At 41.6% G+C, this 121,896-nt stretch overlaps 10 protein-coding genes and 1 pseudogene across 17 annotated transcripts in view; 7 read left to right on the forward strand and 4 right to left on the reverse strand.

Moving 5' to 3' along the window:
- The window catches only part of fhdc2 (FH2 domain containing 2), a 9,576-nt gene extending 170 nt beyond the window's left edge, over positions 1-9,406 (reverse strand). Inside the window, exons 1-12 of one of the 3 annotated variants that reach the window (XM_022192150.2) lie at positions 9,184-9,406; positions 7,513-8,102; positions 7,356-7,417; positions 5,257-5,359; positions 4,922-5,007; positions 4,712-4,812; positions 4,325-4,395; positions 4,009-4,116; positions 3,525-3,595; positions 2,952-3,069; positions 2,605-2,769; positions 1-2,509 (exon numbers count right to left, since the gene is read on the reverse strand). The exon at positions 1-2,509 is cut by the window's left edge and continues 170 nt beyond it. In XM_022192150.2, coding sequence (XP_022047842.2) covers positions 584-2,509; positions 2,605-2,769; positions 2,952-3,069; positions 3,525-3,595; positions 4,009-4,116; positions 4,325-4,395; positions 4,712-4,812; positions 4,922-5,007; positions 5,257-5,359; positions 7,356-7,417; positions 7,513-7,992 — 3,291 coding nt within the window. In that variant the 5' untranslated portion in view covers positions 7,993-8,102; positions 9,184-9,406 and the 3' untranslated portion in view covers positions 1-583. The other 2 variants (XM_051954894.1, XM_051954893.1) reach the window with 2 other exon arrangements.
- A 19,855-nt stretch (positions 9,407-29,261) lies between these two features.
- ogt.1 (O-linked N-acetylglucosamine (GlcNAc) transferase, tandem duplicate 1) lies at positions 29,262-44,240 on the forward strand. The gene is given in 23 exon segments (XM_022192152.2): positions 29,262-29,652; positions 31,266-31,446; positions 32,192-32,435; positions 32,589-32,657; positions 36,052-36,168; positions 36,268-36,347; positions 36,811-37,006; positions 37,111-37,251; positions 37,393-37,449; positions 37,451-37,494; positions 37,927-38,080; positions 38,379-38,480; positions 38,597-38,776; positions 39,091-39,249; positions 39,379-39,468; positions 39,578-39,703; positions 39,806-39,976; positions 40,084-40,200; positions 40,538-40,708; positions 41,017-41,169; positions 41,284-41,536; positions 42,887-43,010; positions 43,102-44,240. Coding segments are annotated over 23 exon segments (3,147 nt in total). The 5' UTR covers positions 29,262-29,615; the 3' UTR covers positions 43,283-44,240.
- A 990-nt stretch (positions 44,241-45,230) lies between these two features.
- Positions 45,231-54,474, forward strand: gcna (germ cell nuclear acidic peptidase). The gene is made up of 13 exons (XM_022192157.2): positions 45,231-45,352; positions 45,699-45,801; positions 46,232-46,343; positions 46,429-46,501; positions 46,629-46,678; positions 46,779-46,851; positions 46,941-47,011; positions 47,679-48,098; positions 48,196-48,361; positions 49,820-49,964; positions 50,543-50,678; positions 53,547-53,751; positions 53,856-54,474. The coding sequence occupies exons 2-13, from the start codon at positions 45,712-45,714 to the stop codon at positions 54,040-54,042; spliced, it is 1,728 nt and encodes a 575-aa protein (XP_022047849.2). The 5' UTR covers positions 45,231-45,352; positions 45,699-45,711; the 3' UTR covers positions 54,043-54,474.
- Positions 54,475-54,570: 96 nt separating this feature from the next.
- On the forward strand, positions 54,571-59,197 carry LOC110949868 (olfactory receptor 11A1-like; annotated as a pseudogene).
- Positions 59,198-63,498: 4,301 nt separating this feature from the next.
- nsdhl (NAD(P) dependent steroid dehydrogenase-like) lies at positions 63,499-71,560 on the forward strand. Its single transcript, XM_051954272.1, has 8 exons — positions 63,499-63,573; positions 63,710-63,761; positions 63,849-64,010; positions 64,889-65,035; positions 65,123-65,251; positions 65,883-66,025; positions 67,103-67,205; positions 69,649-71,560. Exons 2-8 carry the CDS (start codon positions 63,741-63,743, stop codon positions 69,979-69,981), a joined length of 1,038 nt encoding a protein of 345 aa, XP_051810232.1. The 5' UTR covers positions 63,499-63,573; positions 63,710-63,740; the 3' UTR covers positions 69,982-71,560.
- A 1,238-nt stretch (positions 71,561-72,798) lies between these two features.
- Positions 72,799-87,696, forward strand: znf185 (zinc finger protein 185 with LIM domain). Of its 4 annotated transcripts, XM_051954269.1 has the most exons (35): positions 73,078-73,231; positions 74,150-74,205; positions 74,487-74,604; positions 74,689-74,796; positions 74,891-74,917; positions 75,094-75,150; positions 75,258-75,305; positions 75,399-75,470; positions 75,548-75,628; positions 75,815-75,877; positions 76,048-76,170; positions 76,257-76,950; positions 76,981-77,117; positions 77,983-78,048; positions 78,182-78,253; positions 78,498-78,566; positions 78,792-78,866; positions 79,066-79,146; positions 79,480-79,542; positions 79,677-79,730; positions 79,963-80,022; positions 80,476-80,526; positions 80,634-80,678; positions 80,903-80,950; positions 81,437-81,493; positions 81,670-81,735; positions 81,873-81,941; positions 82,227-82,352; positions 82,634-82,675; positions 83,003-83,038; positions 83,794-83,865; positions 83,963-84,037; positions 84,149-84,214; positions 86,320-86,425; positions 87,150-87,696. In XM_051954269.1, the coding sequence occupies exons 2-35, from the start codon at positions 74,196-74,198 to the stop codon at positions 87,246-87,248; spliced, it is 3,036 nt and encodes a 1,011-aa protein (XP_051810229.1). In that variant the 5' UTR covers positions 73,078-73,231; positions 74,150-74,195; the 3' UTR covers positions 87,249-87,696. The 4 variants fall into 4 exon arrangements, with proteins under 4 accessions (XP_022047856.2, XP_051810229.1, XP_022047854.2 ...); XM_022192164.2 differs by lacking the exon at positions 73,078-73,231 and adding an exon at positions 72,799-72,930 and having other exon boundaries at positions 76,257-77,117; XM_022192162.2 differs by having other exon boundaries at positions 76,257-77,117.
- On the reverse strand, positions 86,990-96,813 carry fut11 (fucosyltransferase 11 (alpha (1,3) fucosyltransferase)). 3 transcript variants are annotated; one of them, XM_022192168.2, is made up of 5 exons: positions 96,692-96,813; positions 90,933-91,271; positions 90,443-90,823; positions 88,865-89,487; positions 86,990-88,698 (listed from the first exon to the last, which is right to left on the reverse strand). In XM_022192168.2, the coding sequence occupies exons 2-5, from the start codon at positions 91,269-91,271 to the stop codon at positions 88,548-88,550; spliced, it is 1,494 nt and encodes a 497-aa protein (XP_022047860.1). In that variant the 5' UTR covers positions 96,692-96,813; the 3' UTR covers positions 86,990-88,547. The 3 variants fall into 3 exon arrangements, with proteins under 3 accessions (XP_022047860.1, XP_022047861.1, XP_022047858.1); XM_022192169.2 differs by lacking the exon at positions 96,692-96,813 and adding an exon at positions 91,464-91,675 and having other exon boundaries at positions 90,443-90,817; XM_022192166.2 differs by lacking the exon at positions 96,692-96,813 and adding an exon at positions 91,464-91,673.
- Positions 96,298-100,473, forward strand: rab9b (RAB9B, member RAS oncogene family). Its single transcript, XM_022192171.2, has 2 exons — positions 96,298-96,431; positions 97,360-100,473. The coding sequence occupies exon 2, from the start codon at positions 97,440-97,442 to the stop codon at positions 98,046-98,048; it is 609 nt and encodes a 202-aa protein (XP_022047863.1). The 5' UTR covers positions 96,298-96,431; positions 97,360-97,439; the 3' UTR covers positions 98,049-100,473.
- A 1,076-nt stretch (positions 100,474-101,549) lies between these two features.
- On the reverse strand, positions 101,550-108,220 carry plp1a (proteolipid protein 1a). The gene is made up of 7 exons (XM_022192170.2): positions 108,080-108,220; positions 105,927-106,113; positions 105,619-105,775; positions 105,153-105,321; positions 103,485-103,558; positions 103,323-103,388; positions 101,550-102,923 (listed from the first exon to the last, which is right to left on the reverse strand). The coding sequence occupies exons 1-7, from the start codon at positions 108,081-108,083 to the stop codon at positions 102,843-102,845; spliced, it is 738 nt and encodes a 245-aa protein (XP_022047862.1). The 5' UTR covers positions 108,084-108,220; the 3' UTR covers positions 101,550-102,842.
- Positions 108,221-110,662: 2,442 nt separating this feature from the next.
- On the reverse strand, positions 110,663-114,107 carry pcdh20 (protocadherin 20). The gene is made up of 2 exons (XM_051954270.1): positions 113,832-114,107; positions 110,663-113,283 (listed from the first exon to the last, which is right to left on the reverse strand). The coding sequence occupies exons 1-2, from the start codon at positions 113,877-113,879 to the stop codon at positions 110,752-110,754; spliced, it is 2,580 nt and encodes an 859-aa protein (XP_051810230.1). The 5' UTR covers positions 113,880-114,107; the 3' UTR covers positions 110,663-110,751.
- A 995-nt stretch (positions 114,108-115,102) lies between these two features.
- si:dkey-27i16.2 (regulator of cell cycle RGCC-like) lies at positions 115,103-118,917 on the forward strand. The gene is made up of 5 exons (XM_022192131.2): positions 115,103-115,236; positions 116,146-116,310; positions 116,919-116,999; positions 117,657-117,719; positions 118,293-118,917. Exons 1-5 carry the CDS (start codon positions 115,215-115,217, stop codon positions 118,298-118,300), a joined length of 339 nt encoding a protein of 112 aa, XP_022047823.2. The 5' UTR covers positions 115,103-115,214; the 3' UTR covers positions 118,301-118,917.
- Positions 118,918-121,896: the final 2,979 nt, after the last annotated feature.

Raw genomic sequence — 121,896 nt, forward strand, 5'->3', positions numbered from 1 at the left:
TGAGGCCTCTCAATGGGAGGATGAGCAGTTCGATATTGTACCAGGTTCAGTTCAGACTGCAACAAAGCCAAGTTTGAGAGCACAATGATCATTTAGCAGAAGGTCACAGCATTCACAACATTTGGACAAGTTCCTAAAATAAAGTTTAAAAGAAAATTACCTTTTTTTTGTCCATACTAAAGAGATTGGGACAGTTTGCCAAATTGCAGTTCTTTCAAAGCACACTTGTACAGACTAGGCACAGAGTAGTGTTCACTCGGTGGCATTTTACTAATGTGAATTAAGTGTTAAGCTGTTCTACATATGAATAGTTACTGTAAGATGTGTCCTCTCTCGCTGTCCTATTGCCTGCAAAGGACACAAATGGGTGTAAAAAGAGGTAGATTGTAAAAGATCCACTATCCTGCTATTGGGTGAAGCACAGGAGGCAACGGTAACCCTGATGCTCCCAGTGCAGCTTCCTTTTACATACACAGACCCTAAGAACTCAGACAAACAGAAATTTAATTTAAAGTTGAATTTCAGTGAACTACAGTTAAGGGAGAAGCTGAAGAAGATCCACAATGGCAGAGAAGTTCGAGCATCACCTCCATAGTGGCTGAGAAGTCGCATCTCGAGGCATTTTTGGACCAGGTATGCGTGAAGCTGTTGGGATTTTAGAGCCAACTGGAGAGGTGCTGGTGCTTGTCGTCTTGGCAGTTTTACTTCGGGCAGCGGATATAACAGCCGTGCGTATGGTCTTGGCTGTGGCAGAGGATGGGCTGTGAGCAGCACGAGGCTGAGAGAGAACCTGAGTCTCAGAGTTCGGGGCGAGTCGTTTGGACACACGGACAGGACTTCCTCGGATAAAAACTGACTGGGGGCTACTTGAAACCTTCTCTGGTACTGATCTGTCTGAAGTCCGACGGGTTAGAATGGACTTCCCGGGAGTCTGTGGCTCACTTAAAGTTCTCTCCCGTACGCTGTTACTTCGTTTCACATCTGTCTGAGTAGCAGCGGGTCGAGTGATGGGAGACGATCGCATTGATATGCTATGAGGAGCAGACAACCGGCTAGGGGTGGCTGAGCTTGTCAGAGGTGGGGCTCCATTTGAAGGTTCAGTTTTAGAGCGCACCCTGGGGATGCCTGTGCTGTTGGAAGGACCTGCACGTGACACAAGTCCCCTCTTGGCCCCGATTCCACTGCGCACAGGGATCCTCATGGTTCTCGTCTCCTCCTTTGATGTTGGAGACCCAGGAGTCGTCCCCTCTCGAAGGTCGACCTCCCTCTCTTTCCTCCACTTGGAGCAGAGGCTTGGTGCAGGTCGTGGGAGTGGGGAGGTTGGGGGCGACAAGGCATCGTAGGATCGGAGGCCTTTCACCAGAGTGTGACACTCCAGTGTTTCACCGACACGGGAGTACGACCTCGCCGTCTCCCTTTCAGCACCGGGCAAGTCGGACGCCTCCTCTGGCTGCGACTGGCTGAACTCTGGTAGACTGGAGGGCATCCAGTTCTCCTCCACAGGTGTGGACACCACTTCTGTATCTGATTGTTTTGTTAAACCTGCAGCATGCAAAGGCGTCTCAGCACTTGTTTTAATGAAAGGTGCTTCTCTTGTCTGTGGCTGAGTGTTCACAGATGACTGAGAATTAGTCTCAGATCTCTGGTACCTCAACAGCCCAGCCCCGCTGTCACTACGAGAAAGTGTTGCATTTGTAAGAAGAGAGTGTCGTTCGGCCTCATTGACGGAAGAGTCATTAGATTTACTCTGAAGAGGACAATTACTGTCCGCCACTGGCAGGCCAAACCTTTGTCTACGAGTAGAGGCCTGGCTTTTAACACACTGCGCTGGTGGATCAGTATTTATAGCAGAGTTTGTACAGGAACTGTTCATCAAAGCCATGTGTTTGTGTGAAAAATCTGCTTCCTTTTGAAGTCCTGCTGCCTTTGGATGGTGTTGCAACATGTAAGAAATGCTCTCAGGCCCATGTTGCTTCACCGTGAAGCTGCTTCCATGCTGAGAAGCACTAAATGTTGCAATGTGTGAGTCCTGAACTGCTTCCACACTCAGGTTTGTTGATGCGTCGCGCCGAGGCCTGCTTCCTCTGCCCAGAGCAGGTTCTTGCTCAACTGGAGAACATGTGCCATCGGTCTCTGGGGAGCTACAGAGTACAGCGGTGGTCTCATGGTCAGAGGAGCTGTTTGAGTGATAACTGGCTGATGTCGGGCTGCTGCCAAGCTCAGGGAAGCTTTTGAGCATGGATGAGCTGTGGAGATGGGCATCATTGTGGAGCTGTTGGGAATATCTCCGGGTATCAAAGCTTCTGAGGCTACGACGGCTCCATGTGTAGCTCAAATTCTTCTCCAGAAGTTTCTCTAGCTCATCTTGGTTCTCCTGACTTTGAGGCTCCCTGGCGAGGCTCAAGCTCACGTCCAGCCCCGTACAAACAGCAAGAGAGCGACGCTTTTCTCCCATTTCACGCTGACGTTCCAGGCGTTTCTGCTCCTTCAGTTCCCGTTCTGCATTTTCCTATTTTAAAAAAATGGAGTCAGAAATAATTGTTATTTGTCAGTGATCCTTCGTAAGAGTTCAATAAAAAATAAACAATAAAAGCAGTGTCTAACCTGGACAGCTTTTTGGAAACGGTGGCAAAACAAATGTAAGACTCTGCAAGCTTCTTCTAATTTGAAAGTGCTGTCATCTTCACAGAAGAACTCCACCAGAGCCTGACTGGACATCTTCATACCTTCCACCTCATCCTCTGCCTCCTTCAGACGTTCCTCAGCCACCTGCACAGAGACGGAAAGACATATTTTACCATGTCATCTTTGAAAACATTTCTTCTACATCCTGTTGTGTTTGACATACTTATTACCCTTGATTAAAGCAGCTAAGTCTTAAATTAGAGATAATTTGCTGCATCAAATCATAATCAAAAGACTGAGTGCATGCAAAGCAATATGCTGCATACCTCCAGAAAAGGTTGTGTATGCTGCTCAATCTCTGCCTCAGTCTGTATATTTGCCTTGAGAGCTACCAGTCTGCTTTTTAACTTGGATAAGTCATCCAACACAGACTCCTCACACAACCTGCAGAGGAGGAGAGGACAAATACAACACAATTATGATAAGAATTGTACAGAAACAACTGTGTGCTATGTCTGAAGAAAGATAGGAGAAACAAAAATGGATATTTGGTCTGACACGTCCAAGAATTATGTTGTAAAATGGAAGATTGTAGTGATGAGTGCAGAATGAAGATTCTCATAAAGGAAGAAAGTCCTCAGCACCTGGCCTTAGTAGAGAATCAAAAATGAATAGTGCACAAGTCAGACACAGTTAAAATATTGGCTTGGAGTATCAATATTGTCTTAACCCACTTTCACTCAGGCTGCCAGCTATTGCAGAAGAAAACAGATTCACTTCACGTTTGTTTTAGCAGACTACTGGGGGTGTATTGTTGTTATTAGGCAGGGTTTGTATATTCCCCTCGGATTCAATCAGTGCAGGATCTAATGGGATCCAAGTTTTGGGAAGAGACTGACCTGGAGGCGGAGCCAACATGGCCTAGTTGGCCTGGAAATGACAGTAGACTCTGGTCTTTTTTCACAGCTTCCTGCGGAGACAAAGACAAATGATTATCCAGCTATTGTTTTAAAATGAGAGATGCATCATTTGCTGATCAATGCTGATAAAAAAAATCATGCACTCTGCAGAACAGTCTGCTCCAGAAGCAATCCTCAGCTACTGTTCTTGACGGTCTGAAACTCCTTTTCTTGCAAAAACAGTATTTATATGGATTTACTCATGTTTTCAGTCAGCAGCATAAAAACCTTCTGATTTTAGAGGTCGAGCTTTTCGGAAACATTATCATATATATAACCTCTTTCTAAAAAAAATGTTTTAATTTTATAAAACCTCTCTTAACCTATGTTTCAAAATATTATTCATCATTCCTAAAAAGTATTTCTTTAAGCATTTTTTTTTTAATGAGATATTCTTTATTTACATCTAAATTTCAGATCTTACCATAGCAACAAAATGCAGCAAATTCATGCCTGGCTTGTTGGCTTTGGTGTCAGCCAGTTTGAGAAGAGATGAAATTCGAAAACCAGCAGCATTCCCTGCATATCCACCCTGAGAAGCCACGTACAAGGTCAGAATAACACACACACACACAACATGTGACGGCTTTAAACAAACAATGATTCAAAACCCAGGTGCACAGTCAGAGTGAACACACACCCAGACCACTACCGACTGCTTTATTGTGCAGAGATAAAAAGAACTGATTCCTCTTTTTAATCAGGATAAAGAAAAAAAATTAAATAAAAGGAGCACTCACAGCATTCATATAGTTCCCTGCTTTCAGCACCAAACGGAGGATGGAGTGTAATTCTGGACAGCTCAGCAGTTCTAGCAGAATAAATGACAGAGATTCAATATTGTGCCTCAAGGTTGAAATAATGGGTATGAATGTGTCCATGAAGGCAATGGAATGAGTCAGCAGCTTTGTTCTAAAGAAACTGCCACTCAGACTGACTTCTGAGCTGAAGCTTCACACAAAAAAAAGCATCACTGAGAGCAGGTTCCTCCTAAATCTGTAAGTCAGTCTGAATGCTAAACACTTTATCTCATTTACATTCTGGCCCTTAACATCACCAAACTAGGCTAAATACGAGCATTTCAAAAGACAAAAACAGCAGTACACAACTCCCTGCTGTTACTTTACCTCTGGCCGCCTCCCTCAGACATCTGGCTGCCACACACAGAGAGGTCATAGCAGGGTCAAACTCTTGCTGCAGGATCATGGCATCCAGACGCAGCCGAAAACTGGCAAGAGACAGATGATGGAGTCAGTTAAACAAACACAGCGTCATAAAGTGAAGCACGCAGCATAAGAGTTCAGATGTCATTTTCTTGGGGCTAGGGAGTGACGCACCTGGGGATTTCCACCAACAGCAGCATGAAAAGATCGGGCTCTCCGAGACAGCTCCGCTCCCCGCTGAACCTCCTCAGGCGAGACTCCTGAGAGACAAGAGAGGCCGAGTAAGATCTGGAAAGCAGCTTCAGGAATACTAAAACCGACATGTCATTAAGAGTCAATTCCAATATCTTTCAGCGTGGCTCTGCTCTGGAAACAGACCACATCATACGACATGGTGTAATGGCAAACTTTTGATCATCCTAACCAGAGCCAGATGAAGAAGGGGGTAGGGAGAGGAAGGAGTTTGTCACAGCTGCTGTAGTGTTTGCACGCCAGAAAAGCCACTTTACCTCCTCACTGTCAGGCAGCAATTTGCAAAGCTCTGTGAGCTTCTCTGCTCCGTAACGGCCTCCAGCACCCTGCCTGATGTCCTCAACTATCTCCTTTGCAGGCCTGCAGAAACAAACACACATTTTAGTATGACATCATTTAACCAGCAGTTGTCTTTTCAGTTTGAGAAAGACAATGACCCCCACCCCCCCACCCCAAGAAACCATGTTATGAGAGCTACTGGCTCTCTTTGCAATGTAACAGTAAGGCTTATCCTATTCTTATCAGTCGGACTGACGCCATACAGGCGACACAAAGTGGTATACCCAGTGGGCAAATAAAAGGCAACCATGCACAGAGGACATCTAAAGGGCCTTAAGATGTCAAGGTGAAAGAGCAGAAACTGGACCAACTGGCTGTTTGACCTCTGACTTACTTTCTCCAAGTGACACATCTGTCCTCCGTTGCAGCAGTTTGCCATTATCCTCTGCCCTCCTCATCTTACAGCCCATCTCACGTACTCACAACAGCATGCAACCTCTATTCTTAAACAAATCCTCCTCATTCATAGCTCAGCATGCGCATCCATGTCTTATTATCTGATACCAATGGTTAAAGGTCGGCCTTTGAAGACATCTAAAGCAACCAAATACATCACTTTCTAAGGAGCGCCCTTCAAAAACGGAAACACCCTTTGCCAAAATGTACTGAAAACAAAACACCAAGAGACATAGCCTAAAAACTAACACTGACTGATGTGATATTGAACTGATTTCTCAGACAATGACAACACAAAACTGGATTTTTGTTTAAACTACACCCATATTTGAGCTCTGTCTCTGCAGAACAGTAGGCAAATAAGCTCCTAACGAGGCAAATGTTTGTATAAAGAAAAGGATCCTTTCACACACAGGCTTTCCCTACAAGTCTTGACAGATCTAGTTTAGAAAAGAAACACTTAAGTTGAGACACTCATGGAGGCATGACAATATCGCAACTCAGCCCTTTTCCCCCCTCTTTAATCTGCATGAATGGAGCACTACCAGAAAATGCAGTCAAGATTTTCAACAGTAAATCAGAATGTTTCAGATGTTAAACAGTGTGTAAATGCGCTTAGAACCAACCTATTCATTATAAGGAGTGCAGCTTTGTTTGAGCCAGGCAAACATGCTAAAGAGACTTTTGGGGATGGACGAATATGACAACCCACCGGTGGGGTCTCTCTCTGCAGGGGGGCAGCTTTAAGATTAGACACTCTTTAAGGGGCATCAGCAGGTGTCAACTCCGACTCCTCCGGCTATACCCAGCTGCTTACTCACCACCCTCCATTAGACCCAGCCCAGCTGCTCTAGACGCACCCTCCCTTGCAGTATATTGCCTCTCCTCCCTTCACAGTTCTGACAGACACTCATCCACCTTTGACATATGGCCACACTCCCCAGTTCACTGTTCCCCTGGGCACAGTTGTACACATTAAAGTTTCCTGCTCCTAAAACTACTTTCAGTTTTGACTGACGGTGACCCCGTCCAAACGCAAAGAGGCTAATGCTGTTAAAGTGCTCCACACTGTTAGGAATATGGCAGCAACTAACAAGTTTCTTTAGGAGGTCTGCCAGTTACTTTCTAAATGAATTGTTGACACTGTGAAATGCCAACAAAACACGAAAAACAGCCCTTACATGTTCTCAGATCCCAATGTAATGTCAAGAATAGGGCTGCCACCAATGACTAATCTGTCAATTGTTTTCTCAGTTAATGTATTATTGTTGGGCCTAAATTAAATGGAAGAAAATGGGCTTCAGATATGTCCAGAGCATGAAGATTTTCGGTTTACAGCTAAACAGGAATACAGAATCTAGAAAATATCCAAATTTTAGAGGCTGAAAGCAGAAGGCAGATTTTTTTTTTGATCAAACGTTGCTCTCTAGTCTTGAAATGTGTTGTTCTGATCCAACAAACAGCCCAAAACGCAACGATATTCCATTAAACAGGATATAAAACTGAGAAAATATCTTCACCTCTGAAGACTAATAATGTAAAACAATTCACCAGCAACCACAAAAGCTACCAATTCGTTTTGCATCATAATAATTAAACCCTAAGAATTTAAGAAGCTTACATTTTGAACTGCCGCAGAAATATTCCAATATTCATGCTGCGTTTGGAGTCCAATAGAGAGATCTGCAAAAGAGAGAAAGAACAAATGTAAGAGCAGGAAAGGAGAAAGAAAAGTAACTTTTTCCTGGTGATACATCTGAACTTCCTAATGATCTGACCTCTTCCGAGTTGTCCTGAGGGGATTTACAGCGTAGCAGTGCAGATCTCCGCCTCAGTGTACTGGTTCTGTCCCGAGGCTTACTGTCCTTCTGACCGAACAGCTCGTCCAGAGAGTGGAGGTCGATTGGGAACTCGTCCTCGCCCGGCGCCGCCCCACTCCACACGCTCTTCCTCCCCTCCACCTTCTCCTTGGGGATACGCTCCCAGTTCAGCTTCCTCAGCCGGCTCCGACGGGCGCTATCTGCCCGGCTGAAAGGCGAAGAAGAAGAAGAAGAGGAGGAGGAGGAGGAAGATGGTGGTGCAGGTGGAGGTGGTGGAGGAGGAGGTGGAGGAGGAGGAGGTGGGGGCGGTGGAGGGGCAACCAGCACCGCTCGTGGCTCCATGGCTGTCACTTCCACAAGGGCAGTGGTGGGACAGAGGGGCTGTGTTCCATGAAAGGAGCGCGATTCCTTGATGGCCACAGTCAGGTTGATGTGCATAGAGGCAGCCTGGTGGTCAGATGGAAGGCCGACGGCGGGCAAACGGGCTCTGCGACGTCTGTTCCAGCTTGTAGCGTGCTCTGGTTCAAAGGTTGATTGATAATTCCAGTCTAGAAAGCAAAAACAATAAAGAGCTCAGATCATATCGGGATGGAAATCAGTGTCATCCAAGAGTTCTGCAGCTTTAAGTGACCTCTCAGTAGTTTGTCTGACACCTGGCCTCACTTCTCCTTTCATTAGCAGGACTCCAGAGCAATGACTGATCTAACAAATAGCCGGAGCTCGGAATCTCACCCGTGGTTCAAATTTCAGTGCAAGTTCAAGGCATTTTTTGGGAAAGTATTATGAGCTCTCTCCTCTCAGTGGGCTGTTTGAACAGCTTGTCCCATCCTGTTCGGATTCACCTCACTGCATGTTCACGCACCTCCACCCATCCTTCTAATTAGAAAACATGGAGACACCAGGGGCAAGGCGCAGTTAACCGCAATGCTCAGAAATATAAAAGATCTTCAGCTTCAGACTTTCAATATTCCTTCCTCGCTATGGGAGGTTAACAGCTGAAAGCGGGGTTGGACAACACTTGCACCAGCAGGTTTTACGCAGGATTAAATAATGCATTGGGTAATGACTCAGAGGTTTCTGGAGTCTGGTTTAAGGCAAAAACTCTTTAATCACAACACGGGTATGTGTTTGCTCAGGACACATCCTCTCGCCCTCGCGTTCTCTGCATGAATCAGAACTTTTGGGAAGCTTCTTTTTCTTTCTCTCTCTCCTTTTTTTGTTTGTGCAGGATGCGCTTGGTTGCAAAGCTGTTCCGTGGAAAGCCGCATGAGCGCGCTGCATAAACCAGTGATCTCAGCCTCCATCATTTAATCAGATCTGTATCTTCACAAGCGAGAAATATCATCTGACAAATCTGGTTGCTCAAGAGTTCTTGGAAAGGATGAAAAGTTACGGGAAGGGTGCGTTATAGGGAAAAAACCGCCTGAATAACAAGAGCATCTTCACTTTCAATATATGTATTGATATATTTAAATGTTTTTAAGTGGACGTTTTGTTTAGTTTGAACAGTTTAGTAGTGGAGTTTAGTTTGACTGAACATGAAAAGAAAAACACGTTTAGCGCAAGGTATGTTCAACAAAACATTTTCAAAGTAAATCTCGTGTCTCTAAATCAGGTTATTTGACTTACCTGCCGCTGACGGCGACAGTTTTCCAGTGAGTTCAGGGTAAAAACGCGAACAACAGGCGCCAGTTTAATCTTACAAAAAAGAAAGAAATTACGTCCCAGTTTTTTTTTTCCGTTTCCTATTTCTTCTTTATCCCGGTGAGTTGGGCAGCTCCACTCGCTCCAATCTCTCGTCTTCCTCAACTTGAGGACTTCCAAACTTCTACACAGATCCACGCGAACGCGCAGGCGCGCACCCCCACACTGATATGCCTTTATTGTATCCTCCCAGTTTTCCCATGAGCGGATTTGAGTGGTTTCAGGTGGGAGCACACTGGATCTTTGCTCAACTTTAATCCACTTTAACGATGTTGTTATGGAGCTAAATTTAGGGAATGTTTACTATGTTTGAAAAGACAATAAAAAAATGTTTAGATCCTCAATAATCAACAGCTTTAACATATGGCCAGTTGTTTTAGTGGCTTTGATACCTCATACCTGTGTTTGCAGAGTCTAGATAAGACTGTACATGAAAGCTAGTCTTCTGTCAGACAACTTGATAAGTCTCATTTTCAGACTAATCATCAGAGTGGGCAGGACTGATCTGTGATAGGTGCAGAAGGCCTTGATCATGCTTAGCAGAGAAACTGAGAGAGAGAGCAGATGGCTATCAGACATGGGAAATGATGTCTGCATCTCCTCCCTGAACCAGGAACGGAGCACAGGTGAAAGCCAAGAGGCTAGAAGTACCTGTAAAGTGCTGAAATGGCCCAGGTGCTGGGATGTACACCCATAACACCCAGCTTTCATCTGAGGTGCTGGAGCTCTCCTGGCCCATGTCACCTGGAGCTCCCGGGTCCGGCTCAGGTAGCCTCCTCTCGTAGGCCACGCTGACAGGCATTCGTCATCGCTTGTGGGGTTGCAGTAATTAGGAGGTTATGACCCCAAAGATTTGGCTATTGTTGTGCCTGAGCAGCAGGGCATGTTATAGTGCACCGTGCCAGAATAAACCTCTCTCAGGAAACTTCACTTTCTATTCAGTCACTCACTTCTCAGAGTACAGTGCACTCCTCAGAATACAAGGAAATGCCACTGTTGAGAGACAGCAGCTTTATAGTCCATAAAGGGCCCGAACAACCCCGCACAATTCCACATATTATGCCAGCTTTTGGACATTGTGACAGCGATTAATGAATAGCAAGGAGTTAACTTGGCATCCATGCACATGTCTCACCAAGATAGTTAAATTGCAGGGAGACAAAACAGTCTGTGATGTGTACAGACCCACTCCCAGCTGGTCCCCTTTGCATAACAGTGAGCTTCAGAGCCTGTGCTTCACTTGACCCATTCTTTAGTGAATGAATGTGCATGAGGGTGTTCATGTGCAACATTGGTGTGCGACCCTGTGTGAGTTTCAGAGGGAATCTGTGCATTCAACTTACACAGCAATTTGTACATGTAGAGTGGCGAGAAATAAATGCTTTTCTTGATCAGGCATTTAAGCAAACCCATCAAATCTGAGTGATTTCTTGGACGTTTTAGGGAAAAATCTATTTCTTTCCCCTAAATGGATGAATAAGGCTTAACACACGAGGTCCCAGTGCCAACTACCCTGTTGCTCAGCCCCTTAGTTTAGTGGTTGCAGCCATGCAGCAAGTGTTAGCCTTTCGTCAGCTCTCCTTCTTAATCTAGCTTTGAAGTCTCAGAAGGGTTATGTAAAGGTGAAGGCTATCAGCTCCCTCCTCCCCTAACTTACACACCTTATGTATTATACAAGTGTTGACAATAAACGTGAATGACCATGGGTGCTTGCACTTGAACAAAAACACAGGAAAAGAAAGTACTTTTGCTACGGTTATCAAATTCTATGCACTGACATCTGCTGCAATTGGTTTTTCACACTGCAGAAATGAATCCGGATGTAAAGAAATCAATACAATAGATTTTTTGCCCAGATGCCCCATTTATGTAGCGTGTAAAAGTGGCTGTAAAACTATTCCATGTGAAACTATTGATATCACTGTATGGGGGCTCAGTGTTTTTCTGACTCTGCTGAGTCTGGTCTGCCTCCTGGGTTTTGGCCTTTTCCATGTTGGAGTAAATAGGTCAGTGTGACTGTGGCTCTGCGGGAGTATTAAAAATCATGCATAGACATAGTATGAAAAAAAACTTACTCACACACACACCTGGGTCTGATTCCAGACCGGGACAGTAGGTCTGGGGAGGTATTCCTAATCAACCCCAGCTTCCTCAGATCTTTCCCGGTTTCCCAGCTGCTCTCAGATCACGTGTAGTTATCCAGTGCGGCCTGACAAGGATCTCTGGCTTTGGTCAGACCGCCTGATAAGGAGAGACAGCAAGAGGCACACTTTTAGCTTCTTGCCCTCTTTTTTGTTTTTTCAAAAATCTCTAACACACAAACACACATGTGCGCCGACATTAACTCATTACATGTCTGCTCCGTACATGACAACTTAGAGTATGTCCACCCCAAGCTCACACAAGCTGCTGCACAGTGTAACTTTGAGGGTTCGCAGACAGGCCATTAGACGATGATACAAACATTATGGAGACAGAAAGAAGAGAGAGAAGGATGTGAGTCAAATGTGCGGAGTAAGAAAAACACATTATGAAGAGCTACAGTATCTGTGGAAGCCTTCACTTGATGGTGTTTCCCAGAGCAAGCATGTCCACTTTTTTTTCTTCATTTCTGTCTTTTTTGGGGGTTTCCTGTACATTGGTAGTTAAAGAATTTCCACTATGTGTTTTTTGCATTATTACAGTTTTTCTCCACTTCAGAGAGCAGACATGACTGAACCTTTCATCTGGCTTTGTTATCATTGGCTGTGCACAACTGATGCTTTGCTGTGTTTACAGAGCTGTCTTCTGTCATGACATTTTTAGCATTTAGTGCATGTGGGCGTCTGCTGTGTTGTGATAAAATTCCCCAGGTTGGATAGAGAGGAGACTTGTAGATGTGCTTATGGTCAAGTGACCTTGCATATTTTGTGTGTGTTTAAATTAAGCTCAGCAGGGTGGAAAAGGAGACCGAGGAGCTTGTGGTCACTTGCCCTTGGTGTCGGGTAGGGGGGCTGGGTCGACTCTGTTAGTCTTTGCACATCTGGCCACTAGAGCCACTTCCGACTCCAATTAGGATTTCCTGAGACTCAATAAAGGGATTATTGGTCTGCAAAAACACCAGGGCAGACTCTCCCACCCTCAGTCGCCTTCCTGCCCCAGCTGCTATGGTCATTACACTAGTCAGAGCAACAGTCGCACTCCACTAGAAGTTTACAATGGCACAGTGACATACAGCGACATAGACAAATCAACCCCTTTCTTCCCCTTCTTTTTACCTCCCATCTTTGTCTCTTTTTTGTGAGATGTAGATCTCTTATATTTGAACTCCGGTTTAGAGCCTCCTCATATGTAAAAAGAATCAAACGCTACATAAATGATGTCAGCAAGGCAATGGAAAGTAAATTCCTCCCTAAATGGTTGATGTGAAACTTACAAGAGACTGTATACCAAACTGTGGTTGGATACAAAGCCCTATAGCAGAGTACAGGGGAGCCGGGCTGCATTGATAGGGGGTCCTGAGCGGCTGCTTGTGTGGCAAGAGTGATCACACAGTTAATATTCAAAGGGCTGAGTCTGTCGTAAAGAAGCCACTAAATAGAGGCTGACAAAGCGCGTCGTTCAAACAAAGGCTTCTCCCTAAGTAGGCTGTGCATATAGCTCGAAGAGCATGCAGTGAAGGGATGGGCTTTGCTGGGGTGGTCATGTATGGAGTCCACAGTGAGTTATTAAAGCAGGGCCTCTTGGTCTTCATCCCCCATCGCCACATTTAACTCCAAACACAACCACAAATGGTGCTCTGGCTGCAAAGATTTTTAAAACTTCTACACAAGAATAGAGGTTTTGGTGTATGAGACAACCAGCTTAATTCCATTTTGTTGTTGAAGCACTCACAATATCACATTTTTTGCCTGCTTTGGATTAAACATTCCAATTAAAGCATTCCAACAAACTGCATTGTTTCCCTTGTTTTTCCATTGAAGTATTGATTGTAACATATACGTGCTTCAAGCTTCGCAAATTCCCATACACCCCCCCCCCCCCCCACACACACACACACACACACACACACAGACAGTTACTTCAGCCATCTAAACCTAATTATTCCCCCCCTGTTTCTCTGTGCCAACCAGTGATGTCACCCACAGAGAGACAGTGGGACTGTTGGCTCAGTGCCTGAGGGCATCCATGCCTGCAAAGAGGAGAGGAGAGGAGAGGAGAGGAGAGGAGAGGAGAGGAGAGGAGAGGAGAGGAGGAAGTCTAGGAGAGAAGATTAGCAGCTGAGAGGTTAACAAAGTAGGAAAATGTGAGGGCACCCCCAGAGTTTTGGCCAATCCTTGTGTTGGGGTTGCAGGGATTAACCAGCCGGCTCTGCTGCTGAACCCACAGATCCCAGCCTTCTACTTTTTTTTGCTCTTTCGCCGTCTCCGATACAACACATTTAGGTCTGAAAAGAAAACATGGAGGAGCTATGATGGCCAGGTCCCAAGGGGAGTACCCCTGGGATTAACCTAGCCGCTGCTTTCTTCCCATCATTTCCACCGGTATTCACTGGGTCTGTGCTGAAGCCTATTCATCCTCACTAAATTGTTGCATAACAATGCATCCTGCCTTTTCCTGCAGCACTGGAGCTGTTGGTAAAACAAGGCACCCCTGGGCCCCAGAACCCATGAGCCAAGGCCTAGTTTCTTGTGTTGTGGGGGAACCTTTGGAGGCTGGAGCTGTTGTGTGAGCCACTGGACATTTGGGACACACGTCATAAGGGTGGGAGGAAATAATGAGCGGCACGTAAATTGTGCGACAGCTTAAAGAAATAGTTCACGACTTCAGAAAACTCATGTATTGAAATTCTTGTTTGATGTGACTATTTATATGATTCTTTTGCACATTTCTGACTGCTTGCACTTGGAAAAAATGTGTTTGTGTAACGTGGACAGGCAGGTTGAGGAGTTCAGACTGGGTGCCTTTTGCTGGAGATGTTCCAGACCTGTCCACCTGGCTGTAGACATCAGGATAGATGAAGGATGTCACTCTATTCAATTTGAGATGACAAGTCATTGATATGGCTAGATTAGAATGAAGACAGGATGCTGCTCCGATTCAGACTTTAGTACAGTATCTTTCCTACAAATCCTCCATGTGTTTAATTGGATGATCTGTAATAGTGCATACTGAGAACCTAGTGAAAAAAATTGCAGGTTAGGTAAGTGTTTTCGACTGTGGGTACATTATCTATATGCATGCTGCTGCCTCTACTCTTTGCTGTCCAGACTCTGTATCACATCTCTCTACACATCGCTGTGCATTTATTATCTGGTTTCTCTGCCTTGATTAAGCCCATGGAGACAGCAGCATTGCTATCTCTGTAGCTGCAAAGCAATACTCTGTTCTTATTTGTGCAATTTCCTATTACTTACCAACAACTGTTACAACCCTTGTAAGTCTACAGGATATCCAGGATTTGCTCTGAACTTGGTGAAACACCCTTCTTCTAATTTGCTCCCTGGTCATGAAATAACCTTCAGAACACCACATGATCTTTTCTCAGAGGGAGATTTCAAAGCTGTGATCAGAAGAAGTTTAACTGAAGAGTACAATTTGCAAGTTGTTTTAATGTTAATGTCTTATGTCAGTTGTTGTCATGTTTGATTTTACAATTTTCTGTAACTTTATAATGGTGTGCCTTCTTGGCCAGGTCTCACTGGAAAAGGAAATTTTAATCTCAACATCTAAAAGGATTTCTTGGTTAGATAAAAGGGAAATAAGTAAGGACAGAGGCTGAGAAAGGGTGCAGTGAATATTCCTTAAACAAACAAGAGATAATGCATCAATTGGTGACATTTAGAGCTGACTATATTCAAACTAGTTGTTCCCTCAGACTGTATGTCACTGTGACCTTCATATTCAACACACAGACATCAGTGGTGTCCATCTTTTTGTAAGCACATTTGTCAAACGATCTGATTTTTCCTTCAAGTACTGCTAAGAGCATAAAGTTGTCTCTGTCATGAGGGCCTGGTCTCATCTTAACCCTGACAAAAGCTACAACGTCAGTTTCACTTTTTAAATTACAAGAAGCCATTAACGGGGAGGAAACAGAACAAGACAAAAATGACTTAATGTGGGTCAGATAAATGGGAGGGCAGCGTGGGGTTTATTCTGCTCTCTGGAAATCACGTGCAAAGCCTCTCTCCCCTTCCTTCCTCTCCCTCTGACACATGGAGATCTGGTATGTTTGGCAGGGAGAGAAAAGAGAGGGAACAAAGGGATGAGTGACCAATGCAGAGTTGCGATGGCCAGCTGAGTTATTTGGTCAAAACCCAGTAAAATGGAAGGACAGACTGTTGCTAGGCTGTGCTGTGAGAAAGAGAGAGCACTCTGGCTGAGCTCATTGAAAAGAAGCAGGCCACTGTTTACTCACAGAGATATACCACTTTAGAAGCACTGCGATTACCACCAATTAGTATTATTACCCATTATTACCGACTATCACTCTCTTTGAGCCTTTATTAACCACTCAACCTGTTGAAGGGGATCTAAAGGGCTTACCACGAGGGTGGGAGGTAGCCTAAATACTGGTGAGTGATGGGTGGAGGGAAAAAAGAGGAAATTTACTCATTTGTAAATATCTGGAAATGCATTGCACCATCACCATTTTGTTTACTTATGTAACTCGCATTGTTATGTTGGTGCGCTCTCATAAACATAATCCACACCCTATTCAACCTGCTAAGTTTGTCCCTCCAACAAACAAAACTGACGTGACTCGGTTTGCATTGATGTGTTTGTGCATTACATACTTGACTTCACAGCTTTGGAAAATGTGAAAGGGGTTCAGATTAGCACATTGTCGAATCAAAAGGTCAAACATGGGTGTCAGTATAACGGCCTCTCTGTCCTTGACAACCAAAGCATTACACACCAAAACATGCACCATTCACCCCTATTTATCACTCGCACACTTCTAGGTGTAGATTGTAAACATAAATGGCGGCATCCTGAAGATTCAGAAAGTGATAAGCCATGATATTTGGGCTATATAAATACTTAGATTGTGTTTATAGTGTTTTTTTTAAATTTTCTGTTCATCATTTTAAAAGTAGACCACAGCCAAAATTTTGGTACTACATACAATAGATATTTAGAAAATAGTGTCGTGATAGTCCATATTTATTCCATATATTTCTTAATGTTGACCAAATGTCAATGAGTTTGCATCCTGTTAACAAAACTCTGTCACCAAAGACCATTCTAACTTTTTCCCCTGCAGCAAAAAGAGATTTACTTTTGTCTAAACTCTTCTGAACACCTGCACTGTAGTTTTTACAGAGTCAAATCCACATATACCGCACTGCTGCTGTCATATATTGTATCATATTTGTTTATTAAAATAGTTTCCAGAAACATATTTTTAACTCTTCTAAGCTAGGTATTTGACTTGATTTTAATAGGCTGTTTATAGCATGTTTTGTCTTCTAATGCAGTTGATTAAAGTAAGAAAATACTGTGTAGAATAGGCTATTGCTGTGTTTTAAATGTTTCCACCTGAAGTTATTTTTGTTGGTGTAGTAAAATAAGACAGAATGAGAGAAAATCAGTTTGGAGCTAAAACACGACTGTGTACACAAGAGAATGCCCAGCCCAGAGAAGGTTAGAAAAACAGATCTATGCGTTCTCCTCACGTGTACGCCACAGCAGCCTGTGGCTCTGTGTTGTGAAAACTCAGGATGGGCCCTAAAGGAAACAGACTCAAAGGATTATCTAGGGCATGCCCTAAACACAAACCAGAGAGAGAGGAGAACAAGATATAAGAGAAGAGGGAGACCTAGAGAAGAATAAAGCAAAACAGAGAAAGAAACCCATTAAATTGTGTGCTTTGAATCCCTAGAGGCCAATGTCTTGTTTGATGAGCCCTGAGGTTAAGGTCAAAGGTCAAAGGTTAGACTCAGAGGTTATCAGTAACTGTGTAGGGTTAACTACAATTGTCTGAGTGGATGAGCACTTCCACAGTGACACTGATTCACTCAGTGAAGGCATTCAGGGGTTAGAACTGGCGGGTACATCCATCAAACAGGGCATATATGCACACATTTCTGGGCCCTTTACTGTATGACGGTGGACTATTGGGGATTATGTCCCTGGTCATTCTAGGTGTGGTTCAATTTGGAGCTGGTGTGAGAGGAAGTCAGTGGGGAGCTGAGGTGTTGAACCCTGTCATCCTGTTGTTACTGGTCACACCTGCCTGTTGTTCCCAAAGAGCATAAAAAGCTAACAGAAGGTGCTGTGTTTATATATTGGGACTAGTGACATTTAACAGAGAGGAACCAGTTAATTGTACCATAACTAAAACAGGACATAGAAATGACTAACTATTCACTGGCCCAAGGGCTTTGCAGAGTACATACAACTACATGGGACACAACAACACCACCCCAGTGCACACACATGTACACAAACACACACTTATGTGGCTCATAATGGCAGGGCTCGTGTTAACGCTTCCCTCATTCAGCTGGGGGATGTACTGGAGTGTATTCTTAATGGTCTCCCAACTGTGACCCAAGCAAAAGGTATGGAGGAGGAAAGGGGGAGGTGCTGAGTGGAGAGGGTGTAACAGTGACAGCTAGCTTCTGCTCACTGACATAATTACAGGCACAGAATGTTTTATTCACTCATTTGTTGTTGTCTTCATCGTGAATCAGTGTTGAAAAAAGCTTTTGTTCTCGCATATAATGCAACTGACTGGCAGTTGTTCTTACTTTTACTCATAGTGATGCTTGTCATCAGACAGCATTTATCAGAGCTGCAGTCGCTGCACACTACAGACCCTCACAGCAAATCTGTCCATGTAAAACATCCCTCTCAGCTTCTCCTTGGCGTCATCATTGTTTTGGTTCTTGTTGCACAGGAGACCCCACAGGGAATTCTGTGTATGTCAGGCTGATCTCAGTCATCTCCAGTGACCCGCAGAGGAGTCGCATATGAGACATGGCAGTCGTAATGCTCAGCCCTTGCTGGTGCTGTGATCAAGCATAAACAGAGCACGCCTGATTACTTCCATAGGACACGGTGACAATGTGGGCATCAAAGTAGAGAAGGGTGCCACTATGTGGCACATCAGAGCTGTAGGGTCCAGGGGCACAAATCTGGGCACAGAATGAGTCTTTCATATGTGGGCCCTTTGAACCATGACTGACATGTAAATCCCTTTGAAGTGCTGTTTGGTGAGCCCGAAAATCTAAAGCTGGTTTAACACGTTGAAATGGATCCTTTGTATTCCTGCTCAGTGATCACATGCTGTATGGTCGCAGGTCTTCCATATGGAGAAATATAGAGGGCATCACCCCTCCCACAGCCATGTTTGATTTTTACTGATCAAAGTAAGCTGTATAGAGTAGAGGCTTACACGAAGAATTGAAATGACATGTTTGATTCTCAGCGTTAATTCTTTGTCAGTTTCCCACCAGGTGCTTCATATGGGTGTAAAAACATGGGAGGATCACAAATTGTGCAGCTACGATACTCCAGGGGTATAATAACACAGTGCTCCCATAAAAACAACAGATAAGCTAAGGGTACTTATTACAGCTGAGTCTACTAGCAGAGTGTGTCAGCCTGTCAGAGCAGATTTTAAAAAACATGAACATTTGTGATGAGACGATCTGTTGAATATTTTTAAGGTCAGCATATAAAAGAATACAAACATATTGTTTCACTTGTTTTGAGAGAGGGTAGCAGTCTGACAAACAGCAATGTCCTACACATTTACATGAAGTGCGTATAACCATTCATCCTGTAGTCCGTTTTCCACTCCCATTTCCCCAGGTGCACCGGGCAGGTCTTTACCAAGCATTGCTAATTATGAGCTAGTTGGTTTCAGCATTGTGCATCGCACAAAAGGGATTTGCTTGTAACTAAGGCCATGCCAAAAAACAGGCTTACACACACCACATATAAGCCTGGATATATGAATTGCAGGTTATGTCACTGCACTATTTTTTTCTCCCTCCATTTAACAATATTAATAACAGTCACGTAACAGCAACAGCAACCACAGGCCTAATAATAATACCGCTTTACAAACAGTAAAACTATAATTAGAAATAAAACAACTGCCGAACAGTGAGTAACAGACAAACACGTAAACATGAAGTGAGAATAATAGATACAACTGTTCGCTATAAAACGCTTAAAAATCATTAGTATCAGCCTTTGCTATTTAATACGGCCTTTCAGAAATGCAATCAGGACAATTGCTCTGTCACACTCAGTCTTCACATTTTTCTCTGCATCCATGTGCCTCATGTACCTCATGTGCCCATCTCACTCTGAATGAATTAGTAAACAGTTGCTGTTTCTGTGGCTAGCCACCCAGCCCAGCGGCCTATTTACACTGTTCATCTGTACAGCCAGAGATGGAAGTCACTGAACCAGACGGTAGCAAACATGACAGCGGCCACGGCCTCCATTGTCCCAACGCTAAGTGTTTCTCTATTTTGTTTTGGCCTGAAAATTGCCACACTTCAAAGTGACTAAGCATTTGGGTCAGAATTTGTTATCAGTCCTTTCCATGCTGTTGTTGATATTTTATGTTCTCATGGAACAGCCGGCATCCTTCAGACCTCATATGGTTGTGTTTTTCGCTTAATTTCAGCTGAAAAATAATGGCTCTTATCTGGAACAAACATGCTCACTTGTGTTTGAGCCAGGGCTTCATTCTGAGCCAATATTCATTTCTTAATGTACGTACACTTCCCCTCATGGGCCTGATCAGCTCTCTTCCAGTCCTGGGCCTTCACAGCCTCACCCAGCAGCCTGCAGATCCAACAACAATATGAGGGCAGACCCATGAAAATTACTCTCTGCACTGCTGCCTGCTTCTCACATTTTCCATTCAAATAAGCAAATAGATAAACTCATCTCATATACAGGCCAGTGAAGACTGCCTGGCAAACAGTCGTGAGTGTGTATCATCAGCCAAAAGGCTAGCTACCATTAAAAGTCTTCCTTTGCCAATACATAGATTGGCTCTCTAGTTATATGTCAATACATATGTGTACATATATATATATATGTATATATATATATATATATATATATATATATATATGTACACATACACTCAACAAAAATATAAACGCAACACTTTTGTTTTTGCTCCCATTTTTTATGAGATGAACTCAAAGATCTAAAACTTTTTCCACATACACAATATCACCATTTCTCTCAAATATTGTTCACAAATCTGTCTAAATCTGTGATAGTGAGCACTTCTCCTTTGCTGAGATAATCCATCCCACCTCACAGGTGTGCCATATCAAGACGCTGATTAGACACCATGATTAGTGCACAGGTGTGCCTTAGACTGCCCACAATAAAAGGCCACTCTGAAATGTTTGGTTTTATTGGGGGGGTCCACTCCTCTTCAGTGTTCTTCTGAATACGATTACTAAGAAGAGAAAGAATAGAAAGAAAGAGATTCATTGTAGCATACAACTTGAGAAATACCTAGCTGTCTCGCAAAATTATTTGGTTGCATATTTATCTCATTTTGATTAAACACAGCTTTACGGTCCATTATTTAGCATTTTGCAATGCTGTCTTCTTATTTCCAATTTCTGGGTTAAAAAAAAAGTGAAATATTCTGCCAACTAAGCTGCCCAGAAAATACAGTAAAGAATGGAAAGCAACCATCCTGTATAAATAGGGATTTCATCATAGAAATACATTTTGTAGTCCTAATTTTACATGAGATCATATTGGTTAAAAAACACTAATGTACTGAATCTATTTTTATGCCAAAAATTTTGACAGGTTACAGCTTTTAATGTTTTATCAATTACATGTATAAATTCAATGTCTGTTTTTTTTTGCCATTTTATAGATATTAACATATATTTACAGCAGTCATGTTTAGATGCTGGACCAGAAAATGCAAAGGTGTAAATAACATTAATGGTTTTTGTGTTATATTTAGATGTGTTACTTGTCAGTCTGTAGATGCAGCTATAAATAAATCCAGCATTACCACTGCACAGATCTTCCTTCACAACAGAGTTACTTGTTAAGCCAGGATAAGCACAGGTGTAGTTAACATCATTAATAATGGCTAAGATTGGATTAGTAGCGTCAGTTTCAGTGCTCTGGTTTTGCAAGTGCTGTCTCACTCCATGACTTGCCAGAAGAAGATGGAGAGGCGCCATAATCCATTAAACCAGGGACAATGTGCAACAAAAATGTATTGTCTAAACTTCATCACGGTGCATTGGACAGAAAATGACACATTACAAACTGAGCACGGCCCATAATTCCACAGAGTGCTTGTAAACTGGCTGCATATTAAGATATAATAAACTGGAGATGCAAACACATAGTAATTTCAACTTGATTGGTGGTTAAAAGCTTGGCGTCTGTAACTGAGTGGCTGTGGTGTCAAAGGTCACCACCCTGTCCACTCCCTCAGAGACCCTCGTTTCTCCATCAGCAACCCCTGACCTTTCAACCCCCCTGTTTCCCGCCGGTTGGACCCACCTTATAGCGTCTGTCTCCAGGGAAGGACTCAAAGCCGTGGAGGAAAGGTTAAAGATCATTCTGGAGCACAGATCCACCAATAAGAGAGGAAACATTTTAGTAAAACACCTGTGACTTTATGAAGAGATTTTCTCCACACTATGCAAAATATAGACTCCCTGACCTCAAACCGAGTTTTAGAGATTCAGTGTTTTCACTTTTCATTCATACAGCCAGCAAAGCACAAGTTCCCCTGATTCCTGTGATTGTTTTGTGGGAGATAACACAGGAAAAAGAGAGGATGTAATCCTCTCAATTTGAACAGCTTGCTGATAAATCAAAAATAAATATATTTCACTTTGCAGTTAATTACCTCCTTTCTGAGGATGTTACAGTGATAAAAACTTGCAAATAAACTCAGTTGGTCATGTGTAGATTTCTCTCAAATCTGTTTTCTTGGTGGCCATTGACCTTTGCAGCTTTATCTGGATGTCATTTAAATCATCTCTTTGATGAGTAAAATTACACTAGTACAGGAACATTACAGGCATTTTTCCCAAGAAGTTTAAACTCAGCTTTAATAAGAATTACATAGTTTTTGCTATTTGCTGTTGTGGATGGCTACTAAGTGTTCTCAAAAGACTTTGGTTTGTTACATTGATTTAGTTAAACCTAAAGAGTGTGTAACTTTGAGAAATGAAACAAAGTGTCTGCATACAGTGAACATCTCAATTTAAGGTCGGTAAAGAGTGTAATCAATGCAAATTTAGCGAGCCCAAAATGAGCGTTCATTTTTTGAACCACAGTATCCCGATCCCACACAGTTTCACTCTAATTATCCCCTTCGCTTAGTTTCCACGACCATCGCTCTGTGGATTCAGCCCAATCTTTTCCTTTTCATTTTTCCAGAAACATGACATTTTACAAGAAGAGGTCAGTACTTCTACAATAATGGTCAGCTCTGCACTTTGTCATTATGGTCTCACTGTTTATGTGGGTGCATACGTGTTTATGGCATGTTGGAGTGTGAAATTGTCTGCTGCATATGTTTTATTGCACTTCGTGGCAAGGGTAGCGGAAGTGGCGCTCGACAGGCTGCAGTTACGCCTTTTCCTCTGGTCTCCTTCCCATGTTCCTTCCACAGCTGCTGTGGTACAACCCTTTTCCGACCTATGCTGTGTACACACAAATACAGACGCACAAAGATATGCACACGATTGCACACGATTGCACACGTGTTCTTGCACATGCATAAATTAAAACAATTACCTTTAGTAGAATGATTTTTTTTTAAAAATCATCTAAGAAATCTCATAAAGATCCAAACTGGCTTATGGAAAAGACCCAATTCTGAGCAATGCAACACTACAGTGACAATGTTTACAAAATGTTGTCAAAACAAATCCTTCAAACACACTCAAATCGAGTGTGTATTGTATCTTGAAATGAGTCCCAGTTTCCGTAATATTTCTACAACTGTGTGTGTCGTATAAACAGGATATCTAGAGAGGAAAAGCAAAGGGTGGGAAAAGACGGGCACAGGCTAGGTTAGGAGATACAGAAAGAATTGCTTGAACAAATAATTGTACAGTGGCTGTATTAGAGGAACTCCTGAATCACCATGTGGGAGAAAGAGAAAATATACAGATCCAAATTAGAAGACAGCTCCAGACTAAACTGCTTTACCTATGAACTGTGGCTGGAAGCTTCAACTGGCGATGGTGAATGAGATTTGAACACAGACGCCTTGCAGAAAAACCAGCTCTGTGCTGCTAGTGCTTCTTATTATTATGAAGCTTATCTTCTCAAAGTTGGTCTAATCCTTTATTGTGGCATAGTGTGCAGTTACATAACTTGGAACAGCATCAATAAGACAGAGAGAGAAATGTTCTCACACACAGAGAACGACGATAATAAGTTGGGCATGACGTATAAAGTGTCAACTTGTAACGCAAACAGGTGCAATAAGTGCAGTTCAAACACAGGGGCTTCCTCTTAAGCTGCTTATGTGAAGTCGACAAGTGGAGATCTTCGGTTTTAGGGTGAACAGTGGCGTATTGTGCCCGGAGCCTGGCGAGAGGCTGATTTCTACTCTCCGGCGGTGACCTTCTTTCCGGACAAAGTGTTCCCCCCACCATGACTGACTCACAAGGTACGGCCTATTACGTAACCGGAGGGAGGAGAGGGGTTAGTGATGGATGATCCATTTTTCTGGATAAAAGGTTTCGTAAAGTGGATGACTTCTGCGTGAGAATGGTGCACAACACAAGTCCTATTTGCTCAACGCTGGCCATAGGTCAATTATGCTGTAACTGTCACTGATGGGGAAAGCCATTTGAAAGATGCCGAGGAACCCGAGAGAGAAACCAAAAAAGGCAGTAACTGTCAGGTGAATGACTAGCAACATTAATCTAAGGAAGAGGACTCACCACGTAGCCAGACTGTTATTTTATTTAATGGGATAATCTGAGTTAGCATGTACTTTAGTCTTCCAACTCCAATCACATGTTTTAGTTCACGTACAGTAACTAATTATATGGCTAACTTCTGACAGTTTATTTATGTTTTTTTATTTTATGGATCTATGTTTCCACCTCCTTTTGATCCTGAACAAACAAGGATAGGTCATAACAAGCATTCTGTTTTCAGTGGAAAAGATGAGAGAAGTCAAGAAGGAGTAGTATGTTTGCAGTAATATATACAAGAGGTGCCTTGTTTTCCCTGTTCAACTTAATTTTGAATTAGAAGAAACAATTAAAAACTTAAAGAGTATGAAATAAACTGGAATCTAAAAGAAGAGTTAATAACATCACTGATAAAACCACAGAACAAACACGCAAATTAAGATGTGTCTCACAAAATAGTTTAACAAGCAAGCGTGCAGAACAGTAAAAGTAATAAAAAATGTTAATTGTGCTGTCTGATCTAAACCTGCACACTGTTAGAAACTACAACCACATCAGGAAAACACACCCTCAGTACACCAGAGATAGGCCAAGAACGCCACTAGCCAGGGGGAGTCTCCTCTAATCCTTCCCCACCCCAGACACCCGTCTCTGGGATTGCACGCCACTCAGTGGCCCTCAGGTGGATCTAAATTAGATCTGGCAAAGCCGGGATCAGTGAAGTATTCCATCCGAACAGACTTTTCATGAAGCTTTAGTCTAAACCCTGGGAGAAGTCGCAGCTTCACCAGTAATTGATCTGCCAGTTGCAATATACTCAGTGACATCCTTAAAATATTACCAGAGAAAAAGTTTTGTGTCTGACTAACACTGGTCACCCTGTTTAGGAGGCGAAAAATAAAGGTCTGCACTGGTGTGGTGATTGTAGAGACTCCCAGAGGGTGAATAAAACAAGGATCAGGGTTGAAGAGGGTGTCAGTCAGCTGGTGTAATTGATAAGAGAGACTGACAGCTGCTGTCACGAGAGAGTCACAAGGTCCGGCACACTGCCACTCTGCTCCTCACAAAAACAGGAGAAGGAGGGACACATGGGAAGAGAAGCAGGCTGAAATGAAGAGGGGTCAGGGAGTCAGCGGGAACAACAGGTGATGAATTGGAGATTTTAAGGAGCATCAGACAGGTCCTGACACCTTCACTGCAAAACACCAGCCCTGACCTGTTCTGTCTCTCCTCGGGATGGACACACACAGAGACAGGTTTAAAGTGTAAAAAATAACCTCACACAATATCAAAGCACTTCTAAATGTTGTGTAACTTGAATGGTGCCATTTCTTTCTCTTTTTCCACATCTGCACTCAGTGTCAATCGAACACTGGCTGACTGAAAGTAACCCAAAACCAAGCCAGAGTTGTAGTTTTCCACTCGTGCTGACTAACTTCTGACTAAAGCTGTGGAACAAGCTGTTGAAACAGTGCATTTTTGTACATACTTGTTGTGTTCAGACACAACTTCCAACCGCAAAATGCGTGGCTATAAAACATCATCTGCACCTGACAAATGTCTTAAATAAAGGCCAGGAGCATGAATCAAACTGCGAGCACCTGATGATTAACCTGGCTGGCAGCTAGGGGTCCAATTGCTGCCTGCTTCCTGCTTAAGTGTTTTCCACATGGTGTTTTTAGCATATTTCAGTCATTTGCAACCCAGCTCTGACAAAACATGCACTGCAAAACCTCGAAATCACAATGTATAGCAAAGCTTCATGCATGTAAAAGCGGCTGAACTTTATTTGACTGTGTTAGTTGTGTCAGGCGCAGCAGAAATGTTGGCTTGTGCTACAACAGCAAGTTGTTCTTGAGGAAATCCCTTTGTTCTGTCTTTTTCTGTCTGTCTTACAGAGAGGAAGCTATAGTGACAAATATGTCTGTTGCTGCAGGCCATCTGGCAAGCAATAAAGTATTGCACTCATGCAGAAACCATGGTTGTCTACTTCTCTGCCATTTATTTAATCTGAACTTTATTCTCTTTTATCATTTGTTAGACATCTTTTAAGCGTGGCATTTGTTTTCTCCCCATCACTGAGTTCTGTGTGACACATTATAAATCCATAATTTCTGTCATCTGGCTCTTTCCTCCAATGCAGGCTACAATCAGAGCAGCTGCAGGATTGGTTGTAAAGTACTATTAGATATTACTTACAATGATGTCACTCTATGCAGCATTTAGTGCATTTTGGACGAATTATCATAATCACTTTTGTTCTTGTCACGTCAGCATCATAAAGTGAAATTTTAATTGATTGTGAAGTTCCATTTGCACTGAAATTAAATACAACTTGTATTTTTAGCATCCCTGCAGGATGCGCCATGCTGAATCATCAATTCTGAATTAAAAACACCAATAATACCAGCTGTGAAATCCAGAGGACTGATCGATCAGAAGCCTAAAACTGTATGTGGCTCTGAGATATTAATTCCACAGCAGGCAGGGGAACATCCACTGATTACAATGTGTTTGTCTGAGCTCACGCACTCCTCAGCTACAAACAGCTTTTTAGTCATGAGTCATTTAATGTAGCAAAAATATTGAAGTAATGAACAATAAGTACCCTGTATCCCAAAGCAACCCCATTCAAGTATCTCGGAGAGCATTCCAAAACATGGCAAATAATGTGGGTCATCAGCTTGCACTGGATCTTATCCTAAAATAAATGGGCTGAAATAATTTCGGCCACTCATTTGGTGGCAGAATATTCTAGCTCTGGCAATTAAACAGCACAAGAAGCTCCCAACATTTCTGGGCTTTTGCTGAGATTTTAATAGCGGTCGCTCTAAATTGACCTGCAAGGGAATAAACCTCCGGCTCTCACGTGCTTTCCTAAATAACCTGTGTGAAAGCAGGGTCTGTTGTATGGAGCTGTCACTGACCCTTTAGGCAGGAGAGGATGTGTTCGCCCCTGACTAGCTTCCTAGTGACTGCAGCCTGCACAAAGATAAAGCATGTCAGATGCGATTGCCATAGACTCATGGTGACCATGACATCATTCTGTGCACAAGTGATTCGCAAAGCAGAGGAACGTGTGGAAGAGCACACAAACCCAGCACCCTATGCATGCTTTGAGCACACAGAGCAGAACCAACATGGGCAATGATGTCAGCTGCTTTCCCATAGAGGGTGCTCTGGGAAAACTGGGGTGCAGGAAGCAGTAGGCCCCTTTTCAACATCTTCAAGGCACAATGGCAGGATAATGACTATCAGCTAATGGGCCACAACCTGGAAAGTGACATACTAAATGAGAGAGGAAGAGATACTAGGCACTATGTTAATGAAAATACTAAGTATTTCAGCTTAAATTAACATTAGCTTTAATGAACTGTGATCTTGATTAATGTGATACTGCTTAACAAAGTAAAGATGGTGTGACATGTGCAACAACTGCAGTATACAATTATAATATCACAATACAAGGCATAGGAGCCCATTGCAAGCTACACAAGTTACACATGTGATGGACTGTCTGGAATAAGAAAATCTAAGTCAAAAAATCATATTTCAAAGCCACTTTGCAAGGCTCCAGAGACAGTTCTTTAAATGAGTTTACAGAGGCTTGCCCTCTGTTGGTGATTATGAGTTCTGCATATCATTTGCACTAAGCCCACATACAGAACCCGCACAGCTCAACTGACGGAATTTTATGGTTTACTGCACTTCAGTTCTACTACAGATCCCTATCTAGAAAACAGATGAACAAAATTAGGCACACAAAAACAGGGTTCTTCATAAGACTATAACTAGATCAAGGTCAGTGTTAGGAAATCTTGCCTTTCTTGAATCAAGGTTTCTCTCTGATCATTGATTTAAAACCCTAAAAAACTCATGTCTTTGTATCAAAGTTACATATTTAGATTTGCTCCCCTAATAAAATAATCGCTCTCTGCCTCAAAATGGATGAAATAGATGCATTTCTGTACTGTTGCTTCCCTGTGCTCGTGTATTGTCGCTTATATGCAGATCAGTAAGATCCCCAACTTGCTCTGGACGCCTTCCTCTGCTGACTGCTGCAGCTCAAGCACACCAGCTCACCTTTGACTGCTTAAACACTAGACACTACACGATTGCAAGTTGTAATATTGGAGTCATTCAGGCATGCACGTTAGAACCAGAAACAGATTCTGAAGAAGAGCCACAATACAGAAAGCTCCACATGCAAGTTGACAGGATTGCTTAATTAGGTTTGTTACATATGAAGTCTGAATCCATGTTTTTTAAACTGTCACTGGTATGCTCCGGTTTCAGCATGAAAATTCTCAGCAATAGTTGCTTATTTGCTCAAAACATGCCATTTATCATATGAAAACGAAAGCAAAAAATGATCTGGACATGTTAACATGGTTAAAAATCTTGTTTTTTACTGGAGGGAATCTTTTAAACTTTGATACATTTGCCCCCATTCTGCAGAAACGCACACAGAAAAATGTACAGTATGTTTGCATTATTTATACTTGGTGCTACACGTCTTGCATTGAGTATGTATTTGCATTTGGAGTTCTAAGAGCTGGATGAGACATTACAGTAATAAAGCTACTTTTGGGCAATTTGTTTGCACCTGTTCTTGAGAAAGTGCAAGGTCAAAAAAATGAAATTCATATGCCAGGGCTTCAGTGCGCACTTGAGTGTGTAAAGATAACATTTGTAACAGGAAGACACAGTACACTGTCAGTTTCTGTGCTACACATACCTTATAACTGCAGCATATGACTGTCTTTATCATTATTATTAAGAAATATTATTTAATTTTACATGCTACTAGACAGACTGCAGACTTCCATGTCTCACACATTCAGCTGTGAGGCTCATGAATCCACCGTTGCTGCCGTTTCTTATTTGCACTCGACGTCACTGCACCAATGTGTGCTTCCGCGCAACTTCGTTCGCAATCATTTCTCTTTCACAGATGAATCAGTGACAAGGACTTACAATAAAATATTTCGAACCTACATCCTAATAATTATTTGCCGCTAGTTGGGTCAATTACTACAACATAACGGACGTTTCCGGTTAATAGCGAGGCCCGGATCTACTTTATCTAAAAAAAAAAAACGAGTTCTACCCATTTCGCCATTTTATGATCCATTGCTGCTTTGTTGTGAAGGGAGGACCAGCCGTAACCTTAAGAAGTAGCGTATTATCACTTTATATGGCAGTAAAAAAATAGATAGTGTCACTAAGTTAGCTTATTGGTTATTACCCGGCCATACCGCGTAAATGTAACTGTACCAATTTAGCATCGTACGAAATACGGAGAATCGTAGCTCAGGTTAGCTAACATTACATAGCTTGGCAGGCAACGTGTTTGCTGGCCGCAGCCTATAAGACGACTGATCGTCGGTATTTTTTCTCTGAAACGGTACCCTCCCAGAAGACACATTGACGACCACCGTGCAAGACACGAAGACTGAGGAGATGGCGAGCTCAGTGGGAAATGTGGCTGACAGCACAGGTTGGTTGCCGTTGTTAGCTAATGCTAGTAACCTAGCAAGATGTGAATGCGACACTGCAGCTCGTGTTACGTGAGATGCGATTGAACTGGTCTCTGACAAATAAAGTGTGTTAAAATCTGTTAAATATGGCAACCAGGATTTCAGCTATGTAGTCTTTTTGTGTGACATAATCAACAGGACAACACTGACAACGTGGGCCAAGTTTTTGCCTTTCATTTTTACTAGAGTGCTAAAGCTAATGCTAGCGTGATTTTCAGCAGCTAGCCAAGGTTTGTAATGATTCCGTCTTTCAAAATGGTCAGCGAAGATCGCTTTGATGAATGCAATGTATCGACGAATTAACATAATGCTAATCAGTGAAGTATTCACGTGTTTTTTTTTTTGTTTGAAGTGGCTGTAGCGTATAAGCTAAGTTAGCAAACGTGTAGCATGTAGCAGATCAAAATGTCGTTGTTGTTTCTTTGATGGCCATAAAAATGGCTTCTCCGATTTAAAAACTGAACCACATTTCATCACAAGCTACCATAACGAGGGCTCTGCATCCTGCTGTTTATACTGGCCATTGCAGACACACCACCGCTTGTCGTAGATGCCAAGGTTATTGTCAGTTTTAGTTATTTTTCTGCGGATACAGTGCTCGACTTCATCCTAAAGGTGACCAGTAGACCGATACCGAACTGATAGTTCGTGCATTATGATCGGGTGGTTTAACTAATTGAATTTATCTACGGTTCCTGCTTGCAAGCATTATGATGTAATAGTCAGGGATGGATGAACTGGATCTGCTGCAATCTTAATTAAGCTTTGGCGTCAACCTGCAGGTGTTCTGTGGACACACTGAATAGCAGCAGGACTGTCGCCAAGCCATTTTACCTCCTCCTCCACCCTGCTGTACAGTTGTCACCATGTATGATGATCCTCTGGTCAAATGTTGTCTGTGCCGCACCCTGAACAAACTCACCTTAAATAGCAGTGCTTTGTTACAGCATCTATGTGTGCTATTTTAAACCTGTGTTCATTGAAAGCTCTCAATTCGTCTTAGAAAATATGAAATTCAGTGGTTTGCCAACACTGCTGAATTTCTGCCAGTGTATCATCCACCCATCTGTTTTTGTTCGGTTTTTTTCAGTGGTGTGTTATTTTTTTGCCTTCCAAAATTTGTATTACTTTTTGCCACTTAATTGGTTGAAGCCCTGGTCTCAGGAAATATGATTGACCAAAAAATTGCTATTCAGTGTCAAGACCTGACGGTACAGTTTGCTAGTACTTCATTCAGGCAGCCCAATCCTCGATGAAGATGCTCTAGCTGTATAGTTCTCCAAAATATATCTGATAGTATGTGGAAAATTCCATGACACCAGACATCGTATCATGCAACAGTCCAAATCAAAATGTAATGCTTCCAATTGTTTATCATGATTCCACCACCCTGTGATCCCTTGATTTTGCCCATTGCCTTGTTTTCTGTTGAGTTAAAATTGTTGGTCATTGTTTGTTAATGAAACCATTAGTGTCATCTCTTCATTTTTTTGTTTTCATTTGTCTGATTTAATTTCTTCCATCACCTCTAACATGTTGTTTCCCCCCTCCTTGGGTTGTGTTGGTGCTCCAGAACCAACAAAACGTATGCTTTCCTTCCAAGGGTTGGCTGAGCTGGCACACCGGGAGTATCAGTCAGGAGATTTTGAGGCAGCTGAGCGCCACTGCATGCAGCTGTGGAGGCAGGAGCCCGATAACACAGGTGTGCTGTTGCTCCTGTCCTCCATCCACTTCCAGTGCCGAAGACTCGACAGGTGAGGTGTGGGGGGGTGGGCTCAACGCACACAGAGCATGTGATGTGGGAGTAGCAAGAGAATAATGGGCCGCCTTGCTTTGAGTGCACACAGCTGGGCTGAGGAGTCCTATGGCGCGACTGTGCTGTCTCCTGGAAGTCCTGTTGTTTGGTTGAATGTGGTCTCACGCTGTCCCCTTTTGATTCTAACACAGTTCTGGTGGTAGTGTACTCTTGCTTTGCAGGTGCCATGGTGGTGGTTTTTGGTCTTGCAAGTTGCTGGTTTAAACTGTGTGGTCTTGCTTACCCTTTATGCACAATGTTAGCAGTACACTCCAAATTAATATGTATATTGTTGTTGTTGTAGCTATTTACCAAATAACTGTTAAGCAGAAATATTTTGCTGTTGCTAGGGAAAGTATGGATGATAAAGATAGCCAAATATGATGTTTATTTTTTGTTGTATATGCAACAAAGCTTCAGTTGGAGTATACTGACAACACAATGATTCGCTTGCAAATTAGACATTTGAGTTACAGATTCACTAAATTTGAGTGTCAGTAGGATGAGTGCTGTTCCATGTGTGATGTAATAATACGTTCAGCATTTTTAGGGTGTTCATCTTAACATTCTTTTTTTTTTTTTTTACGAGTTTCTCCTCCTCACCTCTTACACCATGCTATTGCCTCTTCGCACCATATAAAACCAACCATGCCAAGCCCTCATTTCTGAAGTATAACTCTTCTCCACCCACTTATACCCCACAGGTCTGCTCACTTCAGCACCCTGGCCATCAAACAGAACCCAATGCTGGCTGAGGCCTACTCCAACCTGGGGAACGTGTACAAGGAGCGTGGGCAACTGCAGGAGGCCATAGAGCATTATCGCCACGCTTTGAGACTGAAGCCAGACTTCATTGATGGGTACATCAACCTGGCAGCAGCTCTGGTGGCTGCAGGAGACATGGAGGGAGCAGTGCAGGCTTACGTGTCTGCTTTACAGTATAACCCTGTAAGTAGCATGTCATGTTAAAGTCCTTCAAATGACAGCAAGCTCTTATTTGCTTAAATGGCACATATATATTGGGATTTAACCCTGATAAGCAGTGCATTATAGCAGTAAAATTAAAAATTTTATTCATTGCTCTTTTTTTCCCCTTCACAGGATCTCTATTGCGTGCGTAGTGACTTGGGCAATTTGCTTAAAGCCCTTGGGCGTTTGGAAGAGGCCAAGGTATGTCAGAGCGGGTTGCCATTTATATAGATGTGTGTTGTTTGTTTTTGTTGTAGATTTTTCTTTTTTCCCATAATTTTTTTTGTTTGTAGCATCACCCACTAAAGCCATAGATATTCCTTTCCCCCCTTTGACACATTTAAAACACATCGAGTCCTTTTTATACAACCCTCTCGGCTAAGTGAGTGACAGAAAATGACAGCATCTCCTCATTTCTCAGAGTTGCAGTGACCTCTGACCCCAGACTTAGAAAAAGCCTTTTGGATGTATTGGACTGAAATGAGTCAACACCCATATGAGGCAATCAGGTTTTCTATACATACACATATATTTTGAATTTTAGTACATAAACACTTTCTATTGATTACTTTATAGACAGCTTCATGCATTTTCTTTTTCAGTATAGTGTACACATTACATTTGTCCCTACCCTGTGTCACTTCTAGTCCCAATGTCCTTTGCTTTACACCGACCTTTTATCAGAGGTCAGCCCCTCCCCTTTCAGGAAGAAAGGCTGGAGTTTTTAAATTCACACAGCAGATCTTCCCTTGGCCCATGCATTTCCAAAAAAGTTGACTTTGGAGGGAAAATGCTGGCTCGGTCTTTGAAGAAAATATGAACTGATCAGAAGCTAGTTTATCTTTGCAGTGCAAAAGATAAGATGGTTTCTAACCTAACCACTATACTCCTGTGTTTTGTTATCAAGTGCCCAATGACAAGCTTTTCATCTCAGTTTGCTGTCAGTACAGTTGCTGCCATTGTGGGTTTTTCCCCCCAGGTGTTGGACATCAATTTGTCACTTTTAAAACTTGTGTCTATATTACAGGGGACTACCGGGGTTGGGTCAAATCTGGAGATACGGAGTTGTCCCGCTGGTTACAGGCCATCTTATTTCGTGCTAGAGGGGGGTAAAGGAGTGGGGAGGAGCATCAGGGAGTCACAAGCTCCCCTGCTCTGTCGCTCCACCCCCCGCGCGCTCGCTAAGGTTTGGTGGAGTGTGCGCGCTCAGAGCTGTCTTCCTGACCTTTCAGCCTCATCAAAGCAGTGCTCAAACAAGCTCCCATGGTGCTTTTAATGCACTCAGGTTTTTCTGACTGTGCTTATTGATGAAGACTTTATCCAGCTGGTTATCTGTTCTGATATCCACTGCTCTTCAATAGCGTATTGAACTGTGTGGGTTTTAAAGATCTCATTCTCAAGTGCCTTAAAATGGCCAAAGTGGTGTCAGGCAGACAGCTCACTATCTGTACTCCGCCGCCTGCGTCAGATGCTGGGTTAGAAAGACAGAAGCACGCGCAGCAACAGCGATGACCTCTTTATTTCAGAGCTGTGGAGGCTTCTAGATACAAATAATTAAACCACAGACTTTTCTTCCTACCCATTGGCCAGGATTCAAGAAAGCAGGCCAGGATAAAGAAATCAAAGTTTTAAAAATATTTCATGAAAATGCTAAAAGAATAAAAGAAAAGCAATGATTAATACTTCTTCCCTTTTCCTTCAAATATGTAATATTTTCTCCCAAAGAAATGGGATCAGTTCATTTGGGCAAGATCAAGCCAGTAACTGCCCTCCTGTAGTTTGATATGGAAACTGAATTGAAGGACAACTGGAAGCCTGTCTATATTTCACTGATAAATTGTACACATCAAAGCCTTTCTTCCCTCCCAGTTACCCTTAAAGCATTCCTTTTGTTTTCTTTGAAATGAAACATTCATTGCATGAATGAAAACTAAGAATAATATTATAGTTTTTATGTTTTTGTGATTTGGAAGAACGTGTTTTATTTCCATATTAAAAAAAGAATGTATTGTTTGAAAACTTTTACTAACGATCTTGTTTTCTGATTTTGTCTCTTTTGGTTTTTCCACAACTGATATTGTTATTTAGAAGGTTTCAGGTGGGTGACACTATTCCTGCGTAGGTGCCTGGCGGAAAGGAACACTAGGGCAGCCTCAGTCCTCTCCTCTTCTTCCAGCCAGCTGCGACCACCACTCTGACAAAGTCCAAAAATATGGTAACGGGTTTGTAACTGCCAACAAAAGAAAAACCACCTCACTTCATGCTTGAGCTCCTCTGTCTTGTGGCAAAAGAAAAAAAAAAAAAGAGTAACAAAGCAAATTACAGTAAGCATTTCTTAAAATATGCTGTACTAATTACCCAATTCTGTATTAAGTAAAAAGAAACTTGGATTTGGAAGCAATAATCGTGATAAACAAGTAAGAACCCTCTAACTCTTACATGCTGGTTATTTTTCCTGTTTTGTTTTGTTTTTCCCTTCTTTATTTGGAGTTGCAGCGTTCTGATGATGATGCAGATAGTGCGCTGTGAGTCTGCAGTAGCGCAGGGGCTGCGCAGCGATACCCTCCAAGCAACCAAAAAGGCGGAAAGCGCAAGCATGCGATCCCCAACCCCCCTCAATCCCTATGGCCTGTTGGTTGCGGACCTCTCCCCACTCACAACCAGCCTCGCTCCCAAGTGCGCCCCAAATCTCAGACATAATTGGCTTTTGAAAAACATTCGCTTTGTCTTTTTCACCAAGTCAAATGCATTCAGTGGCAAAGTATCTTATTGGTTCTTTCCAAAATGCCCTGTGTCTTAATGCAAGCCACTGGTTCATCCTTCAGTCCCAGCAGCCCCTCCCCGTCTTTATTCTGAGATCATTTCTGGGTGACGAGTGTGTGCCAGTCTGGTGTTGCAGGTGTTTTGCCTGGGGTTGTTGGTCTGCAGCTGTTTCACCTGGCCATTCAGCGAGCGCAGCAGCGAAGTCCAAACCTTTGCCAGGAGCAAGGTCACGCAAGCAGCGCGACGCGGTGCATTGTGGTGGCGGTGGCAGCAGACCCACACAGCGCGCTCGCGTTTGTTGCGCATGCATTACAGGGACCATCACCTGCACGAACTGCCCAGCATCCTAGGTTGTGAGATATCACGCTAACATTTATTGTACAGCGTTTGTGCAGCAATTGGCGATTTAATTTTTATGCACCTTCTTATGTTACGACATTGAGTTATAGCCGATCAATGTTGATACTTTCAGTGGGAAGCAGGGTGTAGGAACTACCACATTTGGTATAAATTTGGTCATAACTGCAGGATGAGGGCCTACGTGTGGGTGTTGGTTGGATCAGCGCAGCGTAGGAAAAAGCAATGCAGCTTTGCGCGGCAGACTTTTGCGCACGCGAGCCCATGCTGTAGACTCACTTTTTGCCATCATAGAGAATAGTCACTAATTTTGCTCTCTCTGCCCTTTTTGTTTTTTCTTACTTTTATTCTCAATCTTCTATTTGTTTTTATTTTACAATCCCCACCCCCTCCCTCCCCTCTCTACATGCTATACCTATCCCATTCTACCTCTTCTCCTCCTTTCCTGTGGTTTTTCATTGTAAACCCACTGAAGGCTTGCTACCTGAAAGCCATTGAGACTCAGCCCAACTTTGCAGTGGCTTGGAGCAACTTGGGCTGTGTATTCAATGCCCAGGGAGAGATTTGGCTCGCCATACACCACTTTGAAAAGGTTAGTTGAATCATTTTGGAGGTGTTTTCAGTCCTACTGCTCCTACTTTTTTGTGTGTGTGTTGTCTCAGATGTGACAAGCTTGTTTTCAATTTTTTAGGCAGTGACTCTGGACCCAAATTTCCTTGATGCATACATTAATTTGGGCAATGTTTTGAAGGAAGCCCGCATCTTTGACAGGTGAGTCTAAATCATGACTTCGTAGACTATGTGGTGCTTCCTTATTGCTTTCAAATGTGAGCTTTTGTCTGGAAATGTGCCACCCTACCACACCCTGTGGGTCATTTGGAGTGAGTCAGGAGCTTCAGAATTTCAGTACCTCCTTGTTTGTGCTGATCTTATCGCTGTGTTTTCACATGCCATTGTTTAGTCAGGGCAAGTTTGCTGCGCATACAGAACTGCAATCATGGACAGGGTTGTAACTTGGCTGAACCAGTAGTTTTTTTTTTTTTTGAAGCGATAAATTTATAACTTCATAGCACGTTTCAGTAGTTTTGTAGGAATTGTACAATTTTGTAATTGCACTGTTGATGCCCCAAATGGCTTGTGAGAAATGATTTTAAAAGATGACATCAGTTTAAAATGAAAGCAATAGATAGATCTTGAACGTAACTTGTATCAATAACTCATCTCATGTTTGCAGAGCTGTGGCTGGATACCTGAGAGCGTTGAGTCTCAGCCCCAACCATGCAGTTGTCCATGGAAACCTGGCCTGTGTCTACTATGAGCAAGGACTCATTGACCTGGCTATCGACACCTACCGGCGTGCTATTGAATTGCAGCCTCACTTTCCTGATGCCTATTGCAATTTGGCGAACGCCCTGAAGGAGAAAGGCAATGTAATGTGCATTTGTGTTTTCCAAAAATTCAAATATTCTCTTGTCTTTTTAAGTCTGCAAACATGTGCTGAATTTAACTTTTAAAACACCTTTGTGGTTTCCAGGTGTCTGAAGCAGAAGAGTGTTACAACACAGCTTTGCGCTTGTGTCCGACCCATGCTGACTCCCTTAACAACCTGGCCAATATCAAGCGTGAGCAGGGCAACATTGAGGAGGCAGTTCAGCTGTATAGAAAAGCCCTAGAGGTGAGTTAGGAGTCAGCCACTCATGTTTGGGATATTTTCTGGGATGAATTAATGTATTTAGCAAAACATTATCATTACTACAAATGTGAACATGGAAACTTAGAATAGTTTTTCTTAGTAACAGTTTGTTTTTTCCATCAGGTGTTCCCAGAGTTTGCAGCAGCTCACTCTAATCTGGCTAGTGTTCTGCAGCAGCAAGGGAAAACTCCAGGAGGCCCTCATGCACTACAAGGAGGCCATAAGGTTTGTAAATATGTACTGCAGCAGCTGCTCACTCAGACTTCTTTTAATTTAAGTTGCTGGAAAAACCTCAGTCAAAGGTTGTTTGAACTGTTTTTTTTCATTGAGAATTACATGGTTCACTTAAGCTGTAAATATGGATTTTGGATTTAGTGATGAACTTGCCTCATCGCTGACACTTGAGTCAATTTTGCATTCATAAAATGTAGCACATTGCCTTGTAGACTTATTACTAGAAAGTACAGTGCAGGCTGTGTACAGTACTTTTTGTTTGACTTTAGAATTGTGGAGGCCAAAATGTATACATGCCAAATATAATGGCTGTTTGTTAATGTAGAGCAGTACATGGTAAATCTTTTTGAAATACATTTTGTTTTCAACACAAAGTAATGCTGTCATGCAGGTGTTTAGACAGCTTGCCTTTGTCTTTTTTAGAATCAGCCCCACATTTGCTGATGCATACTCAAACATGGGCAATACACTGAAGGAAATGCAAGATGTACAGGGAGCGCTGCAATGCTACACCCGTGCCATCCAGATCAACCCAGCCTTTGCTGATGCTCATAGCAATTTGGCCTCTATCCACAAGGTAGGAAGAACTGTTTTTCTTCGTTTTCTGTTGCCATATTATACCGCTATCAGTATCAAAGTTTTCACAGTTTATCACATCGCTTTAGGGCTCTGCCTCCCTCCAGATTGCTTGGGGTGATGCATGCTACAACACATATGACACAAACACATTTACCGTAAGCATTCAAAGTTAAAATTAAAATGGTGGTCATGGTGAATGTTGGGCCTCACACAGCTGCGCTTTACCACGCGTTTGTGTCACAGAATGCATTATAGCATTTGCAGCTTGTGATTTTGCATTTTACTGTATTTATTAGGATTCTGGAAACATCCCAGAGGCTATTGCATCTTATCGCACAGCCTTGAAACTCAAGCCGGACTTCCCTGATGCTTACTGCAACTTGGCCCATTGCCTACAGGTTTGTATATGCTCATATATTTTTTATGACCAGTATGTTCAGGAGGTGTATCGTTTTGGCTCGTGTTGCATTGGAAGTGAAATGAATGACTTTTCTCATTGCTGTCATTTTTCCAGATTGTTTGTGACTGGACGGATTATGATGAGCGGATGAAAAAGCTCGTAAGCATTGTGGCAGACCAGCTGGATAAGAACCGCTTGCCCTCAGTGCACCCACACCACAGCATGCTGTATCCACTCTCTCACGGCTTCCGCAAAGCCATTGCTGAGCGCCACGGAAACCTTTGCCTGGACAAGGTACACGCACTGATCAAAGCAAGTAACCTTTAATTTTTATTTTGGGGGGATGGAGGTGGCTGGTGATGGCAGTACCTGTCTGCGGGTATATGGGGAAGGTAAGGGATGTAGGAAAGAGGCAGAAAGGAGGTGGTGAATGGGTTGCTTGCAGGGGGTGAGGATATGTATGATGTAGGGGTAGATATGAGGTTAGAAAGTGGAATTTCGTAATGGTTTAGTGTTTGCCCTTTGTTGCTACAGTTAGTTGAACTTGCTCCTTGTAGAACTGGCCTTACTGCAGTAGTTGTATTCTTATACTATTGCTTATTCCACAGATTAATGCGCTGCATAAACCTGCCTTTGAGCATCCCAAGGATCTGAAAGCCAGCGGTGGACGTCTGCGTGTTGGCTATGTCAGCTCTGACTTTGGCAATCACCCAACTTCCCATCTGATGCAGTCCATTCCTGGAATGCACAATCCAGAGAAGTTTGAGGTAGATGATCGTAATTACGGTCTCAAGTCTCAGAATTTTACCCTGTAAATAGGTAGTTCTTACTACAGTGTCTTTACAGAAATAAAAAGCAGGGTTGACTGAAACATTAGCCCATTCTTTTTTCCATAGGTGTTCTGCTACGCACTCAGCCCCGATGATAGTACGAACTTCCGTGTGAAAGTGGTCGCGGAAGCTCATCATTTCACAGACCTCTCACAGGTAAAGGATGTGATGTCTTCATCAGTGTTTATATAATTACAGAGACTCTGCTGATGTGATGCCAACAGCACCATGCATTTATACCAAAACGGTTACCTTTCACCTACAGATCCCTTGCAACGGCAAAGCAGCTGATCGTATTCACCAGGATGGGATCCACATTCTGGTCAACATGAACGGATACACCAAGGGAGCCCGAAATGAGCTGTTTGCCCTCCGCCCTGCACCCATTCAGGTAAGCTTTACATGAGATTTCTGATAGATACAGAGCTGTATACTGTACAGACAGATAACTCCATTATTACCATCATTCATCATATTTCTGCCCATTTCACAGGCTATGTGGCTGGGTTACCCTGGAACCAGCGGGGCTCCTTTCATGGACTACATCATCACTGACAAGGAGACATCACCTATGGAAGTAGCTGAGCAGTACTCTGAGAAACTTGCCTACATGCCCAATACTTTCTTCATTGGAGACCACGCCAACATGTTCCCTCACCTCAAGGTTTGACTGTCCTCACATTGCGAATCATTTCTGTCAGCTTAGTGTCTTCTTTAAATACATGTTCTTGAGAAAACATAGCATCAAAGATGTTTCTGTTTGACCCACAGAAAAAGGCAGTGATTGACTTCAAGTCTAATGGACACATCTTTGATAACCGCATCGTTCTGAATGGTATTGATCTGAAAGCCTTCTTGGACAGTCTGCCAGACGTCAAAGTGATAAAGGTGAGTAAGGAATATTTCATAAACCTTGATTTACCACTTTAGTTCAGTCTGAGTGAAGCATAGTAGCAGGTTTTCAGAACCAGAACTCACTATTTGATTTTTTTTTACAAAGTTATAGAATGTAAAGTCACAGTAATGGAGTAGATGAAGATGGAATCATTTTGTCATTTCTGGTATTGATTTATATTATATTTATATTAAGGAGACCATCTCAACCAGTGTCTGCTGATTCATTTATAAAAATGTATATACGAGCATATGAATCCTTCTTTCAAAATGGCATTTTGCTGAAGTGTTTTACGTTGAACATTTAAGTTGACACTGTTCTCTTGACCAGATGAAGTGTGACAACAATCAGGAACCAGCTGGAGACACAAATGGAGCTCTGTCCATGCCTGTTATTCCCATGAACACAGCAGCTGAAGCAATCATCAACATGATCAACCAAGGCCAAATCCAGGTCACAATCAATGGCTTCACTGTCAGCAATGGGCTGGCCACCACACAGGTATGTCTGTGAAATGTAAATGTAAATACACATGCAAACATTAAAAGATCAAGCAAAGGCTCCAGAAATCTACTAATGCAGAATGTGAACTTGGCATACTGTGTTTCCAGATCTTTACTGCAGATTTGGTTGTAGCTTTTGAGACTGGGGTCTTCTTTGGTTTAAGCATAGAGCAGTAGACTGCTGACTGACTGAAGTGGAACTGTGTTGTCTTTTACATTAGCACAAATGTTCAAGACTTGTCACACTCTAAAACTATTGAGACCACTCCAGCTCCTACAGAAACAATGTTTTGTTCCATGTTTCAGATCAATAACAAAGCAGCCACTGGGGAGGAGGTGCCACGCACCATCGTTGTGACGACCCGCTCCCAGTATGGTCTCCCAGAGGACTCCATTGTCTACTGCAACTTCAACCAGCTCTACAAGATTGATCCTCCTACTCTTCAGATGTGGGCCAATGTAAGTTAGACAGACTTGGTTATAACAACAGCTTTAGGTGTCCTTTCAGTAACATAGAAATAATTACTTCAGATTATATTAAAAATCCATTTTCACTCTCCCCTGTTGCTGCAGATCCTGAAGCGTGTGCCCAACAGTGTGTTGTGGCTTCTTCGCTTCCCGGCTGTTGGGGAACCCAACATCCAGCAGTACGCTCAAAACATGGGTCTGCCTGGCTCTCGCATCATTTTCTCACCTGTGGCCCCCAAGGAGGAGCATGTGAGAAGAGGCCAGCTGGCTGATGTGTGTCTTGACACTCCTCTGTGTAATGGTCACACCACAGGCATGGATGTCCTCTGGGCTGGAACACCAATGGTCACCATGCCAGGTGAGAATTTCTTGGTTACGAGTGACCCAATCAACAAAGAACTAAAAGTGAACATAAAAATTGTCTGATTTTTATGAAAACATACAAGCAACAGTAGAACACAGAGTTTCTGCTGGGTATTAAAAAGCATTAATAGTCATTAAATTGATTTTGCAAAAATTAAGGTCTTAAAGGGCATTAAAAAATCATTAAATTTGATGCTCTGTGGCATTAAAAATTCTTTCTGCAGTTTTCAAGAAATTATTTGACAATAATAATATAATAGCTTGTAATTACAGTGGGGCAAAAAAGTGTTTAGTCAGCCACCAATTGTGTTCCTGGTGTCCTTTGACAGCTCTTTGGTCTTGGTCAGGTGTCTGTTATACAGATAACGAGTTCAAACAGGTGCCATCAATACAGGTAACGAGTGAAGGACAGAAGAGCTTCTTAAAGAAGTTGTTACAGGTCTGTGAGAGCCAGAGATCTTTCTTGTTTGTAGGTGACCAAATACTTATTTTCCACCATAATTTACAAATACATTTTTAAAAAATCCTACAATGTGATTTCCTGGATTTTTCTTCCATATTCTGTCTCTCAGTTGAAGTGTACCTATGATGAAAATTACAGACCTCTGTCATCATCTTAAGTGGGAGAAGTTGCACAATTGGTGGCTGACTAAATGCTTTTTTGCCGACTGTATAGACTGCGATTCATCAGATATGTGCATCTGCCTAAGCATGCCGAAGCATTGCGATAATTGTTGCGGCCGGTCGGGTACAATTGCCAAAAGCTGCATGTGTTTAAGGCAGGGGTGTCAAACTCCGTTCCTGGAAGGCCACTATCCTGCATGTTTTAGATGTTTCCCTCTTCCAACACACCTGATTCAAATGATCAGGCTCGTTATCAGGCTGAGCTTGATGATAAGCTTATCATTTTGAATCAGGTGTGTTGGAAGAGGGAAACATCTAAAACATGCAGGATAGTGGCCCTCCAGGAACGGAGTTTGACAACCCTGGTTTAAGGTGACTGGCAGGCTGGGCCAGATGGAGGAGAGCTGGGAAATGGGGAAATGCAAATTCCAGCAAAAATGGCTAGAAAACATGGATTTCAGAGAACGACTACAGCCTGTGGGTGGTCAGGGGTGGTTTCTGTATTCAGAAATAGCGAAATGTAGGGACAGTTTTCATATAATAATAGTCTTTTACAAAAAAACAAACCCGTGTGATTTGTTGAGTTCACAGTCGTGGCATTAAACTTTTTACAGTATAGCATTAAAATGACATTAAATAGCATCAAATTTGACTGGTTGATTTCTGCAGAAACTCTGGAACAAATCTTAAGTGAAGACTGCTTTTAATTTAACGTCCTTAGGTGAGACCCTTGCCTCCCGTGTGGCCGCTTCACAGCTCAACTGTCTGGGCTGCCCGGAACTAATAGCCCAAAGTCGCCAGGACTATGAAGACATAGCAGTCAAACTGGGCTCTGACATGGAATAGTAAGTACAAGTTTATCTGATCACCTTTAAAGACTCGCTGTCCTTTCCTGCCTATCAGCTGCCCATCCTGATCACTTTGTTTCTCCCGCAGCTTAAAGATGGTGAGAGCACGCGTGTGGAAGCAGCGAATCTGCAGCCCTCTTTTCAACACCAAACAGTACACAGTGGACCTGGAGAGGCTCTATCTGCAGATGTGGGAGCACCACAGCAACGGCAGCAAGCCAGATCACCTGGTCAAACACCTAACAGTAGAGACCAGTGAGAATGCCTGAACTGGAAGCACGCAGATTTCTTCTCCCCTATATTCCAACCATTTTAACCATTATCAGCACCATAGTTTGAATGGTCAGTTTCCACTCCAGCTCCCTCTCCTTGAATGATTGCCTCCATCTCTCCCATTTGCTATTAATGGGACTCTTATTTGCAAGGAGCCTACACGTGTTCACGTTTGTCCCCATTACATTTGTCGTTGCATCGCACATCTGCATCTCCTGAGCCAGGTTGAGCTTGAGACTTTCAGGCATCTCATCTGAGACTCTTGCCCTAAAACACAGTATATGTATTTGGTGAGCATGAGAGGATTGTGAATGCCCTCCTCCCCCTTCAGTACTTGATCAGTGGATTTTTTTTTTTCCCTTTGTCGGTGTGCATACAGGACTAATTGCAGCTTGTGGAGAGAATGCCCAGCTGTCGTTACTTGTTGATCTATTTATAAATGGATTAAGAGTGTTGTGTTTCAAAATGACAATATTGCACCATGAAAATTGTAACTGACTTAAGTTTGACCAGCTTTAACATGCAATTGTAACATCTAAATTGAAAATGCTCCTTAGTTTGTCTTAAGCTGTTCTTAAATGACTGCGACATGTAGATGCGTAAGTTTCGAGGAACAGGTCTAGATGAAGACTTTCCCTCACCAAATGCCAACTTTTATTTTTGTTAAAAAGGAATATGTTTGTTAGCTGTTGTCCGTTTTGATGTCACACTAAGCTTGTGCAAATTTTTGATTGGACAAAGGAACTTCATTAAAGTCACTGGAAAAGGGCCTAAATTTCAGTTTAAATAGCGAGAGCCAGTCATTAATTGATATTGTTTTTTAATCACAAGGATCGGGCTTGGTAAGTATTTTGTAAGCAGTTTTTGTTTTTGTATTGTCTGTTAACTGTATGCTGTCAATGATGCCACAAGGCTCTCTATATATAATAAAAAATAAAGAGATGGCAAAAACGGTGTTGTGTTTTTGTGCTGTTGGTAGAAACAGTGAGAACTTAAAGTCCTACAGCCGTTGTTTTTCCCTTGAAATCAGCAGAGGGTTACTGTCTGATATGTGTCATTATTCCAGTAGATAGCGCCTTGAACACTTTTCAGTTCACTGGACCAATGAAACATAAGATTCATGTTACATGCCTAAATCTAGCAGTACTAAGTTGCAATGTACCTGTGGTTGCCAGGGTGATAGAGGTGATGTGATGCATGTATTCATCTCTTTAATGCAAATTGTTGTAGCAATACCACATTTTGAAAGAAGTCCTGCATTCAAAAATACACTTTATCATGCAAGTCAGTTTTAAAGTTCAAATGTCCAGGATATGAAAGATTTTTTTTTATCTTATGGTTGAACTCGTGCATAATCCCACCTAGCAGAAAGAGAAACAAAGCAGGTGTAAAATGCAAAACAGAAACAATATACTTTATGAAAACATGTATGTTTTTGTTTTTCTGGAACAGTCTTCCTTTGCAGCTCTGCATGGTTTCTGTGAGGTAGCCTGAGCTCGGGGTGTTGAGGTTTCTGCAAGACCTAAGGAAATAAGGTAAAGTAGAAAAAGAAAAAAAATGGTTATTTGTTTAAAAAAAAAAAAAGGAGAAGAAGAACAAAGCGTACTGCATTCAAAAATATACTTAATTGCAGAAGCCAGTTTAAAAGTTCAAAGGCCAAGTGCAGTACAGGGTTATACATTAACAGGTTGTTGTGGAGCATTGCCTTAGCTTTTTGCAGATTGTTGAGCAACTTTCCAACCAGATACCAATAAATTATTCAACCAGAAAAAGTGCAAGTTTCACTTCATTGTGTTTTCAATACATAGTTAATAAAAATACTTACGTTACAACTCGGTGTCTACAGAATTTGCCTGTCTTACTGCTTTGTTTAAAACCTCCGTGGTCCATGTGTTTGGCGGTGGGCGTGGCCACAATGTCCACATGTCATTACAAACGAGTTCTGATTGGTCCAATGTGCGTGACAACTCACAGTGCAGTAGAGTACACGATTTGAATTTACTTTCCGTTTACCACTTCGTGTCGAATTCTCATCAACAGAAGTGCATTTGGTAATTCAATCTCAGGTAAAATGTAATTTAATGATGATAATGATTTAATGATTCCTCCCTAAACAAGGTTTAATGTAATGCATACTAACGAACCAGCTAGAGGTAGCAGTTAGCGTGTAGTCTACATTAGTGTGGCTAATGTTAGCTAGCGAGATGCTAACGGTAACGTAACGTTCTCAGGTAGCTGTTTACATTTTATGTGGCACTAAATCCTCTAGTATATTTCTTTTGCACTAGGTGTTAAAATTTACTGATTAAATGTTACCTCGCTTTACTTACTGGTTCTGTTGCTCGTTTGTTGTCCTCTATGCCACAGGCTTGAATGTTAAATGGCTAATGTTTGTGTGTGCGTTGTTTTCAGAGCGGCGAGAATAATGAGCCATGATACCTGCAAGTCGTTTGAAAAAGTTGCCAAAAAGATGGGGTGGATGGATGAGGGAGGACTGGATGCAGCAGAGAAAAAGGTTTGTTGCATGCTTTATTTACCTATAAAACCATGCTCGCAATCGTCTCTGGCTTACTGGAAAAGTATCAGGTTAGAAGTGCGGTATTGGGGAATATGCTAATGCATATCAGAAATTTACATTGTGAAGAAGTTGAATATTTTCCAGCAGTTATTTTAAAAAAGAAAATATATTCTGGAAATATTACAGGTAAGGTGAAATATTTAATTTTGATGATTATCGCTCACAGCTAATGAAAATGACAAATCTAGTATCTTCAATATCAAAATACTTCCAAGAATCAATTAAAAAATATGGTTTACAATACAACAATGTCCATCCTCTGAAAAATATCCTCATTTGTACATTCAGTTCTTTACCAGGAATTCCTGCTTCGATGCGGCGTGAGATTTAATACGTTGTAAATGAACACTGTTGTCATTTTCTCTAGTTGATGAATATAGTTGGCAAGACTCGTCACACTGGCACCAGTGCTCCTCAATCAGTCTCTGAGTACAGAGGTAGGATGCTGGGAGACTCCAGTGATGATGACTTTGACCAATGTAAGTAATTTTACCTTACACCGCTCATGGATGTGACTTTGTTTACATATATGACTTATTTTCATTTTACCTTTCACATTCTTAGTTCTTATGGAAAGGTCTACACCCCAAGCTAAAGCTGCTTCACAGAAGCCATGCAGCGCTGCAAAGAAGGAAAGGTATGACAATGCAAAAATAAAAACTTTTTTTTTTTAAGCATTTCTGTTTTGCATTTTACACCTGTTTTATCTTGTAACACATCTGGTCATGGCAACGTAACTGTAAAACTAGTTTTGTTCTTTTCAGTTCAAATGTTCTTGTGCTGAGTTCAGACGATGATGCCACTTTTGAATCATGTGAGTACCGCGCTCTTTCTGCCTGCTACGATTTTCTCTATACGTGCAACCATACGATAACATGTTTTTTTTTCTTATATACTCTTTTTGTATCTTCAAGTTCTACAACGGGTAAAAACTCCTGACACCAAGCCTAAGAAAACAGTAGAAAGTCGGAGTGGGAGTGAAGACAGGTGAGGTTTTGATACATTCTTTTTTTTCATTGAAGCATGATCATCAGTGGAAAATGGTGAATAAAATAACTCTTAACTTTGTTCCACAGCCTCAAAAACTTCATCGTGGATGACTACTTATCAGATGATGACTTTATTGAGACCAAATCATCTTTTAAAGGTATTAAGTTATCTTTCTTTAAAATATACCCAGTACAGCCCGGAGACTGATACTTCCACACTTTCAATTTGACATGGATGCTACATTGTGCCAAGTCTCAGGTTTGATGTGAGCCGGTTTACATCAATATAGAAAGAGCTATGTGCCGAGATAGTGACTTATATTTAGGAGTTCAAAAATAACTTGACAGATTCACATGAAGCCAACCAAAATTGTATTAAATATTTTGTTGAAATTGTTTGCAGACCGGGAAGCATTTCCGCATACATCCTGGAGAACATTATGACTTACTGTGCAGTTAATAAAGTTCTTTTCTTCACCATGCAAATGGTTTTTCAATCATTCTCAAGACTTGTGCTGCTCAATTTACCATGTAGTTTACCATTTTCCAGTTTATGCACATTTCCTTTTTGCAATCTGTCTGTGAACTGTTGATTTTGGCACAACAACTGGGTTTGAGATGCTTGACACATTTTTGCTATTTTTGGCCTTATTGTTGTATTCACTTGCACCTCTAACAATCTAATCTTCGGGGATTAATAAAGTTATTGCATTGTATCTTTACTCAGAGAACGTAAATAGCTACAAGTGGGGAACTGTGTAAACACTTGGGGTCTGCACTGTATATTTCTCAATGAGTGATTTTTGTGTATCTTCTGTATTTCAGTTCCTAGGAAGATCAATACTCCAGCATCCCGTCATCCACCGAGGAAACCACTGGCTGAGTTTAACTCCCCAGTTTTTATTAGTGACAGTGACGATGATGAAGATGATAATATTGTAGTCAACAGTACTTGGAGGACCCGTCACTCAAAGCCGAAGCCCCTGCTAAAGGCTCACAACAACTACTCCCCACTGTGCGATGAAAATGACGGTCCACCATCACTGCCCCTGCCTCCTGTTCCTTCTTTTTCTCTTTCTCCCTGCAAAACTCCAGCACCAGCGACCTCTCCTAAGCACACTCTTTCAATACCTTCTAACGTGGATGAGTCGGACAGTTCTGAGGAGGAGTTTGCATCCCTGCTAGAGAGGCTGAAAAAGAAAAACCATTTTACAAGCACTTCATTAACACCTAAGACCAGCAAAGGTACAGTAACTGCTTATTTTTAGCTGTTATCCAACAATGTTTACCTTTAGTATTGTGAGACTAATATCTGTCGTTTTTATTTTGGTCTTATATGTAGAATGCAGTAAGGAGCCTGCTGTGCTAGTTCCTCCTGTAAAGGGATTTGCAACGAAAGGCTCCAGGTCATTGGGGGAAACGCCTCTGCATGTGAACACGTCAGAAAAATCGTCCATCTTGAAGCCCAAAGTCATTCAGACAGAGCCCAGACGTGGTCCCATCAGCAGGTACATCTGGTTTTTTGTACAGACCAGGGGCCTCATTTATAAAGCTTGCCTACGCACAAAACAGGGCTACGCCACTTTCTACGCAAAGGTTGTGATTTATAAAAATAAACTTGGCGTGAGAATGTGCGCACCGGTGCGCCAACCTTGATTCTTGATGCTTGCTTACGCACAAAACAGGGCGTAAATCACAAACTTTGCGTAGAAAGTGGCGTACGCTGTGTACGTTGTGATTTCTAAAACAAACTTGGCGTGAGAATGTGCGCACCGGTGCGCCAACTTTGATGCTTGCTTAAGCACATTTTGGAGACAGAGGGAACGGCAGTGCCGGAGGGTGAAGTGGTGAATTGAAACCAGATTGATCTCAAACCTTTATTGTTATCACATATTAGACTTGTCGAGCCGGATAATCATAAACCCTCATTGTTGTAGATGTTCATATAGTGCGCCATTCGGCCGACGACTGTATTTGCAGAACTATGTTCATATATCAACAGGGGCGGATTGAACGTTATTTCATTCGGTCGTTTGACCGAAGGGCCGGTCCACATCTGGGGCCAGTGCGGTGATCTTTATTAAATAATTTTGTTTATTGATCACCCGGCGCCCGTATGGCTCATCGGGGAAAGCAGAAGACCCATTTGCAGGGGTGGTCTCCGACGCAGTGGCCCGGCTTCGATTCCTGCCCGGGGCACTTTTATGCATGTCTTCCCCCTACTCTTCTCCCCGTTTCCTGTCACTCTTCACTGCAACTATCACAGTAAAAAGGCAACAAAAAAAGTAAAGAATTCTGTTTATTTATCCATATGCTGCCGAATGGGATGAGCGTCCACCTATTAATCAGCCCTGTACAGGCACGCAGGCACACATGCTTCACACCACAACCCCCGAGTGAAAATGAATTTGTCTATGTGAACCGAAAAAATGTACATTCAATCAGTGTACAAATTATTTGTACATCGGACATGATCAGAACAATTTTAGTGGCAGGATGGCCTGGGTCAACACATGATTCATTCATCCTGACGCACAGCAGTGAAAAGACGCCGGCCAGCGCTGCGTGAAATGCCGAGGATCAGCAGCTTATTTATATACAGATACATTCATGAGTTACTTTGCATTGACCATTCATGGTAAAATGTGGGTGTGTTGTGGGCGGAATGTGAAGTGGATCCACCTGTGCAATCTTCCAGCTGGTGTGTGATTTATCAAGAAATTGCATGCAGCTGTGCTTACACAAAGTTTTATAAATCAGGGGCAAAGGGCATACGCCCATTTCGTATTTTCGGCGTACGCAAACTTTAGTATGGATCCTACGCAATGTTTTATAAATGAGGCCCCTGAATGTTAGACTGTTATGCAACTCAGTCTACCTTAAGCAGCTTTTTGTCTGTGACTTACACAGTTTGTTTTTTATGCACAAATATTTGCCTTTATTCTGCTGTCTTCGTTTCATTCTAGGGTTGCATTGTGCAAAACTCCAGACTGCTTCCTGCAGTCGCTCACAAACCCTGGCTCCATATATGTGGCCAGTTTTAAGCGGAACAAAGAAGAACTCACAAGCAAACTCTACAGACTGTACAATACCAGTGTGTTTGACAGCAAGGTGATAAACAAAAGTTGGCTGTGTTTCATTTACATTTTTATAGAAGTATTTGATTGGGTTGGACAACCTAGAATTGTCGCATCGTTAAATATCTTTTGTCCTTCGGGCTCACTGCTTCAGCATATTCAGTTAGAAATTAAAAAAAAAAAATTCTATATGAAAATTGCAAGTTTGTGCTTTCCTTTTAGTAAGTTGACCTACATATAGGAAAAACTGTGAGAGATATGGAGATAAGTAATTTGACAGACACACATTAGGTCAAATCTTAATTGACTGCCTTAAATCCACTGACCTGTCAGTCACATGTGATAATCAGGTGGTTGATTTCAACAGGAGAATTAAAGGACATTTCATCAAATGACCTTTAAAAGCAGCCAGACCTCCTCAGACTAACTTTTAGTATTTCACTACTGTTGTAAACCTACTCAAACCTGGGATATCTTTTTTTTTTTTTTAATTGAGTATGCTGAAGGGCGGAACTGGTAGAACCACATGTATAACCGTTACGATCAGGATTTTCTGACTATTTTATAGTTGATTTGCTTTGTCTGTTTTCTTGTCTGACATTACTTTTCTAGCTCCCCACCGACATGTCAGTGACTTGGAATAAGAAGATGCGGAAAACAGCTGGCTACTGTGTTACAGGCCAGGAAAGAGGAGGAGGGAACTGCTACGCCCGCATTGAACTGTCAGAGAAAGTCTGTGACTCAGCAGGTGATGCTTCAGTAATCCAAACAGTGCTCTGTTGTCCATGAATATGAAATATCCAAGAAAAGTTACTATACCCCATATGCAATATTACTTAAATGAGAAATGATTCAAAATGTTATGTTTCACAGAAATCGTGTGACTTTGAAGTTGAACAGTAGGATCTTATGTCAAATTAAAACTAAACGTTTGCATTTTGTATATTAGAAATTCAGCCCCCCCTGTAGGAACTTTATGCAACCAAAGTACCCTTTGTATTACTGAAATGCAAATGTCTTATTTTTGTAATACCTCGTATCATATATCCACCTTTATTTTTGATGACAGAGTTAGTCTTCCTTGGCACAGAGGATACCAGCGTTGCTCAGATTTCTGGAGACATTTTTCAGCTCTTCTTTGCTGGAGTGCTTGTGTGGCTCCACCTTTTCTTATTAAATGTGTTGTTTTGAATTCAAGTTGGCTGGCATACTTGGCCAGGTCATAGCTTCTACTTCGTTCTTCTTCAGAAAACCTTTTGCCACTGTGCTTTGGATCATTGTCAGAGTGGAAAATTCAATTCAATCCTCTGCAGAATGGTAGTCATCTTGTCTGCTAGTGTTTTGATACATCCACATTTATTTGTTTTGCCATCTATAAATGTCATCTCCCTCTTACTTTTTGCACTCACACTGCCCCATATCCTCTCTGTGCTTCACTGCCAGGACCATGCATTCACTGTGGTAGTTCTTGGCACATTTTACAGCAAACCCATCTGAGCAAAACAAATTCAGCTTGGTTTCATGTGGCCAACAACCGTGCTCCCAATATTCAATATTCAGGCTTTTAAACGCCATTCTCTACACCCGAATTACTGCTGTAACTATGTTTTCACTTTGATTTTTTAATCTTTTTTTTTTTTTTTATCTTGTTTTATTCCTTTTTATCCTTGTGAAATCTCACAAAAGGTTTCTCATTGGTTCTGGAAAGTTTGGTCACACCTTCTCATTCAGTGTTTTATATTTAATTATTTTGTACGTTGTAGATTAATAGTGAAGACATGAAAACTATAAAAGAATACATACGGAATGACATTGTAAACAAAAAAGTGTTAATGTTCAGTATTAATCTACAATGTAGAAAATAATACACATAAATAAAAAGCATTGAATGAGAAGGTGTCTCCAAACTTTTGACTTATACACACGTGGACAAAATTGTTGGTACCCCTCAGTTAAAGAAGGAAAAACCCACAATTCTCACTGAAATCACTTGAAACTCACAAAAGTAACAATAAATAAAAATTTATTGAAAATTAAATAATCAAAATCAGCCATCACTTTTGAATTGTTGATTAACATAATTATTTAAAAAAACAAACTAATGAAATAGGGCTGGACAAAAATGATGGTACCCATAACTTAATATTTTGTTGCACAACCTTTTGAGGCAATCACTGCAATTAAACGATTTCTGTATTTGTCAATGAGCGTTCTGCAGCTGTCAACAGGTATTTTGGCCCACTCCTCATGAGCAAACAGCTCCAGTTGTCTCAGGTTTGATGGGTGTCTTCTCCAAATGGCATGTTTCAGCTCCTTCCACATATGTTCAATGGGATTCAGATCTGGGCTCATAGAAGGCCACTTTAGAATAGTCCAACGCTTTTCTCTCAGCCATTCTTGGGTGTTTTTGGCTGTGTGTTTTGGATCGTTGTCCTGTTGGAAGACCCATGACCTGCGACTGAGACCAAGCTTTCTGACACAAGGCAGCACATTTCTCTCCAGAATGCCTTGATAGTCTTCAGATTTCATCGTACCTTGCACACTTTCAAGACACCCTGTGCCAGATGCAGCAAAGCAGCCCCAAAACATTACTGAGCCTCCTCCATGTTTCACCGTAGGGACAGTGTTCTTTTCTTCGTATGCTTGGTTTTTGAGTCTATGAACATAGAGTTGATGTGCCTTACCAAAAAGCTCCAGTTTGGTCTCATCTGTCCAAAGGACATTCTCCCAGAAGCTTTGTGGCTTGTCAACATGCATTTTTGCAAATTCCAGTCTGGCTTTTTTATGAGTTTTTTTCAGCAGTGGTGTCCTCCTTGGTCGTCTCCCATGAAGTCCACTTTGGCTCAAACAACGACGAATGGTGCGATCTGACACTGATGTACCTTGGCCTTGGAGTTCACCTTTAATTTCTTTGGAGGTTGCTCTGGGCTCTTTGGATACAATTCGAACGATCCGTCTCTTCAATTTGTCATCAATTTTCCTCTTGCGGCCACGTCCAGGGAGGTTGGCTACTGTCCCGTGGGTCTTGAACTTCTGAATAATATGAGCCACTGTTGTCACAGGAACTTCAAGCTGTTTAGAGATGGTCTTATAGCCTTTACCTTTAAGATGTTTGTCTATCATTTTTTTTCGGATGTCCTGGGACAATTCTCTCCTTCGCTTTCTGTTGTCCATGTTCAGTGTGGTACACACCTTTTCACCAAACAGCAGGGTGACTACTTGTCTCCCTTTAAATAGGCAGACTGACTGATTATGAGTTTGGAAACACCTGTGATGTTAATTAAATGACACACCTGAGTTAATCATGTCACTCTGGTCAAATAGTTTTCAATCTTTTATAGAGGTACCATCATTTTTGTCCAGGCCTGTTTCATTAGTTTGTTTTTTTAAATAATTATGTTAATCAACAATTCAAAAGTAATGGCTGTTTTTGATTATTTAATTTTCAACAAATTTTTATTTATTGTTACTTTTGTGAGTTTCAAGTGATTTCAGTGAGAATTGTGGGTTTTTCCTTCTTTAACTGAGGGGTACCAACAATTTTGTCCACGTGTGTAGTGTTTCTTGTAATACTTAATAAAACTGTCCTCGTCCTTTTGTTGCCCTTCCCTCATAGATCGTCTCAGGGACACTCTGATACATGAGATGTGTCATGCTGCAACATGGCTGATTAACGGTGTTAGGGAAGGCCATGGAAACTTCTGGAAGCTGTATGCTCGCAAAGCCACGCTGGCACATCCTGAGCTGCCTATGGTCACCCGCTGCCACAGTTATGACATCAAGTACAAATTCCAATACCAGTGCACTCGCTGCCAGAATAAGTACGTCTGACTGATTTCACGTTCATTTTTCCTTCTTATTCACCATTTATCTATGCAAGTTGATTTCCACAGAGTAACATAGCTTTTACGTTTCTGCTTTACAGGATCGGGCGCCATTCCAAGTCCTTGGATACAGAGAGGTTTGCGTGTGGTCTCTGCACAGGTCGGCTTGTCCTACTGACTCCTTCTAAACCACGTGCTCCCACACCATTTGCCAACTTTGTCAAAGAAAATTATGGAAATGTACGACAGGAGCTGGTGGGACAAAGCCATGCAGAAAGTGATGCGTAAACTTAGTGTAGACTTTGCTTCAAAGGCTAAAGTCAGTCAAAGCTGAGGCGGTAACTTTACATACATATAGGAAATCTGTTTATATTCTGAAATACCTCCGTCAACTCGTTTCACATCACTGAGCAGCTGTGATTACTAATGTTAAATTTATTTTGTCTTTCTGTGTAGTATTAGATTTGCTGTAACTAGAAAAAATGAGCCTAAACAGCAAGTTCATGTTCAAATGCTCGTCTGTGTGCACTGTTGTGTGTGTGAGGTGAATGAGGTTGGTGTCAAATAATGAAATGCATTGACATTTACTTCTTCTTTTGATTGGCATTGTACTGGACCAGGATAAATATTTGATCTGATCCATAGTTGTTTTTTTATGTTTGGCTGGTGGGATTTTCCCACTATTAACTCGACAAATAAAGTTTAAATTTGGACAGGTAACTGGAACAGGCATTTGGCATCTTTTATGTACAGATACTGCGACAGGAAAAGTATTCTACAATCATTTTATGTGATATTTATGAAATTAAACATTAGTTCTGTCACTTGCTATTCTCATAAAGAACAATACAGATCTTTTTTATATAATTTTGACATGCATTAATCAATTTTCAGTCCCTGGGTTTCACAGAGTTCATACATGTATGTAACTCAACACATGACATATCTTAAATCGGTGGTATCAAACTAATTTTAGTTCAGGGGTCACATTCAGCCCAATTTGATTTGAAGTGACCAGTTAAATTTCTAACATAGCTGATAAATAATGACAACTCCACATTTGCTTTAGAGCAAAAAAGTAAATTCTGAAAATGTTCACATTTAATAAGCTGTCTTTATACAAAACATAAACAACCAGGAATTTCAACAATATTATGCCTCACTTTATCATTTGTGTATTACTACTTACAGATCAGTGTCTACAAAGGCACAAAGCATTCAGTCGCAGGTATCTGGAACCGAACAATGTAGTATTTTACAACTTCTTCAATATCTGGACATTATTTTAAATTCACATTCAATTTCACATCTGTGTAGTTCTCCCCATGCCTTGTAAATGTTTAAAATTTATCCATAAAAATACATAAAAGCTGTGACAGTACAGTAGGGTTCAGCCAAACCAAATTCAGTCATACTGAAGCTGCTGACTGATGTTATATCACATTATGTTCAATGTCTTTAACATTTTCACAGCAAATATTCATTTTCACCTCTGTAATTTTTACACTTTGCAAAGCCATCCCTTGGGCCTTATGTTTGACACCCCTGTCTTAAATCATCTCAACATATGTCTTAATGCTTTCTGTTAAGCTCTTATCCACACCAAGAATTTGTTTTACCTACAAAGCTGCTTTTAAATAATAGTGACCAGTTTTGTTTTACTCTAGGTTGTAAGCATCGTTTACAATATTTTATAGAGAGGAGGTTGGATGTGTGTTAGAGAGAAAGGCATTATGGTTTCCATGACTGTGCCTGTGCTATCAGGCAAATATTGACGGGAGGCATACGTTTCTGAGAAAATGCATTAATTATGTGCCACACTTTTGTATTAATCAGCAAATGGGATCCTGATAGCAAACGCTAGCTGTTGACATATCTTTGTGAAAAGCGATGAGGTTTAAGGCCTCAGGTGTGAGTAAATAATACTGGCACATACAAGGAGGAATCATTTGAATTCAGCCATCAGAATGAAACCTCTCTGGTCATGTGTCATCATAAGTTGGAAATGACAAAAAAGGGACAACTTTGAAGCACATCTGAAGGTAAGAACATGTATTTTTTTAAGTTTTAGATGAGATTAAACTGCTAATGTTGGACTGTTTTCCTAAAAAAGAGTGCCACCTTTTAGGGGAAACGACTGTGGCAGACGTCAGAAGAAAATTTGTTATGGACACCCACTGCAATTTGACAGCAATAGAGTCCCAGGCGCAGATTAACTCCACCGTCTTTAACATGGTTGAGATGGTCAGCATGGGTGTGAGCTGCACCTTGAACACAGTGCTCAGTGCTCCTCTGCTCCTGGTCATCCCACGCTCCCCATCTCTCGTCAGACAGAACCGCTTCCTGCTCCTCATACACCTCCTCTTCTGCAACAACCTCCAGGTAGCTGAAGACATTTTGACTTTTGTTTTCATCATATTTTCGCGAGTCAGCCACGCCAGTCTGCTTTTCACTAATACCTGAATGTAACAATTTGCCTTCAGACATCACAGCTAAATGGTTGTCATCATTGCCGTTTCAGCAGCTCATCTGGACAATCAAAACAGGTCTCTTAAGTTTCAGAGGAGGCATATCAGTGACCCAGTGTCTGATCTTCTGTGCTGCTAACGAGGCCTGTTGTCTGGTTTGTAAATCCTTTAATATACTTGTATAATGTATATGTTTAGGTAATTTGTACAGTGATTTATACAACAGTCTGCACTCTCAGCTACACTAAATTTGGAGCTTTGACTATTACAGTCTATAAAAACTTGGTTCTGAATCAGTTTTTCACAGGGTGTTAATAAAAAATACTTAATACAAAAACCAAAATGATGAAGGTGAGAGGAGAAAGAACATATGTGTGACTAGCAAAGAAAAACCTTGTGAAGCAGCATTTTCACACTTAAAGGGGAACTTCGGGTTTTTTTCAACCTGGGGTCTGTTTTCATATGTCATTTCATACATGTGAGTGATGGAGAAATGAATTTTCAACATAGCTCCAATATTTGGCCAGGCAGGCAACTTAGCAGCTCAGCTAGCGAAAAGTATGGGGCAACTCCCCCCCCCCGCGCGCGCGCGCGCGTCAAAGTCCGCCCAAATCGCGCGATTTCGGAACGAGATTTGCTTTCTCGCGTCCTGAGATTTGGATACAGAGCACAACAAAGAGTGATCGCCAGGTAATGTGGAGGTTTTCGTTCACTTCTCATCTCTAGTATGTTGTGGGACACTCATTGAGACTATCTGAGTCAGTGGGGAGTGTGGGGAAAAAAGCACGTTAGGGCGGACTTTGCGCGGGGGAGGGCAAGTTGCCCCATACTTTTCGCTAGCTGAGCTGCTAAGCTGCCTGCCTGGCTAAATACTGGAGCTATGTCGAAAATTCATTTCTCCATCACTCGCATGTATGAAATGACATATGAAAACAGACCCCAGGTTGATAAAAACCAAAGTTCCCCTTTAAGTGTGAAAATGCTGCTTCACAAGGTTTTTCTTTGCCTGATTGAGTTTCTCTGACACCTAATGCAGGAAATGTGAACCTTTAGTCAGACTGCCGAGCCCTTATTTTAGCTTTGTCTGAACTCTGAAATGCATTTTTAAATGTAACAGCTCCTTTTGCTGAAATTGTACTGATGAGAAATGTCTTTGCAGTCACGTTGGCTGCAACATATACAAGTAATATGTAAAGATTGCTTTCAGACAGACTTGAAAAGATAAGAACTTGTTCTTGAATTTATTGCCATGTGTACAAAAAGAAAAATATTAATTAATTAGGAGTGAGCAAGGATAAAACCACACCAAGTTCAATAGAAACAAGACTCATTTTCACCAATGGCCTCTTTGAAAGTGCTCTGAGTGACATAAATACTGCTTTAGCCCATGCTAGGGTTCAGCTTCTGATTCATCGCAGCTTCTGACTGACCTATTATGAAAAATGAACTACTAAAACTTTTATATGACAAGTAATAGACAAACTTTTTCCACAGGTGGACCTCTTCCTCAGTACTGCTCTGGCCGTGGACCGTGTCGTTGCTATCAAGTGGCCTTTGCACTATGACTTCATGATGCGCACACAATGGAGGAGAGTAACTGTTGTATCCATATGGATTTTCCCATTTGTGCTCACCAGCATGGCGATGTGTATCAGCCTCAGCACCATCCAGATCAGTTTTTCCCTCCCCCGTTGCCGACCTCTCATCTTTACGCCCTGCCTGTCAGAGACATCTGCTGTGGTCCTCTACTCCACTGTGGTCACTGCTGTGGTGGTCCCTTTCTGCTACCTGACCATCCTGGGCTGCTTCTGCCTGCTCTGCTGGGACATGCGGTGCAGAGCTGCTTTGGACCGAGAGAGGCTTGCGTGACCCTTGACCCTCCAGGCTGTGCAGACCGTTCTCTTTCGGTTCCCGTGGTCATGGACAGCTACCTGATCCCTGGTTACCTGCACAGTGATGCTCTTGATATAGCAACCATCATCACCTACAACCTGGGAGTGTCACTCGTCCCACTGGTGTATGGATACCGTCACGGGAGCTGCAGCAAAGAATACGACGGGCTGCACACATGAACGAAGTCAACAACGAAAGCCGGTCATAATTAGTCACTTTGAGCAATATCTTCCTAGTCAACACAATGAAGTGGCAAAAATTCTACCAAGATAGACTTAAAACAGCCAAAAAGAAAAATACTCTTGAGTCAGACCAAAGTCTGGTGCTAAATGGTGTAATTTCTCAAAGGCAAAAATTGAGAGCTCAAACCGTGAGTTAGTCCTGGGTCTGAATTAACTACTGTTCTCTCAGACTGCTTGTTTTTGTTTTGTGCACCCAGGATTGCCCTTTTTTTCTTTAGAATTCTATTCTGTCGCTGGAATTAAGGGTGTCAGCTTTGAGTTGTCTCTGCCCTCAACTAGGAAGTCTCTTGGCAAATTCTATCATGACTCAGCACATTTTCAGTTTTATTTTCTGCTTCTGACACTGATTTGCAGGTCCTTCTGTTATAAGTCTTCTGACCTCGCAGGTGTTTCAGCCCACATCACTACTGCACAGAACATTACTACTACACAAAGCCGCATTATTAGAGACCCCTCTACTGCCTCTACACGAGCAGGCACCACACTTCAATCTATTTGTTTTATAAACTAAGGTTGCACAGCTGAGTGTGGCAAGGAAACATCATCTTCCTGTAACGGTTGTGGTTGTTTTTTACCGAGCAGTGTGTTTAAATTTGATGTGAGTTAAGGAAATCCAACTTGCCTGCAAAATCAAGCTGTTCAAATGTTGATAACAATAAGGTTTTATAGACAATAAAAATAAAATACAGGACAAATTGCTTCAATATATTTAATTTGAACCTTAAACACTAATATGCTGTCTACTCATCAATGCACTATATATTATACAAAACATTTAAGAAGAGAAATATGCACAACAGGAGGATAAATACTTAAAGCTACAGAAAAATACGTAATCAACGATCATATAGTTTGAAGACAACAGGACCTGTGGCGAAGGTTGAACAGTGTCGAAAGAGGTCGGGCAGTATTCCCCCTGATTGTGATGATTCGGCCCTTCAACAGGGCACAGGCCAAATCAGCAGGCAGCACTGGAGTGAGACCCACTCCTCAGTCATTCAGCGTTCTCAAATTACAAATTTCTCCAGAAAAACCAGTCCAAAAGGAGCCAAAACATGAAAGATACAAGCCGTATAACCCAAATGACTCGAACATGACGCACCAAACTCTTACTAACAAAAACAAAGCCGTGGAATGTACTGTTTGTTCCGGTTTCAAAGGCAGGCACTGAGAATTATTTAAACAACAAATAAGCTATAGAACAATAATATCATCAGTGTATATTCTTCATAAAAGAATGCAGCATTCCAAACAAGAAAGAGCATAGTCTCTTACTGTTCTGCCAGCTGTAGATTATCATGTAAATTAAAGGACGATGATTTGGCGTTTCACCAAACTTCTTGCTCAAGTCTTTAACAATTTCTTTTCACTGTAGTATGTGATAGTTAAACGTTGACTCATTTTAATTAAAGATGCATGGCACTACACAGCAATAAGGGTTTTTCTAGACAAATGTACGCGCAGCATTACATATAAAACCACCAGTGGTCCCCTCGACACTGTGTCACCGACCCTCATGTTGTGCACCTCCTTCAGTACAGGCAGGTTTTCTTCATAATGCGCAGGAATCCTGCTGGTTCACTTCTCCATCTCCATCCCTGTCTGCTTCATCTATCATTCCTTCGAAAACACAAAGAATGAGAGGAAATTAAAAGATTTGAGAAGATAGCATGATAGCATTCATGAGCTAAGGAGGTGTGACGTTATTCAAAAATGCACTCATGACCTTTGGCTTTGTAAACACACCCATCCCGTAAACTGGAGTGACCTACATTTATTAATTATTATTAGCAGACAATAACAGGCGCACAATGACGTGTCTCACCTGCAGCTCTTCATCTGTCAGGTTCTCTCCGAGCTCTTTGGCTACTCTCTTTAGATTCTTGAAAGAGATCCTCCCCGTCTCGTCATCATCAAACAGGCAGAAAGCTTCAGGATCTCCTCTTTAGAGTCCTTCTCAGCCACATCAGAGAAGATGAAGAGTAAGTTTTACTGCTGAGACTGAAACCCTGAAGCAAACAGACTTGAAGAAAGGCAGCTGAAGTCTGCGTGTGCTATGGACAGTCAATAACAGTGATGAGAAATGTAAATTGAGCTGGTAGGTGGAGTTAAGGGTAGTGATACTGTCCACATTTTATTGACTGATCTTGAAGTTTGGATTCTTCAATTTAGACCTTAAAACTTCTTTTTGGCACCGAACAGGAATTCAAGACTTTTCATGTTACAAGTGCTGGGACAACATGTAAAAATACCCTGTGATGTAGATCATTTACGTACCATTTTCTGTGTCATGATGGCGAGGAGTCGGCAAAGGAGATCTTTCTGTTCCATCCTTATCCACTTCGCCGATCATCTTCTTGATCTCCTCTTTCTTTGGCTCGAAGCCCAGAGCTTCATTGCAACCTGGCATTGGTGTAAGAAAGATGGACAGCAAATAAAAACAGAACTGCAGAATGTAATATTTAATAAGATCTATCCATTTCTTTTAGCATAGGGCAATTAGTATTTGCTGCTCCAAAACACCCCTACAGAATGGGTATCTTTAAACAGCAAACCATGTATTGTATTGGAAATGACAAGAAAAGCACTCGGAGTGCAATCCTCCACCAAGGCTGCTCAGTAGTTGTACAATTTGTGACTGATTAGTCTGCAGCGGTCGATTTGTAGTAGGACTGTAATCATGTGATCATCAGCAGGCAGCTGACGTAGTATTTTCTTGTTGTTATAGTTACAGTGACTCAATGCCGCTATCTCGCAATGATACAGAAAATCTTTAACAAACTTGCAGATCCAGACTATAAGCTGCTTCACTGTCAAAATCTAATCACTTGGTCCTTGTGTCATTTCTGACCCTTCCTGAAAATTGCCTCCAAATCTGTTAGTCCATATTTGAGTAATGTTGCTATCAGACAAGCAGAAGGACAAACGTACGCCAATCATCACATAACTCCACCATGTTCCTTGGCGGACTAATAATGGGCAGATTTAGAGCAGGATCATAGACCAGAAAACAGAAGTCAGTGTGTCCACATTGTACCTCACAGTGCTACACATCTGCAATGTAGTGAATGAAGCTGTCAAAATATTATCACACTCTTACTGAAAGACCTGTAGGAGTTAGTGGACAGGATCATGCTGTGTGACGTGTAGATTCATTTCTGTCTGAACTGACTCCTCAGATGATAAACGGTGGAGCTGTAGATGTTCAACTGCTCTGCTAATGTCCACATGCCAACGACCTGTTCCCATCTTTCTCTCTCATCTGTGGCATGGTGTCACTTGGACAAGATGCATTTTAAGGTGGATTCTTATAATCACTGGTCACTCAGTCTGATCGTTGTTGGTTCAAGCTACATTGTCAAAAAAACTCTCAAAAGCTTTCTGTGCACAACTTTTCATTTGACCGTTTCCATGCTGTTTCCTTTATTGCTTAGTGTGCATTTTAAAAGATTGTTTGGCTCCATTTTTACCTTGAGCTCCTTCACATCTATGTGCCCAGATCCATCGGTATCAAAGAGCTCAAAGGCCTCCCTTATCTCCTGCTTCTGCTCCTCGGTCAGCTCTGGCTTAGGGGTCGTCTTCTTGCGGGGAGGGGGCACTGGACCCTGCAGAGACGGCCTCTTGGCACTGGTTGCCTGGAGACGAAACAAGGAAAATCTAACACCTCTATGACTGCATCATAAGCAAATAGATTTCTGGAGTATTTCTGCTGTAAACAAGAATATTACTGTAAATATCCATAATTTGCAGCTCAAGTTCAGGCTATTATTAGATCATACAACATCTTCACTCACCATCAGTCGCTGTGTATAAAGGTGGCAAAAGAGAACTGCTGATTTATTAGGCAATCACTGTTTTCGTATGAAGCCTCCCTATCATTTAGAGAAGAGATCATAAAACGGTTCCTGCTTCACATCAGTCGCTCGTTTTAGCCGTTAATCACACCGCGGGTAGAAGCAGCCTGCTACGCATCAAACCCTACAATTGATTTCTAAGAGATACCAGCAAAATGTGGAGGAAAAATAAGGTTTCTAGCTAACAGCGTGCACACCAGCAGCTGTCACGGTGTCGAGATGTTGGATTTGGTCACCGTTTGTGGCCGTGGACGAGCCGGGCGGTGTATTTCCATTGAGGAATAAAATCTGATGCAGAAAATGCGCACAGAGAATTGAAACCAAACGCACCAGTCGGGCAAAAAGATGATTGGCTGCTGAAAATCACGAGGTCAGGACATGATCAGAAAAATTCAGACACTAATAAATATTCCTCTTAAATAAATAAGTATGGCAGTGAATGCAATGTACAGTTATGATGATGATGATAATAATATCATTGTTGTTATAATAATAATAAAATGTATTGTTTTTATTATTATTATTTTTATTATTTTTTACCATTATTATTAATTTGTTATTATTATTATTATTATTATTATTATTATTATTATTATTGTTATTGTTATATTATTATTATTGCTATTACTATTATTATTATTGGCATTATTCATATTTATGCCAGGGTATATTTCCTAACCATATTTATTATTTTATGGGAATAATTGCTTATTTCTGACTGCATAATTCATTTAATACTAAATAAAATGATAATGCTGTGCAGACTTGAAGTGAAGAAATAACTACCTCGAACACAGCATGGAGACTGAGAAAATATTTTGTGTAAGATTTATTTGCAAACTACAGGGGGACATGTTTAGATCTTAAAAATGCACTCAAAATGAGTTTAAACGCTGGTTTCACACTACATTTTTCTTGTTGCTAATTTTTTTTTCTTTTAGTCTTACTTCAGTGTTTAATTTTGCTGTCATGTGACACGTTTTTTCTTCTTGTAGCCGCATTTAAATATTCAATCACAAATTAACTTGTCTGAGGCGTCTTTATGTATAAATATAAAACCGCTGGATGTTGAAGTTAAATTTTACACTAGCTCTGCAGTGTTGGTCTGACCGTATATATGTCTATGGGTCTGACATGATAAAAGGGGCGTGGGCTTTGAGCTAGAAGGCGGATAGAATCAGATCCTGATCGCTGATTGGACTAGATTGTGGCGTTCTTTGACGTGTATCGAACACTATTGGCTCCTCGCAAACGTCACCCCTGTCCTAGGAGGTGTCTCGACCAATCACAGAGCAGCTCCCTCTCAGCTGATTCAAAGAGTTCTGGGTTTGTACGCGGTTTGCTTTGACACGCTGCTTTCAGGTAAATGACATTGAGAGTTAATTTGCGTCTTTCTTATGCTGGAATCTGTCGCATTTCTGTCCTGTGTGTTATCAAAATTAGGAAACACACATTAAAGACATTACTTTACATATTTCCACCACTCTGCTTGTGACAGCTCCTGAGTGGCTCACCTGTTTTCATTTATTATGGCTACACGTATTCGACCGGTGAGTTAAAACTTTATTGAAAATGCACCTTTTTTCCCGTCCCAATGCTATTGAATTTGCTTTAACCGAATTATCACCTTCATGCAGAGTAGTAAACGATGTGCAGTGATCGGGGGCTCCGGTTTCCTGGGCAGACACCTGGTGGAGAAGCTGCTGGATCGAGGCTATTCTGTTGCTGTGTTCGACATCCGGCAGAGCTACGAGGTGCCTGGTGTCACTTTCCACCAGGGAGACCTCTGCGACCAGCAAGTAAGAACCTTCCACTGCTATATCAGACTTTAATCACGCAAAATGGATCTTGAGACTTCACCTGACTGCAATACCAAAAACGTAAAAAGCTGTCACCTGGTAAAACTGGGTACTGTAATTAGTCTAAAGACAAAGACTCTGATATCTTGGATGTTTAAAATCTGTCTGTGGTCAATAAATCCTTAATCTCTGAGTTTTTTTCTGCATGAAACAAATCCCTTCATGCCTTAAAATGGCTTCGATTTGAACTCCACTTTACTGGTTACTCTATCATGTGAAGATCAGCAACAGAAAGGTTTTATTGGCAAAAAAGTTTTTTACATACAAGGAATTTGACTTGGTGTTTTTGTACATAACTATAAACTGTAACATAGATTAAAAGTGTTGCCCAGTTGTGTGTATTAAGTGTTTTAATATAAATAAGAAGCAGTGTTATAAGTCAAATTAGCAGTGAGTGTAGTCACGAGTTTTTAGAAATATTGTCAGTGTGCAGAAATGTGCTAACAGAGAGGTTACATAGTATGCATTGGAAGCAAGAACTAGAAGATCTATAAATTCCTCACTATCTCTTTGCACCACTTCCCTGTGCACTGCAGCTCAAGCACACCAGCTCACACACAACTCTGGTTGAACACTATTTATCTGTTCAGCATTACACAACTGCACATGAGCTGAAATCTGATTCTTATTTTGAGTGCTTATTTTGTTCATGATGTGTATTTCTACATGTAAAAAACACCATTTTGACATGTATACACAGTACAAAAATCTACCAAAGTCTATTATCATGGACGTTTGGAAGCTCGAGACTGTTGCAAATGACCAGTGTGATTCTTCTGATGCTGAAACAGTGAGGTGTTTGTCTTGTTCTGCTCCAGGCTCTGCTACCAGCTCTGAAAGATGTGTCCCTGGTTTTCCACTGTGCCTCTCCAGCTCCTGCCAGTGATGATCGTGCGCTGTTTGAGAGGGTTAACATTCAGGGTACCCAGACTGTCATTAAGGCCTGCATCGAGGCCAGAGTGCAGGTGAGGCAGGACATATTTCATGCCTAAAGTTTAGTTTTGAAGAATGTGAGAAGTCATCAAAGTGTTTTTACTGTTCTGTTTTGCCAGAAACTGGTCCTGACGAGCAGCGCCAGTGTGGTGTTTGAAGGCACAGACATTAAAAATGGGAGAGAGGATCTGCCCTACGCCAAGAAGCCCATCGATTATTACACACAGACCAAAATTGTGCAGGAGAAGGTAGGAGAGTGTTATTTTTTTCCCAATTTCACTTTGCTCGTGTAACAACTGTGGTCCGATGAGGTTCACTGCTGTATGAGGTTTGCATGTTTTACCCATTATGATATATATTTAATTCCTCACCTTTGAAACTGAGGCTCTAAATTTCAAGTAACTGTGATTTGTGTGTGTGTGTGTGTGTGTGTGTGTGTGTGTGTGTGTGTGTGTGTGTGTGTGTGTGTGTGTGTGTGTGTGTGTGTGTGTGTGTGTGTGTGTGTGTGTGTGTGTGTGTGTGTGTGTGTGTGTGTGTGTGTGTGTGTGTGTGTGTGTGTGTGTGTGTGTGTGTGTAAAACTGTGTTAGCCGTGATGCGTATTACAATGACTGGGTGTTAGCACAGATTTCAGCTATTGCTCATTTGAACCTCATTTCATTTGACGTGACTGAATATTTTTCTGAATTTATTCTTTCCATATGATGTGATTAGTACCAATATTAATTTGACACAGTTATCCATATTATCTCCAGTATTATACAATAGCATGATGCTGTTGATTTTCAAGGCAGAAGAGACCAAATAAAAGAGCACAGTTTTGCATAATCTACTGTTTTGAGGATGCAGATTTCCTAATGTTTTGTACATTTGTGCTGTAGTTGGTCCTGGAGGCGTGTGACAAGCAGAAGGGTTTCCTCACAGTTGCCATTCGGCCTCACGGCATCTTTGGTCCTCGAGACCCGCAACTGGTTCCCATCCTGGTGGACACGGCTCGCAGGGGCAAGATGAAGTTCATCATTGGGTGAGTCATGCAGGTGCATTTATTCCATGATTGCATCAGTTATGCCAAACCAGCTGCTGTTATCTTCTAAAGCAAAATGGTAAGACTGCATTGTAATCATTGTAGCAACAATCACCGTGAATTAGGACTACATTTATGGCCTGCAGACGTCATCATGCTGTCACTTACCGTTAACCAGTGCATTTAAAGAGACATTCTCTGTGAAAGAGAACTATGCAGGGTTTTATGATGTAGTCTTTGCCTCTGGAGAAACTTGGCATTTGAACAATATCATCATCTTGGGCCCAAAGCACATATTGTCTGACAATGAGCCTGTGTTCCAACGGGGAGCTCTGAGATTTTACAAAAAGGGGATTTCAGTGTCTAACAAAAAACAGTTCTTACTTCGCCAAGGAACATGGCGGAGTCCGTGCGTGTGTGCACAACATTACTCAAAAACAGACTAACAGATTTGGATGACATTTTCAGGGAAGGTCAGAAATGACACAAGGACCACCTCATTGGATTTATTTCAGCAGTGATGCAGCTTATGTGCTCACATAATGTTCACATACATAACACATACCTGTGTTCAGCGCAAGGTCATTTTGTTTGTGGGTACATCTGTATTAAATGGCCACATTCTATGTTGCCGTGATTTCTGATAATGCCATGCAGGTGAATGAACAGCCTTGGTGGAGTACTGTGTTCTCTGAGTGCTTTTCTTGTCTTTGTGTTGTATTTTTTTTCTGATAGACAAGACAGCAAGTGACCAGAAGAGTCTTTGTCCTTCTGAAATCTGAAGCCCATCAATTGGATGCATTTCCATGCATACATACAAATGGACAACTTGATAAGATGTGCAGTGTGTCACTTGATTCAATGCACAAAGCACCAGTTATCAGAGGCTTCAGCTTGCTCTGCTGACTTCTCTAGTGTTACTGTCTCTAACTTTATCTGAGACCTTAAAGCAATCCTACGTGCTTGTACTGGTCATTGAAAGTGCTGGTTTCTGATTTGTTTTCATCATCTAAAAACCTAGCTGCACACCTACATGCCACTCCTCTAACCATGTAATGTTGTCTTTATTCTCTCCAGTGATGGCTCCAACCTGGTAGATTTCACCTTTGTGGAGAATGTAGTTCATGGGCACATCCTGGCTGCTGAACACCTGAGAACAGACTCTCCTATATGTGGAAAAGTGAGTGACAGTAAAATCCAAAGCAGAGCACTACAGTCTCTGTGAATATGGGTCATTCCGCCTCGGTTCACCGAATGCCCCACGCCTGACCATCTTCAATTTACTAGATTTGTTTTTTAAAGTGGTGAGCATTGACTGAACTGATCATGTACACACGTGGACAAAATTGTTGGTACCCCTCAGTTAAAGAAGGAAAAACCCACAATTCTCACTGAAATCACTTGAAACTCACAAAAGTAACAATAAATAAAAATTTATTGAAAATTAAATAATCAAAATCAGCCATCACTTTTGAATTGTTGATTAACATAATTATTTAAAAAAACAAACTAATGAAATAGGGCTGGACAAAAATGATGGTACCCATAACTTAATATTTTGTTGCACAACCTTTTGAGGCAATCACTGCAATTAAACGATTTCTGTATTTGTCAATGAGCGTTCTGCAGCTGTCAACAGGTATTTTGGCCCACTCCTCATGAGCAAACAGCTCCAGTTGTCTCAGGTTTGATGGGTGTCTTCTCCAAATGGCATGTTTCAGCTCCTTCCACATATGTTCAATGGGATTCAGATCTGGGCTCATAGAAGGCCACTTTAGAATAGTCCAACGCTTTTCTCTCAGCCATTCTTGGGTGTTTTTGGCTGTGTGTTTTGGATCGTTGTCCTGTTGGAAGACCCATGACCTGCGACTGAGACCAAGCTTTCTGACACTAGGCAGCACATTTCTCTCCAGAATGCCTCGATAGTCTTCAGATTTCATCGTACCTTGCACACTTTCAAGACACCCTGTGCCAGATGCAGCAAAGCAGCCCCAAAACATTACTGAGCCTCCTCCATGTTTCACCGTAGGGACAGTGTTCTTTTCTTCGTATGCTTGGTTTTTGAGTCTACGAACATAGAGTTGATGTGCCTTACCAAAAAGCTCCAGTTTGGTCTCATCTGTCCAAAGGACATTCTCCCAGAAGCTTTGTGGCTTGTCAACATGCATTTTTGCAAATTCCAGTCTGGCTTTTTTATGAGTTTTTTTCAGCAGTGGTGTCCTCCTTGGTCGTCTCCCATGAAGTCCACTTTGGCTCAAACAACGACGAATGGTGCGATCTGACACTGATGTACCTTGGCCTTGGAGTTCACCTTTAATTTCTCTGGAGGTTGCTCTGGGCTCTTTGGATACAATTCCAACGATCCGTCTCTTCAATTTGTCATCAATTTTCCTCTTGCGGCCACGTCCAGGGAGGTTGGCTACTGTCCCGTGGGTCTTGAACTTCTGAATAATATGAGCCACTGTTGTCACAGGAACTTCAAGCTGTTTAGAGATGGTCTTATAGCCTTTACCTTTAAGATGTTTGTCTATATTTTTTTTCGGATGTCCTGGGACAATTCTCTCCTTCGCTTTCTGTTGTCCATGTTCAGTGTGGTACACACCTTTTCACCAAACAGCAGGGTGACTACTTGTCTCCCTTTAAATAGGCAGACTGACTGATTATGAGTTTGGAAACACCTGTGATGTCAATTAAATGACACACCTGAGTTAATCATGTCACTCTGGTCAAATAGTTTTCAATCTTTTATAGAGGTACCATCATTTTTGTCCAGGCCTGTTTCATTAGTTTGTTTTTTAAAATAATTATGTTAATCAACAATTCAAAAGTAATGGCTGTTTTTGATTATTTAATTTTCAATACATTTTTATTTATTGTTACTTTTGTGAGTTTCAAGTGATTTCAGTGAGAATTGTGGGTTTTTCCTTCTTTAACTGAGGGGTACCAACAATTTTGTCCACGTGTGTAGAAAATCTGGGGTCACAGGTAGCTTTAGTTTTAGTGCCATAACTTGAGAAATAATGTAGCTATGGCCCTGAAATTTTATAGGCTTATTGATATGTACATGTGGTCTTCAATAGTACAACCCTGCTTTGATTGAATAATACAATACAGTTATATGATGGTGCAAATTTTGTCAAAAATCATCCATTTTTTTCTATGGAAAAACCATAAAACCTCATTTCTGACCCTTAAAGGTTGATTTTTTTTCGTCCCCTGTCATTGACAACAAGAAGAGCTTTAAAAATGTAGAATATGTTGCCAGTCAGAGGCATACTTTTATGAAGAAAAAAAATATTAGATTTCAAACATTGCTCCACAGATTGGTGCAAAAATGGTCATAAACTCAGCGCTCTTTTAGAATTTTTCACTCAAAAAGTAACGTTACCTATGCCCCCAGATTTTACCCGTTTAACTTAATACCACACACAGAAAAAAAATCAGACAAATAGGAGATGGTCAGGTGAGAAGTTTTTTGGGTTTTTTTGTTTTTTAAATTTGATGAATTGAGATGGAATGAACCCTATATCTCCTTTCAGGATCTAACATTGGATTAGTGATTGCTTTGGACTCCACGCTTAAATTTCAGGTTATTAAATCTTTAATCTTTGCTTCATTTCCAGCCGTATCACATCACCAACGATGAGCCAATTCGGTTTTGGGACTTCATGTCTGAGGTGTTGGTGGGTCTGGGATACGCTGCTCCCCGCTACCACCTCCCCTACGCTCTGGTGTACGGACTGGCCCTGCTGCTCTGGCTGCTCAGCTTGATCCTGCGTCCGCTAGTGAGTTTTAAACCAACCTTTACCCCGATGAGAGTGGCTCTGGCTGGAACTCACCACTACTACAGCTGTGAACGGGCCAAAGAGGACATGGGCTACAAACCGGTTGTCAGCCTGAAGGAGGGGATCGAACGCACGGTGAAGAGCTACCCTCATCTCAGACACGGGGCTTGATGGCGGAATGGAGATAAGAAGCTGCTGAGACTTGTAAGACTGGGTGTTTGCACAGTTAAACTCATGATGACAACAAGGCGATAAGATCACACGTGGATGGAAGGTTCAAAATGATGGAAGCGGCTGCTGATTCAAACTTCACCCTATGTGCCTTTTCAATTTTTATGTGCTATTTCCACCAGCAGATGGCAGCAAATGAGCTTTTTTTGTTGCACCCACTGCAGGCTGAGCAGTAGTTGCTGAATTTATTGCAACATTAATGGACAAAATGTTCATTTCAGTTGAATTTAGTTCTGTTTTCACAGTTGTTTTTTTCGCTCATGTGCTGAGTGCACACTGAGATGTTGTAGCCGAGATGTCAAAATGCTTTAATACATTCCACTAAGTGTTGGTCCTCGAGAGAAAATCATTTAAAATACAGTGTGACCAAATGTATGTAAACACTAATGTGTATTTTGGCAAAAGGCTCTGAGGTCCAATTAAGTAAAATCTTAAGCAATACCTAAGACAATGGCGTGCTTTTAGTGGGAACACCCTGTAGTGATTCAACATGACACTGCCTTCAGGCCTAAAGTGAGGTTCATTAAGAAATAGTTTTCTGACTTTGGAGTACAACAACTTAAATGGCCTTCACAGTGCCCTGGACTGAATCCCATCGAATACCTTTAGGACAGATTAAAATGCTGATTGTGAGGCAGACCTTATCGCCAAACATCAGCAGCTGACTTCACTAACGCTCTAGTGGCTAAATGGAGGCAAATCCCTGCAGCTAAGTTTCAAAATTGTGTGGAAAACGAACTTCATTCTTCTTAAAATCTGTCCTCAAACACTAATATAGACACTGAATGTTTTTTTTTTTGGGTGATGTAAATGCTCTTCCTGTTTAAAGTGCCCATAAAGAGATCCATTCCTATTGCAATTACAAGCTATTATGTGGCTTCAGGTTTAGTTTGTGATAGACAAATCAAAAGTGTCTTAGTTCAAGTTTAGTTTTGTATTATATATAGTGCATTCAAACTCATCAAAATATCAGACAAATGGAAAACGAGCAAGTCAGCTTGAAATCATTCCAACCACAGTACTTCACGTTCATCATGTAAACAAATGGTAAGCATAATCCTGTGCACCCAGACAGAAATTGAAACTGCATCTAACCCAGTGAGTATAAACATGCTTTTATTTGGCCTTTGTAAACTGGTTTTGAAGGTGACCCTAAGTGTCAGTCCAGATCCAAGTGCTACTGATACATCCTGAGGTAAAAAAGTGTGACAAGTTTGACAGACAAGCTGGGACTGGTCCGTTCAGGCACTGAAGGACAAGCTCAGTATTCCTACTTTTCGTAAGTATCGTTCTACTTCTGCTAAACTGGAGAAGAGCATCCAGAAGAAAACAAAAAGGGGGAATTTAGCACTGAAATTCTGATATCTGCCTCATGTGACTAAAGCAGACGGCTGACATTTCTTCTTATCTTAGGCTGAATGTAAATATGTACACAGAGTGTTGAATTGGTAGAGGATCCCTTTATGGAAATGAATAGGAGGAATAATTAAAGCCATCAATAAAAGACAGATTTCTGAAATACTCGTCATACATGGTAATATGTACAAATTCACACCCTTTTCACACACCTCCTTAGCTCGTTTTGTGCCACTCTGGCGTCATGTTCTGTATGTCATCAGGATGGCATGTGTTTCTGTGAGCTAGAGAAACTATTAAAATACTATTGAATGACTGTCACTGAATACAATACTGGGATGGGCAATGAAAACGCAGCGTGAGCTACAGTCTTTATATTTCCACATTCCCCTCACATTTTGATGATGTCGAAGAGATAAAAGCTGTGAAACTGATTAACTCGTAGACAGTCGAGTGCCTCATTTTCACGGTATTCATATTAAATCTGATTACTTCAGGGGTTTTCTTATTCTAGGTGTAGCATTTTTGTCATTCCGTGTCTTGGTGTGGTGTCAAGAAGGTAGGGGTTAAGTTCAGATACTTTGCATTCTCATTTTAATTCTGTGCCAGCAGCACCCTAATGATTCACTGCGAGACTCGGAGCCAGCAGCCAAGGCCGTCGGACTGGTTTCTTACGAGGGAAAGAGGGAGAGGGATCTAGGTAGATAATAGACCTGAGCGTTTACACTTGCCAGTGTGTTCACCAGAGGGAAACTTTGGCTCTCGCATTTGCCAGTTTCCTTTTCCACATTCTTTCTGTGACATGTTGCGAAACCTCTTCACACCCTTTCCCTGATTTGAAAAGCCTTTGTAAAAATGTGTACAGAATGCGTAACTTTTTTTTTTTTTACAGACACAGCAGTAAGTTGTTCTCTACCTTGTCTTTTTAAAAAGTGTAAAACTGTGGCCAATTGCTCAGAAAGAGGTTTGTTACCAGTTGTTGAGAAAATTGCTTTGACAATCGCAGGAACTGATTTTTCTTGCCTTTTACTGGCACAAACAAAGACACAGTCACTCACACATAACACACATTTCGTTTATAGTAGGCTTTCATATGTGTTTCTGCCTAGAATATGTATGATAAAGCACAAGGTCAAAAATTTGATCTTCAAAGCGGCACATGTATGAATGTCTTTTCACTTGTCTTCTGCAGAAAAATAGACAAGTTTTTGCTTCAAATATCAAATGAGAACATTCCCAGTGTTGTTAAAATATTAAGCTTGGCTTTCATGTGATTTTTTTTTTTTCCCCTGTGTGGACCACTGCTTTTGGTTTATTATCTCAGCTCACTTCTGTGTGGTGTCCTTGATCTTATTTTAATGATGTGTATGCTTCCTGGGTTTTCCTACCCAGTGAGCGTGAGATGAGCATTCCCACAGGAGATGTTGCTGCGAGTGGCTTCATTTATGTATGCCATGCTGTGCACCTTGTTGTCGTCCTCTTCCCTCCACTTGGCTCTTCCTGAGAATCGATTGGCAGCCACCTGTGTGACAGGTATGTGCTTGCTGACTTCCATGAACAAAACGCAGACGCGGTAAACAAAAATGAGTTCTTAGCAACCTCTGTTATGCACACACACACATACACCAATGGATAGACAAACACACAGTGCTCCACCCCACATCTACCCTCCTTGACTGGCTGGGCTTGTTAGTGCTCACGCCCGTACCTGTTCGCTACCACAGACACCTGTCACACAGAAAGAGACTTCGCCTCTGCTCACACCAGTCACATTCAGTGGGGACAGACTGTCACAGACTCTGCGTGGACATTGCTGTATATAAAGTGTAAGCAGGTAGGTACATCTGCCAAGGGGGTGTTATTTACAACCTTATTTAGCCAATTACTTTATTACTTAACATGTTTACAATGTGTAAAAGTCCTGCTATATAAACGGTTGATCAAAAGTGTTAACTGGTGGATTATCTGTGTTTGCACTCATTTTTTTAGGCTGTTCTCTGTCATTGTCAGTAAAAGTTGCCTGCCGTGCTCTCCCTCTCTCTCTCTTAAATGTCATTGCTCTTCATTAATCATTAATCTTATGTGGACTGATGTGCTAAACCCTGGATAAATATGCTTTCTGAGCCCTCACCGTGTTTGCTCTGTCGCCAATATTCAGGACAATATCCTCGAGAGATACTGCGTCGACTTGCTGTAGAAAGAGCGAATTTACAGCCCCAGGAATTGTAGAAAGTTCTATTTGCATTCTGAATTTGGCAATACTCCACCATTTTTGCATGAGCTGTAGTTGTTACCTACTTTCAGATAAAGGAATACTCGCCAGGGTTTCATTGGTAATTTTCTTTTTGTCTTTCTTTTTGTCTGGGTTTGCCTCAGAGTGTGTTACTTTTGACTGTAAATAACTGAAGGGTCAAGTAATTTGGAAATGAGTGAAAGGAAGCAATATTTGTTTTATCACACTAATCGTTCCGTTCTGACCTACACTGTGTCCAAACACAAAGGGTCAGATGTGGATGTGTAGATGGATGTTCATATTTAAGCAATTGCGGCATTTTTATTTTTTTTTGGAAAGTGGTAGGACAGGATGATCTGCATGTTTAAAGGATGAGACTGAGGAATGCTTGACAGAGCACATGTTCCTTATTGGGAGGTGACGTGGTGTGGGAAGAACCATTTTGAGACTGAGTCAATGTGAGTTTTCTGTTAAAATGGTTTCTTTACAACGAGGTGACTGTTGCCAATATGTTTCCAGGTGGCCTGTAAAGAAAACTGAACAAAGACGCGGCAGAAAAGCAGCCATGTCAACCGGTGAGCATGCTGACTTATCTGATCTGAATGTGACATGACGTGTTTCCTCTAATAAAAGCTGAGAGTATCACGCCTCTGTGTCAGACTGTAAATTCTCCCATTGCTTTGATTTAATGCACGACACAAGTGGTTGATTATGTGGTGTGTGTTGGCCCAAAGGGAACTGTATATCTTGCATCCTATCAAGCAGACAATTATTAAGACATTATGATGCCGTCTACAGTGTGTATTATGCCTGAGATGCTGTGCGGGGAAGTAATGTGCGCATGTTTGTGTCTCAGCGGGAGAAAGAGATGCTGTATTTCGTACCACCAAAGTCCGGACCAAACTGAAGGGAGATGCCAGCTGGTTGCAGCGTCGCAATGAACCTCAGGCCGAAACCCAGGAGGAGAAACCATGGTAAAGTGCTTGCTCAAGTAGGGTTCAGTCCATTTTTTGCAATTAATAAGCCACTTGAACTGACAAAACCTTGCATCCATGCAGGGTGGCAGAGGTTAGAGCCAGCCGTTTGAACGGAGCCCCTATTGAGACCAGTCCAGAGTCTTCACCAACGAAAGCCACACCGCCACCTATAAAGAGCGACGCTGACAGGTAAACACAGGTTTCTGCTGAAATATCACGGCCTTATCTAGCAAACACTTTGAAACATGATTGTACTGATAACGAGTCTCTGTTTTGAACTCAGAGCACCGACTTCAGGATACCTGATCAGGTAAGAGAACTGTTTCAGGAATTCTAATGACCTACATCTGGGTTACAAAAACACACACAACAGTAACTTTTAACACTAAAAAGACAAAGACTTCAGCCAGTGTGAGACTAAAACCTGAATGAAAACACTGACAGATTGCACTACATTACATCAAGAATTTATTTTTGTTCTTTCAGAGGCGTTTTCACTAAACTAGACAAGCCTGCTCCATCCTCAACGTATAATGGTTTTAGGTAAGAGTGTCATTTACTTGAATAATAAGGAGTTAACAGCATGATGAGAGATGTACGATGATCGCCTTCTCGGATTCCCACATCAATAATTTCTGCTTTTATTACAGCAAAACAACACAATTCACCAAAAAACCTTCAGAGAGCTACAAGAGAATGTGAGTGCGCATAAATCAGACTCCTAGTTATCTGCCGGCAGCTGAGTGTGAATATGTTTTCATGAGGTGTTTGTTCGTGCCTCTCTTCCTCAGAGCCCCCCACACTGTGAGGCCCACTTCAGAGAACCAGGAGGGCCAGCTTAGCCTCGAGGAGCAGGAGAGACGGTAAGTCTCTGCTCAAATTCTCAAGTAACACGCCCAGGATAGAGATTACATTAACATCATAATGATTCATTTCACAGGACGGAGGCAGCCAGTACTGTTCTGAGGAAATCAGCCGCCAGGCAACGGTCTTATGTGCTTTCTGCTGCTCAGAAATATGAGTACGTATGTTTGATGTCATTCCTCAAATACTTATGATTCAAACTGCTTTAAGTACTAGCAGATGCAAGTTGCATGTTTGTAAGAGTTCCCACATATTGATAAATTGTGCTTTTCACTACGATGTGCTTATGAATATTGAGCATCTATGAAGGTATTTATATGATCTCTGTGTAAAAACCCTTCAGGTCTAAAGAAAAAGCACCTGACACGTCACTGGTCAGCAGCACTCCATCATTTGTGGCTAAAAGGTAATTGCTTCTTGGAATATCTCTGAGCCTGGAGCCAAAAGAAAGACATAAAAAAAGAAAACGGTGACGGATGTGATCAAATGTTTCTCCATCTGTTTTTATGTCCCCACGCCCAACTCCACACATACTGTACGTTCATATCTGTGTGCACATGTTTCTTGGCTGTAAAGGGTGGAGATTACTGATGATGATGAGAGCGCTGTGGCTCCAGCACCTGCCAGCGCTGTGCCACCATCCCCTGCTGTTCCCGTCACATCTGTTGCCTCTGTGCCGGAGCCCAAACCTCGGAAACTGTAAGCTCCCGTGCCATGTTTCCATTTCCTGTGCAACAAGTGATTTCTGCGCCTTCCATTTCGCTCATTATCTGTGTGGTTTACAGAGTCAGCACCGGTGCTAAGACAGCTGTTGATGTTGCTGTTAATGAGCCAGTAGCTCCAAAGGTGGAGGAGGCTACCCCAGAGCCTGTGAAGAAAGACCCCCTGCCGTTGTCTGTCACAGGAAAAGACCCATTTGAAGACATGAAGCCTGACTGCACCAAGGTGGCCACTCCTCTCCCTGAGCTGATCGCTGAGTGTATTCAGGCAGTGTCTTCAAAGCCAGAACCTGAGAAGTTAGACGTTTCTGAGCAGGATGACACCCCTCTGGCTGAACGTTCCCCTCTAGTGTTACCTACATACGCTGCACCCAAAGTCGAAGAAACACCTGCACCAGAATCTCCTGCACCACAACCGGTTGCCCCGCCTACAACTGTCCCAGAAGTACCTGGTCCAGTGTCTCCCCTTCCACCATCACCTGCCTCTAAAGCTGAGCCAGAACCAGAGCCTGTACAAGAACCAGAGCCAGAACCAGAGCCTGTACAAGAACCAGAGCCAGAGCCAGAACCAGAGCCTGTACAAGAACCAGAGCCAGAACCAGAGGCAGTGCAAAAACCAGAGCAGGTGCAAGAACCAGAGCCAGAACCAGAGCCAGTGCAAGAACCAGAGGCAGTACAAGAACCAGAGGCAGAACCAGAGGCAATGCAAGAACCAGAGCCAGAACCAGAGCCAGTGCAAGAACCAGAGCCAGAACCAGAGGCAGTGCAAGAACCAGAGCCAGGACCAGAGCCAGTGCAAGAACCAGAGCCAGGACCAGAGCCAGTGCAAGAACCAGAGGCAGTACAAGCAACAGAGCCAGAGCCAGAGTTAGAGCAGGAGCCAGAACCAGAGCCAGAACCAGAAACTGAACCGTCTCCTAAACCAAGGTCAGATTTCCATGAACCAAAATGCTACAACTTGTGACTAAACTTTGCAGCATATTACAAATAATAGTAATCCACTCAAGTTTGAAATTAGTAATATTTAGGTACTTGAGTGTAGCCATGCCCCTGTATACTTTTGTTCTTTTTTATTATTTTTTGTTATTAAAGTAAGGATTAGAAGAAGACGCTTTTGTTTGTCACAAACACATTACAGCACTGTGACATTCTCTTTTCACTCCTTTGAGGTCAGCCCACTGGAGCAGAGAGAGTTAAAGGCCTTCCTGGGGGTCCCAACAGTGGCAGCTTGGTGCTGAGACTCCTAAATTTAACTTCATATTTAAATATTTTACACACAAAAATCAACTTAATATCATACTATGCTGTGGACTGTTAAAGCTTAAATGACCAAACATGATAGAAAGTGTCTAAATTTGTCCATCCACATTCACTAGCCACAACAGTGAAATGCTACTTACACTGTGTTGTATCAGTTCTAATTGTCGAGTAAAGTAATATATAATAATAAACTCCCACAGGGACCATTTTTTCTGCTTTTGCTTTTAATAGTTAAAATATTTTGCTAAAAATGGTTTTGTATTAAGTAAAGTTATTGAATACAGTGCAATGGAGTTTTGTTAAGTTGAGGTATTACTAGTTGTACTTAAGTAAAGGATCAGAGTACTACTTCCACACTGCAGCACTCTAACATCTACATTTTTAAGTTATATCTGTTTAAAATCAAAGCTCAAAATGTGCAATCTTGTGGTTTTCTTTGTGCACGCCTGCATGTTTGCTCTCATTCTTTCACCTGTGTGGTTGAAAGCTGCCCCGGAATGCCCAAATATTTATTGTCCATCTATTTTCACAGCTCCGGTGTTGACACGCTCACTGCTTTGTCCGACACTCTGATTTCTTTTGGCCCAAGTTCAACCAGGTATTTCCAGAAAAAGCTGAACACAGCAGAATCCACAAATATGCACACACAAAAAATATCCTGGCAGTTACACATTAGTGCTCACAGCCTGAACAACATGCCATCTGATAATAAGAGTATATTTCCTCTCCAGCTTTAAGGACGATGAGCCAGAGCTGGCAAAGAAAGAAGGAGGCTCAGCGGACAGTTACACAACAGAGAACAGGTAGGAAAACCAACAGCTTCCTCAGTCATGTCATAGCAAGTTTGGCAAGAAAACAAATGAGGGCTACCTGCCGTGTGTTCACTTCAAAGTAATTAAAAAATAACACGCACCTCATTCTCAGGTGCCTAAAATAGCCTAATACAGGAGGGGTGTCCCAAATTACACTTGATTAAATCTGTAGATTAAAGTGCTTTTTAGCCAAAGCAGGTGCAACAAAATGGATTTTTTTTCTTTCTTCCTGCAGTGTTGAACAAGAGCCAGCGCTCAGCAACTGTGAACCAATAACAGACGATCTCCTGGGTTTTAATGATCGGTTCGTGAAAAATACATTCTCACTGATTGTACGAATAAACAGATCTCATGTTGGAAATTCTTTGAATATTATCCACAAGGTGGCACTGTTGGACTTCTTGTAATCTCCCTTCCCTCTACCTCAACTGGCCTGTTCTTCTTGCACTGAAAAAAATCTCCTCAGACTCCTAAATCCCCCTTTGTTCATGAACTTCTCTACTTCCTCTCCTTGTTTCCGCCTCTGCAGTTCGGAAGAGTCAGCAGAGCCTGTTCCCCCCAGCCCTGGACGCTGGAGTCAGGATCTGCTTAGCGGACTAGACAGGTAGGAGAGGAAGAGCTTTTCTAACCCAAGCCCTTAAATACAGAGTTGTGTGAATAATTATTCAAGTGGAAAATCAATAGCTCCCTTGTCAGTAGCAGGGCAAAATATTACCTTAACTTACCTTGCCAGGGTTGGATGCACTGTTTCCAATGAGCTTGCACACAAATTCTGCTCTTTATTTGACTTTTGATGTCTTTAGTGAGTCAAGTCCAGAAAAAACCAGTGGCACCCTGGACCTCCTGGCCAATGATGTGATTGTGATCAACTCAGAGGCACGCAGGTGAGACAGACATGTGATCGCCCCTGCTCTCCAATCCCACCCTCTTTGTGTACTGTAGATTTTTTTTATCACCACAGATAAAGAGGACAAGCATCCCCTGAGTTGGGAGATTTTTAATAAACCCCATCCACCTCAAGTTTGATCCATAAATCAGGGCTCTTCTACTGCCAGCGTTTCTATTTCAACCCCTGCTCCGTGTTAGATAGAACCAAAGTCTTAGATTCCTGAGCAACACTTTGAAACGGAAAGCCTCGCTTTATCTGCAGCACGACTGGAAATAGAAGAGAATGTGCGGTGCTGATTAGTATTGCGGCTTTGTTTTGTCTCCACCAGCCTCAGCATGCAGCGAGAGGAGGAGGAGAAGCAGACAGATGAGACAGCCGAAGAAACACAAAGGTAGAGCGAGATGACAGGCTGCTCTTAAACAATTATCTATCTGTGCAGAGCTGTTCCTTCGAAGAAATGCATTCTGTTCAGATATGCCTAGTAATGATTTATACTAACTCCCCTTCAACTGTGCTGCCCGCCAGCCCCACAGAGACCGTCACTATAACGACCAAAACTGTGATCATTACTGACAAAAGGTGGGACAGCACACACACACACGCACACACACAAAGAAAAAGTCTGCACTATATTCAGATGGTTTTCATGCTCGTTAAATAGTTCAGAGGATTTCAATTTTTTTCTAATGGACTGGCATTGTAAATAGTGTATGAGAACAACCACACTAACCTTTACTTGCCCTCTTTTCTCTTCCCATCATGCCATTCATCCGCACCACCTTCCCCACTTTCCTATCTCGCCACGGTGCAGCGAAGAGGACAGTGCTGATCCCTGGAGCTCACATGTGACAACCATAGTCACTGAGTCAAGGTAGTTTATTCACTGCACTGTCTCATATGAACTTGTAGTGAAGAGAATGTGATATGTAATGAAATATACACTGTAGTGGACAGTGAGCAAAATACTTGTAGGTAAATTGATGAAATTGTCTATAGATAAAGGTTTTCCTGTTAGTAAAATGTCTGAATTGATATCAGTGATCAGCTTAGTGCAGTTGTGGACTTGAGTCAAGGTTTGTTTTAGGTAAAGCAAACCTGAAGTGCACTGACTTTCCCATTTGGCAGTAGAATAGTCTTTCCATTTATCAAAGACATCCAGATTCTGATTTTGACCGAGTTTGGCTTCAAGTCCCTCTGTGTTTCTGTTTACCATTCAAACTGCATTAAATCTTTCCATTATGAGTCAATGTGATCAGAATTCCTCCGACACAAGATGGGCCATGCTGACAATTGAGAGTGAAATCAGTGTGAAATTGTTTTTCAGCTCGGCTGATCCGTTTGATCCATATCCGATAGGGACCACATCCCCTAACAGGTAATCATATTGGTTTGGAGCTGTGACTGTTTTCCAGCCTGCCAGATAGCATCTCAGCATGCATAATGCAGCAGATTCTGATTATGAGCCACTTTTCTCTATTGCAGCTCCTCTGACCTGCTCCAGCCCCTCTCAGATATTTCCATCAACAGGTATGACAATGCAAATATGCCCTTTTTCTGTATTGTAACCTCTGTTCATAGCACTGATGCTATCGTGTTGCTACATAATGTCCACATTACTACAGTTGTTTCACTTAGTTAGTCAATGCATTAATTATTATTTATTATCGCCAGTTATCATGTCAGAAGCGCTCGCAGTCTGCATTGTGGCAGCAGTAAATCTTATTGATATGCTCATGTTGTTAACTCCTCAGTGCATCAGCAACTTCCATGGAGAAGGAAAACTTAAGTCCAGAAACAAAGTAAGTTGTGTAACACTTTATCTGTGACTGAGATAAAAAATGAAGCGATATTTTCAGTCTGGATTGATCTGATTACTTTTTAGCAGCAAATTAGTGCTGACATGGTTAGACAATGAATCTATTAGTCAACAGGAAATTTATTGAAAACAGTTTTGATCATCCACTAATCATCTGAATCACTTTTCAAGCAAAAATGACAAACTTGGTTTCAACTTTAATGTGAGGATTTGTTGTTGCCTGTCTTTAATCATTGCAAATGAAATATCTTTGGACTTTTGGACAAAGTTAGACACATAAAGACATGTCCTTGGGGAATTTTTCACACATAAACCAAAACAAAAATAGTCAATTACTCTGTTAAGATTCAATACAAATATCAAAAATCCCTATTATGAGTGCTTTATACTGTCTGCTCATGACTCCTTCCATTTCATTCTGATTTTATTCCTTTCTTCTCTTGTTTTGTGCGTTCGACGGTGTGAGCAGCAACACATTGGAGCCCCTTGCAGACGACGTCATCCCCATCAACACTGACACCACAAGGTATTGAACTGACTCTAGTGAATAACTCTTTGACAAATGTGTAAGTGAGAGGTGGAAAAGGAAAGACCAGCAGAAATCAATTTCTCAAACCGACAGACATTACTCTCATCTGATGCGCTCCATCTGTCACAACTTCTGCATCCTCTCTTTCTCCACTTTGGCTCTTTCTTCCTCAGCACTCGGCGGTCATGGACACGCACATGGGAAACCAGCACACCACAGCAGACTAGCACAGAAGAGAGGTGATGACATGCTTTGATTTGCTCTTACACTTCCACACAACATGCTCCACTATCTTCCGTTCATCTACATCCACCCATCCATGTCTATTATGTGCTAAAAGCCTTTCAATGTATGTCACCCCCTCCCCGACTCTCAGCCAGGAAGCCAAACCAGAGGCAGAAGGCCAAGCTGAAGATCAGCAGACGCTGGTCATGTTCGAGAGAAAGTATGTCGTCTATTTATTAAAAGCTCTGGGTGCATACAGGCTGCTATTGTTCTCATAACCTCCTTCCCTTTCACTGTGGTGAAGTAACTGGGCTCTTGTAGTATCTACTCACTGAGCCAGAAGACATTGTGCACTGGTCCTCATGAAAATAGGTCATATATACATACGTATATTCGTTACAACTTTGTGGTAAACAGATCGACTTCAAGCATTTTTTTCTTACAGTGACAGAGTGTGGATTTGTCAACTTCATGACACAATGTCCTGTCACTGTTTGTGCTAAAGGTCCACTGAGAATGACTCCCCATGGGACAGATGGACATCACCCACTGTCTATACCATCACCTCCAACGCTACAGAAGAGGAAGAAGAAGAAGAAGAAGAGGAGGAGGAGGAAGAGGAGGAGGAAAGGTAGCTTCACTATGGCAGCACACTAAATGGATGTTAAAGCATTTTGTTTTTTGGCCTATTTTAGTCAGGATGCAATTATAGCATCTTAAAATTCAGTGGCCGTCAACCATTTAATTGAAAGCCAACTAAATACAAGTTGAAACTTCTCTATGGCTCAGTGTGAGAATAATCAACTTCCTCAACTTGCTTTTTTTTTAAAACTTTAATAATGTTGCTTCTTTACCACCACTGCCAGACTTATTATAATGCAGGAATATCCTCTGTTTTTGTTTTGTTTTTAGCCCCGAGGATACACAGACAGTCACAACCATCACCACTATCAGGTTGGAGAAAAAAAAAACAGTTTAAACACCCAACTTATCATCAAAAACTGTGGAGATCAGAAAATCTTTAAGAGCTTTAGAGGTGTATAGGTGATGTTTACAATTGCGATGCACGGGAGGAGGGCTCCAGATGAGGCTGGGCTGCCGTACGGTGGAAAACACACCGTACCTGGTAAATAAGCCTCAACCCCAGTAGAACTGAGAGTCAGAAAGATCAGCTTCACACACTTATAAAAACTGCAGAACTCCTCTTCGCAGGATTGCATCCAGCTTATTGACAGCTGCAGTCTGCTATAAAAGCCTAATACAGTTTTCTTTACTTTCCAGGGAGATACACAGCGAGCCAGAGCCTGCTATGGATCGGTAAGTTTATGATCTTGTTAACGTCAGACAGCATAATGCAATATAATACTTTCTCCAGAGTGTTATTTTCTACTCTTTGGTCTGTTGATTTTCTTACTTCTCTAAAGACACTCCTCGTAACTGGAGCTTTCTGTCTTTTACAACTGTAGAAATTTTAAGCGAGGACGTGCTACTACATAGAAGTTAAAATTTTCCTGTTATTCAGTGAGTGGCACGAATGCTAAATTTAATGGAATGCATTTAGAATTAATCCCACACCATCAAATATTTAGGGTTTTGTGGGTTTGTTGTACACCTTTCACCTAAGAGATATGCCTTTGTGTTTCTATAACTCGACCGTCTTCGTCAGGCGGTGAGGGATTTAGGTTAAACCCTGCAGCTGTATCCTCTTAATACTCAACTCTAGATCTGAAGTTACCTGCAACTCCCAGCTGACGCCTGGTTCGACAGATTCCTAGTTCAACTCTATTACTGAAGTTAAATGACAAGATTTGCTCTGCCATTGTCTTTCAATTTGCCCTCATTTCCTTCCCTCTAATTATGAGTCTCCAGATGTCAGATTAATGACGTGTATTAGAGATGTCCCTTTTGTCAAATCACAGCCCGTTAAACAGCACGCCATTAACAAGCAGTGGCAGAAAGTGATTATCCCCTGAGTTACATTTGACAGATGTACAGTCCCTCTGTATTACCCATCATGCTACTGTCATCAGTGGGTGAAAGATGAGACTAAAGCCGCTGCACTCTGTCTCCAGCTCTGAAACCTTTTCCAGGACCGTGATAGAAGAGGAGCAGCGCGTCCAAACACCAGAACCCGACGCCAAAAGGTAAGTGATTCTGCTATTTAGAAATTCAAATGCAGCTCATATCTATTTTAACTCCACACACTGACTCCCGCTTTGCTTCACCTGCCTCTACCTAAAGGGCGTTTGTGTACGTGAAGGAGTACGTGAATGCAACTGAGCTGTCCTTGCATAACCCCAGAGACATAATCGATGGGTAAGACCAATGCATTATTTACACCATCAAATAATATTGATGCAGAATGCTGCTGAATAAATCTCCTATGCTGCCCTCTAGATGATTTACATGTTGCTCTTGTTTCCACAGGGGGTCAGATTATTTGACTTCAAGCTCCGTCGGTTACTCCTACAGCAGCCAATCCACTTACTCCACGTAATGACACAGTCTCTAAACCTCTGTCAGCCCAGTTTAAACCTGAGCCTCTTTTCTTTCTCAGCACTTCCACTGCTTCTGTAATTCAGCTGCTTTCACCACTGACATATCAAGTGACATTTCAACTGCATTCATCTTTTTTTTCTCTCTCTCTCAACTCCTTTTAATGAAACCTTTTCAGACTTGTAGGTTCAATTATTTCCACTTTCCTTACACAAATAACTGTAGCTGCTTATGATTCAACCGCTTTAATTCACATCTTTCACTTGTGAATATTTTTCAGGACTTTCACTTCGACTGACACCTCCAGCTTACATTTTGAATGATATTTTAGCTCCTGCTTAGCATTTTCTCTGCAACTGATACTGCAACTCCTCTCAGCGCTTACATTAATTGGCATTTTAGCTTCATTCTGTGCTTAGACTCCAACTTCTTTAGGCTATTGTTCTATTAGGCACTGATATATGAACTGCCACCACAGCTACTTTCAGTATTGGTATTGCAGCTAACAATGATTTATTTCACTATTTCATCTATCTAAAATGTTTCACCTGCATATTTCCAGCCATGCACACATGTATTTTACCGAAGAAAAATGGAATGTACTCCCGTTGCTTCCATTTCTTTAAGCACTAATATTTGAACTCCCACTTCAGCTACTTTCACTATTTGTATTACGGCGACCAGTTCCACTTTAATTTATTTCACCATTTTGCCTATTTTGAATATTTCAAGTAGATATTTCCAGCCCTGGACACATGTATTTTTTCCTCCGAGAAAAGCACTAATATTTGAACTCCCATTTCATCTACTTTCACTATTTGTATTTAGACTGTCACTTCAACTTCACCATTGCTTTATTTCACTGTTTAATCTAATTTAAATGTTCCCCCTGCATATTTCCAGACATACACTAATGCATTTTTCCCTAGAAAAGTGACATATTCTCTAGTTGCTTCCACTTCTTAAAGCACTAACATTTCAACTCACTCTTCAGCTACTTTCACTATTTGTGTTACGGCGAGCACTTCCACTTTAACTTTTATTTCACTATTTTGCCTGTTTTGAATATTTCACCGGCATATCTCCAGCCCTAAACACATGTATTCTTTCCTCAGAGAATGACATTTTCTCAATTGCTTCAACTTCTCTGTGCAATAATATTTGAACTCCCACTTTAACTGCTTTCACTATTTTTATTGAGGTCGTCATTTCAACTTTACCACTGATTTATTTCACTAATAAATCTAATTTAAATGTTTCCCCTGCATACTTCCAGCCACGCGCATGTAATTTTTCCTCAGAAAATTCCATTGTCTCTAGTTGCTTCCACTCCTTTAAGTATTAATATTTGAACTTCCACTTCAGCTACTTTCACAATTTGTAGTACAGCTGCCACTTCAACTTTACCTTTGATATATTTCGATGTTTCACCTGCGCATTGCAGCCACAAAAACAACTTTTTTCCTCAGAAAATTCTGTCTTCTTGTTGCTTCAACTTCATTAAGCACGAATATTTTAGGTAGTGTCTACAGATACGGACCCGTACCCGTAGCCTGTGGCCTACGGATACGGCACTTTCCATAGCAACAACCAATATTTTAACTCCCACTTCAGCTATTTTCAGCATTTCTATTGTAGCCAACATTTTAAGTTTACCTTTGATATATTTCACTGTTTTACCCATTTTGAGTGTTTCATCAGCACAATTCCAGCCCTAAACACGTGTATTTTTCTCCCGAAAATTATGCCCTCTCTAGATGATTCCTCGCTGGGTCAGATTATTTGACACCAGCCCCTCCACTTACCCCTGGCAACAACACAATTCGCTAAACCTCTTTTAAACCAGCTGTAAGCCAGAGCCCTCTTGCTATTTCCAGCTCTGACAAAACTAGATATGTGTAAGCAGCAGGGCAGAAATTCCACCAAGCCTGCTCATTAGGAAGCTAAGCGGGGACATCAAAGGATTATTTACACTTATTAAATTCCCTCACGCAGGACTGAAGAGAGCACAGGTTATTTAGCCGCACAGAGTTGCAGTTACACAAGAGCTGCTCCTGAGTCAGCGGTCAGCCTAACTTGTCTGAATCGCCATGTCTCTGCAGAGCCCCGCTGTCATCCACCTGTACATACTGCGGCGAGCAGGTGGGCAACGATGCCAAGATCACCATCGAGCACCTCAACATCAACTGCCACCCCGCCTGCTTCAAGGTATTCATCTGTCTGTTCAGATACAAATTCCCCGGAGTTCTGTTTGGCTTATAAAATGCTCCAACATAACGTGTGGAAATTACACATTTGTTCACCTCAAAAATAATTAATTGTTGGTTGATATTCAGTGTGAGGCCCAGAGTTGGATAAGCAGGTCACTCTCCCATCTCTGTGGTAAATTAGCAAATAGAGCGTAGCTTAGAATAAAGAATTTGAATAACGGAATCCAGCTTGTTGTCTCCATACTTGAACAGTTTCACAGCTTATTAAAAAGACTAAACATGCTACATCTTTGTTTATTTGTCTGGACTATTAGCCAACAGCAGTGACTCCCTGAAGTCTCTAGTGGTTGCCCGGTAACTGGCATCTTTTTTCTGCCTTTGTAGGGAGCCATCTTTAACTAAACCAACTCAATGTATCTTCAAATGTAACTGACACAAGAGCGGTATTGATCTTCCTATCCAACTCTCTCTCTCTAAAAATGTTGAATGAGTCATTTAATATCTAGAAAACACTTCAAATACAAATTATGTTCAGCTGTAACACGGTGCCAGTCCACGCAGGAAAGGTTTAACCACTTTACTGGGTTTCCAAGCTACAATACTTTTCTTAATTATGGTTTCAGAAAAAAAAAAAATCACAGAATTTCAACGACATAAGTGGTGCACTTCACTGTATTTTCTCATGATTACATTTTCTAATGACGCTCTGTTCTGTTTCTCAGTGTGATGTGTGCACTAAGCCTATGGGAGAACTTCTCTACAGCATGTTCATACACAATGGGAAAGTCCACTGCGAGAGCTGCTACTCCGAAGTCATCTGATTATCGAAGCTCTTCAGCAGCCTCTTATCCACGTCCCCTTTCCTTCATGTTCATTTACATATAAAGTGAGAACTGCTTTCACAAAGTTTGGACCGAGTTTGGTTTGAACTTAGGATTATAATAGTTTAAGGTGACCAAAGAGACTGTCATAGTGAATTTGATTACTGAATGTTGACACGTACATTGTGCTGCATTTCTGCTGTCAAACATGTTACACAAGATTATTTTTTGTTTTCTTAGTGGTGAAAGCTGTTTCTGCCTCCGTTTACTATGAAGGATATGTCTGTTCGACACAGTGTGTTACGTACATAACTGAACAGACGAAAACTGGCAAGTGGGGTACAATATTATACATTAGAAAATGACTTTGTTACAAAATGTTTACTTCTTCTTGATACAAAACACTGTGTTCACATGATGCTTTAACAAAATAAAGTGATTTCTATAATCCTGGTACAAACATGGAATACAAACGTAGTGTGCTAGTAGATAAACAAGACTGCTGTGGGGTTTTAGGAAAAAGCATGATTGGAAATTATTGCACATAAATGTGATCTTAGCATGTTGTAACAGAAAAAAGGAGCAGCGTACTAAAGTATCTACAACAAAAACTCAGAGCTCAGTTCTTACTGAGGACTGTTTCACAAATGGAGTGGCTATTTCCTCCACTGGAAAGTTGCACCTAACTCTTCATTTTCCTTTCTCCCCTCCTTGGTGAAATGTTTTCCTTGCATAGTCATTTAAAAAAGTGGTTTACAAAAATGTGACTCTAGCTGATAGCCAGCAGCTACCTGCTGAGTAACTGTAAAGGAGCTAATGAAGTTCACCGGCTACTGTCTCGATGGTCTTCACACACAGTTAGGCAGAGCCGCCCTGTTACAGAGGACAAGTCTTTGGCTCTGCCCCAGTCCAATGAAAGTCTGCATCCCATGAGAATGTGCCTGTCTGGAATAACTGCACTGTATGCAGTTAATGCTAGCAAACCAAGGAGGAGTAAAGGCAATAATGGCACCTCAGTTATGGTATTAAAACTAAATATTAGCATGTAACATGCTAAAACATTATTTTCCTATTAGTGGATTTGGGATAACGACAAACGTATCATGTCAGCTGAGTAGAATATCAGAATCTGTTCCCATATAACTAAACTACTCACAAGGGTAAAAGGGGTTTTGGCTCAGGTGCAAAAATATGAGTAGCGTCAGCCCCATTCCCTCATTTAAACAGAGGAGACGCATTGTATGTGACACCCCTGTAATCCTGGACGTGCTCCATCGTCTGTTTGTTTCGAGGCCTGTGTCAGTGTTTTCCTCTGGCTCTGCTCACAGCAATGTTTTGGATGTGCTTCCACAGCAGAGAAGGGTCTGACTCGTTATGTCTTATCAGAGACTCCAGCCCCTCTGCTTGGTCGAGGCTCTGCCAGTAATCCTGAGGCCATATTTGCAACCATCTGTGGACAGATATACAAACAGATTAGAGTCATTGCAGAGGACATTTTAATTAGACTATTAAAACAGACTGATTTCACTCCCCTCGGGACATTGTTATTCACATTAAAGCAAAGGACATAGACGGCTTTCACACCTGGCACAGTGAATAATTTAAGCCAAACTCACCCATCATTCGCAGGTAAATCTTGGACGTCTCCGTAGCCTGGACTGGGCAGTGGACATCCCATGTGAGAGTTACTGGCCATTTTAGGCTGAGGATGTGGATTTTTCTTAGGGGCTTTTCTATGTGCTCGTTCTGCCGCTAACCGCGCGTTCTCCTGATCGCACACGTAACATTCAAATCCATTCAAGTAGTTGGGTTTACTCATGTCGTTAACCCCCCACTCGCGGGTCTCTAGTGCCTCCAGCAGATGAATGTTAGTAATGTGCCTGTGGTTTTTGAAGTCTAAATATTTGGAATATTCATCATCATTCTCATCGAGACGTTTGAGAAAGTCAGCGAGAGCTTTTGGTGAGGGGAAGTTATCGATGGCGATCGCGGAGTGATCATTGGGCATCCAGTCGGCCACCCCGGAGGAGCCTCGATAGACGGGCACACAGCCCTGATGGAGAGGCCGCCACAGCTTCTCGGTCATGTAATCTGGACACAGGCCATTCTCTAGAGCCAGGTGGAACTTGTAGCGTGCAACAAAATTCATGAATTTAGGTTCCTCGCCAGTAGCAGTGGCTGTGTCCTCCAAGTGTTGAGGTAGAGGTTTGTTGTTCAAGCATTTCCCATAGGAGTCCACCTATAGAATGACAAGTAATGTGGTGGGAAAATGGGCACAGAGTTAGGACACAGTAGGGAGGAGATCATTTATGAGACAAGGACACACATTTAACACCAATTAAACTTTGCTAATTGAATTGTAACCTTTCATTCCCTGGTGGAAAATCACAACTATCCCACTGAGGAATACTGTACTGACAAAGCATTTACAGAGATGTTACAAGTGTAAAAATCAATGATTTTGATCTACTGTGTAATGTGTGAGTGGGAATGAGAAACGATTTAGAGATTTTCAGTGCAGTGACACCAGTAGGTTTCAAAATAAAACATATTATTGTTATTAGTTAACACCAAGAAGGAAGATGTCTGAACATTTGTGAAGGACGGGCACAGATGCAAAATACGACCTTTAAAGGTAATCTAAGAGATGAGATTAAAATAAATGACATGCTACTAAACTGGCTGCACAGTGACTCGGTGGATAGCACTGTCGCCTTGCTGCTGGATAGGTTTGCATCCCAGCCAGACTCTGACTTCTTTCTGCATAGAGTTTGCATGTTCTCCCTGCACATGAGTGGGTTCTCTCCAGGTTCTCTGACTTTCTCCCACAGTACAAAAACATGCTGAGGTTAACTGGTGATTCTAAATTATCCGTAGGTGTGAATGTGGGTGTGACTGTTTGTCTCAATGTGTCCCCTGCCTTCACTCTAAGTGGGATAGGCTCCTGGCAACCCTAATGAGGAATAAGAGGTGTACAGATAGTGGATGGATGGATGTTACTACACTGTGCTACTACCACTCCTTTCATCAAGAAAAATGTGCATCTGCAAAAATTGTCAAAAACCTCTTTTCACATCAGTAATATAGCAACAATTCTGCAACATGTGCCGTGTTGAATTGTTTTTATCCTTATATACATAACTGGAAAATCCCTTGTTTTGGTTATTATGCAGTAAAATCTTTCTGCACTGTACCTCAATGTACTTCATGAGCTCCTTCACATATCTGTCTCTGTCTGATGGCACGTCACAGTGAGACTGCATGTACAGCAAAGGAGCCAGGCCCTCCCTCCTCAGGCGGTTCTTCTCCTCCAGGGACACGGCTACAGGCTCCAGCAAGTACTCCAGCGAGGGCAGCCACTGCAGGGTCAGAGGATAGTCCGATTCCCTGCTAAACGTGGCGGTGTAATTGAACAGCCGGATGCCTGGTCCATGAGAGAGGAAGTAGTTATTCATGGGTGACTCTTCATGGAACAGTGCCCAGGTCTGGTGTGGGAGACGAGGGAGTGGTGCCTCATATGCCCTGAAGTCTGTCCCGTAAAAGATGATGGATGTCGTCCGCTTGTACAGCTGCACCTTTCAAGATCAAACTGTAAATTAGTGGCAGAACAACTCGGGGTGGTAATTATTATTAATGTGTGCACGTATCATTCATCTGTCTGAGCCAAATGTTTCACTCTGGTACCTTGCGATTGCTTGTGACCAGGCAGGAGGACGTGGCGCAGTCGATGCGTTCAGTGTCACCAGGGAAATGTGGGAACAGCCCCCCGCTCCACCAGAGGAGAATGGGCAGCTCCTTGTTACTGCGGCGGTCAGCGTTGCCAGGCCCTCTGTAGGTAGCCAGAGAGGCAAACTCCATGTCTGACAGAGCACTCTGGGGCTGGAAAGCTCCTCGGTCCACTGCGTCCAGGGTCTCCAGGTGAAGCTGGTCATCAGGAAAGGAGGCAAAGGAGACCCAGACCCAGCAGAGGACACCAAACAGCCCCAGACACAGACAGGGCAGCAGCCTGCTCCTACCTGCCATCTGTTGGGAGGAAAACAACAACAGAGACATGCTCTACTAACCTTCTAGTCTGTCTACAGGTGTAGCAATTCCTCTAAAAATGCAGTTAAACAGCCTTAAATCCACTCTGCAAACAGTCAAGCTGTTGCCTCTAACATGTAATCATACGTGTCACTGTAGAGCAAGCAGCAGCATCCAAACCCAATTTCCTACCTTAGTCACGGCAGCAAACACATCAAGGTGGCGTTTTCTTAATATTCAATAATGACAGTACACATATATGTAACGTTATTCTTGGTTAAAGTTGCTTTTAAGGAGCAGCAGTAACGGGATGCTGTGTAACATCAGCCAGCGGGCAGAGAATAAACATTCATTTCTTCTTCTACGTTGCTGCTTTTCCTTCATCTTCTCTGGTCGCAGACTAATATCATCGAAGCGCCACCTACAGCTGAGGAGGAGGAACAGCTCCATCACATAAACGTCTGAACAGCCGGAGAAACTCTGCTTAGTGTTCAGTTTAGATAAATTCAGCAGTAAATTCATTTTTGCTGAAGCATACTGGAGATAATTTACAATACGTTGCAATACATTGAATGCAAGATTTGTAAATTAAACAACAACAAAGCTTGGACAATGGAAATTAATTAAAAGTTTCCTTTCATGGGTTTTTCCAGCTTGGTTTTAATTGAATAACACAATTAATACTCTTATTCAGTCAAACACCGTTCTAACGGGTTATGTAAAATAATCACTTTGAAAAAAAGATGCTATTTTCTTAATACAGGTCAAATAAGTTTCCCATTTCTACATAAGAGTTTAGTTTTCCTGTGTTCTTGACAGTTTCCATTGTATGTCACTTGTGCTGAAACTTTTAACTCTCTGTTCCTCTAAAAGGCTAAATTGATGTCTATTGCCTCTTGCTTTAAATATTGGTGATCTTACTTCAAATTCTCATTCACCCCAAATGTATTTAGCTTATTTCCTTTAAAGCATTGAGCTTGGCTGTCTAGAATCATATATGTGCAGCATTTGACACTTTAAATTTATCCACCAAAGGAAGAAATTCCCCCAGTAGATGCAATAAATCTGAGTTTAAAACATGCACTTGCAAGATGAATCTGCTACATTGTAACTAGTTTTAAAGTCATTCACATCAAGGTCCAGTTTGCAACATTCACTAATGTGATGTGGAAGCTTACAGCCAGTGAAATGAACAGTAATTGCACATTTACAAAATATGGATTCCTCAACAAAGGAGGAGAAGAAGAAGGCATCCCTTAAATTGTACAAAAATCATACCAAATATTCACTATTAATCAATTAGAATAATTAATATTTGCATTTAAACAAGTCTGGAAGTTATCATCATTAGTATCACGATTATTAAATATGATACTAATGCATTAAAATGTAAATTAATGTATGTAGTTTAACATATGTTTTGCATTCAGAATCTCAATCTGCTACTATAGACATTGAATCAGTATTGTGCAGCAAAAAGAAAAGCATTTCTCCCTAACAATTTAAGTCCAAGTCAGGAGTGGACAAGAGAAAAATTTGCAAATTAAGCACTTGCACCACAAAATGTATGAAGTCATGACATTTTAAAAGACGAGAAAACATTTTTATTACATTAACAGTTAAATTCAAGCTAACTTGGAGCACTGATCAGGTTAACTTCGTAACGCAAAATGTTAGATTGTATCATTCAGATGACACTCAGATGAAGATCTTTTTCAAGAAAATCAACTTGCAGCACCTTATATAAATATGACTGTGCCAGCTTCCAGCAGAACATTGCTCACTAAGTAGCAGTGTGGCTGTGGTAAACATAGCATCTGAACTAAGTACAAGTGTCAGAAGTCAGATTGTTATTCTAAGGAAAGAGGAGCTTTCTCAGCATTAAATCATGGAGAGACTGAAGTTTTTTTTTAAGGGGCAATGCAGGGCAGTGTGAAATACTTTGCAGAAACTCAATTCTGTGTATCCAAAGCAGGATAAGGCTGACCAGAAGTGACCACAGATCAATACATCAAGCTTTGTTCACTGGGAGGTAGAGAAGCCACTTCATCACAGATATAGAATTTGTTAAATAAAGAACCCGAGACTCCATTTATCAAAAGTACTGGAAAAAGCACGCTGTCTAGTAGGAATCTCAGAGGACAAGTAGCAGCCTCTAAACCACTAGAAGGGGAAAGAAATGCTTGGGGGTGGTCTAAGACATAGCAGCATTTAACATTGCATGGCTGACAGAGAGTCCTATTTACTGATGGATACAAGATTGAGATTTATGGCAGTAAATGAGGAAATGTTAGGAGACAAACGGAAGAGGGAGTGATACTGCAGAGCACCAAAGCCACAGTGAAACATGGTGGTGACAATACTCAGGTGTGGGGGTGTTTTGCTACTCTGGAGTCAGACCTTTTGCACTGAATCAGCTCCACCTTCATCAAGGACAGGTAGAATTCCATTTTTCAGAAATATGGTTTGCATAAGGGGAATGATTCATACTGCAGCAGACAATGAGCCCAAACACACCTCAAAGCTTTACGAGAACTGCTTGGAAACCAAAGAAGAGCGAGGAGTGCTGACTGTCATGGACTTTCCCCCACAGTCACCTGACTTCAATCTCATTTATGTAGGCCCTCGTGGACTGAGAAAGCCAAGAATCTTGGACATCTCCCGAAGCACTTTGGAACATTGTCAAATTATACTGGGACTGCAGTTGTATCTGCTCTCAGACGTATACGCCATTTGGATAAAAGCGTCTGCTAAATGATACTGTAAATTGTGAAATGAGGGTGTATGAAAGATAATCTTAAATTTCCAATTTCGCTTAGTTCATCCTTTAGCTCTTTTGCTACTGGAGTTAATTCTCTTTCATGTTTTTAATCTAGCCATGATTTTAGTTTAACTGCTTTCTTATATGGTTAAATTGGTCATATTAATGTCCATAATTAATAATACTGTAAAGTCTTAACCTTAAAAATGATCTTGGTCTGGCAAAAATGTGTTTTATATAACCTGTATCAGAATGTCATTGCCTAATATTTAATTACTCAAGTAAATTCACATCTTAAATAACATTGTAGGGTCTTAACCTCAATATTTAAACTTGATATTTTCATTCATAATGCCAGTGTAATTTTTCTACAGGAAAGTTTTTTTGCTTAACAATTGCGTCTTTAAATGTGCTGCATAAATAACAGTATCTTGACTTGAAATTCTTGCCCATTTTTCACAGATCCAGCTTTTCACTCAAATAGTATTTGATACTTTCATATTTGTAATTTTTTTTAAGTAAAGTAGAAGTATTTTCCGTTTGGTCTCAGACTGTATTTTCAAAGCTTTACAATGAGCATCCTTTCAAGGACTCCATAAAATAACCCAAAACCAATGACTACGCACTGCTGAAAAGGAATCTGATGATGGCAAAAAAAAAAAACTCACATGGCTATGATGTTATAAAAGTGGGTGTGACATCATGTACAGTCACATTTGTTCCCAGCAGCACAGCAATAATTAAAATGAAATAGTGTTCTGACATTAAAATGGCTAATTTGATTTTTAAAAAAAATTAAATAAAATTATCACACCTTGATTCTAATTAATTTCATAATGGGACTAAATTATGTGTCAAAATCACTAGGAATCAATTTTATATTCCATTTGCAACTAGTTTCATAAATGCTAATTTTGCACATTGTTAACACGGGTCACTGTTCTTAGTCATTTGATGGGGAAGGACCACAAAACATACGCTGCTTTGAAAGAAATCAAATGACTAAATTAGTTGTAATTTAATTTCTCTTATTGGATAGCTTGCTCGAACTAAACTAAAAAGAGCTGTGTTTTACCTGGCCTACTTAAAGATTATTATCACTAATAAAAGCTCTGGCTAGTGATTTGTAGGTATTCTACTTCTTCAACTAACATGCATAGAATAACTAAAAAAAACATTAAATGTATTCGTATATTTAAGTGGATGAATAAACAGTCATATTTAAAATAACTAAACATGTAGTGACCATGGTCATAAAATGTTGAAAACCTTGGTGGATTTTTTTTAAAATCAGAAAGGCAAAAGAAATTGCAAAATGCTCCTTAATGGTTCACAAGTATTTCAAGTGTGTTGTTGTTGTATTTTCATTGTATGGTTATTTCCCTTTTAAACGAATTGTTGCTGAAGTAAAGATTCTAAGCTGAGGGAATGTATTTTCTCTGTAAACCTGTTGAGCTGTGCGTTACAAAAACCACTGAATAAAGCTGAGTACTTGCAGTGTCACACACTGTATACGTTGCATTGCCATGGAACCTGACATGTTTTCAGCTTGTGATGCAGAAATCTCAGAAATATGATTTTATCTTTGGTACTAATTTGCAGCCAAGACCGTTTACTCTGCAGCTGATAGAACACACATGAGAAAATTTATTTTTCTACTGGTTTATTACAGAGCATCAGTAATATTACCTCTAACCAAAATTAAAGTGATATCCTACATCATGGGACAGTGTCAGAGCTAAATGCGCTTCAATACAATATCGTATTTGAATATCTGAAGTTTAAAGTTTAACTGTTCTGATGTGCAGGTAGTTAGTTAGAAAAAAGCATCTGCACTGATCAGTAATATAAGAATATTAACACGCGATTAACAGTTCTCTACCAGCATTTGACACCTGTTATGTCTTACAGGGGTTTTGGTTTTTGTCAAGTCAGCTTACACAAAGACAGCCCAGCAATTTTAAACTTGTATTGCAGAACTTCTCTCTGAGGTAGTGCATTTAGTTTATTAAGGATCATCACTAAAATACAGATAATAGTAAAACTGTCAAATATTGGCCATGATTATTGGCCATCCTAATCATCGGTCTATCTCCATGAGAAACATAAAGGAAAAATATCATTTTTTTTAAAATGTAGATACTTTACAATAGTAGAAATTATGGCAGAATTGTTGTGCTAGACTTCATGGCTTTTCACTGGTGTATAGTGTATTTGGTTCATTGTTTCTAGTGTATTTTTTTCCTGGATGGAGGTGAACTTACGGGCTTTAGGACCCCGATCTGCCAGGCCGCTGTGCACGTGCAGCACCTCGATGGGGCGCGCACGTCACGACACTCAATCTCAGTGAGATGTAGGGGATCAGGGCACATCCCGAAACACTAACCACCAGGAGCAGGGTGAGTCAAAATACACATTAAAAATGCATGCATTCTCTCATATGTAGACCACGCCGCTGCGACATTTGCTCCTGTAAATTACAACGCTTTTTAAAATAGTTTTGAGTGGTATATAGTCTGCGGCTAATGGCTAGCCTGACCAGGATGGAATGTCAACAAGCCGTTAGACTAGCCGGCTAGCCTGCTAGTTGGCTGACAGGCTTTGCTAACCCGTTACACAGTGTAACCGCTTTATTGTTTGCAGCATGAATGCCTATTACCTGTTTTCGGTTCCCCTTCTGAAGCACTTTCAGGACAGTTTCACAAAAGCAGCCGACCAAAGAGTTCAGTCAGTTTTTTTCCCCCCCACACTTGACAACAAGCTGGTTCATGTTTGAGGGTTTGCGCAAGTGCAGTGGTCGTTTTCCAGAGTCTGCTAATGGTGTTTACTCGCCCCTGCTGTTGTGGCGCAGGACTTCTGCTCACTTATGTAGCATTTAAAGGATGTGTTTTATCTTTTAGGGTATTGTTTATGTTCCACGCTGTGGCTGGCACCTGTTTACTTCAGCAAGATTTAGTACCTATCATTTAGACAATCACGAGGTAGTATTGCTGTGCCATGTTGTAAACAACAGAGCTGGAGTCAGTCTGCCAGCTTTTTTTTAAGCCACAGACCTTTGGCAGACATCTGGGTCCTTCACCCCTGCCTGTCTGAAACTAGTCAACCATTACGCTTCTCTCATATATGGCTTCCACTCCTCAGAGAGATTTACTTCAGATTGAATACAGATGTTGCTGCAGTCTTGTCCTCTGAAGTCAATAACACAGGCTGGTTTGGGTGTTGAATGCTTTTTGTAGAGTCAGTATCTTTCATTTCCTATTACCCAATCATGTTTGAAATTCTCCTTCTATCGTCGAGTAAGTGTTGGTTTCGTCTTCCTCTTTCTAGGTTAAGTTGACCCTGGTCAGCCGCCAGGTGCAGAGGCCTGTAACCCTGCGAGGAGGCCCACTTGGGTGGGAGGAAGCATAATGAGCAAGAAGAACGTGCTGCTGAAAGTGATCCTACTGGGAGACGGTGGAGTGGGAAAGTCCTCCTTGATGAACCGCTATGTCGCCGACCGTTTCGACTCCCAGTCCTTTCACACAATCGGTGTGGAGTTCCTTAACCGGGTCTTGGAGGTGGATGAGCGCTTGGTCACCCTTCAGATCTGGGATACAGCAGGTCAGGAGCGCTTCAAGTCACTACGCACTCCTTTCTACCGAGGCGCCGACTGCTGCCTGCTCACGTTTGCCGTGAACGACCTGCAGAGCTTCCAGAACCTCGGCTGCTGGAAGAAGGAGTTCATGTACTACTCTGATGTCAAAGACCCCGAGCGGTTCCCTTTTGTGGTACTTGGCAATAAGGTCGACATGGAGCAGAGGGAGGTGGGGGAGGAGGAAGCCCGGGCCTGGTGTGAAGAGAACGGCTGCTGTCCCTACTTTGAGACCAGCGCGAAAGATGACACTAATGTCACGGCTGCGTTCGAGGCAGCTGTCAGGGAGGTTCTGGCTGCTGAGGACCAGATCGACCATGCGCTATTGAGTAGTACTATCGATCTCCATGGCAACCGCAAAACCTCTCGCTCGTCTTGCTGCTGATTGCACAGGTGTCAATCCACCTTCTCCTGATCTCTCTGGTTGAAACCTGCCTGTGGTCATTTTGAGAGCCAGTCAGATGGTACGTGTACTATAGGTACAAGGTACTGAGTACAGGATACCCTAAAGATAATATGGATAAGATACAGCTGCTGTGAGGAGTGTGGTGTCACTGATTCTGAAGGTGTCTAGATTGTTGAATTATTGCTCCCACTAAGGTACAGATATACTCTAACAGGCAGACTCATTTCTTGTGCTTTATCTGCTTTCAGTAATATTGCACAATCTTTTTACCCAGCCTCAACTTTGTCTTTGCCTATGCAGGAGTTACTCCAAACAGTGCATCAAAGCATTTAATCAAAATAAATAATCATAAATTAATACAGTAAAAATAAGATACTACCAGTCCTTTCTTGAAGAGCACACTCTACACTCTAGGGTCTTACAAGGACTGAAAACAACTTAACATCTTTTTTTATTGCAGTGGTTGGAGAGATAATGTATTTTTCTGACACAGACCCCGTCAAGACAAATACTGAGCTGGCTAACTCCCAGTATCAGTGAGATAACGTGTTTCAAGGTACGAGGAATTTAAATGATTGCTGCACTCAAATGAAAGACGACCTTGTTTGTCTTCAATGAGAAGGGAATTGTGAGCTTTAATTCTGCAGCTCTGACTGTGAGCTGTTGCGGCACTCTTATTCATTGAACTCTATATTTTTACCACTGCACAACATTGTAGCTGGACATGTCAGGGAAGCAGTCATTGTTGTTGTTTTGTAATATATGTACACGGGACTGTTTACTAGGCGAAGTGAGGTCAGTTTTTTTTTTTCTCAAAACCCAGAAGTAGAGTTGCTTTTGCTGCTGTTGATGCAGTCTTTGTTTCTCTATGAAGCACACTTCCGTCTTTAAAATGTTCATTTTTCCAGATTTTCTTACATTTTGTCTAATATTTGCATCAGGCCTTAGTGTTTGATCAGGGACAGATTAAAGTCCTTTGTCCTGATGAGCAGAGGAGGTTCTAATTATTAATGGCATCTCTGTAATCCTGTGTCTGCCTTGTTGATTGCGTAGTAGGCCTTAACATTCCACTCTTTTAGCTTTGCCTATTCTGAGGGTCTCCTCTGCTTTACTGAAACATGACATTTGCCTTGTGCTGTCAATCCAGTTATTATAGGCTTCATCTGAATGTGAAAAAGCTGGAGCACAGCCATTACTTCTCATGTGTGGATTGTGCCTCACCTCCCCTAACCATTCATACAGTATTGAGTGAAACGTACGACTCAGTGTTCTGACAACTTAATGTTTACTTTCTGTTTGTTTTCAGCTGGATGGTACTTTACTTCTGTTTCATAGGAACTCGTTTACTTTCCACAGGTACATTTCACTTTTCTTCCCTTGGCTTAACTGCTGTTGACCGAAGGGCTTTGTTGTTTGTATGATTTAAACTAAGACTGATGTAGTCTGAATTTACTGTCATCAGTATTTTGATTTCTGAATAGTATTTTGCATTGCTCAGACAAGCAGTCCTGTTGCATGAACGAAATGAAATGTTTTCTTTTTATAAATTCCCAAAGTCGCTATGGTTCTCATTAAGGCCCAATGTTTTCAGACTTTTTCCTGTTATGTTGGTGGTCTTGCATTGTCTGTCAGCCTCAGATGACGTTTGCCTTCCATGTCGAAAATTTAACCATATTTCATGTGTGTGCAGAATAAGATAAACTTTGAAAGTGAACCAAAATCCAATCAGGTACGGTCATAGTCCTTTGATAATGTAGGCTGTCATTATAAGGTTTGTTTGTGTGTGTTGAGAGAAGCTTCAACTGTGAACTGAGAAGGGCATTTTAAGAAAATTAGGCTGGTAGCCTGTATTAATTCAAAGCAAAAGTGAGGGCTGTTAGCTTATTGTTTGTCAGTGTTAAAGTTTTCTTGATGGAATTAAATGTTTTGCCTCCTCACAATGCCATTTCAGTTCTTACCCTGTTCAGATAATGTAGCCTGCGACAGTGTTTACCTGAAATCCAACTACCCTGAGAATCTGATATTTATAGACTGGTAGCATAACCCTACAGTATGTTGCTCTCATGATGCTGTCTGTTATCACTGCAACCCTGTCTGTCGTATTTTTTGCTGTAATATTTATGAATGTAAAACTAATTTCTGTGGGCTGTCCATATTAATGGCTTATGTAAATTGCAAAGGGCATTCATTTTATAATAATGTACGAAATGACACTGAGCGTCTGTTTTACTCTCAGTGCTCAACCCATGAGTGTGATTAAAGCTGTGTGAAAGTTAGACTGTTCATCTTGATTATGTTTTGATCTAATGTACAACTTCCCCTACTCCCCTTTTTGCACTATTATGGATAAAACTGCAGTGAAAACTCTCCTGTGCTTGGCTACAAATACAACATACCAAATGGAGACACTGTCTGGTCTGTTTTTAAAAAAAAAAAAAGATTTTGCTGTCGACGTCCATGAATGAATGTGCCCTTAAACTATACTAATAACTAAAAATAGGTCACTAAAATGTCTTGGTGTGTCAGTTATGTCTATTTGTTGTCACTTTATTGCAAAAAACACCCCTGATATTTGCAGTAAAAAGCAACATAGTTAAAATGAAGGATCTGTTTCTCAGCAAGATGAGTGAAATACAGGTATAAGTTCATCTCAAAAGACTCCGTTTAAATTGCATCACACAAGACCTTGAGTGTCATTGAATGATCGAGTATGTGTGGGAAACTGGGAGACGGTGAACATTGTCTCTATTTAAAAAAAAAAGAACAAACGTGCTGCATTTTTATTTTCCCCTCATTAAAAAGGATATTAACATGCACTGCATACTGTGAAAACAGACCTGGGAAGAAGAAAATTATGTTGTTTCTAAATACATATCTTTAAATCTGTCACTTAAGGAAAAACAGTCTACTGAGATTGGTCACATGCAGCACATTATGAGGAACAAGCACAAAATATTGAGCCATTACGTTCAATTTAGAAACATAAGTTTCCATCTGCATTTGCACCATTGTGCAACTCAAAATGTAATATACAATACCTGTATTTCAATCAAAAATAATGAAGGGAATTAATTTAATAAACTGCCAAGTTCTGCTATTAAACTAGAACGTTGCACAAAATCATGTTTACCATAAACTCAAATGCGATTCTTGTCATGTAAAGCTCCTGCAACACAACAGCAGTGCTGTCAGGAGATGTCCGACATGTTTGCAGCGTAGGGAGAGCACAGTGACCCTCCTCTGTCCCTCTGCAGCCTCCTATACAGGTCGTAGCCTCTCCTCTCGTCTTTCGCCCTATGCTTCTGCATCCTCAGGTACACCTGGTACACAGCCAAGTGAAGGGAACAGTGCACCTGTGGACACAAGAGGAGAGAATACAAAACACCTTACAAAACACCTTGGCCCCTAGTTGTGGCAGAAAGCCAAGGATGGAGCACACACACAGACTACAAAAAATGTTTTCATGAGCAGTCGCACAAATATTTCAAAGCATTCTTTTTTTATTATGAAATATTACCAAGACAAAAATCATCAACCAGCCTGCTGCGATTTGACAAATCCACACGCAAACAGCATAATCTACTTTTTATCTTGCAAAAGGTTTTGTTAGTAATACTGAAAATTAACATTTTTAGTAAATTCAGCTAAAATAAGTAAAAAATAAAAACAACAAAAAAACTAACAAAAGGAAAGTGTTATACAATAACTACAACAAAATTCCTAAAGAATTAGAAGCAAATCAAAGCTGTCCTTCCTCTATAAAAGCACTAGAGTTGAGTATTAACAGCAGGGGCTATCACACCACAAATATGTGTTTTTGGTCTAATATTATAAAGTTACTTTGATAAGTAAGCACGTAGTGCTTTTGACTTCTCAAAGTTATGAGAAACAATTTCAGACCTCACTAGATCTAAACAAAAATGTCTCTTTGTCAGTAAGAAACTATTCAGAATAACATGAAATTCCTTTAGTCTTTTCACTCTGAATCCATCATTTCCATTATTCAGGGGGGAGGTGGAGGTCATGCAGCAGCGTGTGGATGTGTTCTGTGTGTGGCTGTGGTCCCAGAAGAGCTGCATTGAGGCTTTAGAGAGGTCTGACCCTGTCTTTGTCCAGAGGGCCCTCTCCCTTGACATGTAATATAACCCTTGGCAGAGACTCATAGTGCAGGTGGCCCCCAGAACTGGCTCCTTATTGGCTAGCTTTCCAAACAGGCATGACTCCATTGTTAAGGCTTTTCTCCAGCGCGTGAGAAAAGTCCTGAGGTCAGTGTGAGACTGCAAATGCATGCTTGTCTGCCACCACAGCAACCAGATGTGAGGGGTGGTAGCCATGGTAACCTCTAATCCCTATTCTCTGTAACAGCTGCATTCTACCTGCACATGCTGCAAATTAGTGGTCACTTCTTACATATGTTAATGCATTAGCAGCATTATTTGTCCTTTTAGTGCAGTGGGAGGCACAAATGAATGTTAGACACTAACCTCAGCAAGCAGCATAAGCAACAATTTACAAATATTTTGGTGATGTGACAGTGAAAACACTGAAATAAGAGTCTAAGTCAAAGCATCAAATACACTCAAAAAACAGAGAGAAAAGGGAAAAGCAATAACATCCTTATATCAAGGAAAGTAAAAATATAAACTCAAGATTTAGAAGTCCATGACCACATGCGGCTCTGTGCATACGACATCGAAGGAGAGAACTGCTGCCATCCCTTTAGATCCCCTTGGTGGTGGTAAAGTAGAGACAGTAGACAGGAAGCTGGGGTGCCTAACACCGTGCACCTATGCCCTTTCTCCCCAGATACCGCAGAACCGCAAAGTTATAGGTGGTTGACACAGTATAGGTCAGCTATGAAAAGACAAGCAGAAACAAGAGGAATTTAGAAAAGAGGCGAGGAAATTCACAACATCCTGGAACTCTACGAGAACAAAACACGATTGTGCTAATGACTTTAATTTGATACCATCCACATAACGGCTTCAGTAATGGAGCATGCCAGCATAATGCCTGTACCATTTGCGTGCATGGCTGGAACACCACCAGACATTACAGCATTATTATGATGTTTGTGTCAGCTGAGAAAGAGGAACAGAGAGCAATAGTACAAGAGTCATCAGTCATGGAGGCCTGAGATGCCTCGTCGCCTACACTGGGAGCGTCACCAAGTCACATGAGCCATAACACTTTTGTTGTACCCCAGTGTAGAGGTGCGGCCAAGCTGGCCACAGCCGGAGGATAAATACTCACCAGAGCCAAGAGAGTGATGCCCGCGCCGGCGAAGGCAGCAATGTAGAGGTCATAGGTCATCCGATACTGATGGGAGGAGATTTGCATTGATGTTTATAACGTGCCGTCTTTGTTTCATATCAAGGAAATAATAGAACAGTAGAGCTGTTTTGTGGTTCCTACCTCTCTTGTCTTGCAAACACTAGACAGGGTCATACCACAAGCTTTCCCTGGTACCGCGTTCCACGGCAAGAGCCCTGCAAAGATAAGATTCCACAACTCAATTTTGATTCTTAACAAAATAGATAAACATGCCTCCATCATATAGTCTTCCTATTGTCCAGAAGTCACGTGAAAAGATCAAAACCACTTCTCTACATTCACTAAGACTCATCTCTGTGCCCATTCCTTCCCACTGAACACATAAATCCTAAAAATGGTCCCAGAATTATTGCATCCTTTTTTAATACGGCTAAATAATTTCTTACAACAGCTGGGCACTGTAGATTTTAGCAAACGTCGCCAAAAAGAGGAATAAATAGTGCATGTGTTAGGGACTATTTTCAGCTGCACATTAATACACATTTGATGTGCTAGGGAGTGTTTACACCCTCAAGACAGTGTATCTGAGACAGACTCAAAAAAAAAGACACAGTGCCCACGTTCATTATAATGAAGGAACAAGCCACCCAGTGCAATAGTGTGGCTCACTATGTGGTAGATGTGTTTTTAGCCACACTCCAGAGCTCTGAGGATGGCAGTGTTGGTCTGTGGCTCTGATGGCACTTTTCAGTTTGGACTGATAATCTTTTTGCTGCAGAATTTTGTCCAGACAATTCACACTCCACAGAGAATGAATAAAAGTTGACATTTTTGTATTTTACCAGAGTGTCTAGACTGTTGGATGGACTGCAGTGAAACTTGGTACAGACATAAATGCTCCCCTAAATGAAATCTAGTAATTCTCAGATTTATTTATTTATTTTTGACTTTAGAGTCGATTATTGTTATGATTTATGATGAATAGCTGCAAAACAAAAGGCATTCCATAAGTGGTCTGACTCACTGGATGTAAACTCTGGGTATAAGCTGCCATTCCCCTCCTGCTTTCTATGTGCTATTGTTTTCAAAAAAATCCACTTCACTCTGTTAAACAGCAACAACAACCTCTGAGCTAGCAACCTACTACTTTGAAATTGTCAAGATAAGCTTTGGATCTAATTCAGGCCTGCAATTTTCTTCATGTGCATTAGCCATTTTAATGTCAGTGCTCGTGTCCCTGTATGAAACTGTTCCACTGAAACGGTTCCCCTGTCCATGCTTTGCAGGGACACCATTACTGCTTACTGGGCTTTGAAGAGGATTGCGATTTATAGTGAGGTGCTGTCAGACCATTCTGTACAATGCAAGAGAATGGTTTAGCTATGTGACACTAACTTTTTAACCTCAGCTCTACTTTGTGTTCAATTTTTAGTTACTATTAGCGTGCTAACACACTAAAAGTGACATATGAACACGATAAACACTTATTGCTAACATCAGTAACCATCCTCACTGTGAGCAAGTTAGCATGCTAATTTTAGCAATTAGCACCTGCACCATAGCAGAGCTTCACCGAGTTACTGTGATATCAGCAGACTCTTAGTTTATTCAGTAGTTTTTGGACAACAGTGGAGATCTGTGGCCAGATAAGGCTTTGATTAAACAGACCTTTAATAATCAACAGTGACATTTGTCTTTTCATGGGATTTGCTGACAGCAAGATAAATATCACCAGACTTATCCTCCAACTGAACACAATTTATGTGAGAAGCCAGTATTATTGGTTGCCATAAACAGAGTTCTTTTTACCGTATTGCCTTGCATCAACACAGAGCTGGTTGATGCTTGCTGGAGTCTCGGTCAGAACATCAATAGTGTGGCATGTTGCATCCATGTTGTAGAAGAAGTAGACAGGCAAGGCCGAAAAGGCAAACACCAGCAGCCATAGGACCGCGAGTGCATATGTCATCACTATAAACTGCACAAGGAGAAAACAGAATTAACATTATGATGCATCAGCATAATTAGTGGACACAGACATAATTTAGGAGAGAGTGTTTATTAGTAGTGACTCACTTAGTGACCACATTATCTTACTCCCTTTTCTCCTCACATGTATGCCTATCTTTGCATGTCCCTGGAGATTTTTTGTTGTTGTTGTTGTTGTTGTTTTTTTTAGAAGTTTTAAGATTTTCAGCTCAGCACCCACCAGGGAGTGATATGTGTATTAATCCCATCCAATCCCCCCTACTTGTCCCACTCCGGTCCCTCTCACCGAGGAGCTGAGGCAGCGGCCGCACATGGTGCTCCTGAACTCTCCAAAGGTTTGCTTGGCAGCGCTTGTGGTGTAGAAGCCCTCAGCCAGCAGCATGATGCAGTAGAGGAAGAAAAAGGAGGCCAAACCATAGATGACATACTGGAAATATTGAATGCTAAGAGAAAGAGGAGAAGGAAAAAATGTTGAAAATGCTGGTTTATGCACAATTTCAACCTTCAAAATAGACCCTGCACCCTGAGAAATCCCATGCTGAGGGTAAAAAGGTGCCGCTTTGAATATGGAAAGGTAAGAATTCGATGGCTTACATGTAGGCGAGGGTGATGTAGTCCTGAAGGTTACGGGCAAAGTAAGTCTCGATGAGTCTCTCCGTCTCTGTGAGCGCCTGGTGCCCACAGCCACAGAAGAGGGCAATGCCAGAGAAGCACAGCAGTGTGGCGACCAGGGAGCAGTATGGCACACCTCCCAAACAGCGCATACAGCAGTCATAGCAACCTGTTATTCAAGATGCAACACCATGAAAGTCAGGACATAATATCAACTGATTCATTCCACAGCAGAAAATATTAAAATGTACAAATAATACATAGCATAAAGCACTGAAGGTAGTTTCATAAGTTTCTTTTTACTCTAGCAATATGGACTTGTGCTATAAATCATGCAAATGCTGATTTATAATTATGGTTTTTGCCGTCACCTCAATGTAAAATGAATAGAATGTTGCTCTGTTCAAAACTGAACTGAGGCTGTAACTAAAGTTTGACTTAATTATTGATTATTCTTACAATCTTAAATATCCAATCAAAAGTTAACCATGTAACAATACTGCTCCCTCTTTCTCCAGAAGCTATTTTAATGTTATACTGATTTATTCAGAGAATATGTCAGCAATTTTCACAGTGACTGTTTTGTTCGGAAGGAAGTAGTTCCCACAAAAAGTGTATAATGAGGTTGGTGGTTTAACCTGTGGAACAGAGAATATTTTTATTTTGTAACACAAAATTCTACTGAATTCGGGTGGAGGCAGAAATCTCCTGACACTGGCATCTGAAAACCTGGGCATGAAGATAATACTAGAGGTAAACAAGAGTAAAAAAAAAAAAAAAAAGACATCTAACTGCGCCAAGCTTTTAAAGAAAATTTGTTTGTGCTACTGTGTCACTGTGGGCCAAGCTGCAGCTGGAAACACTGAAGTTCACTTGGTAAAGCTATGCATTCTCCCTATAGTCATGTGCTGATTGAATGGATGCCAAGGGCCACAGGCATGGGGATGTGTCTGCACTGACCCCATCTCACACCCTGACTCCATTCACCGCCCAGCATGGAGAGTGTGAGAAAAGAGGGAGGACGAAGAGGAGAGACAAAGTGCAGCAGAGAGAGAGGCTGCTTTTGTGGCTGGAGAGACAACAGTCTTTGTCCCACAGCATCATGGGGGTACAAGGGCCACCAATGTCAAGCAAACAAAGGCCAGAGGCACCTCGATGCCTCGCACACACATGCACACACTCATGGACTTCCTTCTGAGGAGACACAGGCACAAGAAAGTGATGGTTGGTACGTGTGAGGAGGGGTCGATGCTGCCAGTGCTGGAAGAGGACGGAAAAGCAAATCTAAACAAACAATGCGACTGTGTGCATGTGTGCCATTACCCAGTGGCATGCATGCATCCACACAGACACGCACAATGGAAGCAGACAGACTGTGGTTGGTACCATTACAGTAAACACAGATGGCAGGAGGGGCAAATAGCTCTTTAATTGAACACATCTACATGGCTTTGTTGCCTGTCTGGGTGAGAGAGGTCTGGGTGTCATTCAGATAGATAACTTTCCTAGAGGGAGTTTTCAGAGATAAATTGTGAGAAAACTAGCAAATGACAGATTATAGTTAGATTAATAAGTACAAACATGGATCACTTACTGACATATCTGTGTGCACAATGGATTTTGGTCACAATAAGTTACCTAAAAATAGTGAAAACAGTATGCACATAATCCAAAACACCACATTCTTACTAATACTGAGCCACATGCCTTCAGATCCACCTTCTGCCAATTAACTAATTAAGCCCTGAGCAGCCAGCAGCAGTCTGAACCGCTGCGGCCCTACAAATAAAAACACAAGCCTGGTAGAAATAATTTGTTAGAAAATGCAAAACTGAGGCCGAGCACTCCTCTCTAAAAAATTGAGAAAGATTACGACCGAAAGCAAAGGCGACAAGGCTCCTCTGAAAGTAGCCCTGCCATCTCAAGCATGAAATAAATCTCATAATATCAGCGGAGCGTCAGCCGGTGAGTAGCCGACTTCTAAAGTGACAAAAAAAAAAAAAAATTCATAACTTCTGATGCCCTTCTCACGGTTCCACTTAAATCAACGTGCGATCACATGCAATAACGTGAAGATTTGATAGTAAGAATATGCTTAAAAGCTCATAAAAAAGGTAGATTGTGGAGTTTCTTACCCATGTCTAGGAAGGATGCGTTCAGGACTCGTTGGCTTCTGCCGCCTGCACTGCAGCTGCTCCACTGATGATATGCGCAACTCGTCTGCGGCCCCCGTATATCAATCTCAACTCGCGTTCTGTTTCCCCCAACAATGGACAGACCCGCTGATGACTGCAAGTGCAATCTTAAAGAAACAATGTCGCTTTTCAATGAACTTCAGTGCGGGGAATAATGAGGAGGTCAGGGTTCTTAAACTTGCAGACATTTACTTAAAGTTCATTGTTGCAGACGCACAACTCCTGATGCAAGTTCCCCCACCCCACTGGAAGAGCATCACTTTTCTTCTTCTGTGTTGGCCATTCACAACTTACTGCTTATAATCAGTGGTTTGCCAGAGCTTCTTTTGTTTTGTTTTCACATTTTCATCCAAACGTAATCATGCAGGCTGAAGAGGCACTGCATATTTGTGCACAGCGATTATCTGAGATTACAACATTCAGCTTGTGGACAGTCAGGTGTTGCTGTGAAGACTGTATGGAAAAAAACACCACTAAACGTGAAAGATCTGACATCCCAGCTGGCAAAACTGATGTGCTTTATCGTTTCTCTTTTAATGGGCTCTATTTAGTCTTATAATGTCCCATTTAAAGCACTTAAAGTGGCATTCACAGACCATGAACATTGGCTGTAAGTCGACTTATGATAGTCAGATGGGGCCTTGTAGGTGGGATAGTTCAGGGGAAATGAGGGATATTTCTCATCATCTCTGCTTTGATAAGGGTAACATCAGTGGTATTTTAATTACACTCCATTGTTATGCAGTGTGTGATCCTAAAAGCCCTGATGTGTATCTCACAAATAATTCACTGGGTATTTGGGTCAATGCCAGCTCTTTTTCTTTGTCCATGCAACCTCTTAACCCACTATCAAATGTTCAGCTTGAGAGGAAAAATGAATTTGATTCGAATGAAATGTACTGTGAGTGGAGCAGAGCAGCATGCAGCATGGAAACATCACTGATCTCCAGCGACCTGACTGTGGTGGAGTGAGAGACTGTCCTCTGATTCATCTCCACCCTCTGGCCAAATACCAGAAACAAAGAGCCACACTTGGCTTCATCTCTGCCCAGTAGATGGCAGGCTTTGTCCTGCCATTGCCTGAGTTATTTTTCAGCATCCCCACAACACAATTCATTTTGCTTGAGAAATGGCAGCTCTGTCAAGAAGCATCTATTAACAGGATGCTGTGAAAACCCACTTGGTAAACATGTTTGTAATTTGTCATGCAGGTCAAAAATGTTCTTTTTTAAAGAATCCAATTGGCCTGCTTTGTTATGAATTTGTACCTGTTTTCATTCAATGGATTTGTAATTCCTTACTTAGAGATGCTGTTTTAATTCGCAATTTTCTTATGGAGCTCTTCATTTCTTCTCAGTTAATGTATTTAGTCTCACAGTACAAGCCTATTAGATTATTTATTTTTGAGCTGACAGCTCAGAAATCCTCAGGGAGACACCACTCATGTTATACAAGCCTTCTCCACTAACCTGATTGTTGTACATTGTGTTTTACAAGCTCCGACTCTTGGCTTTCCTCCTTTCCCCTACCACATGTGTATCTTGAAAGGATCGCTTAATAGTTTATGATACTGTAAAGATTAAAAAAAAGTTCTCCTTTCCAAAAGCAGAAAGAATTACCCTGCACTCTTTGTGCAATTGTGTGTTCACAGATTTGTAAACACAATTTCCCTGACTCATTCATATGTTATGCATCACGCAACCTGATTTGACGTCTCAGTTCTTCTCCAGCATACAAATGTATGAGGAAAACACAGGAGCCTGCTGCCTTTTGTGAAGATTTCTTTGAAAACGGTGTGATTTCACCCCAGGCATCTGTTACTAAAACAACAAGCCGGTTAGGTCACTAGGTGCCGTACAGTAGGGTTTTCTGGCTTTTTGTGTGCAACCCAGCGCTGTGGGTGAGAAGCAGCGCTATCGAATAACACGTGCGAACCGGTGACTTGAGAAGTTGGTGTGCCTTCCCTCGGCTTCCTCTCACCTCTCCACAGCCGCCCTCTGTCTCCTAAGCTCATCTCAGAGTTACTCCTTTAGAGACTTTCATCACTTCCCCACCGGAGGAACATTAAACCCTTTTGTATGTCTAAATGCTTTAGATTCCCCTTCAGTCAGATTCAGAAATCTGAGAAAGGCCCAATCAACTTAGCGGACCATTACCTCAATCTTCCTACCTGCAGGGGTCATGGACAATAATCCTTAAAGGTAAAGTCCACTGGTATCTTACCCAGAATTTGCTCTGATATGCTCTATCTTTGGGTGGCATTACTAAACACAATACCCGTGTCAAGTTATACTTCAGTAGTGTTATCTTTTTCGTAAGAATGCACAAGGAAGTCTCCCCCACTAAATGCACTTTTCTTATCAGATCATCTTTTTATATGCCTTCCTGGCTCAAAGGAATAGTGGCTTTTTCAGAAAATGGATCAACTTTATTTCCACCGAATTTTTCACTTGAGCTGTTGACAAATGTTTGAATACACTGTGTATGAGCCTATTTCAATGACTTATTAAAATGCAAGAAGCCTTTGACAAATATTCACAATATATTTAATTCACTGGTGATTTCCATCCTTGAAACTGTGAGTGAGATTACACATTGCTTGCTTAATTCTGTTATTCATCAGAGTAATATTTGTCTTTGAGCCTGAGTGGAATCTCATTCTCCTCAGTGTACCTCCTCTTGTGCTGTTTTGGACTTCTTCTCCTCTGTTTCAGGTAAAAAACAGCTGTCACCACAAGCAAACAAATGGATGCCAGCATCATACCCAGGCCTATTAGCAGTGTCACTTGTGCAGATCTGGTTGTTTCCACCTCACAGATGGGAGCCTTTGAAGGGGTCTCAACCAAGTCAGGTGTCCCTGTCCAGGTGGGCGCTCTGTCCAAGTGGCAGGGCTCCATGCTGTCATTGACTAACAGATTAACCCAGACAGTGGTGTAAAGAGGAGCTGGTTTCCCCCCATCCCTGACTACAATGAACAGGTGATGCATTCCTAGGTCTTTATGTAGAAGCTGATGACTTAAAGTGATGTTCCCTGACCTTGAATCGACCAGGAAGGGGCTGCTGTTTTGCACAAGCTCCGGTGCCACAACAGAGTATGTAATCTCTGAATTTAGCCCGGAGTCCTCATCGATGGCATAGATCTTTGTTACCATAGTGCCTGCCATGGTACCCGGAGAAACAGTCAGGCATGAGGAGTTGCTGCTGGGAAGGATCACTTTTGGCTGGTTGTCATTGATGTCCTCCACAAAGATAGTGACTCTGGCAGTGGAAGTCAAAGCGGCCAGGTGTCCATGATCGCTGGCCAACAGGTAGAGTTCATAGCAGTCCTTTGTTTCACGGTCCAAGTTAGTGGTGGTACGCAGTGTCCCCTGGGTGTTGTCCACAGAAAAAGGTCCACTGCTGTTTACAACATGCAACTCTGTGTTCCCATTCTCACCTTCGTCTGGGTCTGTCACCTCTATCTTCCCCACCTGGGCGAATGGTGGCACATTTTCCGGGATGAAAAAGATGAAGTGATGGGTTAGAAAAACAGGTGCATTGTCATTCTGATCCAGAACACGAATGAATACTGTGGCCGTGGACTCCAAGGGAGGAGAACCACTATCTCGTGCAAACACAGTGAGTTTGTGTACACCCTGCTGTTCCCTGTCCAGTGGAGCTGACACAGACAGTTGACCTGTCTCAGAGTCAATGTTAAAGATGGTCGATGTGTATTTGTCCAGCCTGTAAGTTACTCTGCCGTTGTAACCGCTGTCTGCGTCTGAAGCTGACACCCGCAGCAGTGACATTCCTGGCTGGTTGTTTTCCTCCACTTCCAGCTGATAGTGTGATTGGAAGAAATGTGGAGCATTATCATTGACATCTGACACCAACACCCTGATCACCTGCCTAGAAGGAGCAATAGCAGTTCCTTCAGCCGATCTCCCATGCAAAACCAAAGAGATATGATGTTCGCTTTTCATCTCATAGTCGAGGGGCTTTGATGTGGAAAGCAGATATTTGCCATTCTGTGGGCTCAAAGTGAAAGGCACTTCACCCTCAATGGCAAGAGACAAGCCTTTAAAGCTGCTGTCACCCTCAAGCTCTAAAACAGCTAAGACGGTGGGGGGCTGGTTCTCTGGTAACACCATAGTCTGGTTTTGATGCTCCGCTATGAACCCGATCTTGATCGTCAGCTCCTGCTTCGCCTTGGGGAGCACAGATACAGTTACCTGAGTGTCTGCTGGGGGGCAGTGATGGCCGCTAGCAAACACTTTCAACACCAGCTCCTCGATGTTGTCACTCTGGAGGTCTTGTGTTAGTCTGATGTACCCAGTGAGGCTGTCGACACTAAAGAGCTCCTTGGCCCGCTCAGAGACTTTGGGACTGAGGGAGTAAATGATGGCAGCGTTCAGGCCTGTATCTGGGTCTGTGGCTTTGACCTGAGCGACCATCATGTTCTTTGGAGAGTCTCCCGGGATGGTGACACTGCGGGGGCTGTCAGAACTAAAGCTTGGACAGTTGTCATTAACATCTGTCACTGTGACCATTAAAGTCGCTGTTGCACTTAAAGGATCTGCGCCACGATCAGCCACCACCAGCTGCATCTCATACAGCTCCTGTGTCTCCCTGTCTAGAGCTGTTTGTACAACCAGCATGATTAAAGGCCTGTCGTCTTCGACTTTTAAACAGAAAACTCCATTCGATCCTTTTAGGTGGTACTGCAGCTCTCCGTTATGACCAATATCCCTGTCCTGAGCCTGGTCATCCAGTAAAAAACTGGTCCCCACAGTCACATCCTCAGACACCCTCAGGTGGATTTCACTATTTTCAAAATGTGGTGCATTGTCATTGATGTCCTCTATGATCACAGGAAACAGTATAAGGTCTCCTGAGGCCCCCACGACAGCATTGTGCAGAATAATGCATTCTTCTGCTTTTGTCTCCTCGGGGCAGAGGGCCTCGCGATCCATCTTTTGCTCACTGGTATACAAATTCCCAGTGTTTTTGTCTATCCACAGGTACTCTTGGGTCAGGAGCTGGTATGGAGGTGGAAAGTGTTTACTAAGTGATCCGACCAGAGTACCAGGCTCCAGCTCCTCTGGGACGGAAAACTGGACAGAGCCACATATGATCTGCCTGATGTGAACTAGAAGGAGCAGATTCTGATGGAGACAGATGGGGAAAAAGTTATGAGCAGGGTTTCTTTTAAACACACTGTTATTTTTGATTTTGCTTATCATTGCACTTGAACCTGATAGGGGTTTCAGAGGAGGAGTTTTCCCAGGTGGCAATGAAGTTTAAACTTCACGCCTCGGTGAGCTCTTTTAAAAGCAGGCAACTGTACAATGCAGGTAATGTGATGCCCCTCATTTATCTCCAACCAATTTCTCTCTTACACAAATAACACATGCAAAAAACAAAAAGCAGGTGGCATAGCATGTATTTGATCTAATAAATCTCCATATATTTAGCATAATTTCATGAATAAATATACTTAATAAATCAGTTTTCTTGAAAAGTCTCTGAACATGTTTTGTTCATAAACCCCAGCAGCAGCTCAGCGATTCTCCAGCTGCTCTAGTGTGCATTTAGAACCTTTTCAAACTTTCTGAAAAGGCATACTACACAAAAACATAGCAGTTACACTCTTTAACTCGATCACAAACACTTAGACAGTAATTAGACACCACCAGAATAGATAATCTCTCACCTGCAGGAGTCCAGCCCAGGTCATATTATCAGGAGTCCCATGGCCCATCGCCCTCACACGTTACCCCGACAGCAAGTGAACGCTGAGGACAGAGACAGCAGTCTAAACCTGCACAGCTGAACACATAATTCATTACATGCTCCTCCTACAACACTTACCTTGCGTGTCAGACATATGAGAAGTCAGAAGTACAACAGGTTTACCTGCATGAGTAGAGTTCAGGTTTTTATAAGACTCGTGTTGCAAAACCATAAAACAATGTCAGCATGACGCTTATGTAAATATATTTGCTTCTAGGCTGCAGTGGACCAGATTAATGTGCCACTCAAATGTGCTTACACACACCTTTATTTTAAAAAAAAAAAAATAACACACCTGCACACCTCCATAATAGAATGGACACCTGCCATCTGTTTTCTTTTCAAATTCTTCATAATGCTTGAATGGTGTTTGAATCTTTTTCTTTCAGATTTGTCTTTTAGCAGGCTTCTCTTCTGTCCAAATTCCCAGAAACCTTTGCAATCTTAATATCAAAGCCTTTACAAACAACATGATAAACAATGCTCTGACTTGCATAGGTAGAAACTTGTAGTTTATCAGTGATTTAAAAAAAAAAATGCAGTTGCTCATAAGAAGCTACATTTCATACAATGTAGATGGATAGAGGTGACGACTTCCGTTGCTTTTTGCCCGTTTATGTCTTATGTGTAATCTTTGGTTTATTTGTACTTGAATGATGGTTTTGAGCACTTGTACTATCACTGAGAAACACCCAAGGTTCACACAGATAATTACATAACACACCCTGCGGACTTGCACGGCTGCTCTGTGTGGGCTGAGGGGCCTCTGTAGACAGAACAGAGTACTGCACCGCTGAAAACACCAGGAAACACGAGTGGCACCTTTTCTTTCTGTCTTAAAGTGCCATTAGATGAATTAAGTCCACCTCAACCACAATCAGGAGCGCAGGAATACATTTATTCAATAACAAAGTTGTAGACAAGAGGAAACATCCGGAGACATGTATTAATTTTATTTTGATACGACCCGATTGTACAGTGTGAAAGTGGGGGAAATTAAATCCAATTAAAGTTTGACCTTCATTTGGAAGCTTTGGGGGAAAGTTTTGCTCCGACTTGAATTGCGTAATGACTTATTTCTGTCTGTCATATGCGTAAACATTTTTTTCTTTTTCACTTTTCCGCCCACTTATTTCCATTTACAGTAGACTTCTGAGGTTTTCCTGCGACGTGATTGGCTGCTCTGGTCCTCCGTGCGAGCGGTTTTAGAATAAAACTAAAACGCCGCCTGTCAGCTTTAAAGCGTTTTGAACCCGGAGACTCACACAGCAGCAGCAGCAGCCTGGTGGAGTTTTATTTCAGCATGTCCTCAGACATTAACACGGGTGAGTCCAGCGACTACTTGAGCCATTAATTTTACATGATTACAGTGATGGTGATCATATGCACCAGCTAACACAATTCCTTCAGTGAGGCGGCATTTTTATCCTCCTCTGACTCCAGACTCGCTAAATCATGGCATCACAGTGATATATATTACAACTTAAATCATGCTTAAATTTGCAATGCTCATCAGTTACATTTTGTGGAGCACATATAGGTATCTGTTCACATTTTACACCTTTTCTCAGAAGTTCAGTATAATTTCCCACATGCACTTTGGCCATTTCTTGGCAAAAGTTTTCAAACACTGAAGCTTTTCAGTATTTACATTACTTTTTCATGCTACTTTTCCTGATCCTTTCTTTAATTTTGCTCTATTCATCTAAATCCAATGAAATAGAGGATAAGCTGAGCACTGTTGATTCTATATTACATCCATAATTTTAAAAAGGTGCATTTCTTCAGGACATGGCCTAGAATGTTGTTTTATAGCAGTGCACCACATAGGAGTTTGATTTATAATGTAATATTTTTTTTCTATTACACCTTGCAGACCAGGTGTTTTACTGACTCTGGTGGTTTATATGCCATATGGGCTTTTAGGTTTACTTTTTACACACCCAGTTATCTGAGGCAGCCCAGTGATAGAAACTTCAGCTGCAAGTTTGGGCTTTCAATTTCTTGTCTTTTTTTACTTAATGAGGTTTGTGTCATCAGAAATAACTGTGACATTAACTTTTCTGAGTTTCTTTGATTTAAAAAAAAAATGCTGTAAATGTGTATATATATATGGTTTCAAAATCGTTTATATTTTCAGTAGTATTTACTTCCTTGCTTGAGAATCTTTACATTTTCTTTCAGAGCAGTGAGTGATTCTGTTTTTCCCCCAACTGTTGTCACTTTTTCCACAGACTTGGACTTGGAGCTGGGCGAGTTGCTGCAGGAGTTCCAGGATGTGGTGGAGGAGCTGAAGGCCCCTTCTCAGAGCAAACCTCACGCTTACCAGCACGTCCTGCACGTGGCCAAAAACCGTGCAGGACTGGGAGACGACAGCGGGGTGGAGGACTCGGATTACAGTAAGTAAAAACAAATCATCACTTTAAAACAATGCTGCCGTGATTAAGATAATGTTTGCTTAATTTGCAAAGTAGTAGGGAAGGAATGGAAGTTATTTAATGCATCATTTGCTGGTGACTGACACGGTATGGAGTCCCCGTGGACGCTAGTTGAGCCCCTTTATCAGGCCGAACAACTGCAGCTTGACACTTTTAATTTGCATGAAATTAGTGATACAAGAGGACACATCCCTGCACACTTCTATTAAAGTGGCTGTTTTGCTCAAGACAATAGCTGTGTACCGGAATGAACTGCAATTATGGATAACCCATTTGTCGACGGTTATGAGATAAAAGAAGAAAAGTGTGTTTTCTCTGCTCCCATGTGTCGTCATTATTGAGAGTACTTTGGCTCCCTAATGTTTCAACAGGCGAGCTGCTTTTTAAAAGCCGGCACATGGGAGTCACTAGCAGTGAACAGGCATTTACCTTCATTTTATGGCATTTTATTGTTAGTGTCACTTTGTGCAGCTCCTGCATTGTGTTAAAATTGTTGTCGTGGCTGATCATTTGCATGGACTGTCCTCAGTGCTTATTATCTCTTTTCTCTCCCTCCTTGCCTCCCTCAGGCAGCGAAGCTTCTATGGGAAACAGCTTGAACACCAGCGAGGAGGAGCTTCACACAGCAGGCATAATGCTGGCACCAAAAGGTACTGGAGCCTCCTATCAGCATATCTCCATCCCGATAGCCCTCCTTCTTACAGCGATCTCTATCACTTTCACTCTGATCACTATCACAGCCACACACAAACCCTCTACATTAGGCTGGGGGCTCTTTTGTTTTTATACAACAAAGCTCCTGCCGCTGTGACTGTGACGTCTCAACACCCCTCTTTCAAAATCTCCTGAAGGGGTTGTGTGTGTTTGTTATGTAGTGGTGAGACTGGCCCAAGTGTGCATGCAAATGAATGATCGCTGTTGTGTTGTGTTGCATTCAGATGCACAGAGTACTGTTAAATTTCAGTTGATGAAAACAGGAAGGTAACCAGAATTTAGCATTCACTCTGTATGGGTTTTACACAGAATAACTGGTGATATTTGCAACAGAGATCCTGGTGGGATCCTGTAAGCTGTCAACGGCTTCAAGATCAGCTTTATCACAGTTTGTAGAAAAGAAGCTGATAATGTTTTTGCCGGTGTAAATACAGTTAAATTCATATGTAATTCTGGGACTTAGATTAGTTTTTCAGTCTTTGGTTTAAAGGAAATGCCACTGAGCGGAGCTGCATTTCTCTACAAAAATGTTCCATTGCTGTTTTTTCTCTATAGTTTCTCAAATTCCTTTTTTTTCTGTCCTCCTTCTGCAGCCAAGCTGGGAGACACAAGGGAACTTGAGAGTTTTATCGACATGTTGGACCGGGAACTTGCTGGTGTGTATTTAAGAGAATTACATTCCCTATCACTTAATCTTTTCTTTTATTCCTTTTGCACTTAAGCTGACAAGCCAGAAGGCTACAGTGCGTTATGGTGGCAGAGCCGCTGACAGAGTGCATGTGCTGTTACACATTGAAAAACGGAGCGCGTAGTAGGAGCCACCTTGTTTTTACCCTGACCTACCCCCCGCCTGTTTATCTCTGAGCACCTTTTATGTGTAAATGCCATGTCTGGGGACTCAGGTGGACTCTATCTCCACGCCCTTTAGTGATACTAGCATACTTGACTACATGAGCATCATGATCCCGCTATCAGCACTAAAGCAGTGGGGTTTCAGAGGCCTGTGAACACACGCATCGCCCTGTGCATGCACACGAGCCACGAGGAACAAAACATGCATCCGCTGCTATCAGTGGTCTTGGCACAGAGGGAATTAATGTTATAAATGAACTGTAACTTCCTCTGTATCTTTAAAAGGCTCACATATTAGACAATGTATGTTTATATGCCTTCTGTAAAAATTCCAGCTCCTGAACTTCTCTATCTTTTTCTTCCTCTTTCCTTTGCAGAAATGTGAACAGAGAGAGAAAGTGAGCAGGGGAAACAGGCCGGGGGCGACATAGTTGGCTACTGCCAAGCAGAAAGGCAGATCTACACCAGAGCAGATCTGATGGAGCAAATGCTCCCTTTGCCGCTCCAGGGGAAAAGGTTAACATCAGAAATTAAAAGGGCAGTCCATTCTGAAATGCAAGAACACCCTCAGACCTCTGGCAATGCTGTGTCCAGCCGGCGAGACGACGCCCCTGCAGCATCAAATCCAAGATGTGTGACATATTCCCGAAACTAGACAAAGCTTCCATCTGTTCAGGCATATGAGAAAACGCTGCCTAGACTACACAAAGCATGTTTATGCCACACTTAAAATTCCCATAAGGGTCTTGCCAGAAAAAGGTCCTAAATCTTTATTGCCATGTATTTTAAAGAAGCTTTGTCTAGCTCCAAATTCCAAAAGGCACTTTAGTTTTATTAAAAAAAAAAAAATCAAAGTCAAGGGGTTCAGATCTGCTGTTTAATATCAAAAATCATTTAAATGCTGACGTATCCAGTGTACAGTTCTTGTTTATATTCTTTTTTTTAAATATACGTTTTTGTACAGATGAATGCAAATATAAATAAAACTACATTTTGATTTAATTTCATATGGTTTAATTTTTTTCATGATCTGCTGGTCAAAAGAATACATTTTGGTGTCTAAATTGATGTATTTTTTTTTACTTCATTTATTTGTTGTTCTATGCTTTCATTTCAGAGAATGACACATTAACAAGCATAACTTCCAATAAGAAATTGGAAAAATTGGGGTGTCCTAAAACTTTTGACCAGCATTTTAAATAAACCTAAATGTAATCTTTCTCCTGGTTCACTGCAGAGACACTGCTGGCCTTGTTGATGACATCTGATTCTACAAATACACCATGTTGAAAGATTGTCACTTTCCTAAAAAAATGCTCCTAACAGTACTGACAACTACATCCAGGGTGCCCACATCTTCACAGTGCCCTAAACTGACTGTTGCTGGTGTCACACCACATGTCTCAGGAGCCTCTAACCCATTCTTCTTTGTTTGTTCCTGTGCTTCCTTTATGTCTGTTCTGATTATGAGTTGAGTTTCACTTCTGCCACCAGCTCAGGAAAACCACAAATTTAGCTCAGACGCTGAGTGAAGACAGTTGAAAAAGGAAGTGCGTCAGTTGTGCTGTGAGAAACAATGCTCATTTAGACTTTGTGCTGTAATTCTTAGGCGGGGGCTTTGACTCCGCTTTAACCGCCAAACAAAAAAATTGAGCTTTGAGCTGAAGAAGGGAACACAGCTCTGCTTGGAGTCGCATGTCAAAGCCTTTTCCATGGTGGTTGTGCTTGTATTCCGCTGTCATCTCATTGAAGTAGAGGTGTCGCCTGTGACATCCATGCGCAGGTGTCTTCTCCCGGTTGTCAATGCAACACTCACAAAAACACACAAGGGTGAGGTGAATGCTATGATTTTTCACTTTGGATTTAACACTGAGGGACATCAACTGTGTATTCCAGCTGATGCAAGCAAAATTATATTTAGCCTCTTGAAAAATTGCCACACCATGCAGTTTAAAATAAGGCAAAATGAGGAACAGTTAACAATTCGAAATATTTAACAAGACATTGTGATTGCACTCATGACTCTAGTGACATGGTGATGAAAGCCAGCAAAAAGCTTTGGCCTGTTGGAAACGTACATGTCAGTGGCCAGCAATTTATTGGATTGCTATTGTTTTCTCCAAAGAAATCCACAGACAGCAAGTTGATATGGCTGCTGGGCCTGGTGATATATTATGGATAGACTGGTGGGGTGGACCTATTGTTTGACAGCATGTCAGTGGCAGAGCCCAAAAGACGGAAAGCTGGACATTTAAGATACTGTTCCTTGTCTGTTTATGTCTCATTAAAAGACACTTTGTTCAGAAAGTTCAGCTTGTCTCTGAACTCTGACCAGCCATTTAACCCCGCTGACGGGAACAAGAGACGCCCACGTCTGGGGAGAGAGAGGGAGAAGGATGTAGCGTTGAGAGCTTCAAATTTGGCATTACTGTAAAGCTTAGAGGAATAATGGGAACAGAAAGCTACTGAAAGGGAAAATGGCAGTGTTCAAATAAAGAGGAAACACACATGGGTAGTGTAGAGTAACCTGCTCCTACTGTTCTGTCTGTTCCACTTAGAGAAAGGTGAGAATGACTGATTGAGGCCACAGCTGTTCCTGTTCAGGATAGTAACAAACAAAGTTGGGTTTGACATGATGGAACTTCCCTCCCAAACGAAGAGCACATCCTGTTTTCAAGCTGAAGGCGAAGAACTGCAGCAATGCAGGAAACGTGACAGTGTTGTACAGGTGAAACTGAAAGGCAATTCGTTGGGATCACTTCTCACTTCATCCCCTTCCAGGCATTGACTCCTTTCTGTTATTTTGACGCCAACAGAATGTGTCAGCTTCACGGTTGGTCATTTTTCTATATAGTTCATGACGCAAATGTTTCTAGGTCAGATTTAGTGGTATTTCCACATCCCCTGTCACATTAACAGATAGCTGTAATGTTAATACTTAGAGATTTAGGTTTGTATTTTTTCCACAATTCAGAACCAGTTTTCATCGGAAAACATCAGAGAGATGATGACAAAACAGCTTCGTTGTTTATTTCATTTTACATCTATGAGGCTGCACATTGACATGTCCATATAGATAAAACTTTACTGTAGTGAAAATAGAAATGAACAGCTGAGACCAGGACTGGTGCTCATCAATAACAAACATAACACAGATTGTTTTTGGTTTTTTTGTTCTCTGCAGAATGTTAACAGGAGTTACATTCCACTTTGGTGCTTCCAGCTGTTTGTAGGAGTCAAACAACAGCAATATCTGTATGAGTGTCTTTAAAGCAAGAGATCTGTATGCATTTATGCTTGTGAAACAATGTTGCCAGCAACTTAATCAGTTACTTAAAAATTATCCCCCACATGGAGACAGGATCCATCTGGGTCAGGATTTAGCAGATGCCAGATTTTTTGTATTTTACTGTTAGCTTGGTTGTCATCACACCCAGAGTTTTCAGTAATTAAGCATATCATAAATAAGCTAGACTATTAGGTTGTTGTACAGGTTGATCAGCTTCTTGTAGGTTTAGATTGAGTCTTTTGTTTAAATGCACATTATATTATACATCACATGTACTGTGAATGACAAATGTCAGCGACTACTGTGGCTATCTCTGTTACAGTCTGGATGAAGTCATGAAAAACATTAATATGAAAGTAAGCCATCACTTTTAACATAATGATGAAGCCAGTAATGTTGCCTATCCCGTGTGTAAACAGGACTGTTATGTTTGTCATGTTTGAGAACTGTAATTCTTTCTGTTGTAGTACTGACGTTGCTGCCACACTAATCCACACATTCATTTCAATGTACATGGAAAGTCACCAGCAGCTAATTATGCTTCATTACTTTTATTAGATTGCTCTTCAGTGGGATCTGATGTAATATATCAGTTTGTCATATGGGAACACCTCCCAGTTGTTTATCTACTCATTACCAAGACAGGTATTTGATTGGCAGCACACCGAAGTGAGAGGTCAATATGTCAGCCA

Source organism: Acanthochromis polyacanthus, chromosome 10, assembly GCF_021347895.1.
Source record: "Acanthochromis polyacanthus isolate Apoly-LR-REF ecotype Palm Island chromosome 10, KAUST_Apoly_ChrSc, whole genome shotgun sequence".
Classification (NCBI taxonomy): Eukaryota; Metazoa; Chordata; class Actinopteri; family Pomacentridae; genus Acanthochromis; species Acanthochromis polyacanthus.

Bases quoted from the DNA above. Each gene is read 5' to 3' on its own strand.
- gcna (XM_022192157.2), top strand. From the start codon at position 45,712: ATGAGCCATGATACCTGCAAGTCGTTTGAAAAAGTTGCCAAAAAGATG. The intron at 46,679-46,778 runs GTGAGTACCGCG...TGTATCTTCAAG, and splicing joins TGATGCCACTTTTGAATCAT to TTCTACAACGGGTAAAAACT. The intron at 50,679-53,546 runs GTGATGCTTCAG...CTTCCCTCATAG, and splicing joins GAAAGTCTGTGACTCAGCAG to ATCGTCTCAGGGACACTCTG.
- nsdhl (XM_051954272.1), top strand. From the start codon at position 63,741: ATGGCTACACGTATTCGACCG. The intron at 65,036-65,122 runs GTGAGGCAGGAC...CTGTTTTGCCAG, and splicing joins GCATCGAGGCCAGAGTGCAG to AAACTGGTCCTGACGAGCAG. The intron at 67,206-69,648 runs GTGAGTGACAGT...CTTCATTTCCAG, and splicing joins ACTCTCCTATATGTGGAAAA to CCGTATCACATCACCAACGA.
- znf185 (XM_022192164.2), top strand. The intron at 80,023-80,475 runs GTAGTTTATTCA...ATTGTTTTTCAG, and splicing joins ACCATAGTCACTGAGTCAAG to CTCGGCTGATCCGTTTGATC. The intron at 81,494-81,669 runs GTATTGAACTGA...TTTCTTCCTCAG, and splicing joins ATCAACACTGACACCACAAG to CACTCGGCGGTCATGGACAC.
- fut11 (XM_022192168.2), bottom strand. From the start codon at position 91,271: ATGGCAGGTAGGAGCAGGCTGCTGCCCTGTCTGTGTCTGGGGCTGTTT. The intron at 89,488-90,442 runs GTACAGTGCAGA...GTCATTCTATAG, and splicing joins AGCTCATGAAGTACATTGAG to GTGGACTCCTATGGGAAATG. The intron at 88,699-88,864 runs GTGAGTTTGGCT...ATCTGTCCACAG, and splicing joins GATTTACCTGCGAATGATGG to ATGGTTGCAAATATGGCCTC.
- rab9b (XM_022192171.2), top strand. From the start codon at position 97,440: ATGAGCAAGAAGAACGTGCTGCTGAAAGTGATCCTACTGGGAGACGGT.
- plp1a (XM_022192170.2), bottom strand. The intron at 105,322-105,618 runs GTGAGAGGGACC...CTCCTTGTGCAG, and splicing joins GCCGCTGCCTCAGCTCCTCG to TTTATAGTGATGACATATGC. The intron at 102,924-103,322 runs GTGAGTATTTAT...GTCTTTTCATAG, and splicing joins GCATCACTCTCTTGGCTCTG to CTGACCTATACTGTGTCAAC.
- pcdh20 (XM_051954270.1), bottom strand. From the start codon at position 113,879: ATGGGCCATGGGACTCCTGATAATATGACCTGGGCTGGACTCCTGCAG. The intron at 113,284-113,831 runs GTGAGAGATTAT...TGTCTCCATCAG, and splicing joins CCTGGGCTGGACTCCTGCAG to AATCTGCTCCTTCTAGTTCA.
- si:dkey-27i16.2 (XM_022192131.2), top strand. From the start codon at position 115,215: ATGTCCTCAGACATTAACACGG. The intron at 115,237-116,145 runs GTGAGTCCAGCG...CTTTTTCCACAG, and splicing joins GTCCTCAGACATTAACACGG to ACTTGGACTTGGAGCTGGGC. The intron at 117,000-117,656 runs GTACTGGAGCCT...CTCCTTCTGCAG, and splicing joins CATAATGCTGGCACCAAAAG to CCAAGCTGGGAGACACAAGG.